The 144179-nt window shown below is 34.6% G+C and overlaps 3 protein-coding genes and 1 pseudogene across 3 annotated transcripts in view; 3 read left to right on the plus strand and 1 right to left on the minus strand.

The window, feature by feature from the left end:
* The window catches only part of LOC148950857 (uncharacterized), a 79824-nt gene extending 77381 nt beyond the window's left edge, over positions 1 to 2443 (plus strand). The window contains exon 8 of the mRNA XM_089090934.1: positions 2211 to 2443. Within this exon, the coding sequence (XP_088947060.1) occupies positions 2211 to 2393 (183 nt within the window). The 3' untranslated portion in view covers positions 2394 to 2443. The remainder of the gene's footprint in view (positions 1 to 2210) is intronic.
* Positions 2444 to 11626: 9183 nt separating this feature from the next.
* LOC148950859 (casein kinase I) lies at positions 11627 to 78709 on the plus strand. The gene is made up of 7 exons (XM_089090482.1): positions 11627 to 11999; positions 21965 to 22071; positions 53386 to 53611; positions 55713 to 55852; positions 66238 to 66316; positions 68986 to 69060; positions 78109 to 78709. Exons 1-7 carry the CDS (start codon positions 11859 to 11861, stop codon positions 78367 to 78369), a joined length of 1029 nt encoding a protein of 342 aa, XP_088946608.1. The 5' UTR covers positions 11627 to 11858; the 3' UTR covers positions 78370 to 78709.
* Positions 78710 to 83610: 4901 nt separating this feature from the next.
* Positions 83611 to 86790, plus strand: LOC148950860 (uncharacterized). Its single transcript, XM_089090483.1, has 2 exons — positions 83611 to 83726; positions 85583 to 86790. Exons 1-2 carry the CDS (start codon positions 83656 to 83658, stop codon positions 85872 to 85874), a joined length of 363 nt encoding a protein of 120 aa, XP_088946609.1. The 5' UTR covers positions 83611 to 83655; the 3' UTR covers positions 85875 to 86790.
* Positions 86791 to 113492: 26702 nt separating this feature from the next.
* LOC148950861 (uncharacterized) lies at positions 113493 to 114554 on the minus strand (annotated as a pseudogene).
* Between the last annotated feature and the right edge of the window lie 29625 nt (positions 114555 to 144179).

Below are 144179 nucleotides of genomic sequence, written 5' to 3' on the forward strand. Positions count from 1 at the left end.
GCATAATCCAAGTCCACGAGACTTTTTCCTCCTCATTTGATTCCGTGGTTTCCCATTGCCTTTCCTGTCCTCCTTAATACAAAATCCATCAAAATAATCCATATAAAGAGAGATAGAACCACAGCCCTTTTTAACTCCTGATTTAATACAAAACCAGCTGCTAACCTCATTTGCTACCTTAACTGCAGCCGTGTTATTCTCGTACATAGCACTAATCACTTTAATGTATTTGTCTTGGTATACCATACAAGGATAAAACCTTTGCTTCGTCTAACAACAGAATCGAACGCTTAATCAAAATCTATAAAACTAAGGACCAAAGGCGTTTTACAACTCAGGCACTTTTCAATTATTAATCTAAAAGTGAAAATTTGGTCAACACATCCTGTACCTTTTCTAAAACCACTCTGTTCTTCCCTTAAAACTTTGTCAACAGTATTTCTCAGTCTAAAAAGTATCATATTACTAAGTAATTTGCTTCCTACAGAGATAAGACTAATGCCTCGATAATTACCACACTCACTTTTATCGCCTTTCTTATAAAGTGGCTTAATTAAGGTTTTCCTAAAATCCTTTACTCCCTCAATGACTCAGTTGATACCTGCAAACTGGCTGATTTTGAAATTTTGATTTTTTTTTCTAAATTTTATGTCGCTGGTTGCTTTCCAATCAAACACTTTCACTGGTTGCTTCCAATCAAACTTGCATCATGGTTGCAGCAGTCGCTGCAAACCAGTAAAAAGATTCAGCCCATAATAATCACATTTTAAATAAATCAGGTTATAAGGTAAAATAAAAGACAAAGGTGGGGGACTGAAAAGACTAACTGATTTTTGTGTCGCTTCTTTAACCCTAAGACAAGGTAAAAGTTTTCGGCTATCGATTGAATAATTTACAACAGCACTACTCTTCTTCCTTCAAAATGTTACCTGTATTTTGATAGTATGTGAAAAAAAAAATTTGTGGATATTATAAAACCTAAGGAATTTTTATTCTTTCTTGAAATACTCGTTCACTGGTTGAAAATCTTTCTCGGATTTTTTTTTTCTCTGGTTTTAAACAAATCCTGTAATTGGAAGGTATGCCCTTTCAAATTCTGCAAAGTAGGAAGGTAGCCCCATTTTTCAACTCTCTACTAATGACAATTCCCCGAAGCGTGAAGCAGGTGACTCGCAATGAACTCTATTCCAATTCAACACTAAGATGTTTCGAAACATATTCTGTTAGTTCTAAATAATTAAAAAACTTTGAAATTTTTTTAAATTTGCAAAAATTTGCCAGAAAATGATGTAGGCATTCCGCATCAGGGTAGTACTAAGACTAAACCGGAATCCCAGGCACGTTTTTTTTCTTTTAATTTGTTTCACAAAATAATCTTATCTAATTATTTAATTTAATTAATTTTTTATTTATTTAACTTATTTATTTCACAAAAAAATTAAATAAAAATAAATTTATCTGGTAATTTAAATGAGATGTGCTAGAAATCCGAGAGAGTTAAGATTAAAGGGGGGGCCGAGGCTGGAGTCCCCTTTCCCTACAAAGGTGCTTGTGGAATGGTAGCCTACCAATATTCTTATCCAAATTCCACAAAACTGAATGGTAGACCTAACTTAAAATAAAACCCGCAACTAGAAGCAATTTTCATCGCCCTTCATCTGATTAATCCTGGCAATGCTGTCCCTGAGATATTTTGCCCCTTCTCTAGATTTTGAAAATGCTTGTTATATTTTCATCAAAAAAAAACTCGGAATGTTCAAAATTTCAAAAACATCACAGGTATTACTTAATGTAGTGTCTGTAATGAATTTTGTTTCGCTGCATATGAAACTGTTTCATGTCCAGATTGACAAAATTGTTGTTTCAGCTTGACTAACAATGATATATTAAAAAGTTGAACTTGGGGGCTAGGTTCTAATGCTGCTAATAATGCAATACAATCTGACAACAACTTCACGAGAATTTGCTTTGATAAATCTTGACTCAGAACCGTTAATTGGATAGGCGGCACTTGCCTCCCCCAGGGGGCATTTTTTTGGCATTCTTCAATGAAAAATACAGTTTGGTATTTCCATCCTATGTGAAAAAAATATTAATTCAGTAAAAAGAATAAACATTTTTCTGGTCACACAATTTGTACAAGAAGTTCCTGTTTTTGTTGTGGTTTTGTGTGATCCTACAGCTTTTAATCAAGTCTGATCTTCTTTCAGGGCACATCTGCGAAATCTCAGATCAAATACTACCCCCAGGCTTGGAATGACCCTTTTTGTCGTAAATGTCAATCAATGGAGTTCGAATTGCTGACCATAAGCACGTGCAAAGACATATACTATCTGCAGTGCAGAAATTGCAGAATCTATGTCGTAGTTGACATGAGCAGTGAGCCTTTGTAGTAGGCCTGCCCTAGACAATAAATAAAATGGATTCCTAAAAAATCATGCAATTCAGCGTTGTATATATATATATATATATATATATATATATATATATATATATATATATATATATATATATATATATATATATATATATATATATATTTCTAGTTTATTTACAATGTGATGCGTTAGGCCTTTCCTTGTCGTTACTGTCATTCTGTTTATTTTGGGTTGCTCTTCATAAATAGTTAGATAAATTATCTTCGGTTCAAGAATTACGAAATCAATGGTAAATTAAACATGAGCAGTGAAAGACTCTGCATATTTAAGAAAGTGGACGCCTTAAAATGAGCAAATTAGTTTTGGGTTTATTTATTGCTTTTTGCTTGAAATTTCAAGCAAAAACAGATTTTTTTTGTCTCTGGAACCCATATCGGGTTCATTTATACCTGAAAACCGCGATTGTCAAAGGTTTTTCTTTTGGTTGTTTAAGATTATGAAGCTTTTAAGGGAGTACCTCATTTTCCTCAGTGAGGGAGTACCTCATTTTCCTCAGTGTTGCCATGTTTAGCCGTTCAAATCACCAAGCAGAACTCATCACCTAAATTGACAATCTTTTTTCTCTGTAAGTAGTAAAGCATTAACAATCTGTTGATTCGAAAGACAAGTTTAAGGCCGAATCTAGGGGGGGGTGAACCCCTCACCCCCCCCCCCACCGAAATTTTTGTCCGACTCGTAAAAACGGAACAAAAATACAAATCAAAATTTTTAATGCTTTTTTTATTTTTTTTTGTACTCCCCCCCTTCCCCCAGACAAAAATACGGGATAGCTATACCTTACTAGATAGCTATACCTTAAAAGGAAAGGAACCACATGAAAAAGAAATGTATATCCCCTTAATTTGTTTGGCGCCACATGTTTTTAGCTTTTTTTGCTGATTTTTTACCTATGTTTCTTTTTTTTATTTGAGACCTGCTATTATCAAAAACTACTCAATGCGTAGGGAGGTCTTTTTAATTAATAATATGAATCCCCTTTTTTCCCTAATTTTTAATATATATATATATATATGGCTGTTTAAGTTTGCACTTGACCACTTCTAACAGTCACCTTCTGTTTTCGCTGTCCTTGGTACTTCAAGGAACGCAAACGGTTTCAAGTTTACTGGTTTTGTAAGTGTTTTGTAATTTGTGTTTTCTAATTAAGGGTTTTGTAATTTGTGTTTATTCTCCTTTTTTTGCTGTGTTACAGATTAGGCTTTTTCTTCTGGATTTTTGGCACAGTTTTGCGCCTAAAGGAGATATTTGAAAAACAGTCCGCTCGATCGATTGTATATACCAGAGAACGCAATTTCTATAAATTAAAAATGCAATAGCTGAAAAAGATCATTGCTTTATTTTAAACATTTCTTCTTTTTTTTCAACATACAAAATTTATAAACACTTATTACAGGCACTGCAAATCCCAATTCAGGAAACTAGAATCTTTGAATAAAAATTGAATGAGTCAATTAATTTCCAGGGTCGATGTTGAAATGGACCCAAAACCCCGTCCTTTTAACAATATTTTTATTTCAGTTTCCGTAATTTCGTTCTTTAACAGGAGCCACATTTAATTGATTGGGTAAACTTTTAAATTTCTAAGAGTTTTTTAGACTTTGGAACGGTTTTTAAATATTTGTCATTGATAAAAGAAGAACTTCTAAAGAACCTCATTTTTTCTGAAAATTTCATTTTTCTTCATCTAAGCTTATAGTGGGGTTGGTGTTTTGAGGTGGAATCGTTTTTCATTAACGTGGCTAAAATACTTAATCGCAGCTAACGAACCGTTATGATGCCAAGAACAGATTAAAACACGCTAAATTTAGACTTACTTATTGGGTTTTACTTGAAAACGCAGCTATGTTAGCTAAAGTCAGTAAAGCTGTGCCAGGTCCTTGAGTGTGCGACTCATTGCTTTGGTAAATTTTTAATCAAATATTCGTCATTTATATTGTTTAAGTATTGATCTATATTCATAAATTTATGTTTGCAAATTGTTTTTTTCCACCCAAACGCATAGAAAACTAAAAAGACTAGAGCCTTAAACAGTCCCAAAGGCAGTATCCTTCTTTCGCTTTTTTTTTTTTTTTTTTTTTTTTTCTTGTCTGTATATAATTGCAATGGGGATTGAGGTCCATCTTAACTGGTGTAATAAGAATCCTACACTTTAGGCAGATTATGCACCATTTGTGGAGAGCATATTTTGCCTGTTCGAAAATCTTATATAAGATTACAGAGACCACGCCTTCTCCTTTTTGATCTCCTTATTAGTAGATATAAGACATTCAGAAGGAACGACTCATTCTCCTTTATTAATGTATTATTAGTAAATTTAAGACAATCAGAAGAGACCCCGCCTTCTTCTCTTTTAATGATCTCTTTATTGGTGGATATAAAACAATTAAAAGAAACAACGTCTCCTTCTACTTTATTAATCTCCCTCCAACCTGATTGGCAGAGACTAATCCCTCCAGCCATTCTGAAACTGTAACTACGTATAGCTTCAGTAGTAAGAAAAATAAGGAAAATGGAACGAAATTTGGCTTTATCGCAATTTGTCGAATTCGTTTTTGCACAGAAATGAAGGACCTCTATCACCGTTATTCGCCAATGACTGTCAGGACGAGCTAAAACTATAATATCTCTTTATCTATAGTTTATGTTCTCTTTTTAATTAAACTTATAGTTGAGCAATGTTTATGGTGAAAAGTTTCGTAATTAAACTTGTATTTGTTCAGACTCTGCATTTCTTAATTAAATTTGGCATTTTTTTAATCTGTTTTTGTGAATTTATGGTTTTTCTGTAATTAGCACCAAAGATGGGTAATTTAGAAGAGCTGACTGGTTTCGGAATTAATTTAATCAGTGCAACTGACAGACTTAGTGTAGTATTAAATATCCGATCTTAGTTTATGGGGGGAAAAAACTGCGACGTTTCAGAAATGTTAGCCACAACATGAAATGCTAGATGGCGTTGGTGACTTTTTTCCAATACTAGCATCAGGTTTCACTCTTACAATTAGCCCATTTTCATTGGTTAACACCATAAGAAACATGGTCTGATCTCTTTTTTTTCTTTACATAGAAAAGAAAAGGGAAGTTTGTAAAATTGCAATAAAAACAAGGAAACCCATGCTTGAGGGCCGCAGCCCTAAGTGAAGAGATGACTATTTACGATCTTGCCCAAGTGAAATGAGAGGTATCAAAAAGTCAGTGAAGCAGGCTTTTTTCTATACTAAACCCTCTGTTTTATATAAGCGAAAACTTATACTTTAGGCCAAGAAAATGATTTTGTGACACATTTTTGAAATGAAAACTTCTTTGTTTCCCCATATGATCTCCTCTGTATTGGCTTTTCTAATTTACTTGTTTAAGCTTTAAAACTTTTATTGATTTTAATTTTTCAGTGTACATTGTTGGTATGATCATATGTATGTATTTCTACGAAACTTTGAAGCTTGAAATAAGATAAGGTCAAACGGATTAGACTAATTGATGGAGCAGTTTTCTCGAACAAATGGTCTTTAGTGGTCTAGGGGCTCCAATTTTTAGCCCCTTTTTTCTGTTTTGACAAACTTACTCTTTCCCCTTCCCACATCTTTTCAAGCAAAATGCATGCACTTGAAACGATTTGAGCATATGCATGCATATATATCCCCGCCAACATGCAAGGGGAAGACGACACCGCAAGACTAATGGTCACCTATTGTCTTATTTTAATCTCCTGCGCATAAAGCATTGAACTTTTCTGTTGGGGGGAGGCGTATTTTTCACGAGTAGAATTTGCCGTGAGGAGGGAAGTTTTCGGGGTAAACTTTCCAGGGACAGTATTGGAATTGGAATTGTCCGAATTTTGTTTTCGTGGTGGGAGATTTACCGCGGGGAAATTCTCCATGGGGGAATTTTCCGCGTTTGCAACTTTCTGTTGGGGGGGGGGGGTGTTTCCAGGGAAAAAATTGAACTTTTAAAGCGAAATTTTAGGTTTAAATCTTAATTGGCATTAAATATTGAGAAATAGTAATGGGGTTATTGTTGACTATTAAAACAAAAAGTTAACGGTGGCATAGTACTGTCGTTGTCAAATCAGCGTTTACCACTATGATAATTTATGTGAAACATGTAATTCTTCATTGTATATAGGCTGTGAAAAGACCTGTCAAATAATGAGATTCTCCCCTGATATAAGCTGAACTTCTTCCCATACAAAATCCAGACTATACCCCTGAATTTTCTGTAAATCGACATTAAGATACCATGCTCCGTCATGGATTGAATCCAAAACTGAAAATTCAAGGGAATTGAATTCACTTTTAAGATGGATTTAAAAAACTACAGACTGAGCTTTTACTTGATCCTAGACAAAGGATCGAGGGGATGATATAAGACCAATAGCCCTTGGGGCATGGGATGTTGGGGCTTGGGGCTATACAATTTGCTCGTCGTTTACAAAGAGGATTTGTTATTGATAAAGGGCAGGATGTTGGATCATGCATCTGCAAAAAGGCTAAAATTATTAAGGTGAAGCTTACAGGGGATGCTTAACTGAAGCAAAACATACTATGTACATGCAGGTTGTCGAAAGGGTGTATCAGCAATATCTCAGGAATGGCCTAGGATATTGAGTTGAAACTTTCAGTGCACTTTGACCGGGATGTTGAACTAGCCAAGAGGCACTACATACATACGACTAGTATTACTAAGGCCTAATTTATAAGAATAAAACGCTCAGGTGATGTTGAACTAAATCAAAACACACTATATCAATTGTCAAAAAAGCGTATCAGTAGTATCTGAACCGTATCTGACTAGGTGTGTTTGGTCACATACGGTTCCATATATCCAATTCCGGAAATCCCATTTGATTTTTTTTCGACATGATACCTTAAAGTTAATACTTTAATAATCTAGGATAAAGTCAAAATATAAATATTATATATACAAGCAAACTAGTTTTTTTTTTACTTGATAATTATTACTACAGAGGAACTCGAACATCAATCCCCCATTTTTGGTAGAGAGTCCTGTAGCCGCTATATTATAGTAACGATTTCCATACATAGGATGTATTGTTATGTCTGGCGATATTTTATTAAGATGTAAAAAGATAAAAAGACAATTTTCCGATGTGGATTTAATTGGGATATAAAAAGAAATATAAAGAGATATATAAAAAAGAATATATATAGATACAATCCAAAATGAGCTTTCCAGTCTTCTAACTCAGGAATTTCCAAACTATTTTGGTGAAGAGACCCTTTTTCCAATTTCGAAGCGATATCTCAGACCCCATACCAAATTATTTTAAGAACTCAATCTAGAGTTTTTTTTCTAGCTGATATACAGGTTATATTGGAATGAAACATCTGATAAAGGGTATATACGTAAAAAAGACGACTTCTTTAAAATAAGTAAAATATTTTGACACATCTTGGAAGCGGCGTAATAGAGCCTTTCAACAGATTATAGTAAATAAGGTTAAAGACCCGCCAGAGCCATTGTTCGTGCGTAGGGCGTCGAATAGGCGTTTCAGTTGCAGGGTCTTTTCTACAGGAACAAGTAGCAAGCTTGTCACCCAACCTTGCTGCGGTGGGGATCGAACCCTGGGCCCCTTATTGCCAAGTAGAGCGTCAAATCACTGTGTTATAACAGGGTGATTAGGATAGAGCATAAAGTTATTGATCCCCTTCACTAGCACCTAATAAACTAACATTTGTAGACCTGTAAACAAAACATTATAGGATATGCTTGCAATTAGCATTTAACACTCAGGAAAAAGCTTTTGAGTTTTTCTTAATCTGGGTCTAGCAAAGAACAAAATCAAGATAATCTGGGAGCGGAGTCACTCAATTACGACATACACTATATGATATCATCTTTTATACGCAGATACAGTTTTGTCAAAAATTGTAGTTTATTGTAATAACCTGTTTTTAGTACTTGCAGAAGGCACTATACGTAGCAATTTCTTTTTAAATGAGCCCTTGAACTGCTCTCTATGATACTAGAGTGCCTCCCCCCCCCCCCCCTTATATGCAATGAAAAAAAATTGGAGACGTTACTGCTACGTATGCAAAAAAGGGATTTTCCTTTTTGTTCAATGTGGGGGGCTGTAAGTCTCATGCATAGGATTTTTGGCAATGGTGATTCCAATGATATATACATTTTATTTCAATGCCATTTTCAAAGGGTCTCGAGCTATTTTTCGAAATTCTCATAAATTGGTTTTCAAAATGACATTTTATTATTAAGATGAATTGAAATAATAGTTAAAATTCGTGAAGCAGCTACATCTCGTTTATCATAAGACAGTTTTAATTGTTAAACATGTTTTTAAACTTTTGTTTGGTATGGGCCGTGGTTTGTTCTCTAATAGATTGCAGCTATCGCTGGAACCATGACAACAGTAATTAAATAAAGGAAAATAGGTTTCAAAAGGTATAATATGTAGTAATTAAATACAATGATAATTTAAATGCTCACTCTCTTTGGGTTTTTTGTTGATTTTTTTGTCGTGATTTATCTAAATACAAAAATAAATAAAACTGATCATTTAAAAGAAAAAATCAAAAGAGTAAACTCTCAGGCCTACTTGAGTCGTATTCTATTCATATTGAACCACAATCCATCCTCAAGGAAACAGATACAGATAAAACGCATAAAGTACAAACACGCACAATGGGAGCGCACAGGAATCAACAAAGAAATCAAGGTATTGCTACACGAAGTACAACGGAAAATTATTGAGGAAATAAATTACTGAAAGGGTAATTCGCTTTTCAGGTTTCTGAAGTTCGACTTCATCAAAATTAACATGGGCTGGCTGATAAATTTGTTTTTGTTTAGGGCTTCAACCAGAGCTTGGATTGTTCGATGTCGCTACATCAAACTCTGATTTCGAGTTCAGGGCAATCGATTCAACTCGGGAAGATCACCCACCCAAACCAAGAGATTGTGTTGAGTCAAGGCGCTTAGTAAAACACCCCAAAATGACAAAAAGGAACATTCTCCGATTTTTTTTTTCTTTTTTTTCTCTTGGCACAGAAATATGAAAGGAGAACTACAGCTTCGATTTTGTACTAAAAGGGCCAAATACTTAGATTATTCCATTTATTAGTTTTAGATCTATTCCTTCACTAAGCCAGAATAAAGATTTTAATAAATAGACTTTTTCATAGAGAACACAAACGGCTTTAATTATTGTAAAAGTATGCACATCGGGAACTTTTATGCGCTTCTTATCTAACTAACATGTTTTTGGTTTGGAGACGTTTTTCCAGGCTAAAACCAATAAAAAAAACTACCTGATATTAACAATAATCAGGATAGACTAAATGGTTAAGCAATTATGTTGATTAAAAGTAAAGACACGTGGAAAATAGATTTTAAAAGCCTTTTAGAAGCATTTGCAGAACAAAAATTTAGAAATATATACATTCACGGGCCCATATTCGCTGATGTAAATTTCAAAAGGCATTTTCATAATATCTAGGGGACATAAACGTAAATTAAGGTAAGCACAAAAAAAGAGGAGAAAACCGTTAGCTCAAAACGAACAAACTGGACAATCAAATGAGACAAGATCCAGAGAATGTCCTGAATAATGTAAATGTACGACGGGTGATAATGAAAAACCTAGACCATCAAAAGTGACAAGTGAATGAAGACCAATCAAAGCAGCTAAGGCAAAAGACACTGAAAAATGTCAGAAGCAACGATAAATGAAAATAAAGATCCAAGAGATATGTAGCTAGAATATTAACGAAACCGACAATTAGAACAAGTCAAAAACGAAACTGAAGAGCTTAGAAATGTGCAGTTAAAAGATAAATTACAGCGAGAATCACAACGACAAAAAAACGAAAGTGAAGAACAAACAAAGTATGCGGTTACAAGACATATGACAATGAGGATCAGAACGAATCAAAATGAAAATGAAGAACAGTGAAATGTTTTGTTAACAGGTGCACGACCGCGAGAACAAAGAAATTTGCTGTTAGAAGATAATCAGCAGCGAGAATTACATGCAACAGAACGTGTCAAAAATGAAAGGGAAGAACAAAGAATTGTATGGTTAGCAGACACGCTAAAGCGAGTATCAAAAATGACAGTGAAGAATAAAGAACTGCTGTTAAAGAACAGCAAGAATTAAAACAAGTCAAAAATGAGAGTGCAGAAGAAAAATATTATGTTAGAAGAACAGCCCCATCTCAATCTTTGATCCTAACTAAATGCGGTGTAAAACCCAGTAAATACCTATAAAGATGCCGTAAGCTACGCAAGTGTTATTTACAAGTCATTGGGGCCCTTCAACTCTGTATGTATTTACTGTGGAGTCCTCAATTATCTAGCAGTAAAAGTAGCCAACAAAGATGAGTTACTTGGGGACTGCTACCTGCTTGGTCGAATTGCATTCTTGCATCAGAAATTTCCAAATGAATTTGTTTGGCCTGTTATAGGACATCACTTGCTCTCTAAAGTTTTCCATAAACACATACATAGAACCCATGTTTGCTTTAACTTTATTCAACGTAAGCGATGATCGAACCAAAAATAGTCGTAATGTCTTAAAGCTTCAAAACAGCTCGACAAATTTTTCACAGAACCAATTTAGCGGCACGCCAATCACAGACCCCTGAAGGTGATTTTGAACCATATTCACGTGGCCAAATGTACTTTTTAGACCCCTATGGAGATGTTAAAGAATGCCTTTCGCACATTTTGAATTATTAGTTCAGTCGTAAGCCAACAGATCTCTTGGAAGAAATATTGTGAGACCCAAACTGCTGTGCTACCCGCAAAAGAAATCCGATCGGGCCCCAAACTTAGTCGATCCGGTCGTGTCCTGATGTTGTTTGTTAAGTCGTTAAAACTGAGATCAGTGGCGTGATTCTGTAAGCTCATCCAGAGTCGTCTCAGCTTTAAATAAGTACTCGAAGTAATCTGGGGAAGATAAACAGGAAGGGTGTGTGAAAGTACAGAAGGTTTAGCCCCCAACTCCTCATTGCACTTCTCAGATGAAGGGCTATAGAGCGGAAATTAGCATCGCCGGTAGGGACTGTGAAGTCCTATGTCATGTTCTTTACCGTATCCGAATGACACATAGCTATTACTTTTCACAGCGTCCATTGTTACCTGTGCTCCTTATAAGCGCTATCTATTACAGAAAAATACGCCGTTTCCTCGAAAGTTTTGATGTGAAGGCGAGGTGAAATTCGACAAAAGATATTGGTGTTGTAAATATAGATATTTTCTGATAAAAAATGAAGCATCTAACAATAAATTGAAATTTCAGTTTAAAATTTGAGCTTTATTGAATTGGCTTACATATTTGGATGCAGCAAAAAGTCTGTGGCTACTCAATCTTTAAGACCACAAGAGTCAGGAAAGGTTTTAGTTCTTGAAGTGTTCATAGCCTGTTATTGAGTGAGTGGAAGTGAAATGGAAATGTCAAAAGGTGCTTCACTGGCTCTTATTAGAGCTCAAGAATTTATCATTGCATCTAAATATAGGCTTGTTCGGAAAATTGGCAGTGGTTCATTTGGTGATATTTATTTGGCAATCAATATAGTCACAGGAGAGGTTTGTATTCTTTTGTTAGCCTGCTTAAACTTAAGGTTGATGGGGCTTACAAGTGTCACAATCTCCTCTTATCCTAGACTACTATGAAGTGTGAGTGTTGGTTACCTTGTTGCATTCCTAGGCCTATAGGGCCTAGGCCTAGGCTAAGTCTCTTTTTACATCCCTGTAGCCTAGGCTAAGTCTCTTTTTAAGTTTTGATTCAGGGGTAAATATTTTGCAGTTCATATTATTAACTTACAAATAGAGGAAACTTACCACTTGATGCCTTTTTTATGCTCTTTCCAAATATAATAATCATTTTTGTTGCAAATGAATTTTACCCCCACCCCTAGGCCATATATACCAATTCAGGGTATATATTTGCACATTAGGGGGTGGGGGTAAAGTTTATTTCTTATGCAAATGAGAGGTAAGTTTAAACTTTACCCCCACCCCCTAATGTGCAAATATATGCCCTGAATTGGTAGGGATACCACCAGATGGCTAATTTGACAGTGTATATATATACAAATCTTTGAATTAGCCAACTGGCCAACCAGTATTTTAAGCCTAGGAGCCCAGCTGAACATAAGGATACATGTTAAGAACACAATTCTTACTCCAAAATATGCAGAATAATCCTAGTTAACACATTTTTCAGGGGGAGAGCCTTTATCTTCACTTCTTTCCTTGTTTTGCCAGTTTTTCTAAGAAATTCATGAATTTCTTAGGACCTATATATTCAAAGAATATATACCCCCACCCCCCTAATGTGCAAATATATACCTAGACTTGCATCCTCAATCTAAATATAAAATACAATTTCATCACAAATGAACTTTATTCCCATATTAGCCATATGGTGGATGTTTGAATTGGTATGTATAGCCTAGGGGTGGGGGTAAAATTCATTTGCAACAAAAATGATTATTATATTTTTTATATATTTGAGCATAAAAAGGCATTGAGTAGTATGTTCACTTTATTTGCAAGTCAATAAAATGAACTGCAAAATATTTACAGGACTCCACCCTTTGACTATTGGAAAAAATTACTTTATAAGCTTATATAGAATGGTACTATCCAATCTCCTTATAATTAAAAACATTTTAGTCATCTAGTTGGAAAATTTGGCCCATCCATATAGGAGAAATCTATATTTTCCAACTAGTTGACAATAAATGTTGCCCCAGCAAAACTTTCCTTTTCCAACTAGTTGACTAATAACTTCTCCCTGGAAAAACTTAATTTTTCCAAATAGTTGACTGATACCTTCTCCCAAGCAACACTTAAATTTGCCAACTAGTTGACAATAAATGTTGCCCCAGCAAAACTTTTATTTCCCAACTATTTGACTAATAACTTCTCCCCAGCAGATCTTAATTTTTCCAACTAGGCTAGTTGACTAATAACTTCTCCCAAGCAACACTTAAATTTGCCTACTAGTTGACAATAAATGTTGCCCCAGCAAAACTTTCATTTTCCAACTAGTTGACTAATAACTTCTCCCCAGCAAAACTTAATTTTGCCAACTAGCTGGAAAAAAAAATTCTTCCCAGAAAACAATTCATTTTCCAACTAGTAACTTCTCCCCTCATAGGAAGTTCCCATTTCCTTTAAATCTTTCTTTCTGATATACTCTCATCCCAGACAAGGACAACCTGCTTTCCTTTTAGCCCTAGACAGTTGGTTGAAAAGGAAATTTTTTGGCAATTTGTCATCCTTCATCTGCAGAATGTGCCCTAGCCATCTCAACCATTATTTCATTATAGCTCTAGAAAGCAGGATTGAACCACATTTTTTGTACAGCCTACTGTTTGAAATATGGTCTGTCAGCCAGGTACCCAGAACTATCTGTAGGCAATTTCTATGGAAAACATCTAGCAAATTGTCATCCACTTTATGGAATTTTCTTTTAGTTTTGTATATATTGATAAGATCATTAGGGAAGGAGGGTTGCTTTGTTGTCAGGATAACAACTAATATATTGAAAAAGAGCATGAAATAAGAACACTGTTATTTTTACTTTTTTAGTCTACCATGTTTTTTGAGAAGTGCTGCTAAAAAGAAATTTTACCATTATTTGGAAATTTGACTAATTTACCCTTCTATTCTTAGAGATGTATGCACTCACAGTTTCAAGTAGCCCAGCCTATAATAAATAGGCCAGGGTGAAAGCCTATTGAAAAGGGGGATTCCACCCTTTGACTATTGGAAAAAATTACTTTATAAGCTTATATAGAATGTAACTATCCAATCTCCTTCTAACATCATTTTTATACAATCCTAAAAAGGGCTTATGCCAGATTTCCCTCTCAATCACTTGGACTATCTGTCTTGGCTTTTTCTACAATTAACCATGTCTTGATGTCTACTGCAAAATACTTGATTTTCAATTCATGTGTTGCTGGAAATAAACATTGTCCTAGAAAACAATTCATTTTCTAACTAGTTGACTAGTAACTTCTCCCCATCAAAACTTCATTTTTCCAACTAGTTGACTAATAACTTCTCCCCAACAACACTTAATTTTGCCAACTAGTTGACAATAAATGTTGCCCCAGAAAACTCTCATTTTCCAACTAGTTGACTAATAACTTCTCCCAGCAAAACTTAATTTTTCCAACTAGTTGACTAATAACTTTTCCCCAGCAAAACTTAATTTTGCCAACTAGCTGGAAACAAACATTGCCCCAGAAAACAATTGATTTTCCAACTAGTAATTTCTCCCCTCCCAGGAAGTTCCCCTTTCCTTTAAATCTTTCTTTATGACATCCTCTCACCCCGGACAAGGACAACCTGCTTTTCTTTTAGACATAGACAGTGGGCCAAAAAGGAAAATCTTTGGCAATTTGTCATCCTTCATCTGCAGAATGTGCTCTAGCCATCTCAACCTGTCTTTCATTATAGCCCTAGAAAGCAGAATTGGACCATATTTTTTGTACAGCCTGTGGTTTGAAATATGGTCAGTCAGCTGGGTACCCAGAACAATCTTTAGGCAATCTCTATGGGAAACATCTAGCAAATCTTCATCCACTTTCTGGAATTTTCTTTTAGTTTTGTATATGTTAACTGGGATCTTCAGGGAGGGAGGGTTGCTTTGTTGTCAGGATAACAAATAATATATTGAAAAAGAGCATACAACAAAAACATTGTTGTTTTTATTTTATTGCCATGCTGTTTGAGAAGTGCTGCTAAATTGAAATTTTGCCATTATTTGGAAATTTGACTAATTTACCCTTCTATTCTTAGAGATGTGACAAGAGAAGTTATTAGTCAACTAGTTGGAAAATAAATTGTTTTCTGGGGCAATGTTTGTTTCCAGCTAGTTGGCAAAATTTAGTATTGCTGGGGATAAAAAATTAATCAACTAGTTGGAAAATAAATTGTTTTCTGGGGCAATGTTTGTTTCCAGCTAGTTGGCAAAATTAAGTATTGCTGGGGATAAATTATTAGTCAACTAGTTGGAAAATGAATTGTTTTCTGGGACAATGTTTGTTTCCAGCTAGTTGGCAGAATTAAGTGTTGCTGGGGAGAAGTTATTAGTCAACTGGTTGGAATATAAAAGTTTTGCTGGGGAAACGTTTCTTGTCAACTAGTTGACAGATATAGACTTCTCCTATAGAGATGGGCAAAATTTTCCAACTAGATGGCAAAAATATTTTTAATTATAAGGAAATTGGATAGTACCATTTTATGTAAGCTTATAAACTAATTTTTTCCAATAGTCAAAGAGTGGATATCCAATTTTTACCAATTCAGGCACTAGTTTAGTGGCTGGCCCCTCCAGAAGGAAGAACTATATAAACTTTTGAAAATTACTTCAAAAATTAAAAATAGTTAGGCTATTCAGCCTAGCTTATATCATTCCTAAAAGTAACCTAATGCAATTTTATTGAAGGCAATAAGGTAAGCTGCAGTTTAAGGTAATTTGAGGTAAATGAAATTCTTCCCAGTGTTTTTTCAATGAAAGTTTCAGAATTGAATCCTAGACTGAGTATGGACTACTGTTGGAAGCTGTTATCAAACCACCATCTCTACCTTTTTGTTATTTTTGGGACTTAAGATTATATAGACATGTCTAAATTTTAACGAAACGCATCGACAATGCGTCAGTCAGCACCGTCCTGCTGTATGGAGCGGAGACGTGGTCAGCTGCCAAATCTATCCTCAGCGCCGTCGATGTCGCTCAGACGAAACATCTCCGAATAATCGGACGACTTCACTGGACTGACCTCGTTAGCAACCAGACTCTCCTATCACATACGGCTCAAACTCCTTTCTCAACGCAGCTCGCCCAGCGTACTGTTCGGTGGTATGGCCACCTCCTTCGCATGCCACGTGACGCCCCAGCAAGGGTCACATTTGACTTCGACCCCACCCTCCCCGGATGGAAACGACCCAGAGGACGCCCACCCACTAGGTGGAAAGACAAAGCCAATGAATTCCTCACACAAGCCAACATCCCGGTGGAAGAAGCTGCGAGCCTGGCAAGCGATAGGTCAACCTGGAGGCGCCTAGTCTCATCGTTCTCTACGCTGAACCCTCGGCAGGAGCCTTAAGTCAAGTAAGTCAAGTCTCTTTCATTGGTTCTAGTTTTGAAAATACAATTGCTATTATTTCTAGACCATTACCTTAAATTGCAGCTTGAAGCAATCTAAGGATTTTTCCTTGTGAAGCTGCAGAGTTGATCATTAAAGTTGCTTTCATTGTTGTTTAGTGACCAGATGCAGTTGGAGGATAAGTAGCTTTCCAGACAAGTTTACATCCTTAAGGACCACTCAGCATCCAGCTTCATTTGAAAATGTCAACAGGCCCAGCAGTAACTGTGTCTTCAGAGAGTTTATCCCATCCTTTGACAATTCTTGAGGAGAAAAAGGAGACTCTCCTTCAGAGAGTCTACTCCAATTGTTGACAATTTTTAAGGAGAAAAATTGAATGCAGACTCTGGTTTGGGTAGAGTGCTTAACAAGTTTCAGCCAATGATCTGTGGTTCTTGAATTAGGATCAACAATAGGAACAACTCCTATCAACTGAGAAAAATCACTCCCTTGTCATCTACCAACAACAGCCTAAAACACTTCCATTCCTCACAAAGGATGCAAAGAGGATAGTCAACAGGAAAGCTAGAGACTGGAAAAGGTACAACAAGGGAAAACATAAGAAAATTGACAGATGTAGGAGAAGGCTCAGAACCTTGCCTCCAATGTAGTTAGGAAACTGAAGTCTCAACATGAGGAGAAGCTTGCCACTGATATCAAGGCAATCCCCAAATCCTTCTGGAGACATGTTTGTGCTAAAAATCCTAACCATCACACAATTCCTGACCTCAAACATAATGGCATAACCTACTCATTGCCAGTAGATAAAGCTAATGTATTGAATACACAGTTTGCTGCTGCCCTCACCATCCAATCTTTTCAACTATTCCTGGAGCCCCATCAATTGTAATATCTGATCAGATGCCTAAAGTGTCAATTACTTAATAAATAGTCTTAGCTAGCCTTGAAAAACTTGATGCTAACAAATCCAAGGGATCAGATGGGATACACTCAAGGCTCCTCAAGGAGTGTCAAAATGTTCTCAGTTCTCTGCTGTGTAGACTCTTCCAGCTGGGCCTACGAAATGGAGATCTACCATCTGATTGGAAAACATCCTATGTCACACCAATCCACAAAAAGGCCCCAAAGACCATGTAGAAAATTACCATACCATTGGCATTGCTTCTGCAGTTGTAAAGGTGCTCAAGAGATTTGTCAACAGAGCACTAATTCAACCCTTGGAAATCAACAACATTCTCACTTCCATTCAACATGGCTTCAGATCTTTAAAATCCATTGATACTCAATCAAATCTTACATGGTTGGGCTGATTCTTTTTTTTTTTATCAAGACAATAGTAAATAATTCAAAAAATCTACATATACAAAATGCAATTTTCACATTCAGTGACACAGTCAAAACAAATTCAATTTTCACAACATTTACACTGTTGACAAAATTAAAAAGACAAAAATTAAAATAACATACATCTATATATAAAATAGGCATTTAAATTATCAAGGCAAACAAACCCAGGCACAAAATTTTTTTCATATCTTGCATGGGTTGTAAATACTGTTTGTATTTTTGGTATAGGTTTAGCAACAGACCTTTGTAACCTTTGTCTACAAGGGGAAAAACCTGGAGGAAGTATATCACAGAGGTTGTGATTTTTTAAGATACCCTTTCCCAACTTGAGACCAGGTTGTTACCTTCTTTTTTCAAGGATAACAAGCTTAAATTCTTGGAAGAGTAATATATAGGGAACTCTAGGAGATTTAGACACCACAAGCAGGGCACAGTACTGAACTTGCTCCAATGTCTCCAACTGGTCATGAGTAAAGGAAAAATGCCATATTTGACAATAATATTCCAAGATAAGTCCAGTGAAAGAAAGATATAACCTCAGAAGATGCTTGACAGGAACACCATAACGAGATAGCAACTTCATAGAGAGATACCCATATTTCCGCAATTGACTGCTTCCTAATTCTTTGTCCTACTTCATATCTGATGAAATATGGACATCTAATAGCTTAATTACAGTCACCATCTGCAGTTGGTGTAGTGGAGGATAATAGGTGGGTTTGGTCCTTAAGAAATAAATTGGAAGTGCAGTGGATTCATCTATATTCACCACCATGTCATTACTGGCAGGCAGGTTCTTAATGTCTTTGATGATACCATACATGTGGCTTGGGGAGTCCTTGTGACAAATTTCAGTTAATGACAGATCATTGATGTACTTCCATCTTTCAGGATAGGACTCTGCCAGCTTATTGACCATGACAAGAAACAAAAGAGGACCAAGGATTGTTCCTTGTGGCACTCCGCAATAGATTTGAACCTTGGTTGAGTACAAGCTCTATAAATAAATTTAGTACTTTGCTTTCAATCCAAGAGAAAGCTGGCAATGATTCAAAATAAGGCAGGGGTGATACTATACCTTGTAAGTAACTTTTTGATGAGTTTACTGTGGTTGATAAGGTTGAAAGCTTTTGTTCAGATCTATTGCTGTGAGATTTATCCAGCAGCTGGGGTTGTCTAGGATTTTGTCCAGGAGGCTTACCAAATAGTGAGCTGTTGAGGTCTTGGGAAGACTACCAAACTGCTTTGGATCCACCATTCTGATGATTTTTTCCTTTAGCCAGGATGAGAGGACTTGCCTGTAGACTCTGCTAAATACCAGTAAAAGAGTGATTGGCCAAAATCCAGGGATGTCATTAGGTGCGTCTTTTTTAGGTATCGTTGACACATATCCTTCTTCCATAATTATGGGAAGTTGCCAGAAATGGTTATGTGGTTGAAAAAATTTGAAAGTGGCTGATTAAGTTCGTCTGGGAATGCTTTCATGATTTGGATTGGGATATCAATTGGCGTGATGCTTGTTCGTTTTAGCATTCTAAGTTTTTTGATCACCATTCCAGATGTTATTGTTATGAAGTCCTGATAGTCTGGAGGTGACTGTTGTAAGGTTGATAAGGCAGCCACTCCCCCTCCCCCCAAAAAAGAATAGCATAGTAGAACCAATGTAGACAGCAACTCCTCCCACTAAACTTTAATCAAGTGTAATCTGGAACAAACTGCTCTTATCTTGTTGGTTTAAGAAACAAGTATGTTCAGAAAGGCCATACTATGGCCAAATATTTTGTGCATTTTGTTTCGTTTTCTCAGAGCTTTTAAATGTTTCTGAGAGCCAATATATTAGTGCTTTTATGGGGCGCAGTCAGAAGTGGATGCAGAATCAATGCTTTGGGGCACTAGTAAAAATTTGGCGCCCCTATCCTTATTTTTCACCACTGTAATTACTACAACTTTTGACCTTTTAATGGTGGGGTTGGGGCACGTGCCCCTAGATCTGCCCCTGAGTACAGTCTATAGAAATAGACTCTATAATGTATATATACAGTTATAAAATAAACTGCTTCCTGGATAATTTGCCTTGTTTTTTTTTTTTTTTTTTTTTTTTTTTTTTTTTTTTTTAATACCAAGTATTAATACAGAGTTTCAAACTGTCAAATAACACCTTTTTCTATTTGTATTTTATGTGGTTTTTGTAGTATCAAAGCAGTCCTATGGGAAGGCTATTCCTCCAGCCTTCTGTCAAATTTCTTGGAGTATTAATTGTGCAAACCACTGTCTTCAAAGCTGAAGGAAAGGTTAACATTTTGATTTTTTATTAGATAAAAAAAAACTAATTTTTTCAACTGAAAGTAAGGAGCAAGATTAAAACTTAAAACAAACAGAAAGTTTTCTGTATATGAAAGGGGCAGTCCCCTCCTCAACACCCCACTCTTTACACTAAAGTTTTTTTTATTGTTTTAAAAAGTAGAGTTGTGAGAAAGAGTCAAACTTTAGCGTAAAGAGCAGGGCATTGAGGAGGGGACAGCCCCTTTTATAGACGAATAATTTCTGTACGTTTTAAGATTTAACGTTGCTCCTTACTTTCAATTAAAAAACCATGTTTTTTATTTAATTTCTGATTGTTTTTTTAAATGATGCAGGGTAATCTGCTGCCCCTTCATTGAAAATTCCCTTCTCTCATGAAAAGATCCTCCCACGTAACCTTCTCCCCCCAATCCACCACCAGAAAAATGCCCCCTGAAAACGTCTGTATACTTCCCAATAATCAATACTATATGTAAACAGTGGGCAAAGTTCGCAACTTGCAGTCCTCCCTCTGGGGACTGTGGGGGCTTAAGTCATTGTCAAATACATAGTTATTAGATTTTTCGACTATGCTGAACAAAATGGCTATCTCAAAATTCTGATCAGGTGACTGGAAAAAAATTAGCATAGGAGGGGGCCTAGCTGCCCTCCAATTTTTTTGGTCATTTAAAAAGGCACTAGAATTTTTAATTTCCATTCGAATGAGCCCTCTTACAATATTTTAGAAACACTGGGTTGATACAATTTCCCCTGGAAAAAATAACAACAATAAAACATGCATCTGTGATCTTTCTTCTGGCAAAAAATACAAAATTCCACATGTTTGCAGATAGGAGCTTGAAACCTCTACAGTAGGGTTCTATGATATGCTTAATCTGATGATGATTTTCATTAAGATTCTGTGACTTTTAGGGGGTGTTTCCCCCTTTTTTTCGAAAATAAGGCAAATATTCTCAGGCTCATAAATTTTGATAGGTCAGACTAAACATCATGAAATTTATATATTTGAAATCAGAATAAAAATCCGATTGTTTTGATGTATATATTGCTATCAAAATTCCGTTTTTTAGAGTTTTGGTTACTATTGACCCAGGTTGCTCCTTACTTACACTTCATCACCACAAACTGTTTGATATGATCCATCATTGAAAGAATACCTGCTTGCAGATCCCTCTAAGAATATTCTGTAATTCCTTAGTTAGATTTGGAAAAATACACTGAAGCTTGAATGTTTAGACCTGAAATTACAACTTTTAAAAGTGTCAGATGACCTCTGTTGTTTGGAAATGAAAACCTAGGATTATAAGGAGTATTTTTATTCTTGCCTTTGACCTCACTTAAAAAGAAAATAAATTCATTGTTTTTTGTCTTCCATGATCCTTGCGTCTGTTTCTTCCACATTGTTCTGAACCCAGCAATGACTGAGAAGGAAACCCCCATCTCCAAAGGCCGATCCAAGACCCATTCTTCACATTTTGGTAAATTTTGGAAAGTGTCTCAAAGTATGAGAAAATCCTAAATTTCAGGTTAAATCAACTTCTGACGATTCAGCCATTTGGGACATCCAATACTCCAAAGGGCTCCTCTCAAATAAAAACTTGCTTTTTAGGTTCTTGACCTCATATCACCATTTATTTTCGTGTACTTCCCTCCCTAGGCCTGACAACCTACCAATCTCAGCCCATCTCCCCAGTTTTCAACAGTGAAACCTAATAAATTTTGTTGTGTATAACATTTGCCTAGTCAAAAATTCAAAATCTTTTCTATTGTTTATAGGAAGTGGCTGTGAAATTAGAATCTTTAAAAGCAAGACATCCTCAACTCCTATATGAGTCTAAACTATACAAAATATTACAAGGCGGACTTGGAATCCCACATTGCAGGTAAGACTAAATTAAAACATTTTATTTTTACGTGTCATGCTGTAGAATTAGAACAAGGGGTTCAACTTTGGCTCTATTTATTTATTCTTATTGATTTTATGACAACAGGTCCCTCAGAAGCCAAGACTAGACCCATTTCTTTACGCTCCCTTCTCTTAAATACCCATTTATTTTTAGAAATGCAGTACTGAGGGTCATCAATATGGGCATGTGGATGGTGGAAGTAAATTACTGCACATACTATTTCCTTTGCCCACTCTTGCATTTATAGTGGTAGATTGTATCAAAGAGAAAAAGAGAGATGGCCTATACTTCAATACTGAAAAGCGTGCTTTAATTCCATTGTTTTTTTTCTGTTACATCAATTGCAATTTTCTGGGATTTCATTTATGTGACTTTATTGACAAATTTTAATATTACATGATAGTCTTGAGGCGAAAAAGACAGATGACTGTCCTATACTTCATCTTAAAAAGTGTGCTTTAATGCCATTAGTTTGTTTGCCTGACGTATATTGCAAGCCAATCATATTGTGCCTTAACCCTATGTCAGAAAGGGAAACCAATTAACTCTGCCATTTTCTATACTATATTGTTGCTATAGGTATATATGTTTCTATACTATATATTATTAAATATTGTGTAAACTTCCTATACTAAACATGTTTAATTACCCGCGTGCATCAAGAAGATAAATAGTGTAGTAAAACATGAAAAAAACAGGAAAGAAAAGAATACGAAAAAACAAAATTACCAAATAAAATAAACAGATCAAAGTGTGATGAGGTGACAAGCACTTATACTCCATTTCTGACAGCCAATAATTTATATCTGTCAACTTGTCAATCATATTAAGCAGATGAAACTTTTATTATTATTTTTTTTTTTACTTTGATACTAAAGAGGAAGATAGAGCAGAAATATATAGTATCCTAACGGAAATAGGAGAATAAATATAGTCGGTGTGAATGTGTAGGAGGGCAAATAATACATTCATATAAACTTTGCCCATCTCACATAAAGATAAAACTAACATTTTTCAATTAATTGCTTTCTTAAATCGATTTTGCTGTAGGAGATTTCCAAGAGGTGTAGTTACACAGCATTGAATATACTAAATGACTTAAGTTTTTTTTTTTTTTTTTTTTTTACACTGACCAGCACCAACGTTTCATCTATCAAACTGAGTGCTAATACTGCTTTCGGACTTAGCTCAGTATTTCGTGTAATTATGAAGATTCATACATACACAAAGTGACAGTACACAAATATGTGTTTGTATCTGCTAACTAAAGAGAAAAGATGTCACCATCTTCAAAAAATGAGACTGAATGGAATCTAAAAACTATCAAAGCACATCTCTCATCCCGATTACTGCAAACATCTCTCATCCCGATTACTGCAAAGATGTTCGCAATTATGCTTTTAAATAGGTTTCGAGACCTTATTCAACTTTTTTGTCGAATGGATTCTTATACCCCTTGACAAGTGAAAAGGTGCTATAGTGAGCCAGTCCTTCTCTGTCACGAATCTTGTCTATTCTGAGGATGTGTTTATACTTGCTGAGTCTGTTGCCCAGACTATGATCAACGAAGTAGCAAACAGAAGGCTTTCGACTGGTCTCCAAATAAGTCTACAGAAGACGAAAACGATGCCGACGGCTGGGAGGAAGGGCCCCCCTGTGACCTTAAATGGTAGTCAAATCGAGGAAGCTCAGTCGGTCTAAAACCTTGGCTCAGTGATAAAGCGTAATCGGGGAATCCTCAGAGGAGATTCAGAGTCGTATGTCCTCAGCATGGAGCGTCTTTGTGCAGCAGATGAAGTCCCTTGAGACGCGCAGCAAAATCTCTATGCACAAAGCGCCGAGTTTACGAAGGATGCGGCTTGAACTTGCAACTAGTACAAGTAAGTAAGTACATCGTTAGCTTATAAGTTATGAGCATCTCGGTTGCAAAATCTACTTGAGTGTCATCTTTTTCTCATAAGTTAGGAGTATTTTATTTAAAATCTATTCGAGTGGTCCAACAGTTTTCATCTTTACTTCATAAATTATGAGTATTCCAGTTGAAAAGTCTATTCAAGGGGTCCAGTAATCTTTATTTTAGGGCCTGCTCTCAATTGATGCTTTATAAATTGAACGATAATTTAGGCCATATTTCTGTAGGCTCACTTTTATGTATCAAAACTTTCTGAGAAAGATTTTTTTTTGTACCCCCGATTCAGGAGTAAGGGGCTTAGGAGTCCACTTCTGATATCTTATACCTTTTACGGTATTTTTTCCCACAAGTTTAAGTACTTCGCCCTATTTTTGTCATTTTTAATAATTTGTCTCTCTTCGAAACTAATCTTTGCTCACTATATATTTGCGTGTCTTGTACTAATTACGATGTCCAATAGTTGTTTGGTCTTACAACCTTGACCCTGTTATGATGACTAAAGCAAAGAGTACGATGTGAGACTTGTCCTTATTATACTTTGTTTCAAATCTACTGTACTGTGTTTCAGATACTAAGTTGAAATTGCAATTTTAGGATTCGAAATTAAAAATTTCCTAATTTAAAATATGTTAAATAAGTATGGTTATTATTAGTTGAATAAAAAACATGCCAAGTTTGCATTTATTTTCCACGAGTCACAAAAAAGGGTAAATGTTGCAACTATTATTTTAATTCTGTCTTGTTTTAAATGTATCAAAATGAATGAATTCAAGTTAAAAATGAGAAAAAAAATATTTTGTTACGATAAGGATTTCTGGACATACCGAAATCAGTGGTGAACTTTGCCATACTGATTCTGGATTTACTCTAAAGGGCCATTGCACTCTTTGAAATATGGACAATCTTTTGTATCACCTGAAGTTATTGGTTATTTAGTCTACAATAAAGGTTATCACTCTCAATTCGGTGATAACTAAAAATAGTATCGGGAAATTTTGCATATTACAATTTTTCTAATGGCTTCAATCAATCAATAAACTCTACAACATACACTATTTTCGCAAGCCCCTTTTTAGGGTTGTGAACAATGACTTAGGAATGTTGAGTCAAACGCACCATGCATATAACTTATCCAAACTATACGTGGTTACCATAGTTTTTCAGAATATTGCCAGTTTTGTCAGTTTCTCTTTATGGTTAGGAACTATGAATTAGGAATATTGGGTAAATTCACCAAGTGCATATAACTTACCATAGTTTGACCATACTTCTCATCGATTGTTTTAATCAAAATTCACCATAGTTACCCTACCTTTTCAGAAAATTGTTTTTTGTAAGCTTCTTCTCAGGGTTATGTACTATGGTTCAAAAACATTGGCTAAATGCACCAGATGCAATTAACTTCCATGGTTGAACCATACTTACCATAGATCATATAACTTATCATAGTTTTTCAGAAAACTGCCCATTGTCAGCTTCTCTTCAGAATTATGAACTATGATGTAGGAAAAGCCCATATACCAAGGCCGTACCCAGAGGGGGATTAGGGGGGTTTGAACAGCCCCCCCCCCAAATGTTTGTCCGACTCGTAAAAACGTAACAAAAATGGATATAAACAAATTTTGTATGCATTTTTTTGTGTAACACTCCCCCCCCCCCGAATTCTTTTAAAAAGTAAAACCCTCTCCGAAAAACAATCTTGGGTATGGCCTTGCCATATAGCTTATCATAGTCACCATAGTTTTTCAGAAAATGGATGTTTGCCTGCTACTCGTCGCGGCTATGAACAATGATTTAGATATATTGAATACATTAGAATGCAGCAAGTGTATGTAACTTACCATAGTTGAGCCATGCTTGCCACAAGTTTCAGAAAACTGCTTTTGCCAGATCCTCTTTAGGGTTATGAACTATGATTAAGACATATTAAATAAAATACCCCAAGTTTATACAACTTATTATAACTCACCATAGTTTTAGATTCTAGTCTAGTTAGATTTTAGATTTAGATTTAGTTTTAGAAAGTTTATTTAACTTTCTATAATTTTATTAGTTTATTTTATTAGAAAGCTTTTAGGTGAAAATACAAAGGGAAGCTGCTGCCGACCAATTCCCACATGGAATTCAGATATAAATTGTAAAACTGAATTACAACCAGTCTTGATGTAAAAAGGCCTTTGTACAGCAGACCTTTCGAATGATTAGTTGTGTAGTAACTAGCTACAAAGTAAAACCACTGTTGTCAAGCTTTTTTGTTAAGTGTATGGATCTTGTATTTAATATTTAAAAAATTTCCGTCCCAGAAGGTCTAAAAATTAGTTCCTAGTTAAAACAACCGATCACTATTGAAGGGATGTATAAATTATATTAATAAAAAAAACAAACGGTTCTTTGGTCTGTTATTCTCATGTTTTTTTTCCAAATGCTTTTTCGTGGAATTGCTCATTTATCTTTACTATACTTTTATGTGTTCATTTTGTCAGTCAATTTTTATTCTTATACTGTCCATTTCCATTATAAAAAAGCAACGGGAGTGAAGAAAAAAAAAAAACAACAACAAAAAACTCCAACACCAAAAGGTAGCTATAACATGTTCCTAAAATAACAAACCGTAAACAATAACAAATTGAGTAAACCGGCGAATCAGCAAATTAACCAAAACCAAGAAATTAAGTGTTCAACAACAGATCTAATGGTGTAGGCTATATTTTGCTTACGACTAAACATTTCATAATTTAGAGGTGGCCCCAATAAAAATCTTTATTCTCCTTGTTTCACTTTCCAAAGCCATAAGAGATTTTATGTTTCTATTTGAATGCTCTGCAAGGTCTCTCTACGCAAATCTCTTCGCAGCTCCACTGTTTACCCTCCCCTAAAGTCCCAGTTTCCTGTAAGTCGTTTCTCATGACTCGCCCCATTCCTGGATCATCTGCTTTTTGTTTGACTACATGTGGAGGTAAAATAGCACAATCTTTGGCAATCTGTCATCTTTCATCTGTAAAACGTAGCCCAACTATCTTAACCCATCTTTTATTATTGCCCAAGAACTGGATCAACTCTCATTTTTGATCACAGCTTATTGTTTGATATGCGGTTAGTCAAATCAGTTTGTAAAACTATCGTCGGACAATTCCTTTGGGAAACATCTTTACTTAGTTTTGAATAAAGACTGTCTGATATTATTATATTTCACGTTTTTAATGAATTGGGTTTTTATACAGGTATTGATAACCAGGGCCGTATCCAGGATTTTTTCGGGGGGTACAAAGAAAACCTTTGAAAAAGTATCAAAAGGGGGGGGGGTCAAAGTGTATGGTGTATACCTTGAACATTCTGAAGGGCCAATAAATATGTTTCAAAAGGATGACATGACCCCCATACCACTAAGGACAAGGGTCCGACATGATGGAAACTGTGCAGCCTGCAGATAGGCTTTACACTGAAAACACAAAATGGGTTTGTTTGTATAATATATCTTCCTCGGCTTTCCGAACCCCCTCTTGTAAATTATTAAATTAAAAAAAAACAAGTTTTTTAAACTGAAAGTAAGGAGCGACATTAAAACTTAAAACGAACAGAATATATTCCGTATATGAATGGGGCTGTCCCCTCCTTAACGCCTCGCTCTTTACGCTAAAGTTTTTTATTGTTTAAAAAAATAAAGCTGTGAGACAGAGTCAAACTTTTGCGTAAAGAGCGAGGCGTTGAGGAGGGGACAGCCCCTTTCATATACGGAATAATTTCTGTTCGTTTCAAGTTTTAATGTCGCTCCTTACTTTCAGTTTAAAAAACTTGTTTTTTTATTTAATTTCTGATCGTTTTTTAGTTAATGCAGCTTTTATTTTGGCGGGCCGCCATTGAATAAGTAAACAAAATTTGCATAAAAATTTTACTTTTCTTTTGCTAAATGGCTGTCTCTAAATTTGGTTCTGACGTAATTTACAAATTAACTTACGTAACCCTAGTCAATACCTTGCTCTTTAAGCTAAAGTTCGAATTTTGTTCCAATTCTTTAAAAATGACCCCTTAATCACAAAGGACGTTAATTAGAATAAATAGCTCTTATGAAAGTACTAAAAAATCTTTGGCTTAAAGAGCGAGGCATTGACTAGAAGGTGAACCCAATCATATAGCTAATTCTTTTTTGTTCGTTTTAAGTTTTGATGTTGCTCCTTACTTTCAGTTGAAAAACTTGTTTTTTTATATTTAATTCTTGATTTTTGTTTTAAATAATGATGGGAAATCCGGCGCCCCCTTCATAGCCAGGTCCCTTCCCCCATGAAAACTTCCTTCATGAAAAGATCCTCCCATATAAACCCCCGACCCACCCCCACCCTCCACTACCAGAAAAAATTTCCCCTGAAAACGTCTGTATACTTCCCAATAACCAATACTGTATGTTAACATTGGGTAAAGTTCATAACTTTCAGCCCTCCCCCTGGGGACTTCGAGGGATTAAGTCATCCTAAAAGACATAGTTATAATATTTTCGACCATGCTGAACAAAATGGCAGTAGAGGAGGGGGTACCAGCCCCGTATGAACACCGTGCTGCCATCTACAATTTAGTTTAATGCTGACGGGACATAATTTATTTAAGGATTATCGATCGAGTCTAATGTGGATGTGTCAAGGTCAATCGATCTGTTGTTGTTTGGTCACGTGCGAATGGCATGAGGGGTGATTTACATAATCGCTGGGGGAATTATTGGTTCACGAAGGGGGGAATTATGAAACAAACATGACTTCATTATTGTTTGGCTAACCTAACCTGTGAACTTGATTTACATAATCGGCGGGGAAATTGATGATTCACGAAGAGGGAATTAAGAAACATTAAGTCTTCTTTTATATGTTATTTACATAATCGCTAGGGGAAATTATTGATTCACGAGGGGGGACTTATGAAACAAACATGGCTTCAGTGTTGTTTGGTTATCTTAACCTGAGAAATTGATTTACATAATCGGCGGGGAAATTATTGATTCACGAAGGGGAGAATTAAGAAACATTAAGGCTTCTTTAATCTTAGGTCTGAGGGATAAACGTTCTTTAGGTCAGAGAGAAAAATTAATATTCTATTTTTAAATAGGGCTTCATTGATCTTTAGTGTCAGGAATCATAAATGACATCACTTGGTATCTTGGAATTATGCGGGAGTCTAAAGAGATAGAAATTCTATTTTTAAATACGGCTTCACGGAGCTTTAAGTCGGAGAGGTAAATTGATATTCTAACGAAACCATAATAGTTTAGCTAGGAATATTTATGAGATGAAGAGATTAACGTAGTAAAGGGTTTCCTAGAAATTTGAAATGCGAAAGCGTAGAGATGCCAAAAAACAAAAGGAACACACAGAAATTACTTTTAGGGGATTATTTGGGTGAAACGGTTTTAGATAGGTTATGGAATTATTTCGGCAAAACCGTTAGAGGCGTTTTAAAAGATGATTTTAGAAAGGGTTTTAGAAGAGGTTTTGAGTGTGGTCGTTATAGTAAACAAGTTCTATTTGAACAGTGTCGTGGGGTCCTCTACCCCAACCCCAAAGGGCCCCCGATCACCCTACCCCGATCCAAAGGGTTCCAATCCCCATACCCCAATCCAGAAGGAACCCCCCGGTCCCCAAAGGTTCCCCGGGCTCCCACCGGCCCCCCAGACCCTCAAAGGCCCACCCCGGGCCCACTACAGGCAGATCGAGCTCCCAAAAGACCACTGGGGTCCCCAAGGCCGTCACCCGGTCTCCAAATGTCCACTAGGCTCTCAACCGGCCCCCAGGACCCCCAAAGGCCCTCCACCGGCACCCAAAGGCCCCCCCAGACCCTCAAAGGCCCACCCCGGGCCCCCAAAGGCAGATCGAGCTCCCAAAAGACCACCGGGGTCCCAAAGGCCTTCACCCGGTCTCCATATGTCCACCAGGCGCTCAACCGGCCCCCAGGACCCCCAAAGGCCCTCCACCGGCACCCAAAGGTCCCCCAGGCTCCCAAAGGGCCCCCACCCTCTCCTCTCCTCCCCACTCCTCACCGTCACCTCCCCCTCCCCCCCCCCCCTCCCCTCCTCCCCCTCCCCTCCCCTCCTCCTCCCCTCCCCTCCCCTCCCCTCCTCCCCTCCCCATTTTTTTAATATTTTTTGTGCATTGAGACACAGAAGGGACACCCTCCCCCAAGGGTACCCCAAAAACCCACCCCCGCCCCCCCAAAAAGTCCCCTCTCCATTTTTTTTAATAATTTTTTATGGCTTTATTATATCTTCTGATCAAGTTCCATTCATAATGTCATTCCTAAACCCATTTTCCAACCTCAAAGAGTCCCCTCCCCAATTTGTAAATACTTTCTTGAATTTTTTAACATGGTATTTTTTTAACTTTTTACGTTCCGACCTTTCTCAAAGAGTCAAATTTTAAGTTCTATTCCAAATATTTTCCCGGACCAGGAAAAGTCCCAAGACATAAAAAATTTAGAGTTCACTTCTAAATTTTTCCGTAGAAGATTGGAAAAGTTATAGTATGATTGTGATTATTTTCTATGAAGAAAAAAAATTTCACTTTAATTCTAAATTTTCTTAAATTCAGTTCTGACCATTCTCAAAGAGATGAAAAAATTTAAAGTTCTGTTCCAAATATTTTCCCGGAAGAAGAAAAGTTCAACTTCGATTCTGAATTTTCTCAATGAAAATGAAATAAGTTATTGATCAATTCTTTTTCCCAAAACAATAGACAATTTAATACTTCAATTCAGATTTTTCTCAAAGAGATGAAAAAATTTAAAATATTGTTCCAAATTTTTCTTAGAAGATAGAAAAGATCAAGTTCTTATCTGAATTTTAACAAAGAACAAAAATCAATTCTAATTTCTCCAGAGAAAATAAAAAGCTTCCACTTCAGTTTTAAGTTTACCAAGACAAAAAATTTAAAGTTCAGTTCTAAATTTTTCCTTAGAAGATAGGAAATAGTTATACTTTGATTGTGATTATTTTCTATGAAGATAAAAAGTTTCACTTTAATTCTAAATTTTCTTAAATTCAGTTCCGACCTTTCTCAAAGAGATGAAAAAATTTAAAGTTCTGTTCAATATATTTTCGCGGAAGAAGAAAAGTTCAACTTCGATTCTGAATTTTCTCAGTGAAAATGAAATAAGTTTTTGATCAATTATATTTTCTCAAAATAATATAAAAATTTTCCACTTCAGTTCATATTTTTCTCAAACAGATGAAAAAATTTAAAATACTGTTCCAAAATTTTCATAGAAGATAGAAAAGTTATTCTTTCTGAATATTCAGTTCTATTCTGAATTTTATCAAAGAACACAATTCAATTCTAATTTCCAATAAAAAATTTAAAGTTCAATTCTAATTTTTCGGTGAAGATAGAAAAGTAATACCATACTGTGAATATTTTCCGGAAGATAAAAAGTTCTAGTTCAATTAAAAATTTTCTCAACGAAGTGTAGAAAAGTTAAAGTTCTCTTCTGAACTTTACCACAGTACACACTTCAATTTTAATTTCTCCAGAGAAAACGAAAATCTTCCAATTCAGTTATTTATTTCACAAAGATATAAAGAAATTTAAAGTTCAATTCTAAATTTTTCGGTGGGAGATGGAAAAAGTAATACCATACTTGTGATTATTTTCAAGGAAGATAAAAAGTTCTAGTTCAATTTAAAATTTTCTCAACGATGTCAAGGAAAGTTCAAGTTCTCTTCTGAACTTTACCAAAGAACACACTTCAATTCTAATTTCTCCAGAGAAAACAAAAAGCTGCCACTTCAGTTCTTTATTTCACAAAGACATAAAGAAATTTAAAGTTCAATTCTAAATTTTTCGGTGGGAGATAGAAAAAGTAATACCACACATGTGAGACTAAAAATGAAGATATTTATGCAGAGTTTAAACTAGCTATGGCTAAGTTTGCTAAAGACAATCTATTTTCTTGCGAAAAAACAGAAACTCAGAAAAAATGTTCAATGTTCCTTTAGTACCTAGGCACTTAGACTAAAAATTAAGATATTTATGCATAATTTCAACTAGCTATGGCTAAGTTTGCTAAGGACAAGGTATTTTCGTGCGAAAACACACAAAATCAGAAGTAAAATGTTAAATTTTCATTTAGTAGCAATGCACTTAGGCTTAAATGAAGATATTTATGCAGAGTTTCAACTAGCTATGGCTAAGTTTGCTAAAGACAAGCTATTTTCGTCCAAAAACATACGAAATCAGAAGTAAAATGTTCAAGGTTCACTTAGTACCTACGCAATTAGGCTTAAATGAAGATATTTATGCAGAGTTTCAACGATCTATGGCTAAGTTTGCTAAAGACAAGCTATTTTCTTACAAAAACACACAAAATCAGAAGTAAAATGTTCAATGTTCCTTTAGTACCTACGCAATTGGGCTTAAATGAAGATATTTATGCAGAGTTTCAACTAGCTATGGCTAAGTTTGCTAAAGACAAGCTATTTTCGTGCGAAAACACACAAAATCAGAAAAAAGGTTCAATGTTCCTTTAGTACCTACGCAATTAAACTTAAATGAAGATATTTAAGCAGAGTTTCAACTAGCTATGTCTAAGTTTGCTAAAGACAAGCTATCTTCTTACAAAAACACAAAATCACAACAAAAATGTTCAATTTTCCTTTAGTACCTACGCAATTAGACTTAAATGAAGATATTTATTCAGAGTTTCAACTAGCTATGGCTAAGTTTGCTAAAGACAATCTATTTTCTTGCGAAAACACAAAAAATCATTAAAAATGTTCAGTGTTCCTTTAGTACATACGCAATTAGACTTAAATGAAGATATTTATGCACAGTTTCAACTATCTATGGCTAAGTTTGCTAAAGACAAAGCTATTTTCTTGCGAAAACACACAAAATCAGAAAAAATGTTCAATAGTCATTTAGTACCTACGCAATTAGGCTTAAATGAAGATATTTATGCATAGTTTCAACTATCTATGGATAAGTTTGCTAAAGACAAGCTATTTTCGTGCGAAAACATACAAACTCAGAAGTAAAATGTTAAATGTTCCTATAGTACCTACGCAATTAGGCTAAAAATGAAGATATTTATGCAGAGTTTCAACTATCTATGGCTAAGTTTGCTAAAGACAAAGCTATTTTCTTGCGAAAACACGCAAAATCAGAAAAAAATGTTCAATGTTCCTTTAGTACCTACGTAATTAGACTAAAAATGAAGATATTTATTCAGAGTTTCAACTATCTATGACTAAGTTTGATAAAGACAAGCTATTTTCTTGCTAAAACATAAACGATAAGAAAAAATGTTCAATTTTCCTTTAGTACATACACAATTAGTCTAAGAATGAAGATATTTATGCACAGTTTCAACTAGCTCTATTTTCTTGCGAAAACACACAAAATCAGAAAAAATTGTTCAATGTTCCATTAGTACCTACGCAATTAGGCTGATATGAATATTTTTATTCAGAGTGTCAATTATCTATGGCTAAGTCTGCTAAAGACAAGCTATTTTCTTGCGAAAACAAACAAACTAAGATAAAATGTTCAATCTTCCTTTAGTAACTACGCAATTCGTCTTAAGTGAAGATATTTATGCAGAGTTTCAACTATCTATGGCTATGTTTGCTAAAGAAAAGCTATTTTCTTGCGAAAACAGACAAAATCAGAAAAATGTTCAGTGTTCCTTAAGTACCTACGCAATTAGGCTTAAATGAAGATATTTATGCAGAGTTTCAACTAGCTATGGCTAAGTTTGCTAAAGACAAGCTATTTTCTTGCGAAAACACACAAAATCAGAAAAAAAAATGTTCAATGTTCCTTTAGTACCTACGCAATTAGGCTGAAGTGAAGATATTTATGCAGAGTTTAAACTATCTATGGCTAAGTTTGCTAAAGACAAGCTATTTTCTTGCGAAAACACACAAAATCAGAAACATGTTCAATGTTCATTTAGTACCTACGCAATTAGGCTTAAATGAAGATATTTATGCAGAGTTTCAACTAACTATGGCTAAGTTTGCTAAAGAAAATCTATTTTCTTTCTAAAACACAAAAAAAATCAGAAAAAATGTTCAATTTTCATATAGTACCTGCGCACTTCGGCAAAAAATGAAGATATTTATGCAGAGTTTCAACTAGCTATGGCTAAGTTTGCTAAAGACAAGCTATTTTCTTGCGAAAACACACAAAATCAGAAAAATTGTTCAATGTTCCTACGCAATTAGGATAAAAATGAAGATATTTATGCACTGTTTCAACTAGCTATGGCTAAGTTTGCTAAAGACAAGCTATTTTCTTGCGAAAACACAAAAAATAACAGAAAAATTTTTCAATGTACATTTAGTACCTACGCAATTAGGCTAAAATTGTAGATATTTATTCAGAGTTTGAACTAGCTATTGCTATGTTTGCTAAAGACAAGATTTTTTCTTGTGAAAACATACAAACTAATAAATATTGTTCAGTGTTACAATAGTTAAGAATCAAATTTTACATATATTAATTTAATTATTCAGATTTTATTATATCTTCGGACATTATTGATAAATAAAATCTATTTTATAGCGAAATCACAAAAAAACACACAAAATTTTAAGTGTTAACTAAGAACATATGCAATTAGGCTTAAATGAAGAAATATTTTCAGATTTTCAACTACCTATGGCTAATTTTGCTAAAGACAAGCTATTTTATTGCCAAAAAACAAACAAAATTAGGAGAAATGATCAATGTTCCTATAGGACCTACGCAATTACAATAAAAATGAAGATATTTATGCAGAGTTTCAACTAGCTATGGCTAAGTTTACTAAAGACAAGCTATTTTCTTGCGAAAACACACAAAATCAAAAAAAAGTTCAATGTTCCTTTAGTACCTATGCAATTAGGCTAAACATGAAGATATTTATGTACAGTTTCAACTAGCTATGGCTAAGTTTTATGAAGACAAGCTATTTTTTTGTGAAAACACACCAAATCTGAAAAATATTGTTAGGTTAGATTAAGTTAGATTAGCTTAGGTTAGCCTACGTCTGCGCGCATATAGGTTAGGTAAGGTTGGATTAAGTTTGGTTAGGTTAAGTTAGGTTAGAGTTAAGTTAGGTTAGGTTAAGTTAGGTTCGGCGAGGTTAGCCTACGTCAGCGCGCTTACTGAGGCTAACCTAGCCTAACCTAACTTAACCTAACTTAATCTAACCTAACCTAACTTAACAAAACCAAACTTAATCCAAACTAACCTAACCAATCTGCGCGCAGATGGAGGCTAACCTAACCTAACCTAGCTTAACCTAACCTAACAATATTTTTTCTGATTTTGTGTGTTTTTTCAAGAAAATAGCTTGTCCTGAGCAAACTTAGCCATAGTTAGTTGAAACACTGCATAAATATCTTCATTTTTATCATAAGTGTGTAGGTACTCAGGGAAAATTGAACATTTCTTCTGATTTCGTTTGTTTTCGCTAGAAAATAGCTTGTCTTTAGCAAACTTATACATAGATAATAGATACTCTGAATAAATATCTTCATTTTTATTATAATTGTGTAGGTACTAAGGGAACATTGAACATTTTTTCTAATTTTGTTTGTTTTTTAGAAATAAAATAGCTTGTACTTAGCAAAATTAGCCATAGTTAGTTTAAACTCATAATAAATATCTTCATTTAAGCCTAAGTGCGTAGGTACTAAAGGAAAATTGAACATTTTTTCTGATTTTGTGTGTTTTCGCAATAAAATAGCTTGTCTTTATCAAACTTAGCCATAGATAGTTCAAACTCTGCATAAATATCTTCATTTCAGCCTAATTGCGTATGTACTAAATGAACATAGAACATTTTTTCTGATTGTGTGTGTTATCTCACGAAAATGGCGTGTCTTTAGTAAACTTAGCCATAGCTTGTTGAAACTGTACATAAATATATTCAGTTTTAGACTAATTGTGTATATACTAAAGGAAAAGTTAAAATGTTTTCTGATTTTGTATGTTTTCTCAAGAAAATAGCATGTCTTTAGCAAACTTAGCCATAGTTAGTTGAAACTCTGCATAAATATCTTCATTTTTAGCCTATTTGCGTATTTAGTAAATGTATATCTAAAATTTTCTTTGATATTGTTTGTGTTTTCGCAAGAAAATAGCTTGTATTTAGCAAACTTAGCCATGGCTAGTTGAAACAGTACATAAATATCTTCATTTTTATCATAAGTGAGTAGGTACTAAAGTAACAATGAACAATTTTTCTGATTTGGTGTGTTTTCGCAAGAAAATAGCTTGTCTTTAGCAAACTTAGACATAGATAGTTGAAAATCTGCATAAATATCTTCATTTTTAGTCTAATTGCGTAAGTGCTAAATATACATTGAACATTTTTTTCTGAGTTTGTTTGTGTTTTATTAATAAAATAGCTTTTCTTTAGCAAACTTAGACATAGTTAGTTTAAACTCTGAAAAAATTTATTAATTTAATCATCCATTAGTATGTACTCAATGAAAGTTTAACATTTTTTCTGAGTTTGTGTGTTTTCGCAAGAAAATAGCTTGTCTTTAGCAAACTTAGTCATATATACATGAAACTATCCATAAATATATTTAATTCATCCTAATTGCGTATGTACTAGGTGAACCTTGAACATTTTTACTGATTTTGTGTGTTTTCGCAAGAAAATAGCTTTTTTTTAGCCAACTTAGCCATAGTTAGTTGAAACTATGCATAAATATCTTCATTTCAGCATAATTGTGTATGTACTAAAGGAACAATGAACATTTTTCTGATTTTGTATTTTTTCGACATAAAATAGCTTTTATTTAGAAAACTTAGACATAGCTAGTTTAAACTCTGAAAAGATATCTACATTTAAGCCTAAGTGGGTAAGTACTAAAGTAATATTGAACATTTTTTATGATTTTGTGTGTTTTCGCAAGAAAATAGCTTGTCTTTAGCAAACTTAGACATAGATAGTTGAAAATCTGCATAAATATCTTCACTTAAGCCTAATTGCGAATTTAATACAGGAATATTTTACATTTTTTTCTGATTTTATTTGTTTTCGCAAGAATATATAGATAGCTTTCAATTATCATAAATATAATCAGTCATATACTCGTAGTGTATGTACTAAAGGAACACTGAACATTTTTTCTGATTTTGTATGTTTTCGAAAGAAGATAGCTTGTCTTTAGCAAACTTAGCCATAGATAGTTGAAACTCTGCATAAATATCTTCATTTTTAGTCTAATTGCGTAGGTACTAAAGGAACATTGAACATTTTTTTCTGATTTTGCGTGTTTTCGCAAGAAAATAGCTTTGTCTTTAGCAAACTTAGCCATAGATAGTTGAAACTCTGCATAAATATCTTCATTTTTAGCCTAATTGTGTATGTACTAAAGGAACATTGAACATTTTTTTTGATTTTTTGTGTTTTCGAAATAAAATAGATTGTCTTTAGCAAAATTATCAATAGATAGTTGACACTCTGCATAAATATATTAATTTCATACGAATTTCGTAGTTACTAAAGGAAAATTTAACAATTGTTGTGATTTTGTGTGTTTTCGCAAGAAAATAGCTTTGTCTTTAGCAAACTTAGCCATAGATAGTTGAAACTCTGCATAAATATCTACATTTAAGCCTAATTTTGTAGGTACTAGATTAACAATGATCATTTTTTCTGAGTTTGTGTGTTTTTCCGCGAAAATTGCTTGTCTTTATAAAACTTAGCAATAGCTAGTTTAAACTCTGAATAAATATATTAGTTTAAGCCAAATAGCATATGTAATAAGTTACAAATGAAAATTTTACTAGTGTGTTTGTGTGTTTTCGGAAGAAAATAGCTTGTCTTTAGAAAACTTATCCATAGATAGTTGAAACTCTGCATAAATATCTTCATTTAAGCTCAATTGCATAGGTACTAGAGTAACATTGAACATTTTTAATTATTGTGTGTGTGTTCGGAAGAAAATATCTTGTCTATAGCAAACTTAGCCATAGATAGTTGAAACTCTGCATAAATATATTCATTTAAGTCTAAGTGCGTAGGTACTATAGGAACATTGAACATTTTACTTCTGATTTTGTGTGTTTTCGCAAGAAAATAGCTTGTCTTTAGCAAACTTAGCCATAGGTAGTTGAAACTCTGCATAAATATCTTCATTTAAGACTAATTGCATAGGTACTATGGGAACCATGAACATTTTACTTCTGATTGCATATGATTTTGGACGAAAATAGCTTGTCTTTAGCAAACTTAGCCATAGCTAGTTGAAACTCTGCATAAATATCTTCATTTAAGCCTAAGTGCATAGGTACTAAAGGAACATTGAACATTTTTTCTGATTTTGTGTGTTTTCGCACGAAAATAGCTTGTCTTTAGCAAATTTAGTCATAGCTAGTTGAAACTCTGCATAAATATCGTAATGTTTAGTCTAATTGCGTAAGTACTAAATGAAAATTGAACATTTTTTCTGAGTTTCTGTTTTTTTGCAAGAAAATAGCTTGTCTTTAGAAAACTTAGCCATAGCTAGTTGAAACTCTGCATAAATATCTTCATTTTTAGTGTCACAAGTATGGTATTAATTTTTCTATCTCCCACCGAAAAATTTAAAATTGAACTTTAAATTTCTTTATGTCTTTGTGAAATACAAAACTGAATTGGCAGCTTTTTGTTTTCCCTGGAAAAATTATAATTGAATTGTGTTCTTTGGTAAAGTTCAGAAGAGAACTTGAACTTTACTTGACATCGTTGAGAAAATTTTAAATTGAACTAGAACTTTTTATCTTCCGTGAAAATAATCACAATTATGGTATTAATTTTTCTATCTTCCACCGAAAAATTAAGAATTGAACTTTAATTTTATGTATGTAATTGTTATATAAAGATTTTAAGTTGATGATTTTTGCTTTCTCTGGCGAAATTTGTATTGAATTGTGTTGTTTGGTAAAGTTCTGAAGAGAACTTAAATATGCCTTGACTTTGTTGAGAAAATTTTAAATTCAACTAGAACTTTTTATCTTCCGTGAAAATATTCACAAGTATGGTATTACTTTTTCTATCTTCCACCTAAAAAATAGAATTGAACTTTAAATTTCTTTATGTCATTGTGAAATAAAGAACTGAAGTGGAAGATTTTTGTTTTCTCTGGAGAAATTAGAATTGAAGTGTGTTCTATGGTAAAGTTCAGAAGAGAACTTGAACTTTTCTTCACTTCGTTGAGAAAATTTTAAATTGAACTAGAACTTTTTATCTTCTCTGGATAAATTAGAAATGAATGATGTTATTTGGTAAAATTCAGTAGAGAAAAAGAAATTTTCCATCTTCTATGAAAATTTTATAACATTATTTTTAATTTTTTCAACTCTTAGAGAAAAATATGATCTGACGTGGAAAATGTTTATATTATTTTTGGAACAGATACTTGATCATAGACTAATTTCATTTTCATTGACAAAATTCAGAATCGAAGTTGAACTTTTCTTCTTCCGCGAAAATATATTGAACTGAACTTCAAATTTTTTCCTCTATGTGAGAAAGGTCGGAACTGAATTTAAGAAAATTTAGAATTAAAGTGAAACTTTTTATCTTCATAGAAAATAATCACAATCAAAGTATAACTATTTCCTATCTTCTAAGGAAAAATTTAGAACTGAACTTTAAATTTTTTATGTCTTGGTAAACTTAAAACTGAAGTGGAAGCTTTTTATTTTCTCTGGAGAAATTAGAATTGATTTGTGTTCTTTGGTAAAATTCAGATTAGAACTTGATCTTTTCTATCTTCTAAGAAAAATTTGGAACAATATTTTAAATTTTTTCATCTCTTTGAGAAAAATCTGAATTGAAGTGGAAAATTTTATATTATTTTGGGGAAATATAAATGATCAATAAAGAATTTCAATTTCAATGAGCAAATGCGGAAACAAATTTTATATTTTCTTCTTCCGGGGAAATATTTTGGACAGAAATTTAAATTTTTTTATATATTTGAGACAGTTCAGAACTGAATTTGAGATCATTTAGAATTAAAGGGAAAATTTTTATCTCCATCGAAAATAGTCACTATTGCGGTATAACTTTTCCAATCTACTAAGGAAAAATTTAGAAATGAACATTAATTCTTTTATGTCTTGGACTTTTCTTGTTCCGGGGAAAATATGTTGAATATAACTTTATATTTTACTATTTGGGACTGGTTGGAATGTAAAAAGTGAAAAAATACCATGTTAAAAAATTCAAGAAAGTATTTACAAATTGGGGAGGGGACTCTTTGAGGTTGGAAAATGGGTTTAGGAATGACATTATGAATGGAACTTGATCAGAAGATATAATAAAGCCATAAAAAAGTATTAAAAAAAATGGAGAGGGGACTTTGGGGGGCCCGGGGAGGGTGTTTGGGGGACCCTTGGGGGAGGGTGTCCCTTCTGTGTCTCAATGCACAAAAAATATTAAAAAAAATGGGGAGGGGGAGGAGGGGAGGAGAGGGGGGGGGAGGGGAGGGGGGTTGGAGGGGAGGGGGAGGTGACGGTGAGGAGTGGGGAGGGAGAGGGGAGGGTGGGGGCCCTTTGGGAGCCTGGGGGACCTTTGAGTGCCGGTGATGGGCCTTTGGGGTTCCTGGGGAATAGTTGAGAGCCTAGTGGACATTTGGAGACCGGGTGAAGGCCTTTGGGACCCCAGTGATCTTTTGGGAGCTTTATCTGCCTTTATTGGGCCCGGGGTGGGCCTTTGAGGGTCTGGGGGGGCCTTTGGGTGCCGGTGGAGGGCCTTTGGGGGTCCTGGGGGCCGGTTGAGAGCCTGGGGGACATTTGGAGACCGGGTGAAGGCCTTTGGGACCCCGGTGGTCTTTTGGGAGCTCGATCTGCCTTTGGGGGGCCCGGGGTGGGCCTTTGAGGGTCTGGGGGCCGGTGGGAGCCCTGGGAACCTTTGGGGACCGGGGGTTCCTTCTGGATTGGGGTATGGGGATTGGAACCCTTTGGATCGGGGTAGGGTGATCGGGGGCCATTTGGGGTTGGGTAGAGGACCCCACGACACTGTTCAAATAGAAATTGTTTACTATAACGACCACACTCAAAACCTCTTCTAAAACCCTTTCTAAAATCATCTTTTAAAATGCCTCTAACGGCTTCGCCGAAATAATTCAATAACCTATCTAAAACCGTTTCGCCCAAATAATCCCCTAAAAGTAATTTCTGTGTGTTCCTTTTGTTTTTTGGCATCTCTACGCTTTCGCATTTCAAATTTCTAGGAAACCCTTTCCTACGTTAATCTCTTCATCTCATAAATATTCCTAGCTAAACTATTATGGTTTCGTTAGAATATCAATTTACCTCTCCGACTTAAAGCTCAGTGAAGCCGTATTTAAAAATAGAATTTCTATCTCTTTAGACTCCCACATAATTCCAAGATAACAAGTGATGTCATTTATGATTCCTGACACTAAAGATCAATGAAGCCCTATTTAAAAATAGAATATTAAATTTTGTCTCTGACCTAAAGAACGTTTATCCCTCAGACCTAAGAATAAAGAAGCCTTAATGTTTCTTAATTCTCCCCTTCGTGAATCAATAATTTTCCCGCCGATTATGTAAATCAATTTCTCAGGTTAGGCTAACCAAACAACAATAAAGCCATGTTTGTTTCATAATTCCCCCATCGTGAATCAAAAATTTCCCCTAGCCATTAAGTAAATCACAGATTAAAGAAGCCTTAATGTTTCTTAATTCCCTCTTCGTGAATCATCAAATTCCCCGCTGATTATGTAAATCAAGTTCACAGGTTAGGTTAGCCAAACAATAATGAAGTCATGTTTGTTTCATAATTCCCCCATCGTGAATCAATAATTTCCCCCATCGATTATGTAAATCACTCCTCATGTCATTCGCACGTGGCCAAACAACAACAACAACAGATCGATTGACCTTGACACACCCACATTAGACTCGATCGATAATCCTTGAATAAATTATGTCCCGTCAGCATTAAACTAAATTGTAGATGGCAGCACGGTGTTCGTACAGGGCTGGTACCCCCTCCTCTACTAATGGCTATCTCAAAATTTTGATCGGGTGACTTTGGGAAAAAAATGAGCATGGGAGGGGTCCTAGTTGCCCTCCGATTTTTTGGTCACTTAAAAAGGGCACTAGAAATTTTTTATTTCCGTTCCAATGAGCCCTCCCACGATATTCTAGGACCACTGGGTCGATACGATCACCCCTGGAAAAAAACAAACAAACAAATAAACACGCATCCGTGATCTTTCTTCTGGCAAAAAATGGAAAATTTCACATTTTTGTAGATAGGAGCTTGACACCTCTACAGTAGGGTTCTCTGATACGCTGAATATGATGGTGTGAATTTCATTAAGGTTCTATAACTTTTAGGGGGTCTTTCCCCTTGTTTTTGACAATCAGCCAAATTTTCTCAGGCGCGTAACTTTTGATGGGGTAAACTAAACTTGATGAAACTTATATATTTGAAATCAGAATTAAAATCTGATTCTTTTGATGTATCTATTGGTATCAAAATTCCGTTTTTTATAGTTTCGGTTACCATTGAGCCGGGTCGCACCTTACTTACAGTTCGTTATCACGAACTGTTTGATATCCTTATTTGATATTTTAATTAATTTTTTTTCATGATGGAAAATGGCTCCCGCACGATAATAATTAAATAGTCAACATGCAATAGATTTAGGAGCTAAACATTCACAGTGGAGTCGATTGAAGAACATTTACGAGGGGTGGGGCAAAATGTAGTAGGGGACAAACTTGTCGTTTTTTCCAATATGTTCAAAAAAGGAAAACCAAAAAAGGCATTTTGAAATAAAATATCTACCCAAACAATATTTTTAAATATATTTGGGAGGGTGGTAAATTATCTACGGGCTACCTACCCCCTTCATTTCATACCACTGATCATTCGTAGCAACGAGTATTGGTAGTTATTTAAACATTGTAAAAATCGAAGCTAAAGCACTTAGTTGGAGGGGTTGGAGGGGTTTTGTAGACCTTTACTTGCCTTGGCCTATCATGTCTGCGTTAAATTGTAAAATTGTTCCCATTAACGTTCTGTATCACGGTAAAAGGGCTGTGGGCTCAACTCCCTGTCGCTTGTTTAAGCTGTTGATGTTTGCATTTAAAGCTGTTATCTGACTTAATAAATTATCGCAGGTTAGCCCAGCAATGACAAAGACGGAGGGGGGGGGGGGTGTGGATAGATGGACGTGTTGTTTTATTCTTTTCTAAAAACCGTACAATTTTTCAGCAGTTTATTTTTAAGTGCATAAAAGAAAAAAGGAAATGCCGAAAGTTTAAAGAATTAAAAATTGTACACAAATAAGTTGTTCATTTTGTGATGAAAGGGAAAGCTGGAAATCTATAGGCCTGTCTGTTGTTTGCCACTTGCGGTTAGCTAATAAAAACAATAAAACTCCCTGCTGACAAAACCTAGGCACTAGCAAATTAATCCTAATTTTGTAATGGCTTTGGTTTATACTGTATTCTGATAATATGGATTTTATCTCAGATTCTGCTGCTTTTAAGTATTAGCTAATGGCGCTGTGGAGGCACAAAGGGCAAACCCTCACTATTGCAACTGGTATCTAAAATAGCTCAGGGATATTTTCAAACCCTTTACATTAGAGTAGGCTAAGTTATAAATTTAAAACAGTCGTTTTCGCAACTAGGTCCCAGGTCAAGGCCGCATCCAGGAGGGGGTGGGGGTGCAGGGTTTGACCCCCCCCCCGAGACTTTTTCAACTTCTAAAACGTAATACATATACATGTAAACAAATTTTTGGGCGCTTATAAAGTTTTTTTTGCCGCCACCCTTCACCGAAAAAAATTCAGGATGCGTACTTGAGGATAGGCCTATAGTTCATGGTTTAATTGGGGACAAGCACATACACAGGTATTTTTTTCGGAGGGCGGGAATAATTAAAACAAACTTTGGTACTTGTGAATTATTTGGTACACAATCAAGAAGTGAAGTTTCGTTAATCATAATGAAATATACCGAAAAATGATAAAAATACAATACTTTAGTTACAAAATTATGAAAACTGCAACAAAGAATTATGATAGGGGGCCCGCACAGAACGCATTATATTAAATACCTAACCCAATCAAAATACCCTCTATACATTAAATATTTAATAAAAATATACCTATAACTACAACGTAGATTTCAACTGACCCTAAGCTAATTTTCTTCGGATAGTGACAGGTAAAAACCTATTATTTGTCTTATCTATAGATCCACTTTCTCGAATGTGTACCAAATAATTCGCAAGTACCCAAACTTTAATTCATAATTCGAATAAAGAGTGCGCAGAAACTCGGGCAATTTAGGATTTTGTTGGAGCGATGGGTCCTCAGGCTCTCCCTATGTACGTCCCTTAACCATTATAAGGGTTGATTAACTTTAACCCTTACCTGAAAGGAAGTTGTATGGGTACTGGTGCATTAGGCCTATGCGGGCACCGCGAAGAAGTCAAGTTTGGTTAATGCTAATGAAATAAAATAAAATAGGATGAATATATAATAGTTTAGAAACAAATTTGGGGTATATATTTGCACATTAGGGCGGTGGTGGTGGTGGATAAAGCATAACATATATTAAATACGTAACCTAACCTAGGTACCATTTCCCCCCTAACCCCAAAAAACAATCGTTTAAATATTGGAACTCATTGAGTAACCACGGATTTGCAATCATTTATCTATAGCGGTCTCTTACAAATAACCCGTTTGATGGGTCTCGTGACTGGTTTCCTTGATACAGTCTATAGCGGTGTGCCCGCATAATGCACCAGTACCGTTGTATATATTAGACCCCAAAGTTTTTCCACCACTTTAAATTAGAATTCTCTTTAAAATGCACCTATTCTGTTACAATAGAACATGTGTTTTGTGATTAAAGAATTCTTGAATAAGTGTTGTCAAAAAAAAGTGGACGCTAATAATGTCGCTGGGAGAAAAGAGTAGAAAAAAATGGTCGTAAATACTTTGCCTAGTTCAAGCAATGACTAGACCCTTTATCTCTCCTATAAACATATTTTTATCTCCCTTCAAAGTAAGGGCGGCTGGATTTTGTTTATTTATAGTTGAAGTTTTTTTTTATGCTACTTATTGGCTAATGCAATTTATTTTGTATTGTCACCTTAAATGATATGATTCTTAGTTGTCCTATTATGGCTCAGTCGGGAGAAGGGGTATTTCACTCAAAAGCTTGGAACTCCTGGCTGGAAATCTTTTGAATAATACGTTTTAATCACCGAAGACCATAAGCTCAGTTTCAATGGAATTTGGTACAGCTCTAAACAGTTGTAGACAATTGATTACTGATCGTCTAGTATTGAATCCTATGAGCATTTAATTGTCTGGATGCTCCTGCAAACAGATTATAAAATACATATTCAAATTTTATATTTGCAATGAGGGGGGGAGGCCCAAGAAGTGTTCGAGGTTCACGCCACAAACACATTTCAAGAACGGCAGGATAGAGGAAAGTACACATGCCGATATACTAGGTTTTGGGTGTCTGGAACTTCTGGAAGTTTTGTTTTAGGTCTAAGTTGTAAAAATTGTCCCTGGAAGCACCGTCCAAATCTCAACCCCGCTCCACCCTGTATGTCGACCTGGTTTATGCCCATTGTGTTGTTTAACACCCAAGATACATTAGATGTTATTTTTCGCAGAATACAGAAACAAGTCGATTTAAAACAAAATGGTAAAAATAGAAGTAAAAAGCTAAAAAATTATAGTGTTATCTTTTTTGACCCCTTTATTCATTGGACAAATCTCCTGCCATCCCCTTTCCAACCCTGAGGTTTGGACCTGTAAGTATCTGTGAAAGTGGGTATATAGATAGTGAACAGCGTTTAGAATAGTTAACTGGCTAGAAAATGATAAGATCGCCAAAATTAGGAGACATATTTCACTTCACGAGATAAAGTTGATTTTACAGTTTTGCTAATTACCTTGGTTATTTGAATCGTCATAGTAGAACAACAACTGAGAGATTTGCATTCAAGGTTTTATCTTAAAACTTGAAGATTATAGAGAATAAATAGCTCGCTTTATTAAGACGATTTATCGTATCGTTAACCGTAACACAACGTATCGTAGCGTAACGGATCATAATTTGTAAACGCAACATCGTATCATTAATTATAGACACAGTATTATTCTTCGATTACTAGAATTTAATTTAGGAGGTGATTTTAATGTTAGTAATGCACAATCTAAGAAATAATCTTTTTTATATTATTGAATTCTTTTGTAATCCGTCGGGCCCTGGGGGGTTATGTCGACACCGGAGTTTTTGTTACATGATCTTTGAACTATTTTTAACAAAATCGCTATCTCAAAATTTTTATCGGATGTGTTTGGGGAAAAGGGTTAACTTTTGATTTATTTTTTTTTTCGTCATACTCACGTAACTTACAAATATTGAGAAAGGCTTTTTTCCGAATTTTTTTATTTAGATTTTGAACATATAAACAGTAAGGCTCTTATCGATATTAATAAAAAAAATTTGAGTGTGTCAACAGTTCGGAAGCTAACGAGATGCTAGTCTAAAATAAAGAAAATATAATCTTTCACTAATTGTTAAGCAAAGTGCCGTCTATTCCGTGTAACTGGCAACATAAATAACCAGCTATAACTGGGACAAAAAATCTTCTTTTGGCTATTGACTAAGTCCTGATGAAGCTATCTAAACGCTTCAGAGACCAACCGATAGCCTAAACATTCTAGTTTCTCCAGAAATTTTTACCAATTTTTAGCACTTTTACTTTTTTTGAAACTTGCAAAAGTCAAGAGTCAGTTATTTTGTCACAGTTATCGCGATACGCTCCATAACTGGGACAAAATGATGGGGTAAACTGGGACATAATGTTATCTAAAGGGTAGGCGCATATTTTCCTACTTTTTCACTGAACTTTCGAATATAAGCATATAAAAGTAAGCAATATTCAAAAACATCATAAGACTACGGCGATATTCAGTTAGATATTTCTTAAAAGACGTCACTGAAAGACTCTTTCGGTAGAACTATGGAAATTCACTCAAGTCTTCCTGAAAAGAGAATTGCTTGGCACCTCTGTCTGTTCCTCCTAACGCAACCGGGAATCTCAGCTTAAGAAATACGCAGCTTTTCTCTCCTACAGACGTCTCTTCAGTCCAGACGAATTTTCGCCCTCCATTGAGTATTTTCATGTCCTATATGGTGATTTCTTCTCCTACTTCATCGGTCACTTATCCTATAACGTATCACAATCTAGTCTTGAATCGAAACTTGACAATGACAAAATCAAAAATGCTAATTGAAAAGTATTCTTATTCTTAGTTGCTTCCAACATGGAGCAATTCATCACAATTGTCACCATATTCGACAGATAAAACCTCGCTAAGTTCTGAGCCTTGCCTGATGTCCAGTCTCTTAACTTTTCCCCCTTTTTCTTGATTTTTTTGCATCTTCACTTTCTTCGAATCCCCTTTGGTTTTCTTATTATTTACTTTTCGCTTATTTTTTCTTCTCGCTCCCTAGCTGCTTCTTTGATTATCTCTTTCACGGGCGTGCTTGTGAGGATTGAGCTGTTGCCTCTTTTTCTTCCTTTGTTTGTTGTTTTTCTAGGACCTTTCTTACGAAGAGGCTCATCTTTTTCTGGAGAAAGGACTGCCATCTTCGAACAACCAGAAACGTCAGTGATGGTCTCGTTTTGGGGGGTTTCGTCTTCCTTTTTTTCTTTTTTTTTTTTCAAAATCCGTGATCTCTGGTGCCGGCCGGTCAGTTAATATACATATATATATATATATATATATATATATATATATATATATATATATATATATATATATATATATATATATATATATATATGTATATATATGTATATATATGTATATATATGTATATATATATGTATATATATGTATATATATATATATATATATATATATATATATATATATATATATATATATATATATATATATATATATATATATATATATATATATATATATATATATATATATATATATATATATATATATATAGGGGGCGTAACTATACTCCCTGTCATAACTGGGACAAAATGAGACTGTGCCAGACATGATGTCCCAGTTATCACTATACCAGTTGTCCCAGTGCTCCCTGGTGGCAACGTTTTTGGATTTATTTGCTTTTCTCGAAGATAGCGCTAGTAAACTTACAAACTCTTAGCACCTTCTAAACCTCAATGAATGCACTATAAGCTGAAAACAGTATGGGTTTTCTACCTTCAGGCGTTCAGGAATGGCCAAGCATTGAAAATCCTGAAAAGAATTACAAAGCAACCATAAAAACTTACTTTTTCAAACTTGTTGAAAAAACTTGGTCATGTTTACTAAACTTCACTCATATGGTGGCTACTGGATGACAGTTCTTCAGTTGCATTTTCAGATTTTTTTACGGAACATTAAGACACTAAATAGTTGAAAGTCCCAGTTACAGAGGTGTCCCAGTTATAGCCAGTCTCGCCTACTACCCCTGTGTCAGCAAGGTTTTCACTCAAAGCGGGTAGCACCACAGGAAACTCCCAAAGCTGTCAAATTGTTCAAATGATATCTTCTCTGAACTGATTCTAAAGTTTTCTTAGCAGGTATGCCAGAATATTTTTAGGGACTGTCCTTTCCTGAACTTTAAACGGAAAATTCTCCTCTTTTCAATAAAAAACTAAATTCACACTTTTTAATGTTGTAAGCTCCATTAAATCTGGATGTCTCTATCTCTGGCTCAAGACGAGAGAAGCTAAATTTTTTTTTTTTTTTTTTTTTTTTTATATTTTGTGGAAAGTAGGTGTCGGCTTTTAGTTTTGTGGCGTTTATTCGGATCTCTTGTCCAATCTCTACAAGTTATGGCAAGACCGTCCAATCTATTCTAATTAGTTTAACTAATGGACTAAAAAAGTTTAATTGACGAGATCGGGGGATTTTTTTATAGTACCAAATCGCCTTAGGAAACAAAAGTAAATAAAACGAGAGGCAAAAGGGAATTTCCCACTACCTGCTTGTATTGTACCACTCACACTAATACCCAGGTGCCGTCTCCAGTGCCCGATTTACAGTGAGATTTTACTGATGCTGAAATTTAGGTGGCGTTTACGATGTTCGGGATGTTTTGTTTTATTTTATCATATGCAACTGTCTTTCATCTTACACATAAAATTAATTTCTCAGTAAAATCTTTTTTTTTCGAACTAGGCTCTTTGCTGCATGTGTTTTAACGGGCTACACTTTTGTATAAAATCGTGTTTGTGTGAACTCAGGGTATGACATCCAAAAATAGTCCACTATAACATAAATACAAGTGGAGTAAAGAAATATATAAATAACATAGAAAAAAGAACCCAAAATGAGCTGCACGTGGGTTGAGTTGAACTTTTGTCCAGATAAACAGGCGCGCAGTTGCACGAGGATTCAGTTATACAGGGTTTCAGCTAAACGCAAACCTTTTTTTTGTCATGTACGATTGGCTTTCATCTTACACCTAAAATTAATTTCACAGTACATTTCATTTTTATACAGTTTTGAACTAGGCTCTTTGCTGCATGTTTTTAGCAGGCCATATTTTTTTACAAATCGCATCTGTGTGAACACAGGGTATGACAGCCAAAAATGGCTTCTGGACATAATTTGGGCCGTGGATCCATTTCTTAAAGTTTCGTCACCTAGAACGACTTGAAATCCGAGTTCTTGAGAAGGAACTCAGGCTAAATAATAACAATGATTATATATAGTCCACTATAAAATACAATTAAAAATAGAGTAAAGAAATGTTTAAAAAAAGGAATGAAACCAAAATGAAAAAACAATCCAACCAATAAACTTAAAAAACGGGAAAGACAATGAAATAGGCTAACTCAAACTTCGAAATAACCGACAGTTCCTCATGCAAAAAGGCAAGGTTTTTTTTCCCATGCCTGGAGCATTAAAATTTCGTACAATGTATCCATTCTTATTCCACAGTGGCAAATACAATAAAATTACGAATACCGAAAATAAACTGCACGGAGCGCTTGCATATCATTTTGAGAAACGTTGGAAACAAACCAGATAAGAAAAACAGATTGGTTAAAGTAGGCCAAGTGCAGTTTTGCTAACATTTTACGGTTATATTTACTCCTATTATTTGCTGTTTTTAAATGCCCCATCTTAGCGTCAGAAACCATAGGCGAACGTAATGACCGTAAATTCTTTCTAATCGTGAATCCTGACCACAAGATATTTTTTATGAAAGACATACACATTTTTATAACTAGGAGGTGATGTAGATGAAACCTTATAGTACCAAGCAAGGCCTTATCCAAGGGATGGAGGGATAGAGAGTTTAAACCCCCTCTCCGAAATTTGTGTCTGACTCGTAAAAATGTAACAAAAATGTATATAAACAAATTTTTGATGGGTTTTTAAAAGTTTTTTGTACCCCCCGAAACGAAGGTCGTCCCTAAATGGGGTAGGAGGAAGCCGTAAGGAAGGATTAAATGGAAACGTATATATACATATATATATATATATATATATATATATATATATATATATATATATATATATATATATATATATATATATATATATATATATATATATATACACTTATATTTTACACACACAAATATGTGCGTGTATAATATTTTATATATAAAATATTATATATATTTAATATATACGTAGTATACATAATATACATAATACTTATACAAATTTCTTTTTTATGTTTTAAAAATTTGTTCACTACTTCAATGCAAGTTAATTCTTAGGAAAAGATAGTTTTTGCTTCATTTTCTTTCATTATTTGAGAAATCACATTCCATCTGTGCTTATACTTTATTTTTTTCCGAATGATAAAATTTTCGGTACTTGTGCATTATATCCTACACAGCGCTATAGAATATGCAAGGAGATACTACGAAAGAAGTCAAGTTTGGTTAATGCTAATGAAATAAAATAGGATGAAAATATAAAAGTTTAGAAACAAGTTTGGGCTATATATTTGCACATTAGGGGAGGGGGGAGGGGTAATGCACCAGTACCTAAATACGTAACCTAACCTAGGTACCTTCCCCCCTGAACCCCAAAAAACAACAGTTTAAATATTATAAACGTAATAAGAAATCACGCTTTGCGATCCATTTATACATTGCAAATACCCGTTTGACTGTTTTCCTGTAGTATTTCCTTGTACAGTCTATAGCGCTGTGTAGGATCTAATGCAGACGTACGAAATTTTCTAAGTTTTGCTTAGTAAGCTTTTATAAATTTCTTACTCATAGCATATATGCTAAAATGTAAGAACTTACTTAAAACTGTATCTGCAAATACAATAGAATTACGCAACTTGGAGGGGTTTTTGACTCTCGGCCACTCCGTGTGAATCTTGGTGTTCCACTTATTCTAACATGCGTGACGCGCGCCAACTGATGTACGCAATTTTTTGAAGTTAGCTACCCTTCACTTTGTTTAGAGTTGTTTTTTTTGTTTATCAACGTAAAGATCGATATAAATCTGCGATTGTTAGATCAAATGATTCTATAACGGTTATGCTTGATTACCGGTTGTTTCGCCAGGCTTTGTTTTATATTATAATTTATCAAACACTTTCCCACGTGATAAAGTTTTTTAGTCATATTTAAGCATTGTTGCATTGATTCTTTTTTTTCTGACTGACGTCATTTTCCTTTGAGACGCTAATGTTAGCACGCGAACTCCCCATTTGATTGATTGACATCGACCTTATTTTTGGATGACTGACAATTTCTCTTATTGGGCGCGTATTCTAGTGACCCGTTTTTAGGTCGGGGAAAAATAGAATGTTCTGTTGCAAATCGTTTTTTTAAAGGTGTTGGAGCTATATCCGGAGTTTTAAATGAGAAAACTGTTTTTGATTAAAAATTTTTGAGATAAATGGTTTTCGATTCCTTGGATGGAATTATGGGACGTTTTTTAATGCACTAATTGAATGAAATATCAACGTTTGAGTCTAAAAGGGGCATTTTTCTGATAGATCAGACCTTCTTACAATGGGTCCTTTGACTCCTTCCCTCTTAATTTCGCGCATGACTAATCTTTCGTGAATGGCGTGGGCCGTAAGATTCCTGCTTAGGGAGAGGACTGGGGTTCAAAGGACAAAAAAGTACATTTTAGATCATTTATTTGCGGAGGAGGCCTTCATATAAATATCATGAGGGCTTTTTCTGTGTTCAAGTGTGCCCCTCCCCTCCATAACGCTTGGGGTTCGTATAAACTGATGTTCATTTACCAGTCTCTTGATACTTCTTATATGTAGATTTTTGTTGTTGTTTTTAAAAGTTAAGATTAAGGGTATGTAATCATGGTAATATAAAAAAATCTCAGAGTCGTTTTTTTTTTTTACAGAATTTAAATTTTGATTGGATTTTCTGTAACTTAATGTTTCACTGAAACAAGTCTGTAGACTGAAAGAAGATCTGCTGCAATCCCTCATTGATGGCGGGATGGGAAAGTTTTCATGAACTTTGTCCATCCAACAAGATTTGGAAAAATATTGACGCCAAATCTGACTTATAAAATAGAGAAATTTTTTAGAAATTTGTTAGAAATTTTATCTCTTAATCTTGCTGTTGATTCTTTAAACAGCTGCTTTCAACTGGTAAGTTGGTGGATGCAGAATTCGAACTATTGTTTTAGACTTTAGTTTCTAGTACTTCTTCTGCTTGTTCGGATTGTTATAGAACCGCGTGTGTTTCTAGTGCCATTGCTAGATCTAATATCTTACTTTATCATCAGATCAACAAATTAACCCTCTAGCGGTGACCAACCAACGATCTAAAAATGAAACCAGCTCTAATACTACTAGTTCTTAGTGTTCCGGAGGCTGACATAAGGTGCTATTTAATCAGTAAGAGTTCAGGTCATGTGGTTTGGTTGTCAAACACATATTAGGTAAAGACGTTGCTCTGCAGAGCCGGAAAATAATGAAGGCAATTTTCAGAAATACCAGAGGTCTGATGTCAAAAGGAATAGACTTTTACGCTGAAATAACCAAATGTCTGGGATCCTACTAGGGCTTATAAAACCATAAGGGAGTTATGAAAAAATTTTATGGCATCGTCCAGTAGATATAGACATCGTCCAATAGATGTGGATCTATTTTAAATGTTGTACATCATTTGCTAAATGTAAGTAATGTTTATCTATGCCGCCCTCGTTCCTTAAATCGGGGATCTCCCTCTGTTTTCACGTCTGTTACCATGACCCTGTTTTAGGCTTGCATGTTTAGAAAAAGCTGATAGGTGTTTTGTTAGGGACGCGAATAGTATATGCAATTTATGTAGTAAATCTTTATTCTTGGTTTATTGTTAGTTTTGATTGACAATTTATTTTATCATTTTATTCTTTTTTATAGGTATTATGGCCAAGAAAGAGACTATAATGTATTGGTGATGGATTTATTAGGTCCATCATTGGAGGACCTCTTCAACTTTTGTTCTAGAAGATTTACAATGAAAACAGTTCTTATGCTGGCGGACCAAATGCTAGGAAGAATAGAATATGTCCATTCAAAATCATTCATCCACAGAGACATTAAACCGGACAACTATCTCATGGGAATCGGACGTCATTGTAACAAGGTAAGGTCGGGCTCATTATTTTGTGGGACGAAACTACAATTTTATTTGATCAAATATTTAATACTAGATTTTGCTGCGATCAGCGAAAAAGAATCATCTCGGTTTTACCTTTCCTTCTATCACAATAATGTCAAGAATTTAATCGACCTTATTTCTTAATAGAAGCCACAACTCACTCAGAAACGGCCTTGTGTAACCGTAATCAGACGAATTTTGATTTGATATTGTAGGACTGTTACCATTATTAATCAACTGCAAACTCATCGCAGCATCAAGCCACCTGGGGCCAAAAAGGCTACGTACAGCTTCTCCTCCACCCACAGTTCAAAGCTCCCCTCTACACTTCCTCCAATTAAGCTCCTACTCAAGGGTACTATTTTATGAAACTTTAAGGGGGGGAAGGGAGTAAGGAGTTTTTTTTTTATTCCTATGTTCAAGGTGCCAGATTCTTAAAGAGATCTGATATGCCGCTATTCATTTACTTCGTTCTGAAACCTCGAGGGTTTAAGTATCTGTTAAGTCTTCTTTTGAAGGAGTCAAAAGAGGAATTTGAAGGAATAATATCTCCAGGAAGATCGTTCCAGATAAAACTGCAAGGCCGGATGAAGCTCTTCCTCTACTACTCGGTTCTTGGCGTGTCCTCCTTTAGATAATTGGACCGAGTTGTGTGCCTTCGCGTCTGCCTTGTCGGTTGGACAAGGGGGGAACAATGCAAAATTGCTCGCCTGAGGGAGGCGAATTCATGTACTTTTAGAAAACAGCCATCAACGCTACATCAAACCTTTCTTCTAGAGGTTGGAGTTAGTCATGCGTAGAAGTGCAGTCCGCCCTATTTGCCCTATTCTGGATTTTCTGGAGTGGTGAAAACAAAAAGGTATTCTTTCGAAGACTGGGGGGGGGGGGGTTCAATTCTATTTTGACTTTCAATAAAAATGCCAAAAAACATTTTTGAAAATCTAGAGGGGCATATATGCCCTCCCTCCCTCTCCTCACTTCTAATTGGTGCTCCTGCTTAATTTCAATATATTTTGATGAGCTCTTCCCATTCCATTTTAGGACGTCCTACTTTTCGTTTGGTCTCAGTGGGATTACCAGAAAACACTATTTTTGACAACCTCTAACCCCTCAAATTGTAGCCTTAGCCATCTTAACCTTTCTTTCAATACAGCTCTAGAGAGTGGGATCGAATCACAATTTTCGTACAGCTTATTACTTGATATTCCGTCATCCAAACAAGCACCCAAAACTACCCTTAGAGAATTGCTCTGGAAAACATCTAGCACGTCTTCCCTAGCCATTCGAAGTGTCCTCATTTCGGAGCCGAGCTTTACATTCTTTCAAACTATTTCCAAACGTGAAATTGACCCTATACCTTGGCTACTTTTATAAAAAAAAATAGTAAACAAAAGTACACAGAGACGGAAAAGCTACCCCGCACTCGGTCAATGTAAAACCAAAGCCGTGACTGCCGAGAGCGTTACAGGGTTTCGTTGAAGAGTGGCGCCCTTCAAGAGCTATAACCTAGTAAATAGCACAGTATTGTAGCATTTTATTAAAGGTAAAAGTTTTCTAGACTTAAACTGCTCAGATGATTTGAGATTCCTAGATACAAATGCTACCGTTATCATGAATTTTCAGTGTTCAAGGAGCGAGAATATGTTTGAAAATTCATTTCAAAAGGATTAAGTTGTTTAAATTAAGAATAAATAAGGTGAAGTGGTAATGACAGCTTGCCTCAGTGAAGTTGCATCTTAGTCAAGTCCTTTTGGCTTGAGAAGTCAATTGGCATTATTTCCTAATAGGAAAGTTCTAAAATACAAAAATTAGGGCAGATAAAAACATACAGTTTTACCCTCCCTCGCATCACAGGAAAAGTCCTGACTTCACTCCCTTCCCCTAAGAGTCAGACCTGTAGGAATCTATTTTTTTTCTTATTTTTACTATTTGATGTTTATGAACAGATAAATTTCAAATGCTTCGACACTGCTATCAAAGAATGAAAAGGTAATCCGTTTGTCTTCTAATGTGTACTGTTGACCCGAGGATTTTAGCTTCTTTTTTTAGTGGCATGTATTTTTAGACTTGGTTATATTTTTTTTAGCTCTTCCTTATTGATTTTGGCTTGGCAAAAAAGTTTCGAGATTCGCGCACTCGGTTACACATACCATACAGGGAAGATAAGAACTTAACTGGCACTGCGCGGTATGCTTCCATCAACGCCCACCTGGGAATTGAACAAAGGTAAGACACGTAAAAATATAGCCTACATATTGTCCTTGCTACTCTTTCAGGTGGTCCAAAAAACTGTTTGATATTTTGGGGCTTCTCAGAAGCTATTTTTGTCTATTTATTTATTTTTTCTTATATATTATTATTTTAATGAAGGTTTTAATCTATTTAATTAACTTTGGTCTATTCAATCTATTTAGTTTTTGCGTTCTATAGTTTTTAATTGTTTTTATTATTTATTATTATTACTGTTTTTCTTTGTTTTTCTCCTTTTTGTTTTTCTCTCTGCAAGTGATTATTTTTTCTCTGAGTAAGTGACTCGACTGTCTTCCCCCTTCTTTACAGGCCAATGAACCTTTGGGGGAATAGTAAAATGTAATAGGGCATGATGAATAAATGTTACCTTCTAGAACCTTCTAGAGATCGAGAATGTATTTTCAACCTAAAGTTTCACTTTCCCGTGTTTTTGTCAGTTCCACTATAAAAAACATGCTTATTATTAAGGTATGTCTTCTCTGATACAAGCGATTGTATCAGACAGGCCAATAGGCCTGCAGCTGCACCAAAAGAACAGGGTACTTACATCATCAGATTCATTAGTCTCAGATCTATCCTTTCACCGAGCCAAAATTATGATATTGCTTATACTTTTTCTTCAGTAAGGATATAAACTTGCTTAAAAACTGTCTTTTTTTTTCAACGATTTTCAATGTATTTTTAATCTGAATACCCACTAGATCAGTTTTCAAAAATGTAGTTCGGTAGATGGATAGAGCTGAATTTGTGTTTTACAGTAATGGCAAATTTTTTGTCTTTCGCTGATATAATAAAATCTTTTGAGAGCAGAAAACTAGCATATTGAAATCTTCACAGGGAACATAACCTTAGCCCTTGACTTGACTTACTTGACTTATGTCTCCTGCCGGGCGCTGCTCGGCGTAGAGAGTGACGTCTGCCTCCGCCATCCACTTCGGTCCATGGCAAGCGTTTGCACATCGCTCAACCCAATATTTGCCATCGTCAGGAACTCGGACAGGCTGTCAGACCATCGTTTCTTCGGTCGGCCGTGAGGTCGCTTCCAACCGGCTTTGACAGGGTTGAAGTCATGGATCGTTTTCGCAGGTATGTGTGGAGGCATTCGAAGTAGGTGTCCTTAGCCCGCTCGAAAAAAAAAAAAAAATCATTAATCAAAACAAAATATTACTAGCAGTTTCTTTTGCTATTGTTTTTGCTTGCTACCGGAGGACGACCCACTTTTTAACACCTGATATTCATCTCAGAAAACCACATGTGCCGCACTGCCATGCTTGGCGCGCACTACCTGGCGTATGTGATATCACAAAGTGGATTGCTTTGTCAAGTTAAGAAAAGGCGTTTGGCCGTGTTTTTGGAGGCTGAAGGAAAGAATTCGAGGTACGGCAAAAGGACCTGTTTCGAGATGGCACAAGTTTCATTTACAAGGGATTTTTTTCGAAACTACGATTTTCGTGATGGGGCGTTTTGCCTAGACGCGGTCGATTTGTAATGGGTAAACTGCTTCATTCATTCAGAGCATGTTGAACAGAGAGAAACGAATGCTATCCTTTCACAAGAGAGAATAATTTAACGAATGATTTTTGTCAACCCATATGTTCGTTTAGCCTAAATGCTAGGCCATTCTTTACTTATGGGTTGGTGCTAGTTTTGAAACAAATCCCATTCGGGAGGCTCCATGGCAAAGCAAATAGTATTTTTTTAGTCGCCCCCAGAGAGTTGATACCCTAACAGTTGAAATGTATCTTATGCTTACTCTACTCGTGAATTCATATTGGTTCTTTCATTAGCTGGGATATTGCAGAAGAATCCGCAGTACTCCGAAAATACCTCAAATCCTGTTGGAGTAACAGTAAATTCGTTCGAGTTTTGGTTTATTGCTTTAACGAGTTGTCACCTTGCTCAAAGCAAACTGACCTTATTACTGCTTCGTGGTCCTAATTACGTGACTCATGGCTTTGACAACTTTGGCAACCTAATTTCCTCTAGAATTGTCAAATATCTGGACCTGTAATTGCAGTTTTGTTTTTGGTTTATGAATTCCCTCCTGAAAATCTGATATTCCAGAGGTTCAGAGGTACTTGTCAGTTATCCCGATCACACTCAAGTTCTTGATATGAGTAAAACCGGTTTCTCTGTATGCATTCGAAGATTATTAGCTAAGTCTCAGTGAGATAAACTACTATGCAAGTTATTTTAGTCAAAAATTTAATATACGAGTTGGTTAGGTTAGGTATTTAATATATTGCGTTCTGGGCGGCCTGTCTTCCATAATTCTGTGTTGCAGTTTCCATAATTATATTTCTAAAGTATTATATTTTCATGATGTTTAGTATGTTTCATTATGATTAACCTAACTTCACTTCTTGAGTGTGGTCGGGATAACTGACAAGTACCGGTCCGGACTTTGCGCCCTTAATTAGAAGAACATAGCAATGCGAAGTTAGAATTGAGGCGGTCCACGAATTATACCCAAGTTGTCGGGTCCTCGATTATATATATATTTTTAATAGTTGACAGCTATCATTTAATTATGTTTCTCATATAATCTGGTCATTTTTTTCTTTTAATTTTTTGGTTTAAAATTTTGAAATGTTCCTCCTTGCCCAAAATAACAAAGCCTGCGAGTATATCTGAACTCCATCTTTTTTTTGCAATATGCATTTTGTCTTTCCACTATTTGAGTGAGGCCAACTTCCTACCGGAACTTGCTATTGTTTTTTCTTTCCTTTATGGAAAATAAACATCACCGATACAAATCAAATGCAAAACAGAATTCATGTATAGTTATCATTTTTAAGCTCGTTTAACTGTCTATTTCCTATAATTATGGCAACACCATTTTAGTCACGTCAATAATCTTGAACCAAACCTGTTCTTGAATAGGGCTATGGGTAGGGTTGCTACTGCTTTCTTTGCTCGAAATACTTGTCAAAATGTGTTGGATCTTGCCTTATCCCTTCTTGAAATTTAGCAACAAGCACTGCTAGATTTCATTGTTTTATTAGACATCTCGGCTGAACTGTTTCTCCAGTTTAAATGCAGGCCCCACTCCTGCAAATAAGGGAGAGCGTTCTGCGCTGTTGCACATAGATACCAAAGTGGGTATCGTTTTGAGTTAGTTGGATAGGGGGGTGGTTGCGGTTATACAAGTGATCAAAAAGGAAGGCCCCCTCGCTTTGCTAAGGATCTACCTGAGGACCTCCCTCCCCCCCGTCCTCCGTTGTTTTTTCTACGAGAAGTACATCGTCATATGGACGAATTCAGATATTCACGCCTAAAAAAACGAAGCTAAGCACGAGACCCCTCAAGTAAACCTTTAACTTTCCTCCGGAGTTTTACCGTTTCCGAATATGTTTACTGTTATATCTTCACAGAGGGGAATAGGGAGACAAGTAATTCTACATTAAGATTGGTCAGGGAATAGGCTTTCCCGTTGACCTCAAAGGAGTCATGCGTGAATTCGATTATAACTAACCTCTTTTGGGAAAGTAAGCAACTTCACACTTTCTTGGTTTTTAGTCTGTTTTTGATTTTTCCTTTTTTATCTTGATCTCTTGTTGCTTTATATGAATGATGAAATTCTAGACTTTTTCTTCCTTTCCTTTCATTATTCCATGATATAGTGGACCCTGATTGTCGGTGCGAAATGTCTGTCATTGCGTTTGCTAGGATTCTATGTATAAAGAGCTTTCTTTTAATTGGTATTATTTTAATGTATATGTGTTATGATCTTAGCGCTACCAAAGTGATGTGCAAATTCGTATCTGAACTAAACCTGTTTTGCTTTTGCCCGACTTTTTGGAAGCTTCTTCCGACGGCATAATCATCAAACCTCAGTTGAATCGTTTGCAAACTGCAATAAAAATAAAAGTTGTCTAGTCTTTTGAGAGGCATTGGATGCTTTTTTTTATCAATTGTTTTTATTTTAATAGATAAAATTAATAATGTAAATATAATAATAAACAATAATATAAATTAATATAATAAATATTAATGTTTAGTAAATATTCATTTTAAGATGACCCTTAAAATAAATTAATAATAATTAAAAATAACAATACTGGTGCATTATGCGGCCACCGCGAAGAAGTCAAGTTTGGTTAATGCTAATTAAATAAAATAGGATGAATATATAATAGTTTAGAAACAAATTTGGGCTATATATTTGCACATTGGGGGGTGTGGGATAAAGCATGGCATATATTATATACGTAACCTAACCTAGGTACCTTCCCCCCTAAAACCCAAAAAACAATCGTTTAAATATTGTAACTTATTGAAAACCAACGCTTGGCAATCATTTATCTAGCGGTCTCTTGCAAATAGCCCGTTTGACGGGTTTCGTGACTGGTTTCCTTGATACAGTTTTCGCGGTGCCCGCATAATGCACCAGTACCACAATATGATTAATGATAGTAAGTAATATAAATAATAAATAAAACAATATAAAAATATAAGTTTTTTAAATTAATTGAATAAACCTAAAATGGAACCAGAGGGCAAAACATATTTTCGTTTTGATGACCTTGGTAGGCTACTTTAAACTTCAGCCTAATCGTTTGCAGACAGCAATAAAAGCGGTCTAGTCGTTTGAGAAGGATGGGAGGCTTATATTTACTAGTTCAATTCCTTTTATGTATTTTAGTGGGAGATTATATAGTATTTTCTAGGTAGATGTCGGTTAGCCTATTGGTGAATTTGATGAGTTTAGAAGCGTGTCCATAAAGTAGCCCACATTATCCTATATATTTTGTTTATTGGTCTATTTCTAATAACAGGATTAGATTGTGTACAAGGAGTTCAAGATTTCTGCAAAACATTCATGTTAATTCTAGTTTAACTTTCAATTTCGGGAATAGAAGTAAGGCTACGAAAGTTACAAAATAAATTGTGCGTGTTTGTAAAAATATCTGTGCTTAGTTGTGGCTTAGCTGTGCTTAGTTGTGCCTAGTTGTGAGTCGGATATTCTTAAACTCTGTGTTGTAAAAAAGAGTCATAAGAAAACGTATTGAACATTTTCTGCTTCTTCGCAAAATGACGCCGTGAATATCAGGAGCGTGTGCAATATTTTGTTTTGTAGGGGGAGCCAAAAATATAAAAACTATTTTTGGGGGTAATTTGAAAAAAAATACCCAGAAATTTGGAAAGATTTAAGATTCTGGGGGTCCCAAATTTTGTTTGGGGGGAGAGGGCAAAAATTTGTTTATATCCATCTTTGTTACGTTTTTACGAGTCAAACAAACATTTCAGGGGGAGGGGCATCAACCCCCCCCCCACTCTCTGGGTACGGCCCTGCGTCACTGCATGTAATAATAGTAATAATGAAAATTCTCTTCCCATGGATTTTATAAAATACAATTCCCCTGGATTTTGAACAAAACTGCCACTCACCTAGATTTTGAAAATATATTTTTACTCCCCTCCCCGTAGTTTATGTGAATTGACGCAATTGCCGTTACAAATCCCCCCCCCCCTCCCCCGATTAGGTTGATATTGAACCACAAAAAAAGGCAAAACATTCACAAGTTTGTCAACAAGAGTTCAAATGTCTGTCAACTTCAGGAGGCATAATACTGCGCCAAAGTTGTTAGTAGTAGGGTTTGTGATTGTTTCTTCTAATCAAATCATGATTGAATACTGTTGAAGACTTTTAAAATTGCAAAATTTTTATTCTTTCTTATTTTTATTTTCTATTCTTTCAAAAAATGTCAACCAGCCTAGGACCGAAGAAGTTAAGATGGAATGGAAAAATTGGCTCAGTATGAAGGGGCTATAATGAAAAATAACCACTATCTGCTTCTGAAGTTGGCTGTACTTCTGCTTATATTAATTCTTCTTTTATAAACAAGAAGATAAAATTCTCCAAAACAGTGGAATTAACCCACTTAACTGAAAACGGGGTATTTTAGAAAAATGTCTAATCATTCATTATTTATTATTTCTTTTATTATATATCATTATTTACATTCATTATATTATATATTATTTTTTATTATATCATTATTCATTGTTATTAAGAAATTTTTGGTACTTGTCTGTTATCCAAACACACACAAGTAGTGAAGTTAGGTCAATCATAATGGAATGTACTAAAATATGATGAAGATATACTTTAGTAACAAAATTATGGAGACTACAACAGAGAATTATGGTAAGCAGGCCGCCCAGAACGCATTATATTAAATACCTAGCCTAACCACCTGTATATATAAGATACTTAATTAAAATATACCTGCATCGTAGTTGATTTCATGCAAAAATAGGCTAGTTATAACCGAATGCGATAGAAAAATCGGTTTACTCAGATCAAAGAAAGCAAACTTTTTGAGTGTTCTGGATAGCAGACAATACCTAATTTTCTTCATTTGGTTATATTTTATTCAACTCCGTTTGAAATACTCTGATGTTTGTGAAAAATATTGGTACTTTCTGTATATCATGGAAAGACAGTAGATATATTTATAAACGTACAATTTGTACTGGATAAAGCTTTCTAAATACTATAATGGTTTCTGATACCTGAAGTTTGACGTTCTTTTCGAAAATGACGTGATATTCCTACGTGAGAGAAATTGGATTTCTATAAAAAAGTTATTTTTTAACGTGACCAGATTTATTCATTGGCATAAAAGAACGTGCAACTTAATAAAATGAATCTTTGATAACACATTTTACCGGTTTTATTTTTTATTTTTGCTAATTTTAAACTGAGAATCACTGATCATTTCAGAAAACTCCGGTTCGAGCTTGCTCGTGATTGTAAATAACGAATTTCACAAAATTCCCTTGGTACTTGTTAACTAAAAAATACACACTCAAGAATTACGCTTAGACTATATCTCAGAAAACCACTTAAAACCGGTTTCATATCCACAAAGACAAATGGCGGGTGATAGAATGCACTGGATTTGTATAATTTGGGCTATATATTTGCACATTAGGTTATGCTAGGTTAGGGGCACTGTCCAAATACTTTAACCCCTCCCCCTTCCCTAATGTGCAAAGACAAATGACGGGTGATAGAATGCACTGGATTTGTATAATTTGGGCTATATATTTGCACATTAGGTTATGCTAGGTTAGGGTCACTGTCCAAATACTTTAACCCCTCCCCCTTCCCTAATGTGCAAAGACAAATGACGGGTGATAGAATGCACTGGATTTCTATAATTTGGGCTATATATTTGCACATTAGGTTATGCTAGGTTAGGGGCACTGTCCAAATACTTTAACCCCTCCCCCTTCCCTAATGTGCAAATATATAGCCCAGATTATATAATTATATAAACAAAAGGTTATAGTTCATTAGATAAACCTAACTTCACTTCTTGGGTGTGTTTCGTTTAAATAGCAAGTACCGTTCCCTTTTTACAAATTATAAGTCTTTCAAGTACCCGGGACAGTGAGAATGGAATCTGATAGGTTGAATTTGTTAAGTGGAGACTGACACAACCATATATATGTAAAAAAATAAGAAAAATTACGGAACTCTATATGTAGTAATAAAAGAATATTTAGTAAGGAACTAAATATTCGGCGCCCACCACTATCCATTGGGTGGAGGGGCTTTCACTTTATTTTGGGTAATTTTGGCATTCTTTTACACGAATTTATGAAGCCAATGGAAAAAGATAAAATAACGATTTCAACGATTTTATTGGGGCTGCCCATATTAAAATAGCAATTTGTGGTTTTCTAAAAATTATTCTACCAAAGAAAAACAAATTGTTACGATAAGGAGGATGTAAAAAAGCTCTGTGTTGCATTTAAAACACTCTTCTATAACAGGAGTCCTCTATTAAATGGGAAAGGAGGACTACCCCTCTCCGACAACGCCATTATGACTATCCCCGTGCTAAAATCTATGAGCTGTAAATGGTTCTCCTTGCCCTGTAAAAAAAAAAAAAAAAAAAAAAAAAAAAAAAAAAAAAAAAAAATCTATGATTAACATGCTAGTTTGAGTCGAAATCTGAAACGTAGCTCCGGAAGACCTCCATATGCAGTTATTCAGTTTTTGGTAGTACTGGGCGTCAGATTAAAAATGAAATGGGAGTGAAGAATCAGCCGAAATAAGCTAAATGCATAGCACCCAACAACTGAAGAAAGTATAACTTTCCTTTGAACGTGAGGTTGTCTGGGAATCGACAGATTGTTAGTTTATGAGTTTATAAGGATGTTAGGCATTGCCAATTTTAACCAATTAGTTTTGCTTTTATTTCTCTTTACCGATCAACGTGGCAACATTGGCGTCAATGTGGTACTGCCCTAAAAACTTCATAGGCTTGAAATAACTAAGAGAAATATCTAAGAAAATGGCTGTTAACAAGTATGAATAGAAGTCAGATAGGTCCAGGGGTAAAAAGCAGTTTTATTTTGATGTCCTTGATACAGTAACCTTTTGATATCCTTGGTACTTATTGATATCCTTATTTTCATATCCTTATTTTGATAACCTGGTTTTTGAAATCCTGATTTTGATATCTTTATTTCAGTATCCTTATTTTGATACCCTTATTTTGATATCCTTATTTTTGACATCCTTATTTTGATATCTTTATTTTAATTAAATAACAAAACAAGTTTTTTAACTGAAAGTAAGGAACGACGTTAAAACTTAAAACGAACAGAAATTATTCCGTACATGAAAGGGGCTGTCCCCTCCTCAACGCCTCGCTCTTTACGCTAAAGTTTTTTATTAAAAAAAAAAAAGAGTTGTGAGAAAGTCAAACTTTAGCGTAAAGAGCGAGGTGTTGAGGAGGGGACTGCCCCTTTCATATACGGAATAATTTCTGTTTGTTTTAAGTTTTAACGTCGTTCCTTACTTTCAGTTAAAAAAACTTGTTTTTTTTTAATTTTTGAACGTTTTCAGGTTTTAATTTTGGCTCACCGTACATGAATAATTAAAACAAAATTCGCATATTAATTTTACTTTTATTTGGTTAAATGGCTTTCTTGAAACTTGTTTAATTTTATTTACGAACGTTTTTATTAGTAATAAATTTCTTTAAAAATGACCCCTCAATCACAAAGGTCGTTATTTAGAATAAAGCTAAAGTTCGAAGCTAAAAGTTCGAATTTTGTTCCAATTCTTTAAAAATGACCCCTTAATCACAAAGGCCGTTATTTAGAATAAATAGCTCTTATGAAAGTACTAAAAAATCTACGGCTTAAAGAGCGAGGTACTGACTAGGGGGTGAACCCAATCATGGACATAATATTTTTTGTTCGTTTTAAGTTTTGATGTTACTCCTTATTTCCAATTGTGAAACTTGTTTTTTTTATATTTAATTTCTGATCTTTTTTTAAATAATGCTGGGAAATCTGGCACCCCCTTCATAGCAATGTCCCTTCCCCCATGAAAAATTCCTTCATGGAAAGATCCTCCCACATAACCCCCAACCCACCCACCCCCTACTACCAGAAAAAATCCCCCCTGAAAACGTCTGTATGCTTCCTAATAACCAATACTATATGTTAGCATTGGGCAAAGCTCATAACTTTCAGCCCTCCCCCCGGGGACTTTAGGGGATTAAGCCATCCTAAAGGACATATTTATCATATTTTCAACCACGATGAACAAAATGGCTGTCTCAAAATTTTGATCAGGTGACTTTGGGAAAAATGAGCATGGGAGGGGGCCTAGTTGCCCTCAACTTTTTTGGTCACTTGAAAAGGACACTAGAACTTTTAATTTCCGATCCAATGAGTCCTCCCACGATATTCTAGGACCACTGGGTCGATACGATCACCCCTGGGGAAAAAAAACAAATAAACACACATCCGTGATCTTTCTTCTGGCAAAAAATGCAAAATTCCACATTTTTGTAGATAGGAGCTTGAAACCTCTACAGTAGGGTTCCCTGATACGCTGAATATGATGATGTGGTTTTCATCTAGGTTCCATAAATTTTAGGGGGTCTTTCCCCTTTTTTTCCAAAATCAGCCAAATTTTCTCAGGCGCGTAACTTTTAATGGGTAGATTTAAACTTGATGAAAGTTATATATTTGAAATCAGCATTGAAATCTGATTTTTTTTGATGTATCTATTGGTATCAAAAACCCGTTTTCTAGAGTTTCGGTTACCATTGAGCCGGGTGGCTCCTTACTTACAGTTCGTTACCGCGAACTGTTTGATATCCTTATTTTTGATATCCTTATTTGATATTTTAATTTTTGATAACCTTATTTGATACGTTTCGAAATTTAGAGGAATGGGGTGCTTTTTCCGATTTTTCAATAAAAATACCTAAAAATGTATTTTTCAAAATTCTAGGTATAAACACAAAAATTAAATTTTTATCTGGAAATAAAAATTTCCATTATTAATAATTGACATCACTGATTGTGCCCTTTTTTTGCAGTCGTCGTGATGATATGGAATCATTGGGGTATGTTCTGATGTACTTCAATAGAGGCAGCCTACCCTGGCAAGGCTTGAAGGTGAGTACAGTCAACAATTGTAAGCTCATTCCTGAGGGTTTCATAAATGTCATCTTCGTCATATTTTTGCGGAAATTGATGGGAAATCGAATATAATAATACCTATTCACAATGAGGTTTTATTAATACCGAAATTTAGCTATCGCTATTTTGAGCCAATCTGATTTTGATTTTCTAATTGGCTCAAAAAGTTCAATGAAAAATTCTGATTGGTCTAAATTAGCGCTAGCTAATTAAGTCAGGGGCATTTACTAATGTCTTTTTCAAGCTTGTTTTTGTGTTGTTTTTTCCAGAGATTTTCTTGTAAAAGATGCATTGTTAATATTGTTGTTTGTTTATTATACGAAAAAGTTGTTTTTACAGTTTTGCACTCAAAATTTACCCGTTGCTATTTGAAAATCGCTGTGCTTATAGATGGAAGTCACTAGTCGTATATCTAAGGTTCAAGTACAAAGCTAAGGAACGGTTTACTAAATATGTTAGAGCTGTACAAACATAAATGATAGAGAAATTATTGGGTGAAAATATATTATTTTCCTCTCATAAACTTTATAATATTTAGAAATGGTATTTGCATTATAACATTCAATGTTAAAGTCCTTGAATATACACTAATGAATATGTGTAACTGATAAGTGAGGATTAATAGTATTAATAGTAGATTTAATAGATTAATAGTATTAATAACAGTTGACTCCAGTGACAGTCAGACACGTGCGAGGGATCTTTTTCAGATGAGAGCAATAATACTTTTTTTTTGGGGGGGGGGAGGGGGTCAATATTGATAGTACAAACTCTTAATTTGGATAAGAACTGCCTAGAGCTTGAAGAGAAATCATGATATTAGGGGGGGGGGGGGCTGAGGCCTGCAAACCACTTGTCACTCACTTGTTCCCTTGTTCCTGCTGTTCGGCGCGATTATTTGAATTTGTAACGTCTTGTTTTACGCGGAGTGGAGTGATATTGTGTAAAAATGACTATTTAAGGTAAATTTTCTCTTTATAAAATTATGTTGCTGATAATACTAATCCGTGGTTGCACAAGATTCTGATATTTTAAATTAGCCCTTCTGAAGCCAACCTGGCCAACTCCATTTTTCGCGTTTTTTTTGTTAATTTGAGCGTCAAGCACATGATTAGCTCTGCTTTAAATAGTAACATGACCATTACCTAAAAATAATCCCCGAAAGTTGCGATAAACTTTTTTGCTATCAGACGCCAAATACTGTTAAGAATTTGATTTTATTAAGTCCTTTCTAAAACGAGCTTAACAACATTTTGTGTAGTCAACCACATAAGCAAGCCTCAACCAGCGAGGATATTTTTTCTACCCAGTGGTTCATACATTAAATTCAAATCCCATAGTGAATATTGTGAATACTGATTGTATTCACAACCAGAAATAGGTTTTTACAATTTTTTGTAAGAAATTTCTTGGTAATGCTAGATGGTGTTGGCTCCTTTTTTGTTTCAGAGACTAACTTGTGTATGCACTCTTATTCCATTTCTCATTTGCTTGCTCTTGGAATACAGCCAAAATGAATGCTAGTATCTCTGTTTCCTACTTTCTCACGTTTTCTGATGTTTTTCCTGCGATTATTAATCTTTGGGTACTTCCTGAATCTTTAATGGTTTTTATTCTAGTGAAGAAACGGCATAAGGGGGGGGGCTGGGGTTGGACAGGGGTGCTTTCAGACCTGGTGTCTCATAAAAGATATCTGGGGATGATTTCGGAAAGGATTTCTTTACCAGCAAAAATTTCGTAATCTATCATCAAGGAGACTTGGTTTAAAATTAAAAGGAGGGTCGACCTAGAAATCGGTTGGGAGCCCATGTCCTACAGCATAAAATGTGGAGTTGAATTTTTTATTATTTTATTGAAAAAATTTGACCGTTTGGTTTTGCTTTCCACACACTAATTTCTTTCAGATAGACCCTCCTTGTCAGTTGAATTAAGCGTCAATATGTTTGCTACTTACAAATTGTAATAGAATAAACGAAATAGCAATTAATGATACTCAAAGCTAAAGGAGTGTATTAAGGAAATTCAACAGTGTTCAGAACAGGCCATGCACAAAGTTTTCTTCCAATGCTCTTTTAAACATAATAATCACGACTATTCCAAGTATGTTCTGAACAACTTTGAAGAATTTTCTTGGGTTAAATCTACATTATGGGTGATATGGTAAGAGCTCCCCTTTTATTGCAAAAATATTCTAAATATCACATTAAAGGGTTTAATTCATATGCCCACGTGCACAGAAGGGGAGCCGTGGTGAGGGGTATCCTCTAAAATGTAGGTTTTTTATGAAGAACTCCCTTAAAAAAATAAATATGGTGTTGATGGAACTTAAAATTCATTGTTGATATTTCTAGAAACGTTGATTTGCTATGATTGTCTCTGGAAAAAAATCGAACGAATAAAAATGACTCTAAAACGGCTCTTTTCCTTCTCGGAATAGATTGATCAAATTTGAGAAAATATTGCAAGATCCGTTTGAGTATTTCTTATTAGTTATAAACGCTGTTATATAATAGCTATTATATTAATATATGATTTATGGAACTGTTATAAAATTAACTAATATAATAGCTAAAATATTTATTATGTAATTCTTTATTACTAATAAATCGTGATTATACAGTTTTTACATAATCTCTTTCTTTCAGGCTGCAACTAAGAAACAGAAGTATGAAAAAATCAGTGAAAGAAAAATGTCCACTCCAGTTGAAGTACTCTGCAAGGTATCATACATACCAAACGAGGTCGCCCTTGTTTGGTTTTAATTTTGTGTGTGGGTTTAATTGGTTAAACATAATAATCTTTTCCTCTCAAAACTAAAAGTCTTTTACCTGCTGCAGGTACATACACTGTAGTGGGTGGAGCAGGGGAGCTTCGGGCCCATGCCTCTCACGATTCGTTGGGAATTACTCATTATTTGTTGTATTTTCCACGTGATTTGCTCTTTTATTGGAACTCGTCCCCCTCCCCCTGTTAAAACCAAATTTCAGAGTATGGGTCTGATTCTCTGTGTCTGGCTGGCGTGTTTTTGAAGCTAAAATTCGTGTTTTTGCAGCAAACAGCAACACTGTACAACAAGTGAGGCATTTTAATTTTTATTGGTGCATTTGGGGGCATCGAGGTCTGTTTTTTATGCAGTAACAGATTAAAGCAGAATAATTTAAAAACTTTAAATAACGAGTAAGATGATAATATTCCAAAGGTAATAGTAATTAAAAAAAAAAAGATCATATCCCATTTCTAACTAATCATCACGTTTCAATATTTTTTTGTGTGTGTTGTCTCCTTTTCTTGGCTGTTGCTTGCTGATTTTCTTGGCTTCTATTGACAGAAACAGTGAGCGACATCAGCACAGGTTACTACGTCTTTTATGTATCGTCATTATCTCAGGGTAAATTGTTATTTTTGTAATTAAATCATTATCAAAAATATAATGGCTTAGTATTAGCTTGTTGTGAGATCGAATGTTGCGCAAAACAAACATACTTTATTTTATTTTGCTTTTTCTGTTGCAAATTATTACTACTATTACTAACAACCCACTGCAGCACCAAACCGCTGGAGGCGAACAGCTATGCACGCTCCTCTTCCATCCCAATTTATTCAAAGCCTCCATATTTACACCCTTCAAAGAAGTTCCCATTTCCATTACATCTTTCCTTACGACATCCTCCTTCCCCATTCAGGGACGACCTGCTTTTTGCACTGCCCTTGGTGGTTGGCCGACAAGGACGGTCTTTGGCATTCTTTCGTCTTTCAACCTTTATGTCATTAAATAAAAAAACAAATTTTTTTAACTGAAAGTAAGGAGCGCCATTAAAACTTAAAACGAAAAGAAATTATTCCGTATATGAAAGGGGCTGTCCCCCCCTCAATACCTCGCTCTTTACGCTAAAGTTTTTTATTGTTTTAAAAAATAAAGTTGTGTGACAGATTCAAACTTTAGTGTAAAGAACGAGGTATTGAGGAGGGGACAGCCCCTTTCATATACGGATTAATTTCTGTTCGTTTTAAGTTTTAATGTCGCTCCTTAGTTTCAGTTAAAAAACTTGTTTTTTTATATTTAATTTTGAAACGTTTTTGAATTAATGTAGCTTTGATTTTGACTCACCGTACATGAATAATTAAAACGAAACTTGCATATTTAATTTTACTTTTTCGGCTAAATGGCTTTCTCGAAATTTTGTTCTGACGTAACTTACGAATTAACCTACGTAACGAACTTCTATATTTGTATTTTTTATTACGTATATTAGGAAGTTTGCCCCCTAGTCGATACCTTGCTCTTTACGCTAAAGTTCGAGTTTTGTTCGAATCACAAACCCCTGAATCACAAAGGCCGGTTAATTAGAATAGATAACTCTTTTGGAACTACTAAACAAAACTTTATCGTAAAGAGCGAGGTCCTATCATGGGGTCACACCCCCTCATAAACATAATAGTATCTGTTTATTTAAAGTTTTGGTACTGCTTATTACATTAAATTGAAAAAACTTGTTTTTTTTATTTAATTTCTGATCGTTTTTAAAATAATGCTAAAACATCCGGGACCTCCTTCATAGTAATGTCCCTCCCCCCAAGGCCTCCATGGAAGGATCCTCCCCCGTAACCCCCTCCTCCGACACCCCCCCCCCGCCATCAGAAAAAAAACTCTCCTGAAACGTATTTATGCTTCCCATTAACCAATAGCCTACAATATTTAAGCAACGGGAAAAGTTTATAGTTTCCAGTCCTTTCTCCGCGTACTGCGGAGGATTGAACCATTCTCAAAGATATATTTATTGAATTTTCGACTATGCTGAACAAAATGGCTATATCAAAATTTTTATTAGGTTACTTTGGGGGGAAAATGAGCGTGAGAGGGGGCCAAGTTGCCCTCAATTTTTCGGGTCACTTAAAAAGGGTACTAGAACTTTTAATTTCCGTTCAAATGAGCCCTCTTACGATATTCTAGGACTACTGGATCGATACGATCACCCCTGGGGAAATAAAAAAAAAGAAACAAAAAAAAACCAAATAAACACGCATCTTTCTTCTGACAAAAATACAAAATTCCACATTTTTGCAGATAGGAGCTTGAAACTTCCGCAGTAGGGTTTTCTGATATGCTGAATCCGATGGTATGATTTTCATTAAAGTTCTATAACTTTGGGGGGTGTTTCCCCCTTTTTTCGAAAATAAAGCAAATTTTCTCAGGCGCGTAACTTTTGACGGATAAAACTAAATGGGTAGATTTAAAACTAAATGGAACTTTTAATGAGTAGATTTAAGCTTGATAAAACTTATACATTTGAAATCAGCATAAAAATCTGATTCTATTGATGTATCTATGGGTATCAAAATTCCGGTTTTTAGAGTTTCGGTTACTATTGAGCCGGGTCGCTCCTTACTTACAGTTCGTTACCACGAACTGTTTGATTATAGCCCTAGAAAACGGGATTAAAAGGCATTTTCGTAGAGCTTTCTGTTTGAGATACGGTCAGTTAGTCGGGTACCCAAAACAATCCGTAGGGATTTTCTCTGGGAAACATCTAGCTAATCATCCTTTGTCTTTTGGAGCGCTCATACAACCTAGGTCAGTGAAATTGTCCACTTGATCGATCTTTTCATTACCCAACATTACCTCTTCATCTTCCCTCATTCTTAGTCGTAGCGACCTAATCTTCTTAACATTAATTTTTAAGAATATTTTTACACCCTGAATTCCCAAAACATCCGAAAATCATTCATTTTACTAACCTCTGCATCTAGGATGCTTGAATCATCAGCATAATCTAGGTCTAGGAGAGTTTTCTTTCCCATTTGATTCCGTGCTCTCCTGTAGATTTTGCTGTGCCCCTTAAGACAAAGTGTATCAAAATGATCCTTATAAATGGGGATAGAATGTAACCTTGCTTGACTCCTGATTCAGTACGGAAACAGCTACTAACCTCATTTCCTACCTTAATCGTAGCAATCTTGTTCTCGTACATAGCACAAATCACTTTAATGTATTTATATGGTATACCATACGAGGATAGGACCTTCGCTAAAGCTCCTATCAGCTGAATCAAACGCTTGTTCATATTCGATAAAACTGAAAAATTCAGGGATTTGATGACTCAGACACTTTTCAATGATTAATCTAAGAGTGAAAATTTGTCGATGTTTCCTCTCATCTTCCTAAAACCATACTGTTCTTCTCTTAAAATTGTCCTCTTTTATCTTAAACTTTTCTCTCTTTAAATCTTAAATTAAACCTTCTCTTCTCTTATCCTGTATGATATACCATACAAGGAATAGGACCTTCGCTAAATCTCCTCTATAGGCTGAATCAAACGCTTGTTCATAGTCTATAAACCTGAAAAATTCAGGGATTTGATGACTCAGGCCCTTTTCAATGATTAATCTAAGAGTGAAAATCTAGCCGACGCATCCTCGTCGCCTTCCTAAAACCATACTGTTCTTCTCTTAAAATTGTCCTCTTTTATCTTAAACTTTTCTCTCTTTAAATCTTAAATTAAACCTTCTCTTCTCTTATCCTGTATGATATACCATACAAGGAATAGGACCTTCGCTAAATCTCCTCTATAGGCTGAATCAAACGCTTGTTCATAGTCTATAAACCTGAAAAATTCAGGGATTTGATGACTCAGGCCCTTTTCAATGATTAATCTAAGAGTGAAAATCTAGCCGACGCATCCTCGTCGCCTTCCTAAAACCATACTGTTCTTCTCTTAAAATTGTCCTCTTTTATCTTAAACTTTTCTCTCTTTAAATCTTAAATTAAACCTTCTCTTCTCTTATCCTGTATGATATACCATACAAGGAATAGGACCTTCGCTAAATCTCCTCTATAGGCTGAATCAAACGCTTGTTCATAGTCTATAAACCTGAAAAATTCAGGGATTTGATGACTCAGGCCCTTTTCAATGATTAATCTAAGAGTGAAAATCTAGCCGACGCATCCTCATGCCTTCTTTTCTTCCCTTAAAATCTTATCTGTAGCATCTAAGTCTAAAAGTTACATCATACTAAGTAATTTTCTTCCTACAGAAACCAATTTTATGCCGCTATAGTTACCACACTCACTCTAATCACCTTTCCTATAGAGAAGTTTAATTAGAGTTTTCCTTAAATCGATAGGTACTTCCCCATTTTCAGAAATCATACTCATGGTCTTCAGGAATTTATCTCTAACTTTATAACCGCCATATTAAAAAAAAAACGAAAAAAAAACATCTGCCACACAATCAGCACTTGGGGCCTTATTATTTTTCAATCCTTTTAGTATTGTCACTAATTCTGCCTTGCAAAATAAATCTTACTTCACTTCCAGTGTCACGAACTATTTCATTCTTTTCTATATCTTTTCCTGTAACCCTTCACGGTTAAGCACATTCTCAAAATGTTCAGCCCATCTCTCTTTAACTCCTTCCTTATCACTGTTTCTGGCCCGTTTCTATCTTTAACTAGGGCAAGTCCAGGTTGACTAATCCCTCTCAATTTATTAACATGCAAGTACAATAATTTACTATTATGCGTCTGCCGTCTGGCATCTTTCAGATTTTCAGTAATTTTATCCATGGTCTCCACTTCACACTTCCTTAATTTATATTTTAATGCTTTCTTCACTCACTATACATTCCTTTTATTTCCATGTGATTTATCAGTCAAATTCTCATCCTGAAGTCTACCAACGTCATAGGTTCCCGGAAGGTAGTTACCATTCCTAAATTTCAGCTTTAGATCAACCCTAGACATTACTAGATGGTGATCTTTACTTGTAACATCAATAACAACACTTGTATACCCTAGTATCCTGTATTGATCCTGCCAGTCTTTGGTTTAGTATAACATAATCAATAAGGCTAGCTGTCTTACCATCATGTGAACACCATGTTAACTGGTGGCCGGCGTCCCCCCGGAAAATACTCCCCCTCCCGTGTAAAATAAGGCTTTCCAAATTTGAGAATTTTATTTGAGTTTTATTTTTTTTTATTTTTGTAAGGGGAAGGAGTTTTGGTACTTGTGTATTATGCGCCACTCACTCAAGTTTACACTGTGTAAAACTCGAGAACAAACCGGTTTCTTAATAGTTTTTTTTTGCAGCTTAGCGCGAGACAAGGCAAACAAAAGTGACAGAATATATGGGAAATATATAATTTGGGCTATATTTGTACGTAAGGGGGTGGGGGGGTAAAGTATTTTGGCAGTTTGAGGTCAGAAAACAATTTTTCTAGGTATAGCCACTAAAAGATATAGAAGAATAGCGAGGTATCTAGAAATTTTGTTAATAAAAAAAAATCGATAAATAAAAAAAAAAAAAAAAAAAAAAAAAATCCCAGCATAAAGTGAATGTAATGTTTCATTTAAGGTTTTTTTTTCAATGACCGTTTTTCCAAGTATTAAGTACTATTATTAGATTAATGTAGTGTTCCATTTAAGTGTTTTATGATGATTGCTGATCAAAGTTTGTTATTTGTGCCTTTCATTTGTGTTATTTTACTGTGTTGATGGCCGTACATTTGGCTTTAAAATACACTTATCTATCTATCTATCTAATATGCAGAAAAATTGTACCAAACACATTTTGCATGCAGACACGCTATACTTTACCCCCTCCCCCCTAATGTGCAAATCTATAGCCCAAATTTATTTCTGAAGTAACGAAGAAACTAATGAAAAACCTGGTATGTTCTCAAATGTTACACAGCGTAAACTTGAGTGAGTGGCGCATAATACACAAGTACCAAAATTCCTTCCCCCCTACGGAAATAAAAATAAAATAAAACTCAAATAAAATCCTCAAATTCGGGAAGCCTTATTTTCCACGGGGGGGGGGGGGGTAAACGCCTAGAACCGTGTTAACTTATGGGTTATTTTATGACTAAATACTGCATTACTTATAACTAGATTGTTTTAGCTACATAATTACAGCTGCCATATAACCTTTACTATTTCCCGTTGGATAGGGGTCGCGTTTTCCATAAATGTATAGTCTTTCAACAATCCTGGACAAAATGGCTATGTCAAAATTTTGATTTGACGAGTTAAAAAAGTGGCGTGTGAGGGGGCTAGTTGCCCTCCAATCTTTTTGGTCGCTTAAAAAGTGCACTTTGAATTTTGGTTCGAATGAGCCCTTTCTCGATATTATAGAAACATGGGTTAGATACGATTACCCCTGGGGAAAAAAAACATAAAAAAACAAACAAATGAACTACACGTCCGTGATCTTTCTTCGGGTAAAAAAAAAATACAAAACTCCACATTTTCGCAGATGGGAGCTTGAAAAGTCTACAGAAGTGCTCTCTGATACATTGAATCTGATGGTGCGATTTTAATTTAATTTTCTTGAATTTTTTGGTGTTTCCCCCCTTTTTCGAAAATCAGGCAAATTTCCTCAGGTGCTTAGCTTTTGATGGGTAAAATTAAACTTAATGAATCTTATTTATTTGGAATCAGAATCATTTTGATGTATTTATTCATGTCAAATCCGTTTTTTTTCTAGTTTTGGTTATTGTAGAGCCCAGTCGCTCCTTACTTACAGTTGGTTTACTACGAACGGTATGATTAGTATTTATATCAGTTGTTTCTATATTACAGTATAAAGGTTCTATATTCTAGTTTCCTATTACCATGTTAAGATAGTTCTGCATTACAATTCAGCTAGCTCTAAATCTATATTAATATTTATATCCGCTAGTTCTGTGTTCTATGTTCTAGTTTTCTATTTCTCTATTAGAATAGTATCTATATCATCTAGTTACATATTCAGGACCTGTATCCATCACCAACTTGTGATTTTTGCCTAAAAAAAACAAAGAAAAAGAACAAACAATAAATGTAGACCCTCTAAATAGTACTATAAATTATACCCTCTCATATCCATCAAGTTATACCCTGCATCACCCTCTAAACTATATTCGGTGTTTATGACAAGATAGGCTTCTTGAAATATGTTTAACTTTTGTGGTGGATTTAGGATTTGAATTCAAAATTTTTTTCTGAATATTGGTGATTCCAATTCAAGCTCTAGTTGTACTTGGGAAAGGGTAAACTATCCAGGGTGGATCAGGATAAACCAAAAATTCCAGGGTAGGCTGAAGAATGCTGAAATCAAGAGATTAGACTTTAAAAGGATGCAGCACTATTAACCATATGTTAATAGTTTTATTATATAATAATAATAAAGTACTTATTGAAAATAATAATTTGAGTAATAACTTAGAACTTAGCTCCCCCTGAGCCATTGGTGGCGCATAGGGCGTCGACGAAACCTCTCCACTCGTCCCGAAGCAATGCTGCAGCGGTGACATCTTCCCGTTCAGATATTAACGAGGTCTCAGCCGTCCTCAGACCTCAATCAAAAGTTCGCCGCAAAGTGTTCTTTGAACGACCTCGTCTTCTTCTGCCGCCTGGTTTCCAGTCGTACGCTGTCCTGTTCTATTCCGGATTTCAAAGTTACTGATTCTTTGTTGCCAACTTATGTTTAAAATTCTCCTCATGCACATATTTTCAAAAGCAAGAATTCTCTTTTTGACCTGCGGATTCATTTTCCAGCACTCCCTAGCATAGAGGAGTATGGAGAGCCCATTGCTACTGAAGAGACGCAGCTTCAGTTGCAAAGAATATTTGCTACTTCTCCAAATGGGCTTAGGTCTATTGAAAGGTCCCGTTAACTGACCGATTCTGGGTTTAATCTCGGTTATTATTTCACCATCACAATCGATCCAGCTACCCAGATATTTGAAGTCCTTCACCTGTTCTAGACTTGTATTATTGTTATGCAGAACAAGCGGCAAGCTTATGATGGATATGGTCTTCAATTTGTAAACGTTTATGCTTAGCCTGACATTTTCTGCATTTCTGTAATTATGTCAAGTAGCTGCTGCAACCTCTGTTTAGACTCTTCTATCAAGACTACGTCATCCGCGTAATCCAAATCACAGAGTTGCTTGCTGCTTACTTTAAACAAATCTGTACTTAATATAATAATTCGTTAGTATTATAAATTCACATTTATTTAAAAATATATAATAATTTATTAATAATAAAGAACATAAACTAGGGATACTACTTGAACATGTTTTCAATATTTATCAGTTCAGTATATGCTTTTAAATATATTTCTTACTGACCTACTGATGTTCTTACGCATACTTATTGGGTTTTATATATTACAAAGTTGTTTTTTTTTACATTGACTTTAATTTTTCTGACCCTTTATTACTGACCAACATTTTTATATTTTGCAGTGATTGTATCTTCTTGAATTTGTTTATTTTTTTATGAGAAATGCAAGTTCAGTAATGTTCACTGAAGGCAGATTTTTTGAAAATAAGACTGCATTTTATCCTAAAGACAATTGAAGGCATTATGGGTCTCGTATAAAGTGGAGAGCTATATGCGGAGAAAGTTTTTTTTTTTTTTTTTTTTAAGCCGATATGGTGATTGAACAGCCGTTATTAGCACATTCTTTGAAAGGATATTTATATAATATGTAGAAGCTGTATTTGACGTTTAGATTGTCAGTTTTGTTTGTTGAAGCTTTCTTGTCGAATTTGCCATATATTTTGATTTGGATTTGTCGTGTACAGTTTTCAAAATCAGATTTTTATAATACGGAGACTTATAATGGGATGTTTAGAATGTTGTTTCTGTTTACATGGCTTTTCTTTCGAATTTGTTATGTGTTCTGGATCAAATATGTCATGTACGTTCTTTGACAATATATTTTTATAATATTAAAATTTTGATTGGACGTTTAGAATATCGATTTTCTATTTCAGGGCTTTCCCGCCGAATTTGCCATGTATCTGAACTACTGTAGAGGCCTCCGTTTTGAAGAAGCTCCTGATTACATGTATCTTCGTCAACTCTTCAGGATTCTATTCCGAACACTCAACCATCAATACGATTATACTTTTGATTGGACAATGCTTAAACAAAAAGCAGCTGCTGCCAGCGCCGCCGCCATGGGAAAGGCGGGGCCAAGTGGTGCCACTGCCGGGGTTACCACTGAAGAGCATGATCGCGAACGTAATAAGTGAGATTTTAGTGTCTTTAAAGGAGTGTGGGTGTCTTTGACCTCTCTCTAAGATATTGTGTTTAATTATATACTGTGTTTAGTTTCGAATAGAAGTGATTATATTTTTTTCTTTTTTTTTGGTGTGAGGCATACTGAATCCAATTGTGGAGAGCGGGCAGAGACAGAAAATAAGATTTTTGTATCTTTTTTCCCCTTTTTGTATTCTACGTTAGTAAATGAACCGCCTCATTTTGTATTACCCTCTGGATTCCAGTTGTCAAGTTTTAGTGTTGAGTTATAGGCTATTGTATTTCAGTCACTTCTTTTTTATATAAAAACAAAATATATATACATAAATTCGACTAGTGTTGAAATAAATGTAATTCTACAAGTTTATAACTGTTCATGTGCATTGGGGTGATCCAATTGACCACCCAAACTGACTAAAGTCATGGTTTGTGTGTAGTGTGTTTGTATAGACTAGACTTTTTTTTAAGTCGTAAAGAAGTTGCTTTCTACCACTTTGAAGTTTGTGTTGTTGAAAAGGCTCTTTTTTTCCTATTTCAAAGTCTCGTAAATTGCAGTGACTAAGGCGTTGTCAAGTTTTGGGTGTTTTATTTCTTCTTCTTCTTCTATCTGAAGAGTTTCTTAATTTTCCCTTGCTTCCTTTGGGTTAGTTTCCGTTTAGACCAAAGAACCTTAAAAGGACGATTGAAGGAAGTTGTTTTCATATTCTAACCCAAGAAAGGACAACGTGAGGAGTACTCACTTTTAGGCTATATTACGTGAAACTTTTTTGAAATGTACGTGCATTTAAATGACGTGTTTAGAGTAACTTAAGTTGCTTTATTCTTCTTTTTTTTTCAGTGACAAAAATCCTTGTTTTAGGTTCGTATCTGGTGTTTGAAAATTAGATCCGAGCCACAAGTATTTGGTGGAATGAAATTAATAAATTGTTCCAAAGCATTAGTCCTTTTTACTTCCGTTTTTTTTTTATTTAGGACAATGACAATGGCTAAATACGGCTAAACAACTATCTTGCATTAACAGAAAAAAATTGGCTGCTGAATGGAACCAATTAAGTTTTTATTTTTATGTTCATGGAAAACAAATGTTTGACAATAGTAAATATTACCGAGGTCTTGGCGTGGCAAAATCAAATAAATGCCATCTCGAAGGAAGCATCTAAGGAAACGATTTTCCAGCCTCCTACATGGATGGGATGGAGAGGGGGGAATTATGTCAAAATATGCATTTTTTGATGAATAATGGGAAGGAAACCTGTTTTGTAAGTGACCACTATTCCCTCCTCCTTCAGTTTGTATCCTAGCTTCTTTGCTTATGGTTACAATGAGGAAAATAGATAATCATTTGTATGTAAAAAGAGAGATGTTTTAGCTTTCAGTAAAATCAATTAGTTGTGAATGAATTTACTGAAAACCCGTCGTGTTACAAAAAACAGACGGGGCAAAGCCTAAAGAGAAAGTAAAAGGTAAAAACAATACCTACACAAAAAGTAAAAACAACACCAAAATAAGAGGCAAAAACGAAGTGCAGACAATCTTAAAAAAGGGAAACACGAACAACTCTAAATATTGAAACAAAGATTTCTTTGTTCTAATTCAGGACGTTGTTAATGAAAATGGTTTTGGCAAATAAATCCTTAATTTTCTGATTAATTCCCCTTTTTATTTTGCTCATTAGAGTTAGCAATATTGTGTTTTCTTGTTAATTTTATGTTGCCACAACACAAGGTTAAATGATTGTTAAAGTGCTTGCATCAATAGCAAAAAAGGATTAGGGCTACAGCCTCTTTTGTAATATTTTCATCCTTTGCAGTAGCTACATGGTGGAGCTGGACACTTGATAACTGTGTACAACGAAAAGTTTTTAAACAAATCAGTCTTACATCTACGATTAGGTGCACATGGCCAAAATGGCGAGAGGGACTGGTGACAAATAATTTTACTTGGTTTAAGGGTTAGATTTCTCAGGTTTTTGCCAAATAAAGTAAATACTCTATTTTTATCAATTAAATTAAAAAATGATTTTTTTTTTAAATTATTAGTTCTTAGTTTAATTAATGCAGTCTAAAAATAGGCATTTGGATAAAAACGGTTTATCTACTTAAAACCCAAAGGTTGAATGTATGTCAGAAACAAATAGTTCTTGTTAACGGCTCTTACGCAAGGAGCCTCTGTTTCTTTCTCTCTTCATGCTACTCGAGACACTTTTGTTAGTTTTTGATTGTTTATCGTAAGATTTCTGTTTCCGCTCTTTATTTTGGAGTAGAAGGACGCAGTCTATATCTATCAATGTAAAACATGAACAAAACGAATAGAAACACCAGGTATTGCAAAAAGTATCCTTTCTAAATCAAAATATTCGGGAAAAATGACAAATTTGTATTTTCATCATTTATTAGGATCTCCTTGAGCTAATTCTCAGAATTTGCCTCAAAGTGTTGAAAAAGAAGTAGAGTTGCGGAAAATCGGTTCAGAAATAAGTTAGTGACAAGGTTGTTCTTTTCTTTGGAAAAGTTCCAGACTCGCCCTTCTAAGGTTCAAAAGGATTTTATGTAATTTTGTCTCCTATGTGTTCGGAAAGTTCTATGTATTGAGACCAGTGGCGGATCCAGGGGGGGGGGGGCGATGGGGGTGCCCCCCCCCCTAGCGTAGTCTAAAGTAGTGTAATTGACTCAATTAACTCAAGTTTGCATTAATTAAACTTGATCATAACGCAAGTTTATCGAATCAACCTATTTTACGCCCCCCCCCCCAAATTTTTTTTCGGATCAACCTATTTTGCGCCTTCCCCCCCCCCTAAAAAAATCCTGGATCCGCTCCTGATTGAGACTAGTGTTTCCACACCGGAAAATGAAAAATCTGTTGTCGGTCAAAAATCCTGAAATATTTAATAAAGAAAAACAAAAAAGAAAAAAAATCCTGTAAAGTTTTTCCAGGCAAGCCGCAGGCATTTAGTTTTTGTTTCCTGGTTACAGAAGCTCGTTTTTCAATATTGCTTGACCTCTTAAACCAAATCTGGCAATCACATAGAAGTGTTTAGCTGACAAACTTTTTCGGTATTTTAACGCCAGGAAAAGTAAAAACTCATTTATCCTCTTTGGCACAAAAAAGAATATTGACAGTCAGAATTCATAAAATTGAATGCGGAAAATCATGAAAAAAAATTATTCCTCACACTCATAAGGTGTAGCTGATATTTTGGCTTCCTTAATGTTTTATGAAGACTTTTGTCAGGAAACAATGATCAAGCTCCCAGCTTCTCTCTCTTCAAGCCCGATTTAGCCCGTAGTATAGATCTCAAAGTGACAGCTTTAAGTCTGTTTCTCTTTTCCCTCTCCACATTTTAGACAATGCTAAAAAAAATGAATCGATAATACGCACTACATTTGAAACATGAGGAAAACGAAAAGCCGTTTTTATATCACCATCTGGTTGGGATTCAGACTCTTCACTTCTATTTTTTATGATATGATATAATATGGATACAATAGCGCAGTGTTTTGTTTTATATGAGAATTCAGCCCCCCCCCCTCCAAGAAACAAGCTAGAATGGTTCAAATATTTGAGACTCCTGCTCATTAATTTCCCATCAACTATGGCGTCTGCACCAGTGGCGCAATTTCGTCAAAATTCTGGGGGGGGGGGGCTTCCCAAATCAAGCGAACCTGATAGTGAAAATTTAAAAATATGCCATGTAGTACCATAAAAGTAAAAAAAGAAAATTGGCCCATTTCGGCAGATGCTTGAATTATACAGGCTTATCTTAGATTTGACGAGATTTTTGAAGAAACTTAATTTCAGCTGGGAAAGGGGGGCAAACTGAAGTTTGGGAGGTGCTGTTTTCCTGTTCTGCAGCCCAAGTTTCAATGTTACTTTTGTGTTTAAGGGGTCAAAATGAACATAAGAAAATTTACATTGTTTCAGAAAAGGAGATAATCAAACAGAATTTTTATTGCTTTAATTTCGATGAAAATTATCCTTTTAAATCGAAGTCCTTAAAAGGGCAGAAGATTCATTTTAGTCACTCCCTTCCCGCCATCTTTTAGACTGACTCAGTTGCTCTAATTTCAAACTGTGACAAAAACGAGTTGACTAGAAAAAAATTAAGGGGGAGTTCAGTCGTAAAAAATATTGCTAATTTGACTAAGCTGTACTAAGACTAGAAAATCAAGAAAGTTTGGGTTTTAGGGGGGTCTGGCCACCCTCCACCCTGCCTTCATCCCTAGGGCGTCAGTTTATAAGCGAAATGATAGTGTAGGTATAAATTTAGGTCCAGTCCCCATCTTAAAGAGACATGCTAAGAAAACAATTCTTCCTTCATAATAATTTTAGTTAACATATTTTCCTCTGGGAGCACCTTTATCATCACTATTTTCACTGTTGTACAATTATCTTTAACAAAATTGTAAAAAACAAATATGTTTGATTGCATTTTTCCGTTTTCAATTATTCTATATAGGGAAGTTAAACAGCATTACTGCCATCTACAAAGAAGATATAAATTGGATAATATTAAGGGGTGAAAGCAGTCCAAGTCGCATGGCTATCTCTTCAATGTTAAAGAAATTTTGTTTGTTTAAAGAAACAGATATATTAGAGAACTTAAATTGTGGTTCACCTGATTTGGGAGACTAATGGCTATCATTTGGTCAGGTTCACTTTTTTTCTTATGCTCCCTCTATTTTTTAAATGCCTTTTTATACAAAAACTCTTTTGGCTTTGTTCAAGAAAACGATATTAACAACTTCAATAATATTCATACTAGCTTGAAAATATTTTTAACCCAAACTATTTGTTCAGACAGTTTATGTTGATTTTACTCAATTAAATGCTTTCTTTATCCTTTTTTTTTCGCTGCAATCGATTTGGAGTTACGGAACCCTCAAGTTGAACGAGGGTTGTTTAATTTTTGGGTCAGTGTTTCTATTAACAGGTGCCGTGTCCTGTGCATGATACCTCTAAACTTGGATAAACATGTCGTATCCGCTGTAATACCGCTGTTCAAAACCAATCGAAATATATCAAGGATTGAGCAAGTTCTATTCAAGAGACTGAAAAACTTTTTGAGTTATGGGAAAAAAGCGCAATAAAAAAGGACTTAATTTAATTAAAGTGCAAAAGGGCAGGGAACAGTTAAAAAAATATTTGTGAACCGTGGAAGACCAAGACTTCCAAAGTATTTCCTGGACTTGGAGGAAGTATCTATGCAAGAGGAAACCATTATAGAACCACCGAGACTAAAAACAATAACAGGTGGCCGCAATTCAACTTATGAAATCTTGATGACTGCTCGTTGGATAGTCAATGTGCCTTATTTTTTGAAAAGCTACGAAGATCTTGTAATCAAAAATATGTAAGTACGAACTTTTAATTTTATAGAAAAATAATATGGTTTCCTAGCCTGACCCCAAAGATGGTTACATTAACCCCCCCCCCCCCCTTCAAAAACAAAAACAAAACAAAGAACTGTAGAGGCTCAGAATAATTTAACAGTACTTATTTCGAAAGCGGTAAGTACAAGAGAATTGTATTGCGAGAACAGATAGGCATTTTATCGAGTAATGCCTGGATGCTGCATAAACATAGGTTACGTATTTAATATATTCTATGCTTTACCACCCCTATCCCCAAATGTGCAAATATATAGCTCAAATTTGTTTCTGAACTATTATATTTTCATCCTATTTGTTTTATTTCATTAGCACCAACGAAACTTCACTTCTCTTGTACTTACCGCTTTTTTAACAAGTACCAATTTAACGCTTGTGCTGGAGTGCCATTTTATGGGTATTTTCCGTACTAGATTTGAAACTACTGTTTTTTAGTGTTTTTACTGAGAAAAAAAAGAAAAAAATTCGGTACTTGTACGATATAACCCTGACAGTGGCGGATCCAGGGGGGAGGGGTGTGTGTGCCCCCCCTCCCTAACGTAGTCTAAAGTAGTGAAATTTACTTAATTAACTCATGTTTGCGTTAATTAAACTTGCTCATAACGCAAGTTTATCGGATCAACCTATTTTGCGCCCCCCCCCTACACAAATTCTGGATCCGCCCCTGAACCCTGACCTAATATTCTTTCATCTAAGTAGAACCTATTTCTCTGACGCTCACTCCAAAGGAAATATACCTAATTATGATAAAAAATATAATACTTTAGAAACAAATTTGGGCTATATATTTGCTTATTAGGGGGGGGAGGGGGAAAGCATAATGGGTCTGCAAGCATAATGCGTTAGGTACAATTATTTTCCATATTATGAATTAAGAATTGTTTTCTAACTTAACACAGTCCAAATACTTTACCAACACCCCTCCCCCCTTAGGTGCAAATATATTGCCCAAATTATATATTTCCCATCTATTCTGTCACTTCTCTTTGTCTTGTCTCATGCTAAGCTGAAAGAAACGAGCGAAAAAAAAAACGGTTCTACAATGTGTCAATGGATGAACCACTTGAGTGGTCACGGCTATTACATACAAGTAGCCTACCTAAAATTCTCTTAAATCTTGAAAAAATGTAGGCGGGTATCTTGTTTTCTTATTAAACAAGGAGTTCTCACCCTTTCCGATGTTTTCGAAAATTGGTGCCCCTGCACTTGTGTGCAATTTACTTTTATTTATTTATTCATTGTTGGATTTAAGTTTGATGTTTGTCAGAGTAAAATGCATGAATAAATCGACCTTAAAATTTAGGAACAAGACTTTTTGCTACCCAAGAGGTTCTTGATATGGTCATTACCCATAGTCTTATCCCTTGTTCCTTTTACTTTTCTAATAACTTGAAGCTTATTTTTTTTATCAGTCCCTGCTTCCTTTAATCTAAGTCTGAACCTTTTCTAATCGCAGATGGAACAAAATTATCCTGAATATGTGGGGAACTACCGCTCTTTACGCTAAGGTTTATTAAGACTTGGGATGTTTTGGCATTAAAATCATCCTTCCCTCCGTAACTACAAAATAAATAGAGAACCCCATTTTAGAGTTTCAAAGAAATTTCTAGTCGTTTTTTATAAGTCAAAATGTATTGCAAACCAACCAACAAGGGATGGGGGTATTAATTTTAGGGGGTTGTCTCACGGGAGGAGGGGTATTTTTTTTGGGGGGGACGCCTATACTAATTTCCGTTTTTACTGCTGTGACAAATTTAATCTCATCTCATGAATCCCCCCCCCCCCCAATGTTAAATTCTTAGCTAATGTCTTGTTTCAGGTGCCAAGACATACAATTTATCGCAAATATGATGTTCGACAGAGAGTTCAGGGCTGGATTACGTTCACGTTTCATTTTCAAATGTGAATCGTTCAGTGAAGAGGTTACTTTACACACTGAAATGCCACCAGCACCGAAAAAGACATCGAAACCATCTCACCAATCACATAGTTTGGAATCAGATTTACAGCCAGAAGAAAAACAGACTGAAAAAAAAGCAAAAAAGAACCAATTTTACTACAGAAAGAATTACCAAAAGACGAAAGGTCAGCACAGGGACAATAAACGTTAACAAAGAAGTAGTAGTTGGTGCAATAAAAACTGGTATGAGTCATGCCCAAATTTAGGAGCTTTTTTCTACAGTTGGTTTAAAGTGTATGTCACAAAAAGTTTTTACAAAATATGAAATGGACATTGGTGAGAACTTGGAAAAGACACTTCATCAATATTTACTGAACAATGGTAAGATTGAGCGCAGAGTGGCTATTAAAGCAGGCGAAAAAACCGAAATGCATGGTTCAGTGGAGACTTGTGTTATAGTTGATAGTGGCTGGTGCACTAGAAGCTATGGCAATAGGTTTTCTGCGTTGTCTGGTTGTGGAGTCGTCATTGGTTTTTATTAAAAAAAGCTTCTACATGTTGGGATTAGAAATAAATACTGTTGCATTTGTATGAAGCATCGAAGGAATGAAAACACTTTGCTTCCCGACCCTACGTGTTTTATGAACTGGCAGGGACCAAGCACAGGTATGGAATCTGATATTTTAGTCGAGTTATTTCGAATCGCTCCAACTATGCACTCTTTAAAATATGTTAGATTTATCGCTGATCGTGACTCTAGCACCCATGCAGAGCTTACAGCCAAAGTACCGTACGGTAGATATATCGAAAAAATTGAGTGTACTAACCATGCATGTAAGTGCCTAAAAAAGAGGCTTTACATGAAGCAAAAAGAAAACCCCGAATGCCGGAGGCTTCTTAGTGGTTTAAAAATAAAGAAAATATGTGACTTTGCAAAAAAAAGCAATTGCACGCACAACCAAAGAAGGAAAAGGGGTCAAAGACCTTGTAAATGAGCTGAAAGTAATACCATTGCATTTCTTTCGCGGTGATCATAGACAGTGCCCAGAATGCTGCAAAATGGCAGGAAAAATTGTTGAATTCAGCGAAGAAGGTGCCCCACGCAATATTTTCCTTAGTCATGTGTATTCAGCCTTTGACACTTTACTTAGAAGAGCTCGATTCATCATCAGAAACAGTACTAGCAACCTTGCACAGTATTTTTTAAGCACATTTCCTAAGCTTATAGGGAGAAAAAATATACTGGTGACATAAAAAGTCCGAGACACAACGCGGGTTACCGCTGCGGGAATACAATATTCTAAGGGACATTCGAGCCGTTTGAATATTTTTCGCACAAGGTTAGGATCTACACCAAGTCGTTTGCTGAAGCGACTTTCTGAGCAGCGGGCCAGAAGGGCCCTAAACAAGCAGACTAGGAAAGCTAGGATACGTTTGTTTGGAGAAACATTTAAGCAGAAAGTTTTAAAATACGACAAAAACAACGGCCCAAAAACAGGTGTTCCAGATTTAGACCCTGATTCTCTTGAAGATGCTAAAAAGGGATTTCTGGACCGTGTTCAGTGTGCTGACTTAGAAATTTGTGAAATAGAAGAAGCAATATGACTTCAAATAAATTTTATTCACAACAGGTGACTAGAATACAGAAAAAATAGGATAACTGCGTCAGTAGCTGGAATAATTTGTAAAAGACGGACAAAGACTGTTGCACCGTTAGTGCGCCAACTGCTTTATCCCAAAAACCGCCAGACTAAAGCAATGGAACATGGGCAAATGTACGAACAAATAACTATATCGGCTTGTGAGAAAAAGATGGACTGCAAAGTGTGTGCTTCAGGACTTTTTGTTCATACTAAATACGGATATTTTGCAGCCAGTCCTGATGAAATAGCCACTTTTTTGTCCGGTGATACGGCGGTTTTGGAAGTGAAATGTCCTTTCAGTGCCAAAAATTTAAATATAGAAGAATGGAGGCTATCCCAAAAAAAAATTTGTCTTGAAAACAAAAATAATGGCACATTACAGCTTAAAAGGTCACATAATTATTTCTACCAAATACAAATGCAATTAGACTGTTGTAACATAGATTCTGGCTATTTTGTTATTTTTTTCAGCAAAGGTGATCCGTTTATTGAGAGAATCAATCGTGACAAAGAATTCTGGCAGAAAAAAAATGCTACCAAAATTACAAAAGTATATCTTCAAGCAATATTGCCATAAATAGTCGACGCAAGATTACAAAGAAATGTGAAAATACGAGAGCCGTTTTTATAAAAAGAATTTGAACAGTATTAACACTCACGACAGACAAATAATTGCTACTATACGAATTAAATAAAAAAAACAAACAAAAAATAGCAACAAAACCAAGTGGATAATTACGAATACCGCACTGACTTTCCTTGACGATAAATAAAAGTACAAATAGGAATAAATCGTATTAATAGACAGTAATAATTAACAAAAAATACTGGATATTTCCGTCACATTTACAGTGACTGTCATCAGCAGAAACACTCACATCTATTAAAAGGATTTATCCCTATTTGAACATTTATCTATCGTTTTTAACTGAAGTTTTTTCAAGGGAAATTAAGGAGCAACGTTAAAACTTACAACGGACATAAATTCAACGTACATGAAGGGGGTCGCCCCTCCTCAACACCTCGTTCCTCACCCTAAAGTTTTTTAGCACTTTAAAAAAATATTTTTATTGTTCTAATTAAATGACCCTTGTTTTTCATGAGTCGTTATCAACTTTATAATTAAAATTTCTAATTAAATGACCCTTTTGTTTCATGAGTCGTTATAAACTTTAGCGTAAAGAGCGAGATGTTGACGAGAGGGAAACCCCCTGTATATACGTAATAATTTATTTTCTTTTAAGCTTTATTGTTGCTGCTTACTTCCAGTTAAAAAATAATTTTTTTATAGTTTAATTTCTGGTGGTTTTTGAAATAGTGCCAAGAAATCCGGCTCCACCTCTGCGGAAAAATTCCCCCATCCCACGGATAGATCCTCTAGACAATTCAATCCTGGTGAAAAATTTATCCCGGACAATTGCCCTTAACATCTCCATCCTTAAAATTTACTCGACAAAGGGAAAGTAAGACAATAAAAAGAATTTCGCATAGGAATTTTGACAAATTTCCCCAGTATAAAATTTCCTCAGAAAATTTCACCCCCCTCGGAAAATTCTCTCCTGGTGTAAAATTTTCCCTGTGGGAAATCCCCCGAGCAGAAAATTCACCACCCCTCCCTCACCCGAAAAATGTATGTCAACTTCGTAATAAAAAATACTGTTCGTAAACAATGGGCAAATTTGATAACTTAAAGATGCATCCCCAGGGGCTATGGGGGCCATATTCTCTCCATGGTTAGGGCATTACATCTCACAATTTTGATCGAATAATTTAGGGAAAAAGGGGCGGTGAATGTCAGGGGGAGGGCTAATTGCGCTCCAATCTTTTTGGTTTCTTTAAAAGGGCGCTAGAACTTTTAATTTCCATCGGAATAAGTCCTTTTCCAATAATATTGGTCTATTGGTTCGATACAATAACCCCTTGGGAAAACAAACAAAAAATAACAACAAATAAGCACATATCCGTGGTCTTTCTTCTTGCAAAAAAATTAAAAATTTCACATTTTTGCAGAAGGGAGCTTGGAACTACTACAACAGGGTTCTTGGATACGCAGAACGTGATAATATGATTTTCATTAAGATCTCTTGACTTTTCGGGGGTGTTTCTCCCCCTTTTTTAGAAATCAGGCAGATTTTCTGAGACTCGTAGCTTTTGATGGGTAACACTAACTATCAGCATAATAAGCCGATTCTTTTGATATAACTATTGACACAAGAATTCTGATTTTTTGGTTTTGGTAAAAATTAAGCAGCGTCGCTCCTTACTTACAGTTCGTCACCACAAACTAGTCGATTCAAGTTTAAATGAGACAAAAATCTATGAATAAGCCTTGGAATTTGTACTTAGCATTAGAAGCTTACAAATTAAGTCTCTGTAGTTAATTTGTGACGGAATTCATGATGTTTTAACCTTTTTTCCATGACATTTCAAGGAAAATTTCCATATTTCTTCGGATTCCAATTTGATCGTCGATTTATTAAAACTAAATCTTGTTGGATGGACGCTAGACTGAGTATTAACTTAGTTGCATCTTTCTTCTGCATTTATTTTTTGGGGTCATTGTCTTTTTTTGTAATACAGACAAATTGTTCAAGTTTGTACACTTATTTTTATTTGTGCTTTTACGACCTGTGCAAGCTACTTTTTTGCGATCGTAAGAATTTTTGATATTATGGAACAACATTTTAAAATGATTTATTTCGGTTTACGAGTGTTGAACAGTTAGCCTATTTTCATCATTTGTGTTAGTTGAATAACAGCTTAATAAAGGTATGCTTTATGAAAAACTGTTGTAATTTGTATTAGTAAATCTGATGTGCATGTGTAATGTATCGTATGTCATAATTAGGTAAAATCGTTTTATGGCAAAAATTTATAGTTTTTTCAGTTTTTCTTTTTTATAATTTTTTTTTTCAAGTGCTACTTTTTTTTAATTGTGTTAGAAGATTTTCATCAGATTTCTAATGGATAGATAATCTATTAAAATTGAATTTTTTGTAGTTTGAATGCAAAATTGTGCTCTCAGTTTCGATAATCCAACTTTCTTGTGCATTTTTCTTTTTTTTGCGTGCGCATTTTTTTTGTGTTGCTGATCCATTTTTCAAGATTCTGCTCTAGGTATTATCTACGTTTTTAATAAATGTAAGCCATTTTTCTTAGTTAATACCAGATTTGTTTTCCTTCTTTTAGCAACCATATATTTTAAGTGACTTGTTTAAGTTCATGGGGTCGAACTATAAGACTGGTTTTTAAAATGAGTTGTGCTTCATAATGGGATGCTTCACAAAAAGCTGTAGTAAAGTTTTTCTTAATCAGCCTTATGTGCTGGTACACCCTCCAGAGGAGATAGGCAGACCATACTGTCAATATGATCTTATTCCTATAAATAGAAACCTGATTCCATATCATCATGTGGTGAAAACTATGAGACAAATTTATACAAATGAATCTGTCCATGGTAAGAGAGGTGGAGCAGCTTCATGCATTCCATCCCTGGACCTTAATCTTTATATTCTCCTTCTATTGGGATCCTTTATTTTGTCTGATGAACTGTGTACCATCCACCTTGCCCTAGATCTTTTACAGATTATTGTTTAGAGTCTGAAAGTATTCTCTCTTTAACTGACTCCCAATCTGCAATACATTTGCTCTCAAGTTTAAACAGAATTTTTGATGATAAAGGCACACTTCTTGTGTGCGATCACACAAGAAGTGTGACTTTTGTATCTTGACCAAGCCCCTCCCCTCCTTTTTCATAGATTAAAATTTTGTATAGTGTCATATCGGGAAAATCTAAATATTGGTTATTACAAGGTCTAAGAATTTAGGGTACTTGTGCATAATATGGTACCCACAAAAGAAGTCAAGTTTGGTTAATGCTAATAAAAAAAAAAAATAGGATGAATATATAATAGTTTAGAAACAAATTTGGGCTATATACTTGCACGGTGGGGGGGAGGGTGTTGTGTATTAATATATACACATAACCTAACCATATATTAAATACGTAACCTAACCAAGGTACCTTCCCCCCCCCCCCTAAACCCCAAAAAACAACAGTTTAAATATTGTAAACGCAATGGAAACCACGCTTTGCATTCCATTTCTCTATTGCAAATACCCGTTTGTCGGGTTTCGTGTCTGGTTTCCTTGATACAGTTATAGCGGTGGGTACCAGACAGTGCACAAGTACCGAATTTAGCTACAGAAATAGGATAGGCCTACCATAGAGCCAGGCAAATGAAAAAAAAAGTATTTGTTTGCGGTTTGAGGACTTCTTGTATTCGAGTTTTATGTTTCAGCAATGGTAGCATAGGGGCTAGATCAAAATTATATATGGAAGCTTTATTACATTAAATTCTGGACGGAAGAAAATCTCATAATTTGGCAATCCAAGAGCCATTTCTAAACGAGTTGACGGTTAAATAAAACTGCACACATGGCTTCAAAGATAATGTAATTTAGAATTAACATTTATTTACTGTGTAAACTAAAAAAAGTCTCAAATGCTGAAAACAAACGCATTTATACATATGTATGTAATTACTATATACTGGAAATAAATTTATACTTCTTAGCTGACCTTGTCATTGAAATTATCCTGTCTAGATAATGCTAAAATCGTGGTAGGAGTTTCTTTAAAATAAAAAAAAAATTTCATCTATTTTGAAGGTCAGTCTGGGCCAAAAGATAACAGAAAAGCCCCATCTTTATGAATTTCCTAATTTCTTCATGCATAAAACGGAGCACGCTTTCGCAGGGAGTACAGTTGCTTCTGTCACGAAAGAAGAAAATACAGACCAGGACTTAGTCAAGGCTCAAAAAGTAATTGTGGTGCTTAGAAGTACCGCAAATTACCAAAATCTGCAAGCCATTTCTTAAGGGATCGAAGGCAGGGGCGTAATTTGCTATGGGACAGGTACATGGGCGCCCATAAGCTGAATTCCAGGGGGGAAAACTTCGTCTAATTGCTACTTTTAATGCTATATAATAGAAATCTCAGAACAAAAATATAAAAATAAGGCAGCATCATTCAGCCAGGGGGGGGGGCAAGAGCCCCCCAGCCCCCCCAAATGGGTGCCCATGGACAGGTACTAAAAGGATTAAAGAATAATAAGGCTCCAGGTGCTGATAGGGTGGTAAATGAGTTTCTTAAATATGGTGGCTCTGAGGTTAGAAATAAGTTACTGAAGATTATGAATATGATTTTTGAAAAAGGGGAAGTACCTAACGATTTTAGGAAAACCTTAATTAAGCCACTTTATACGAAAGGTGATAAAAGTGAGTGTGGTAATTATCGAGGCAGTAGTCTGGTCTCTGTAGGTAGTAAATTACTTAGTAATATGATACTTTTTAGACTGAGAGATGCCGTAGACAAAGTTTTAAGAGAAGAGCAGTGCGGTTTTAGAAAAGGTAGAGAATGTTTCGACCAAATTTTCACTCTTAGGCTAATAATTGAGAAGTACCTGAATTTTCAAACACCTTGGTTCCTCAGTTTTATAGATTATGAGCAAGCGTTCGATTATGTTGATAGAAGAGCTTTAGTAAAGGTTTTATCATTGTATGGTATACCAGACAAATACATTAAAGTGATTAGTGCTATGTACGAGAATAATACTGCTGTGGTTAAGGTAGGAAATGAGGTTAGCAGCTGGTTTTGTATTAAATCAGGAGTTAAGCAGGGTTGTGTTCTATCCCCCTTTATATGGATTATTTTGATGGACTTTGTCTTAAGGAGCACAGGAAAGGCAATGGGAGACCACGAAATCAAATGGGGAGTAAAAATTCTCCTGGACTTGGATTATGCTGATGATTTAAACATCCTAGATGAAAGTGTGAGCAAAATGAATGAACTTTTAGAGGTTTTGCGAGTTCAGGGTGCTAGAATAGGTTTGAAAATTAATGTTAAGAAAACTAAGTCACTAAAGCTAGGAATAAGTGAAGATGAAAAGGTGACGTTGGGTAGTAAAAAGATTGATCAGGTGGGCAGCTTCACTTACCTTGGTAGTATTATTAGTAAAGATGGTGGGAGCAGTGAAGATGTTAAATATAGAATAGCCAAGGCTCAGGGTGTTTTTTCACAGTTAAAAAAAGTCTGGAAAAATACGAAGATAAGTCTGCAAACCAAGATTAGAATATTATAAGCTACAGTGATGACAGTGGTCAAATATGGCTCTGAAGCATGGACGCTCCGAAAAGCGGATGAAGATTTGCTAGATGTTTTCCAGAGAAATTGAGTGACCGTATTTCAAACAATAGGCTATACGAACAATGTGGTTCAATACCGCTCTCTAGGGCTATAATGAAAGAAAGTTTGAGATGGCTTGGGCACGTTCTACGGATGAAGGATGACAGATTGCCGAATATTTTCTTTTCGGCCAACCTTCTTGGGCTAAACGGAAAGCAGGTCGTCCCCGTCTGGGGTGGGAGGACGTCATAAAGAAAGATTTAAAGGAAATGGGAACTTCGTGGGCGCATGTAAAAAGGGAGGCTTTGAATAGATTGAGGTGGAGGAGGAGCGTGCGTAGCTGTGTTGGCCTCAGACGGCTTGGTGCTGCGGTGAGTTGTTAGTAGTAGTAGTAGTAGTATTGGTTTCAAAATTCCATTTTTTAGAGTTTCGGTTACTATTGAGCTGAGTCGCTCCTGACTTACAGTTCGTTACCACGAACTGTTTGAAAAAGATCATGGCAGCGTTTTTTCTACATTAAATTTTTATAGAAAACGAACAAAGATTAATTAAAAAAAAAAAAAAATTTCGAGGGAATTAAAGAGCGAAGTTAAAACTTAAAACGGACAAAAATTATTATTTCATAGCCTATCTAATATATAGTTCTTATTATGTATTAATTGATCTTCATTTCAAGTAAAACTAAAGCATATTTCTTAAAATTTAAGACCGTGAATTACTCACTATTGGTATTATAGCTGGCGAGACCAAAATGCTACCTGATAAACCAATCCAATATTCCTGTATGCTGCTGAATTACTTTGCAGTTATTTAAAAAATACATAATTTTACGCTTATGTTTTAAGATAATTTTAATTGTATACCGAAAGTTATTGATATCACAGCTCCTGTAGGACTTTGAAGAGTGTTAGGCTATAGATTAATTTGCTGTCGTAAGGCTACTTATATAATTTTGAATACTAAGTAAATATTCTTGTTTTTATACTTGGCTTTTGTGTTTTCAGTAAAGTGCTAGTTTTCTATAATCCTAAAAGTGCAGGGAAACATAATTAGTTGGTTTATTTGTACTAGTTTTATTGATATATATTAGATAGGCTATGAAGTAATAATTTTTGTCCGTTTTAAGTTTCAACTTCACTCTTTGCTTCCCTCGGAAAAATTTTGTTTTTTTAAATTAATTTATGTAGGAAGGAACAATGATTCCTGATGTTTTGTTTTCCAAAGAGTCCAATTTCAACTGCATGCCATCGATTCCAGGGTTGCCAACTTTTCGGTCTATGAATATGTCCTCCTAGTATCCAAAAATGTGTCATTTTTAGCCAAATTATGTCCATATTTTTTTTCTATAATATTTCCATTATATGTCCATCTTGAAATCGCAGAAACTATATTTTTCTTTTTTTTACCTCTTGTGTTATAGACAAAAAAACAATTTGTAAACCTCCTTCAAAGCGGCTAGTTAACATCAAATATAACGAAAACGAAATAAATTCATTTAATACATCTATACCAAAGGATTTAATGTGAAGCAAAAAAATTTATAAAAACATGTAAACAGTAAAAAACTACATGCAGGAGTGTAAGGCTCATCCTGCAACGAGAATTCCTTTTGACAGGCATAGTTGGCAGGAGGGTCAGTATCTCCACTTCCTTTGGTAGCTTTTTGACTATCAGATTACTTTTTGCGTATGTCATAAAGTACAATCCAGGAGTCAAGTGACATTCCAGAACGACAAAAAAGCTGACCATTCACTTTTGAATCCTACACAGAACACTAGAACTTTGCATTTCCAATTGAATGAGCTCTTTTTGAAGTTTTTACGACAGCTCCTTCTATACGAAGTGCATTGGTAAAGCAAAAAATATTGTGTCAATATAGTTCTCTACTTCAGCAGTGCTAATGCGCTTCATATGATTTCTGGGGTGGCTGATGTTTACCCCCCTTCCCCAGAATGCCCCCACGTGGAAAATGCCCTCCAAAACCACGTGCGAAATACCCCCGTGGAAAATAATCCCGTGAAAAATGTCTCCCTCTCCCTGATGCTGGCTGGTTTCCAATCACTTTCGACTTATAAAAAGGACTAGAACTCTCAATTTCTGATCTAACGAGTACCCTCCGAAGTTTCTGCGACTGTGAGGTGGAGGTTTGAATGAGCAAGGGGCAGTTCCCTGTCTATACGCAATAAGTTCTGTTCATTTTGGGGTTGAGTTTTCGTTCCTCTTAACTAATAGAATAACAGCATAGACCAGAAATATTCCCAGAAGTCATAAGTGAATAGATATCAATTTCAGATTTTTTTATGCGTCTTTTAAAGTTTCTTTTGTATTTTCAACAGGGAGGGGGGGGGGGGTATATCTTGCACGGGTGGGGTGTGCCGGGGGGATTTTCCCAGGGAGAAAACGCCCATAACTGGTTTCTGGTCATTTTGAGTTTTAATTATTATAGGAATTTATATCTGCTGAATCTATTCCTGGATTGTTATATGTTCTTTGGACTGTTTCTAACAAAATAGCTATCTCACCATTTTGACCAGATGTATTTGGGGAAAAGAAAGCTGTAGTGGGGTAGAGAGCGGCTTGCTCTCCAATCCAAATTTTACTTTACTTTCATTTGATATGGTCTCTTACTAATAAATCCATACCAAGCACACTGGATACAGGTGTGCAACATTTTAAGTTTGGAGGAGGAATTTAAAGATTGTATCGACAAAATCGTCCAGTATGTCGACAAGTGCGGACACATGAACTAAATTCCCAAACGGCGCCCCTAACTAGATATCATGGTTTTAGCCGATTTAACCTTGGATCTTTCACCCATGCAGTTGAACATTCATTAAGCAAAAATGTATAATTTATTGTAGTTGTTTTAGTAGAAGTTGTAGGTTCTTGAACTCACCATATTTCAAACATTGCTGGACCAGGTCCAGGTGTGTTGTGTATTGACAATAAATATACTTTGCCCTCATTTGACTAACTTCCGCTACTCTCTCCACCTCGGTCAGATTTGGCTAGTTGCTCTACCTCCAAGGACTGGACAAGCAAAAATTACATTAGGAGGTTTGGTAACATCTGGATAAGTTGCGTAAAAAAAAAAAAAAAAAAAAAAAACTTCCGATATCTGATACTTTTTTTTACGATATCTGAATCCGACCCTCATATCGACCCAATAATAACAGACAGCCGATATATTTTTCGGGCCCTGATACGAAGTGCCTTGGTCAGAAAACAAACACATTGTGACCCTGTCACTCTTTTTTTAAACATTTTCAAACTGACGAAATTCATCCTGGGTGCTTAGCTTTGCTTTAATTCTAGATCATCAAGAATACAAAGTCTTCATTTGTTAACTTTTCATTTGCAGTTGGTAATAAATGATAAATAGATGGATGTTTTGACCATTACCTTGACTGTAGTGTTAAAAACAAGGAGACATAAAATCGTTTATAGATGAAAGAATACACACTGGCAAAGAATTTCAAGAGTATTTGCAGATTGTTGTCTTCGCGAAAGAGAAATTTATAACCAGTATCACCATAAAATCCAAATGGCCAGAAGGGTATTCAGAATAAATTATCAGAAAGTTTTTAAAGCCTTTTCTACCACTTGCCACGGTCACAATACTTCTGTTCTTAAGTAATACATCCTTAAGCTTAAATAAAAAGCGACTGGAAACAGATTCAGTTAATAGGTGTGAGGAACAGGAAGCTATTCTAAGCGAGATCACAATTGAAAAAATGGAAATATTGCTTACAATTATTGTAAAATTATAAGCATTATATCAAGATAAAAACTATAGAACCTTAAAAACTTTTATGTGTATATGTAAGCTGCTGTTTGATGCAAGAGTGTAGGCAGGCATGACATCATAGCTTAGAATAACATCTTTTTCCAGATGTTAGTAGCAGTAGTAGCGTGCAAACATCTACTTCTTGGACTAAGGATCATCTCCCTTATCATGTTCTGAAAGTTCTAAATTAATATACTCAGTCACTTCTGAGTTATACCCTTTTGACAACTGTAAGCACATTCAATACTTCTTTACTTCAATACTTCTCTCAACATTCTCTGGTATTTGTCCTTTTGGAAAGCTAAGTCAAATAAGCCCACCCTTTTCCATAACAAATATTATAGGTTAACAATGAACGAATTACATAATTTACAGTCCTAGTCCTGACGGGTGCGGGGGGAGACATCCCCAAAGGCGTAATTACTGGACTTTTCAACAACACTGAACAGAAACAGCTGGATCGGACCTTTTTTGGGAAATGAAGGATGTGGTGGGAGGGCTGGTTGCCTGCCAATAACTTTTGACTCTTAAAAGGGCACTAGAACTTTCAATTTTCAATTAAATGAGCCCCATCAAAGTTTACACGACTCCCTGTTCTATAAAAACCTTATATACCCCCAGAGGAAACTTACAACTATTACCCCTGGGGTCTGTGTTAACCCTGGAGACATTCTTATATGTAATTGGACTATTTTGAACAAAATTAGAATCTCACATTTTCTTTCGGATGTGTTTGAGGGAAAGAGGGGGTCGGGAGGAGGAGCTAGTTGCCCTCCATCACTTTTAACTCTTAAAAAGGAACTAGAACTTTCAATTTCCAACCAATATAGTCTCCTATAATAAAATGGTTATCTAAAAATTTATATCAGATACATTTGGAGAAAAGAGGGCGTGGAGGGAGGGGGATATTTACCTCTGTTCGAAGCTCCCTCGAATCTATAACTGCTGATTCGAAGGGGCCTTACTCGAAGAGCCCCCTCCATAGCTTTAACTACCACCTCTTCCATAATAACCTTATATGTTAATAATGGGTAATTACAATACCTTATAGTTCTTACCGTATACCTTATAGGCTTAGGCTGTACGGCCGTTTCCCAAAAAATCTAATTTTTGGACCTTTCAACTATACTGGACAAAATGGTTATCTCAAGACTTTGATTGGATACGTTTGCGGAAATAAGGGTCATGGGACCGGTTGCCCCAAGAACACTTTTGACTCTTAAAAAGGGCACTAGAACTTTGAATTTCCAATAAAATAAACACTTAATGTTTCTACGACAACCTCTTCTATGCGAAGTGCCTTGGACAGAAAAAATAGTATATTGATTCATTGACCCCACATCACTCTTTACTGTGTCACAAAATCCTGGCAAAATGAAGAACTTTTCACTCCATATTAACTATGGAAGGACTTTTAAGGTTGTAAGCAGGTTTGCCAACTTTTCGGTATATGAATATGTCCTCCTAGCATCCAAAAACGTGTCATTTTTAGCCAAATTGTGTCCATATTTTGTCTATTATTATTTCCATAGTATGTCCTTCCAGAAATCTCAGAAACTAGATTTTTTTTTTTTTTACCTCTTGTGTTATAGACGAAAAAACAATTTGTAAACCTCCTTCAAAGCAGCCAGTTAACATTAAATATAATGAAAACGAAATAAAGGGTCAGTATTTCCGCTTCCTTTGGTTGCATTTTGACAATCAGAGTACTTTTTGCGTATGTCATAAAGTACAATCCAGGAGTCAAGTGACATTCCAGAACGACAAAAAAGCTGGGATGCCCTCCATTCACTTTTGAATCCTACACAGAACACTAAAGCTTTGCATTTCCAATTGAATGAGCTCTTTTTGAAGTTTTTACGACAGCTCCTTCTATACGAAGTGCATTGGTAAAGCAAAAAATATTGTGTCAATATAGTTCTCTACTTCAGCAGTGCTAATGCGCTTCATATGATTTCTGGGGTGGCTGATGTTTACCCCCCCTTCCCCAGAATGTGCCCACGCGGATTGTGCCCCCGGAACCACGGGAAAAATACCCCCGTGGAAAATAATCCCTTGAAAAATGTCTCCCTCTCCCTGAGGATGGTTGGTTTCCAATCACTTTCGACTTTTAAAAAAGGACTAGAACTCTCAATTTCTGATCTAACGAGTACCCTCCGAAGTTTCTGAGACCATGAGGTGGAGGTTTGAATGAGCAAGGGGGAGTTCCCTGTCTATACGCAATAAGTTCTGCTCATTTTGGAGTAGAGTGTTCGTTCCTCTATGCTAACAGAATAACAGCATAGACCAGAAATATTCCCAGAAGTCATATGTGAATAGAAATCAATTTCAGATTTTTTATGCGTCTTTAATTCTTTTGTATTTTCAACGGCGGGGGTTGGGTGATATTTTCCAGAGGGATTTTCCCAGGGATAAAACAAGTAGAACTGGTTTCTGGTCATTTTGAGTTTTAATTATTATAGGAATTTATATCTGCTGAATATGTTTCTGGATTGTTATATGTTCTTTGGACAGCCCCAAACAAAAAATGATAGAAAATGATCAGAGGGCAACTAGCTCCCTCTCTCCTACGTCATCTTTTCCCCAAATGCATCTGATAGAAATTTGAGATAGCCCTTTTTTTCAAAACAAATTCCAAAGATCATATAACAAGACAAGGTTTCTTATGGAAGGGGTGGTTGTGTAAACTTTAGAGAAGGCTCATTGGATTGAAGATTGAAAGTTGTAGTTCCCGTTTAAGAACCAAAAAATGATTTGAGGGCAAGCCCCTCTTTCCCCCACTGCGGCTTTCTTGTATTTTGTTCAAAACATCTTGTATTTTGTTCAAAACATCTTGTATAAACATCTCAAAATTATCTTGTATTTTGTTCAAAACAGTCAGCTAAATTTTCGCAAAAATTATATATTTTTGCTTAATGAATGTTCAACTGCGTGGGTGAAAGATCCAAGGTTAAATCGGTTAAAACCATGATATCTAGTCAGGGGCGCAGTTTGGGAATTTAGTTCATGTGTCCGCACTTGTCGGCATACTGGACGATTTTGTCGATACAATCTTTAAATTCCTCCTCCAAATTGGAGGGCAAACACTGGATACAGGTATTCAACATTTTAAGTTTAGAGGAGGAATTTAAAGGTTGTGTCGACAAGAACGTCCAGTATGCCGACAAATGCGGACACATGAACTACATTTCCAAACGGCGCCCTTGACTAGATATCATGGTTTTAACCGATTTAACCTTGGATCTTTCACCTACGCAGTTGAACATTCATTAAGCAAAAATGTATAATTTATTGTAGTTGTTTTAGCAGAAGTTTTACGTTCTTGAACTCACCATATTTCGAACATTGCTGGACCAGGTCCAGGTCTGTTGTGCATTGACAACAAATATGCTTTGACCTCATTTGATTCAATTCCACTGCTCTCTCCTTCTCGGTCAGATTTAGCTAGTTGCTCTACCCCCAAGGAAGGGACAAGCAAAAATTCAATTAGGAGGTTTGGTAAAATCTTCTGGATAAGTTGCGTATAAAAAAAAAAAAAAAAAAAAAAACTCTCAATACGAAATTTCGAATGCCCTTATAAAGATGCCAAATTAGAGAGGGGCTTGCCCTCCAATCATTTTTGGGTTCTTAAACGGGAACTACAACTTTCAATTTCCGATCCAATGAGCCTTCTTTAAAGTTCTGCAAAACCACCCCTTCTATAAGAAACCTTGTCTTGTTATATGATCTTTGGAATTTGTTTTGAAAAAAAAATGGCCATTTCAAATTTATATCAGATGCATTTGGGGAAACGATGACGTGGGAGAGAGGGGGCTAGTTGCCCTCTGATCATTTTTTATCTTTATAAGGGCATTCGAAATTTCATATATTACTAATTTGCAACTAATAAAACTCTTAAACCTTGCCTTGAGGATTTTCAAAGGGGGTGTTTCATCCACAAAGACATAATCAATGGACCTTAAAGCTATGAAAAAAAAAATGGCTATCTCAATATTTCTATTGGATGTGTATGGAGAAAAATGGGGATGGGAGGTGGCTGGTTCCCCTCCAATCAGTTTTGACTCTTAAAAAGAGAAGTAGAACTTTCAATTCTCAGTCGAATGAGCTCCTTTCAAAGTTAATACAACAACAACTCCTTTTATACAAAGTAGGGCCCGACCGATATGGATTTTTAGGGTCCGATACCGATACCATACCGATGTATTTTTCCAATAAATTCCCCTCCGAAATAAACATCATCTAAAGTTTTGAAAAACGATTAAACCAAATGAAGTTCTAGTCTGGACAATAGCTCTATTTTAAGACGGTTTAATTACATTAACAGAAATACATGAAATTTTATTGAAAGAGGTACAAGATACTTACTGAAACTGATTATTCTAAACCCGAATATAAATAGCGGAAATTTATATTTAAATCATTAACATATTAATCAGGAAACTTTACTTTACATTCATTTGATATGGTCTCTTACTGATATTAATTAAAAAAAAATTTTCCGAAAAATAAGTTTGTCAAAGAAAAGCAAAGGCCATTTTAAGCTTAGGCTCAGCAGATACAAATAAGTGTTAAAACTCAATCTCAAAACAACCAGAAATTACTATTAAAGAATTAATTGAACCCAAAATGAACAGAAACTTAATAAGCAATCATAGCAAAACCATTCAAAAAATAATAATATAAATGAACAAATAAATCTTAAAGCGAGTAATGCTTAGATTGAATAAGAATATCAAGCTTAAAATGAAAAAAAAATTATTTTCATATTGAAGTAAAAATTAAACTTAAAACGAACAGAAATTAAATAAACAATCAATGCAAACAAACATACAATAGATATTAATGTAAATTAATAAACAAATCTTAAAACGAGTGAAACTTAAATTGAATATGCAAATCAAGCTTCAAACGAACAAAAAACACCACTAACAAGAGTTTGAGTATGACCTCCTTCTCTCACTGTAAAAGTCTAAAACCTACTGCGTCATTGGCGCTTTACTGAAAACTATATGCGTCGTGAACAGTATTGGGAAGTTTTAACAACATCAAATTGAATATTTGATGAATAATGATATTAATTGTTGAAAGATCCATCAGTTCAAGAATTTATTTCACTGTAATTGTATTTTTATCTTCAATACTGTAAGAACTGGAAAAACGTTGTTTGTAATATAATCCGTTTTCAGTTAAGTGCCAATGACGCAGTAGGCTTTTGGTTTTTATTTACAGTTAGGAAAGGAGGCAGTATCCAATCACTTGTTTGTAGGGAAACTATATTCGTCTTTAAAAATTTTAAAAAGAGCTAATAAATTAAACTGAATATTTGATGTATAATGATATTAATTGCTGAATGCTCATCAGTTCAAAGTTTTACTATAATTCTAATGCTTATTTTTAATATTAAGTACAAAAGGAAATATTTGTCATAAAATTGGTTTTCAGTAAAGCGCCAATAACACAGCAGGTTTTAGACTTTTACAGTGAGAGAAGGAGGTCATATCCAAACTCTTCTTTGTGGTGATTTTTGTTCGTTTCAAGCTTGATTTGCATATTCAATTTAAGTTTCACTCGTTTTAAGATTTATTTATTAATTTACATTAATATCTATTGTATGTTTGTTTGCATTGATTGTTTATTTGCTTTCATTTATACTTCGATAGGAAAATACTTTTTTTCGTTTTAAGCTTGATTTTCATATTCAATCTAAGCATTACTCGCTTTAAGATCTATTTATTCATTTATACTATTACTTGTTGCATGGTTTTGCTATGATTGCTTATTTAATTTCTGTTCGTTTTGGTTTTTATTTATTGTTTAATGCTTATTTCTGGTTATTTTGAGTGGGACAATTAAAAGCTAACCAAATCTGCTTAGCTTCAATGCGATATGACCTACAATTCTCTCTTGTAGACAGTTGTCCCGGAAAGTTTTTTTTAATTAATTTTTGTTCGTTTTTTATTGCAAAAAATTTTGAGCGCTTTAATCTATCATGTTCCCATGTCAATTTAAAAAAAACAAATATTCATCAAAGTATCAAAATTGATATCAAAGTAATAATATCAAATTGAATAAATGGGTTTGTGTCAACCTCGGAGTTTTTATTATCTGATGTTTGAACTATTTTTAACAAAATAGCTATCTAAAAAGTTTTATCGGACGGGTTTGAGGGAAAAGGGCGTAGGGGGACTAGATTAAGCTTCGGTCTCTTTTGACTCTTTAAAAGTGAACTAGAACTTTCTATTTTCAATCAAATGAGCCTTCTCTGAAGTTTATACGAGTATCCCTTCTATAAGAACCATATATATCCCCAGAGTATAACTTACAACGCCTATCCCTGGGCCCTGGGGGATTGTGTCGATCCTGGAGTTTTAGTATCTGATGGTTGAACTATTTTTAATAAAAAGGCCACCTGAAATTTTTATCGGATGGGTTTATCCATCCGTTACGCCCAAAAGCGTTGGGGACGGGAGGGGCTAGTTGCCCTCTAGTCTTATTCAAAATGAAAAAATGAGCTACAACTTTTAATTTCCATTCAAATGAACCCTCGCTGAAATTTATACGAGCACACCTTCCGTAAAACCATAAATGCCCCCAGAGCAATACTTACAACGCATTCCCCGGCCCTGGGGGGGAGGGTTGTGTTGACACGGGAGTTTTTCTTATCTGATCTTTGAACAATTTTTAACGAAATGACCATACGTAAAGGTATTTTTGTTATCTGATCTTTCAATTATTTTTAACAAAATGGCTACCTCAAATTTTTATCAGATGTATTTGGGGAAAAGGGCTTGGGGGGCCAGTTGCCCTTTGATCACTTTTGACTCTTAAAAAGGGCACTAGTACTCTCGATTTCCAATCGAATGACGTCCGTTTGAAGTTAATACGACGACCCCTTCTGTATGAAGTGCCTCCGGGAAAAAAATAAATGGAGGGTGGGGGGGAGGCTAGCTGCCCTCCAATCCCTTTTGACTCTTAAAAAGTGAATTCCACCTTTCAATTTCCAATCAAATGAGCCCTCTAGGAATTTTATACGAGCATCCCTTTTGTAACAACCATATATGCCCCCAGGGCATAACTTACAACGCCTACCCCGGGCCCTGGGGGGCTGTATCGACAATGGAGTTTTTGTTATCAGGACTTTTAAATATTTTTAAAAAAATTCTATCTCAAAATTTTTATCTGAAGCATTTAGGGCGTGGAGGAGGGGGGCGGGGCTAGTTGCCCTCGGATATCTTTTGATTCTTAAAAAGTGAACTAGAACTTTCAATTTCCAATCAAATTAGCCCTCTCCAAAGTTTATACGAGCATCCCTTCCATAAGAACTATATGTACCCCTAGAGCATTACTCATAACGCCTGCCACCAGGCCCTGGCGGGTTCCGTCGACACAGGTTTTTTTGTTATCTGACCTTTGAACTATTTTTAATGAAATGGCTATTATAAAAATTTTATCAGATAGGCTTGGGGAAAAAGGGTGTATGGAGGGGGGGGGCTAGTTGCCCTCAGATGTCTTTTGACTCTTAGAAATTGAACTAGAAGTTTCAATATCCAATCAAATGAGCCCCCTTTGAAGTTTATACGAGCATCCCTTTCATAAGAACCATAAACGCCCCCAGGACAACACTTACAACGTCTATCCCCCGGACTCTGGGGGGTGTTTTTGTTATCTCATTTTTGAACAATTTTCAAAACACTGGCTGTCTCAAAATTTGTAGGGGACGGGTGTGAAGAAAAAAGAGCGTGGGGGGGGGCTAGTTTAACTCTCTCGACTCTTAAAAAGTGAACTAGAACTTTCAATTTCCAATCAAATGATTCCTCTATGAAGTTTATACGATCATCCCTTTCATAAAAACCCTACAAGCCCTTAGGGCATAACTTAGAACGCCTTCCCCTGTGCCCTGGGGGATTCTATTGACACCGGATTTTTTCTCATCCGACCTTTGAACTAATTTTAACAAGATGTCTATCTCAAAATTTTCATCAGATGGGTTGGGAGATAGTTGCCCTCGGATATCTTTTGACTATTAAAAAGTGAGCTCGAACTTTCAATGTCCAATCAAATGAGCTATCTCTGAAGTTTATACGAGCATCCCTTTCATAAAAACAATATATGTCCCAGGGCATAACTTACAACGCCTGCCCCCGGGCCCTGGGGGGTTTTGACGACACCTGAGTTTTTGTTATCTTACTTTTGAGAAATTTTTAACTTAATGCCTATTTCAAAATGTATGGTAGATATATTTGAGGAAATAAATGCGTGGAGGAGGTAGTTATCATCTAAACTGTTTTTAAACGTAAAGAATTAAGTAAAACTTTGAATATAATAACAAATGAGACGTCTCTGAATTTTTTACGAGCCCCACTTGAATAAGAGCCATATATTCCCCAGGGGCGTAACTTATAACACCTGCACTCGGGCCCTGGGGGGCTGTGTTGACCCCTGAGTTTTTTTATATGGTCTTTGAACTATTTTAAAAAAAGCTATTTCAAAGTTCTTATCGGTTGGGTTTGAGGAAAAAAGGGCTTGGAAGGGGGGGCTAAGTGCCCTCCAATCTCTTTTGACTCTTAAAAAGTGAACTAAAACTTTCAATTTACAACCAAATGATCCATCTTCGAATTTTATACGGGCATCCCTTCCAAAAGACCCATATATGCCCCGAGGGCATAACTTACAACGCCTGCCCCCGGGCCCTGGTGGGTTGTGTCAACATCGGAATTTTTTTTATATGATCTTTGAACTGTTTTTAAAAAATAGCTATCTTAAAACTTTTATTGGATACCTTTGGGAAAAAAGGGTGTGGAGGGAGGAAGCTGGTTACCCTCCAATATCTTTTAGCGCTTAAAAAGTGAACTAGAACTATCAATTTTTAATGAAATGAGCCGTCTTTGAAATTTACGCGAAAATTCCTTCCATAAGAACCAGATACGGCCATAGGGCATAACTTATAACCCTTGCCCCTGAACACTCTGGGGGGAGTGTCCTGCTCAAACATATAATTTTCGGAACTTTCAACTACGTTGAACAAATTAGCTATACCAAAATTTTGATTGGATGTGTTTGGGGAAATGTTGGGCGTGGGAGGGGTGTCAGTTGTCTTAGAATAACTTTTGACTATGAATTTTACCAAATCTTAGTTTATGGGCTTTTTTGGTAATTGTCTTGGTACTTATTGGTTATATAGCCTAATAAACACTTGACAGTTTGTGACATGCCCATAAGACAAAACTAGTCAAGCAACTTCTTTAACAAGACAATTCCTTTGGCTTGCAAGGCAAACAGGGGTTTCTCACTTCATGAACAATATTTCTGAATAGGTTTTTCGGGGTTGAGAAGCAAAAACAAAGTACCTAGGCTAGATTGTGTGTTTAATATACTGTGCTCTGGGCAGGCCCCTTCCATAATTGTTTGTGGTAGTTTTCATAATTTTGTTACTAAAGTATTATAGCCTATTTTCATCATGTTTTGTTTATTTGATTAGCATTATCCAAACTTCACTTTTCAAGTGTTTAATATAGGATAAGCAATAATTACCATTGTCTCTTAGCCTATAACCATTACACTCAAGAAGTAAAGTCAGGTTAATCCTAATGAAACAATTCTTATTTCATGGTATACAGAATAATTATAGCTAACACATTCTGCATGCAGATCCAATATACTTTACCCCTAATTCCTCCCCCCCTAATGCACAAATATATAGCCAAAATTATATATTTTCAATGCATTTTTCCACCTGTGACTTGTTTTTCCAGTTTTTGTTTTGTCATAGTTGATTCAATTTACAGGTACATGAGTTGTAACAAGAGAGATGCATTGCAAGAATAGCTGGAAAATATATTATTTGGGCTATATATTTGCTTCCTCTAGACATTTTCATGCACTAAACTGATAGCAAAAATACTACCTTAACATTCTAGATTACAGGCTTCTCAGAAGGGAACTTCTTCAAAATGTAAAAGTAGTACCATTAGATTCCTTATTTGATGCTCTTTCTGAATGTCAAATTTGTATTTGTGGATATACCCTCTATCTCTCATGGTCCTAGGTATAGTCCTAGGATATATAAAAAAATATGCTAAAACAATGAAATCCTTACTTTATGATATGCTACATATCTCTATCAATTTGTTCTTATTCCATTACTGTCCATATTTTAAGTTATTTTCAGGGGCAGAAGGACCCTGGGTCTCCCAAGATTTTTCTGGTGCCCTCAATCTGTTTTTTCTTCTTTTTTTTACTCCATTTTTCAAAATAAGACTGTCAATTTGGTTTTGATTTTTTTCTGTGTCTGACTCTGTGTGTATGTAGGTGTTTTTGTCTCTCTCTCTCTCACTAAGCCTTTGTGTGTCTCAGTGGGTGTTTGCATGTCTTTGTGTCTGACTCTGTATGTTTGTAAGTGTTTTCGTCTCTCTCTCACTATGCCTGTGTTTCTGAGTGGCTGTTTCCTTATCTCTACTGCTATACCTGTGTGTCTGAGCTGGTGTTTGCAGGTTTCCATGTCTGTCTTTGTTTGTCTGACTCTGTGTGTCTGTAGGTGTTTTTTGTCTCTCTCTCTCTCACTATGCCTGTATGTCTGTGTTTGCATGTTTCCATGTCTGTCTTTGTGTGTTTGATTGTCGGACTCTGTGTGTTTGTATGGTGTTTTTGTTTCTCTGTCTCCTACTATGCCTGTGCGTATGAGTGGCTGTTTGCTTGTCTCTCACTATGCTTGTGTGTCTGAGCAGGTGTTGGTGTTTCTGTGTTTGTCTTTGTGTGTCCAACTCTGCATTTGTATGTGTTTTTTCTCTCTTTCTCTCTCTCTCTCTCTCTCTCTCTCTCTCTCTCTCTCTCTCTCACTGTACCTGTGTGTGTCTGAGCGGCTGTTTGCTTGTCTCTCTTTCTCTGTGCCTGTCTTTGCGTATTTGTTTGTCTGACTCTGTGCTTGTAACTTTGGTAAAAGCCCTTTTAACCTATCTCAGATCCTAATATATCCCCCTATGAGCCCGCTAGCAGTATAAATGTCTCTGAAAATTCCTTTTATTACATCTCTGAGTTTTTTAAAAAGCATTCTAAATGTTGGATTTGCTTGCCTATCCTCCCCCCCCCCCAAAAAAAAATAAATAATGGAAACAGAAAAAAGTAATGCAATGACTTATATTTTTTTATTGAAATAACAACATATATATTTTTACATGTTATTAATATCATCATATAGAAAACTCAAATGTTTGAATTCATTCCATAAAATTGTTCATCATGTTTTCTTGTGGCATGGTACTTATTTCATTTGGTGTCATATACAACTTTTAACATGGTTCAGCTACAGGTTCAATTTGAATTTTGTCATTGGTATTATTGGATTCATTGTCTGTATCTCTTAATAAACTGTTGATGGTAGTAGTTACGTTTGCTGGCACTTTGTTGTTCATCAATTTGTCTTTATACTCCTTGGTGATATTATCTGCCAATGCCCTTTTTATTTTGCTCTCTATTTAACTATCGATTATAGAACTATTCTTACATAGTTTTCAGTTTTGGCACATAGACAAGATACGCATTATGACATTGGTAGAAGGATATGCCTGTCTTCCTTTGACCCTCCAATGAATGCTAATACCCAAATGATGGTGATGCATTTTACCCACAATTAAAGCGTCACCCCCACAATGAGCAAGAAGTTGCTCCTCTTAATTAACTAAAAGTTTCAGGCTTGCATTTGCTTTGAGTGGTATCATCTCTGGATATCTCACTCTTGCATATGCACCTCCATAAGAGTTGAATTTTTTTGATACTCAAAAGGAATCTAATCTCTTACTGTCATGACAATGCATGCAGACATTCCCAATACTGTTACCACTAGTGCTTGTCTCATAGTTAAAATATTTATCCTTCACTTTTTTCATATGATGTAAGTGTTTATCCTTTCAGTGCACAATTAATATTGATCAAAACATATAATAAACCATCTACTGTTGATGTTCAACCACAGAGCACTATGGGGGCTGCTGCATAAAAAATTCCAAGTTCAAAAATTCCGTTTAAAAAAAAGATAATGTTCAGAATCGAAAATAAGTAAGATTCACCTCAAGGGCTTGGATTGAATTAAATAGTTCAAGAATGGCTTCTAGGGAGGGGTGTTTTTTCAAGCAAAGATGATATATGATATACAAACACATATAACATATCAATATAAATCCAATGGGTGTGGTTGGATGTATTACAATTTTGGAGATCAAAACAAGTTTCATTAACCATTGAAAGAATATGTCTGTCAAGCAAGCATCTCATGTCACCATAGTATGCACATTCTTGGGATGCTGCCAAAAATAAGGAGCCCAGAAGCAGATCACTGATAACACTGTTTGATAAAAAAAATCCTAATCCTTTGACATAAAATTTTGAATAGCAATATATCCTTTTTGAAAATTAATTAAAAAAACTTTTCTGCAAAATAAGTTTTTCAAAGAAAAGTACAGAACTCCATTTAACCAAAAATGAGCAAAAATAAAATCAAATGATCTACCAAGCGTGAAACTACCACAAATCAGCATTGATAAACAAATGAAACCCAAAACGAACAGAAATTACAATAAATATCCAAGTCAAACTCAAAACAAGCAGAAATTAACATGAGTAGGGCTAAAAACCCCTATGCCTTCCCAAGGCCAGAACATAATTTGCACTTTACTGGAAAAAAATAGATGTTTTTACTTTTATAACTTAAATAAATCAAATAATATTAACATTTTGGTTACTAAATATCAGTATATGTATATTAAACTGACAGTGCACATTCATTTGTGTTTTTTTCAGTACCCCCTCAGAGTCCTTGGGGCAAGGGTTGTAAGTTATACCCTGGGGGCATATAAGATATTTATAGTTAGTAATGTTGTAGAAAATTCAAAAAAGGCTCATTCAATTGGAAATTGAAAGAGCTAGTGCCCTTTTTAATAGTCGGAAATGATTTGAGGGCAACTAACCCCCCTCACCACACATCCCCCAAACACATCCAATCACAATTTTGAGATAGCTATTTTGTTTGACATAGTTAAAAAGTCTGGAAATTATGTTTTTGAGGATACCACTCCCCCCACAGTCCTCAGGGCAAGGGTTGTAAGTTATGCCCTGGGGGCTAAGTTTTTTTTTTATAGAATGCGTTGTTAAAGAAACTTCAAAAAGGAACCATTTGATTGGAAATTGAAACAGCTAGTGCCCTTTTTAATAGTTGAAAGTGATTGGATGGTAAGTAACTCCCCTCTCACGCCCACCATTTCCCCAAACACATCGAATCAAAATTTTGAGATAGCCATTTTGTTCAACGTAATTGAAAGGTCCTGAAATTATGTCTTTGAGGATGACAACCCCCTCACAGCCCTCAGGTCAAGGGTTGTAAGTTATGTCTTGGGGCATATAAGGTTTTTATAGAAAGTGTTGTTGTAGAAACTTCAAAAAGGGCTCATTCGATTGTGAATTGAAAGAACTAGTGCCCTTTTTAATAGTCAGAAGTGATTGGAGGGCAACTAACCCCCCTCTGACGCCCACCATTTCCCCAAACACATCCAATCAAAATTTTGAGATAGTAATTTTCTTCAATATAGTTGAAATTTCTGGAAATTTGGTCTTTGAGGAGTTTTTTGGAGGGCAACTAACCCCCCTTTGACGCCCACTATCTCCCAAAACACGTTAAATCAAAATTTCGAGATAGCAATTTTCTTCAACGTAGTTGAAATTTCTGGAAATTTGGTCTTTGAGGATGACACCCCCTTTTCAAGCCCTCACGGCAAGGGTTGTAAGTTATGCCCTGGGGGTTCATAAAAGGTTTTTATTGAAAGATTTGTCGTAGAAACTTCAAAAGGGCTCCTTCAATTGGAAATTGAAAGGGTTAGTGCCTTTTTTAATAGTTAAAAGTGATTGGAGAGCAACTAACACCCCTCTCACGCCCACCATTTCCCCAAACCCATCAAATCAAAATTTAGAGATAACCATTTTGTTCAACGTAGTTGAAAGATCCGGAAATTATGGCTTTTAGGATGACAACCCCCTCAGAGCCCTCAGGTCAAGTGTTACAAGTTATACCCTGGGGCATATAAGGTTTTTATAGAAAGTGTTGTAGTAGAAACTTCAAAAAGGGCTCATTCAATTGGAAATTGAAAGGGCTAGTGCCGTTTTTAATAGTCGGAAGTGATTGGAGGGCAACTAACCCCCCTCTCACACCCACCATTACCCAAACACATGCAATCAAAATTTTAAGATAGCAATTTTCTTCAACGTAGTTGAAAGTTCTGGAAATTAGGTCTTGGAGGATGACAACCCCCCAGTCCTCTGGGCAAGGTTTGTAAGTTTTGCCCTGGGGGCATATAAGGTTTTTATTGAAAGCGTTCTCAATTTCCAATCATTCGATTGGAAATTGAAAGGGCTAGTGCCTTTTTTAACAGTTGAAAGTGATTGGAAAGCAACTAACGCCCCTCTCACGCCCACCATTTCCCCAAACACATCCAATCAAAGGTTTGGGATAGCCAATTTGTTTAACGTAGTTGAAAGTTCTGGTAATTAGGTCTTTGAGGATGACATCCCCTTCACAGCCCTCAGGGCAAGGGTTTTGAGATAAGCATTTTCTTCAACTTAGTTGAAAGTTCTGAAAATTATGTCTTCAAGGATGACAAAACCCCCTAAACCTCTCAGGGCAAGGGTTGTAAGTTATGCCCTGGGGGCATATAAGGTTTTATAGAAAGAGTTTTCGTAGAGGCTTCAAGAAGGGCTTATTCGATTGGAAATTGAAAGGGCTAGTGCTCTTTTTAATTGTCAAAAGTGATTGGAGGGCTACTAACCCCCCCCCTCTCAATCCCACCATTTCCTCAAACACATCAAATCAAAATTTTGAGATAACTGTTTTTTTTCAAAATAGTTGAAAGTTGTGGATATTATGTCTTTGAGGATGATAACCCCCCCCCCTCCCCCACCCCTCAGGGCAAGACTTTTATGTTGTGTCCTGGGGGCATATAAAGTTTTTTATTGAGAGCATTGTCATAGAAACTTCGAAAACTTTGAAACTTCGAATTGCTTGTGCCCTTTTTAGTATTAAAAAAGGACTGGAGGAAAACTGACGCCCCTCTCACGCCCACCGTTTCCCCAAACACATCCAATAAAATTTTGAGATAGCCATTTTGTTCAGCGTAGTTGAAAAGTCCAGAAATTATGTCTTTGAGGATGTCACTCCTCCCACAGCCCTCAGCGCAAGGGTTGTAAGTTATGCCTTGGGGGCATATAAGGTTTCACAGAAGGCGTTATCGTAGAAACTTCAAAAAGGGCTCATTCGATTGGAAATTGAAAGCGCTAGTGCCCTATTTATTGGTAGACAGTTATTGGAGGGCAACTAACGCCCCTCTCACGCCAACGATTTCCTCAAACACATCCAATCAAAGTTTTGAGATGGACATTTTGTTCAACATAATTGAAAGTTCTGGAAATTAGGTCTTTGCCAGCGTTGTCGTAGGAACTTCAAAAAGGACTCATTAAATTGGTATTTGAGAGGGCTAGTGCCCTTATTAATAGTCAAAAGTGATTGGAGGGCCAAACCCCCCCCCCCATGCCAATAAATTCCCGATGCATTTTCGATCAAAACATTTTGATATAGGCATTTTGTTGAACGTAGTCGAAGGGTCGGAAATTATGTTTTTGAGTGTGACAACCCCCACAGCCCTCAGGGCTAAGGTTGTAAGTTGTACTCTGAGGGCATATAATGTCTTATAGAAAGTGTTGTCATAAAAACTTCAAAAAGGGCTCTTTCGATTGGAAATTGAGAGGGCTATTGCCCTTTTTAATAGTCAAAAGTAATTGGAGGGAGAATTACCCACCCCGACACCTATTATTTCCCCAAACATTTCCGATCAACATTTTAATATGGTTATTTTGTTCAAATATTGACGAAGACCACACTGCCTTTCCATATCAAACAAACACAACTTAAAAACAATTGGGAAATTTTTTCCCAAGACAGTGCAATTTAAATCGGTTAATATTTCGGCCCTATGTCCAAGGGCCGTCTTCGGCACAACATTAAAGAAAAAAAATACATATATAAACAACTTACATTAAAATACGAAGTTTAAAACTAAAAATGCTTTTAAAAACTTTTAAAACAGCCCCAGTATCCTTACTTCAACGAAGTTCAACCAGGACTGATAAATAAAATGATGAGAGAGGGTGAATTCATTCAAACGAAATAAAATGAAATTATTTACTGCAAGTTTTCAAAGCTAATTTTGCTTTTTTAGCAGCTAGTATTACAGGCCTCTTTGTAACGGGTTCAATACTTTTGTCAATTGGTTTAATAAATTATTTTGTTAGATCATTTTTAATTAAATTTGAGTATAAGTAATTCAGTGAATATTCTCCTAAGTCCCTATTTAAGGAAATATTTTTATTTATTTTGAGCCTAATTTCGATTGATTCCTGGACCACCTGTTTTATCCCCAAATTACTGCTAATGTGAGAAAATTTTTCAAAAAGTATTGTGTGGCTGGGATTATCAAATATATGGCTAGCTAAAGCAGAATCAAAGGAGTTATTAGAACTATTAGCAATTAACGCTTTGTCTATGTCTTCTTTATGCTGGTGTATCCGTTTTTCTAGATTCTAATGAGTTCTGCCAACGTAGTAATTGCCACAATCGCAAGGTATTTGATAAACCCCTCTTTGGCGAGTAACTAGGGTTTTATCTTTACCGGAGTTTAAGAAATTTGTGATTTTAAAATTGTTACTGAAAACTAAATACAGATTGTTTTTTGTGCAAATATTTTTTATTTTTGTTGTGATTCTTGGGATGTACGGAAGATAGATTATATTAGAGGGTTTTTCTGGAGCCTCACATTGTGAAATATCGTTGATTTTACGAAAATGTCTTTTTAGTCTACGGTTAATCGTATTATTGACAAAAGGAATGGGTTATCCGTTGCCAAAAAGAATATCTCTGATAAAATTTATTTCTGCTTTTATATATGAATCGGAGCAAATGTTCAGGGCACGGTCAATGAGAGAAGTTACAACTGCTCTTTTAACTTGTGGGGGGTGATTTGAATTAATATGAAGATATCTATTGTTTTGTGTTGGTTTTCTATAGATAGCGAAGTCCAAATTATTAGTATTACGCATAATTAGCACATCTAAAAATGGTAGTTTATTTTCAAATTCAATTTCTAGGGTAAACTGCAAATTTTTATCATAAGCATTAAGATGATCTAGGAAACCCCGAAGTTCAATTTCCCCATAATTCCAAAGTGAAATTTCGTCATCCATGTAACGACCCCAATATACTTGTTTTAAAGAATAAGAATTTAATGCCCAATTTTCAAGGTTCTTGACATAAATATTAGCCAGTAGGCCAGATAGAGCTGCTCCCATTGGTAAACCATTTATTTGTTGATAAAAAGAATCACGAAACTGAAAATACATTGAAAACTTATTACAGATATTATATAGAAAACTTATTTAACAAGATTAAATAAAACTTCACCATCAATCCCTGTCGCTGAGTCTTCGATTAAGTGATAATTTTCTTCTATTTTGGTTTTTAATAATTGCTCAGAAGTAGCCACATCTATATTCGTGTACATGGAAACAATATCAAAACTACTAACTATTGTGTTTTCTGAAATACTTGTGTTATTAAGCGTTTTAACCAATTCTGCCGGATCACTAATGTAGGAAGTTTGTGGATACAGTAAAGGTTTGAAAGCTCAAGAAAACCATTTTCCAATATTAGAAGCAGGTGCTGTAGTACATACTACGATAGGTCTTAGGGGAATACCTTGTTTATGCAGTTTTGGTAAGCCGTAAAATTTTGGACAGAAACTACCACGGGGGTAAAACTTGTTGTATAATTGTGGTGTGATTTTACTATTCTGTTTTAGCTGTTTTAATTCATTTATCATATTATTCGTAAATTGATCAGTAGGATCATGAGTGATCGGTTTATATGTACTTGTATCTTTTAAAAGTGAACAGATTTTGTCATAGTCTGTCGTATCCATGACAACAAGTGAGTTGCTTTTGTCTGCCTTGGTTATTATAATAGATGGGTCTTTGCGGAGGTTAGATAATATTTTTATGGCGTGCAAATTTTTTTTTGTGTGAAAGTGGTAGGAGACTTAGCCTTTTTTTGGCTATTATAAAGGGTATTCATGAGACGAGACCTAACTTCATCAGGGTTTGAAACTGGGTAGATGGGTAGTATTTATGCAAAGCGGACTCTAAAGAGGAGACTATATCCGCCACGGGAACCTGTTTCGGCAGAAAAGAGAATTTTGGACCTTTTTCCAGTGTTTCGATATCCTGGGTTTCAAATGTTCTAGAAGAGAGGTTAACAACAGCGGGTCCAGGAGTGAATCTTGGAGAATAAATACGGTTTCTCATCAAAGATTCCTCTCTGAACTTTTTTAATTTTGTATAAAGTCGTTCCTTTGACGAGTGAAAATCATGGCGAAACAAATTCCTTTTTAATCTAACAACTTGGGAAAAATCAACAGCGGACAGGATTTCAAGCCAAAAAATTTCGAGAGATTTTCTTTCTGAGAAAATGATATGTCTTTTTTAATTTTTGTCCTTAATAATGTGGAATAAGGTTTTTAATTGTAGTGTATGAGCAAATTGCCCTTCTTTCCGGGTATTTAGATGTAGTTTATATCTTAAAGATTTTGGAATAAGATTTTCGTTTCTGCAGGATTCTAAAAAATTTTGTTGATTAAAATATTTGCATGTTTTTTACCTAAACTAATAAAATAAAAAATATCATAGGTCAACTGCTCCCCATAAGCCAGACACAAATATTGACAAAGAAGTAGTAATAGTGGTAAAGGTCCGGCCAGTGATTGCGTAATATGCCTTACCACGGGCCAGGCATCTATATATTTGAACCCTACGCCTAAGGCATAGATATGTGTGTAGGTTTTGAACGAATTGGGGTTACCAGGGTCATTTGTAAAGAGGTAGCATTTCTATAGAAGCTATAGTAATTTGAGAAATCATATGGAATTTGCTTGAAGGTATATACTTTGCGTACGCGCCCGCACAAACAGTTTTTTTCTGTTAATTTTACTTCTAGTGGTCATTACACTATTTGCCAGGGAATGAAGCAATTTAAAAATTTCAGTATACTGGTAACTACACCTTTACCAATATGTTTTAAGAAATTTAAAATTTAAATGTCTTTTTTTTTTTTTTTAGTGGTAAACCAAAACCGGTTTATCTTTTTTTTTTGCCAGTTATTTTTTTTATATATTAAGGTTTAATATTATATTATACACCAGTTTTTAATATTTTATATTCAAGATAACAATAAAAGCATTTTTTGTAAAAAACATTTACATAGAAAAATGGATAATTCTAAGCAATTTCTGGTGAGTAAAAAAAATATTCTCATTATTATATTAAAAAGAAATTGTCTTGTCATTAAGTTAAGTGTATTAATTGTTACAAAAGCTTCCTTTTTTGAGTTTCGGTTTTTTCCTTACCTATAGCTCGTTATCATGTACTGCTGGAAAATGTATTTCAATGATATTTTAGATCTTAGTAGGCTAATGATGCTTTTAGTCTTTAGAAGAAGAAGAATCAAAACAATTTAGAATCTATGCTGCTTACGGGGATTGACCGAGTCATGTTAATTAACTTTTCCACTTCTTAAATTTCTATTTATACATTTGATTGAAATCTGATAGTTTAAAGAGGAAAAAGGCTGTTATACCAAAGAGTTTAATAATTTCTGACTAAATTGACTTTGAGTTTCACAAAATGTTCATAACCGCATGATTAGTAACAATTTTACGCTTGGGTATACAAAGAGGAGGCTCGCTGAAGGAAGTGTCAGTGACCGGATAATCTTGAATAAGAAAAAACAAATCTGTTCTTATTCTAAAAAAAAATCTAAATTTGTAACAATGAGTATTTTATTTTTTTAATAAAGGAAAATACAAATATTTATTTAATTGAAAAAAAAAAAATGTTTTACACTACTTTAGATGCCTAACATAAACTGAATTATTTTCCAAACCCAAAATTCATTTTTGCTACATGCTAAATTTTTGTCTTTTTTTTTTTAAAGGAATAAGATACGTGCAATAAGCCCCCTTCTGAAAAGAAAGCAAGATTGAGCGAAGGTATATTAATGCAAGCTGCAAGAGCATCAGTTATCAAATTCGCTTCTAGAACTAAACAAGACCTGGACCAGTCAATGCCTGCGAATCTTTTAATGACAGGGTCCTCTGACCCCCGTGTTAGCTCCATGCCAGCTGGAAGGAACTTGAAAAGGGAGTGGACTGCTTCATATGCATCAGCTCAGCCTACTGAAGATTGTGAGCTTAACCCCCTTCAAGTTTTGCCAAGGAGTTCAGATATAGAAGCCCTGTCAGAATTTGTAAGTATACACATAATTTTTTTTTCTATCCCTATTTTCAAAAATAAGGTAAATTTTCTCAGGCGCATAGCTTTTGATGAGTAAAAAATAAAATTTGCTTCTAAAAACTATTTCATTTTATTTCATTAAACAAATTAGCTGGTATATATAAATTAATGCTTATCATGCATTTATATAACAAAAAAAAAAACCTTAAATCGTAACTTCTAATCAAGATGCATTCTAATGTAATAATTCCTTTTAAAAACTATCTATTCACTGTTTCTCAAACTATCGAATATTTCATACTAAACTGTCACACACATCCGGACTCTTATCAGATCTCCCCATCGCTTTTTAATCTGCTTTGAATTCTAAGTGAGCTTCTTAAAACAGGATATGTATTTGCGATAAGAAGAGTCCTTTGAATAATCTCCGATTATGGCTTTCACATGCAAAGAAAAACACTATTTTTGAACCAACTCAGGCAATTATTTTCGCTGAAAAAAAGATGCATTTGAGAACAGAATTTGAGGCTGTTCTATTTGAACAGTGTTGTGAAGTCCGATACCCCCAACTCGAAAGGGTATCGATCCTCTTACCTCGAAGGAAGATCCTGTTTCCCAAGGGTCCTCCCTGGGAGGGGTTGGGGGAGGGGGGCTCGAAAAAGGACCATCCAACATTTTAATTGACAAAGTTTATTAACTATAAAAAAAAAAAAATGATTATTTTACATAAAAAATAAAATAACTTTTCTAAAAATATATATATTTTTTAACATTTTCAGTTGACATTATGAAAGACATAAGGCAATGTAACTTTTTTTTTCTTCTTCTTACCAACTTAGGTAATTATTTTGTTTTGAAAGGCTCAAGAAAAGAATTTGAGGCTGTTCTATTTGAAGAGTGTTGTGGAGTTTGATACCCCACAACTCGAAAGGTAATCGATCCTCCTACCTCGAAGGAAACTCCCGGTCCACAAAGGTTCTCCCCGGGAGGGGTTTGGGGTTTGGAGGAGGGGGGTGGGGACTCTAAAAATATATATATTTTTTAACATGTTCAGTTGACATTATGAAAGACATAAGGCAATGTAACTTTTTTTTCTTCTTCTTACCAACTCAAGCAATTATTTTCGTTTTGAAAGGTTCAAGAAAAGAATTTGAGACTGTTCTATTTGAACAGTGTTGTGAAGACCGTTACCTCCAACTCGGAAAGGGTATCGATCCTCCTACCTCGAAGGAAGCTCCCGGTTCCCAAGGGTTCTCCCCGGGAGGGGTTTGGGGTTTGGGGGAGGGGGGCTCTAAAAAGGACCATCCAACATTTTAATCGCAATTTAATTGTTGATATGGACGGAGAAAAAAGTTCTTCTCTCTTACAAGTATTTATTTATCCCAGGTCAAACAAATCCGTTGGCAAAAAAAACAGGAAAATACGCATTATAGAGAAAGTAGCAACACCACTAACCGTCGACATATTTGATTCGTATCCATAAACTGACGCTAAGGAGACCGTATTCATAAAGCATACAGCCTCAGTTAAACAATGGTGGAATCTCATTTACACTTATAATGAAGGGTCTCAAACAATCGAATTGCACCCATATTTTGCATTTTTGTTTTCCAAAAAAAAATTTTTTGAATAAAACCATTAATTTTTTCTAATAATAAGACCACATTTTCCTGACTAAAAAAAAAATATATATTTTTTAACCAGGTCTTCTGTAGTTGCGAAAGACATAAGGCTCTGCGACTTTTTTTCTTCTTCTTTTAAGCTGTTAGGTGGTGGTGATGGTAGTTGACCAGATACTATGAGTACGGTACACGTTTTGTCAAATATAAAAAAATTTACATAAAAAATAAAACTTTTTTTTCTAAGTATTGAACATAAAGCACCACCAGCTACACACTTGGGTGATTTATAGAGACTCTCTCCAGAATATATTCTGTCACCACATTAAGATTCCAAGGATACCGCCAAGTTGGCCGTAGAGAATTTGGATTAGGAAGGAGGCTTCTTTAATAATGTTTTTGGGGACATGGCCAGCCTGGATGACTTAAGCTTCGATATTGACATGCCTGAGGATTGGGGGTGGACAGATAGTTTCATGTTTGTATATTTAGGTGATGTTACAACTAAATATGAATCGGGTCCTCATAACAAAATTCCATCAGAGGACAATACAGAGTGGCTCGACCAATTGTCCCCGAACACATTTGAATATGTGTTAGGGGACCTCAGGCCACACCACTACAATGTGATCGACCAAATCGTGAGCGGTTTTAGCTACAAGTCTCTGTCACCCGCCACCGTACAAACTACTGATAGCGATAGACGTACTAGTCCATCAGCAATCGCCCTGATTCGTATAGATTTTTTTCTCTCCAACTCTTACTTTCATCGTACATTATTATTCAGTACAAACTTCTGTGACTAAGTTAAATATCTTGGTTCGGTGGATATAATACAATATCACATGATACTAACCAATGCTTAGCATTTGACGAGTCGATCCAGTCCTGAACACAAACGAGGAGGGTTGGGAGTGGGGGTCAGTTTAACATCATCAATAGCACTAAAAATATTTTTTTTAACATCCAGTGCGGGTTATATTTTTTTTAAAGACGTGAGCAAAGATTTCTTGGCAATACACACGCGTTTATCAAATGAGTGGGAGTTTTTCAAAAAGGGGGCAAAGAGTCTTCGAAGTCCGTGGTCCACTTATCACGCGGGGGGTCGTGGATCTGTGGTTGTAGTTATTAAAAGTTTAAATGTTAACATTTGTAGGTTTAAAAAGGATTTTATTGTAAGAGGGGGCGGGGCGGGGAATATTGAATTAAAATATCATTCAGATTTAGAGGGGTGTAAGGGGATACAACGAATCTGTTTCGATACGAGGCTGCTGTGTTTCAAGTATGCGTTTTTAATTGCAGCATACAGACCACTTCAAAAAGATGCATCTAGGAAAAAGTTGGACAAAATTATAGTTAATGGTAGGGAGGGTTCAAAGTTCCCCAAAGTAAATTTTAATTGTTTAAATGGTCAATATCCCGTGACACTAAAAGGAATAGATATTTTTGAGCGGGCTAATGCACATTTAAAGATTGGTGTCACGGTGTTACAGTATGAAACAGAAGTCATTTAAGAAATTATCAAAAATTTTAAGTAAGTAGCAAATTCTTTCTTGAATTCCCCTCCTGGGTAAATAAAAAAGACAGTTCATTAAAGAAATTATGAAAAAATTGTAAGTAAGTAGCAAATTCTTTCTTGAATTCACCTGCTGGATAAACAAAAGACATTTCGTTCGAGAAATTATGACAAAATTCCAAGTAAGTAACAAACTCTTTATTGTTTTTCATGACTTAGATACAAGATTTAGAAATTTTATTCAATAAATTATTTAAAAATTCTCAGTAAGTAACAATTTCTTTCTTGAAGTCAACTCTTGGATACAAAATACGTAAATTTCATTTAAGAAATTATGAAAAAAAAACAATTTCTTTCTTGAAGTCAACTCTTGGATACACAATACGGAAATTTCATTCAAGAAATTATGAAAATATTTGTAAGTAAGTAACAAACTCTTTTTGTTTTCACTTCTTGTATATACAGTACATATACTTCTTTCAAGAAATTATTAAAAAAACGCAAGTAAGTAACTTTTTTTTTCTCTTTATCAAAAACAATTTTCACTTAGCTACACGATGTAGAAATTTAATTCAAGAAATTAGGAAAAAATTCTCAGTAAGTAACAATTTCTTTCTTGAAGTCAACTCATTGATACACAATACGGAAATTTCATTCATGTATTTCATGACTTAGATACACTATGTAGAAATTTTATTCAAGAAATTATGGAAAAATTCTCAGTAAGTAGCAATTTCATTCTTGCACTCGAATCTTGGATACAAAATGTTTAAATTTAAGTAAATAAATTATTAAAATATTTTTAATTTATTAACAAAATATTTATTGATTTAAAATCGTGTATATACAGAACATATATTTCATTAAAGAAATTGTGAAAAAATCGCAAGTAAGTAACTTTTTTTTTCTCTTTTTCACAAACAATTTTCACTTAGCTAAATGATGTAGAAATTTAATTCAAGAAATTATTGAAAAAATTCTCAGTAAGTAACAATTTCTTTCTTGAAGTCAACTCTTGGATACGTAATACGGAAATTTCATTCAAGAAATTATGAAAAAATTGTAACTAAGAAGCAAATTCTTTCTTGAATTTACCTGTTGGACAAACGAAAAAGACATTTCGTTCAAGAAATTATGACAAAATTCTAAGTAAGTAACAAACTATTTATTGTTTTCACGAGTTAGATATACGACGTAGAAATTAAATTCAAGAAATAATTAAAAAATTCTTAGTCTAAGTAGCAAATTCTTTCTTGAATTCACCTGTTGGATAAACAAAAAAAACATTTTGTTCAATTAATTAAGACAAAATTCTAAGTCATTAAAAAACTTTAGTTTTTTTACGAGTTAGATATAAGACTTAGAAATTAAATTCAAGAAATTATTAAAAAGTTCTCAGTCTAAGTAACAAATTCTTTCATTAATTCACCTGTTAGATACACAAAAAAAAACAAAAAAGACATTTCGTTCAAGAAATTATGACAAAATTCTAAGTAAGTAACAAACTTTATTGTTTTCACGAGTTAGATATACGATGTAGAAATTAAATTCATGAAATTATGAAAAAAGTCTCAGTAAGTAACCATTTCTTTCTTGAAGTCAACTCTTGGATACACAATACGGAAATTTCATTCAAAAAATTATGAAAATATTTGTAAGTAAGTAACAAACTCTTTATTAATTTCACCTCTTTGGATATACAGTACAGATATTTCATTCAAGAAATTATTAAAAAATCGTAAGTAAGTAGCTTTTTTTTTTCTGTATCACAAACAATTTTCACTTAGCTACACGGTGTAGAAATTTAATTCAATAAATTATGAAAAAATGTTCATTAATTAAAATTCTACTTATTGAATTAATAAATATGATACACACAATAAGGTATGTTCATAATAGTTATGATAAAAAGTATTTGTACGAAATGAACAAGATCTTTATTGAATTAACCTCGAGACTATACAGTACCTCGAATACCTACACGAAACGTGATAAAACGCATGTAATCGAAGCAGACTCGTTTAATGACTATCATTTAAACCTTTCCACACGAATGGGGTTTCTCCTATGGTTCCTACAACGTTCAAAAAAGTGATCAGTAATAACTCTCTACTATGATAACATTTGTGTGTTTTTAGGGGCAAATAGTGGAATACTAGACAATTCTACCTTGTTTTTTTTAATTTTTTTAAGTTTAATTTAGACAAACCTACGGGGGCGCACGTACGCTCGTCTAAATGTACCTTCAAAAAAAGAAATAAAGCTATTTAGAATTGGCATGGATCTCCTTTTTGGTCCATAAAAAAACCAGTATGTCTTAAAAAGTGGATTTTTCGTTCTTCTAACTTTTTTGCACTGTTTATGAACCAGTAGGGGATCCCTGTTCCTTTTGACAGGTGTCAAGGACAAGTAAACAAATGGTAAGCATTTTCGCAATATTTTTAATCACGTTTCTTAAATTAAGTATCCGTACCGTATATTCAAGAGGTGAAAATAAAAAGAGTTTGTTAAGAAATTAAAAATATTTTCAGAAGGTATAGAATTAGCTTTCCACATTGTGCATCCAAGAGTCTAGTTCTATAATAAATATGCTTCTTACTGAGAATTTTTCCATAGATTCTATTCTCACGAACACACAACGGGCAGGTATGCCTTAACCGCATTTACAGAAATTTATACAGTCTGTATACAAGAGTTTACTTCAAGAAAGAAATTGTTAATTACTGAGAATTTTTTCCTAATTTCTTGAATTAAATTTCTACATCGTGTAGCTAAGTGAAAATTGTTTTTGATAAAGAGAGAAAAAAGTTACTTACATGCGGTTTTATCATAATTTCTTGAATGAAGTATCTGTACTGTATATCCAAGAGGTGAAAACAAAAAGAGTTTGTTACTTACTTACAAATATTTTCATAATTTCTTGAATGAAATTTCCGTATTGTGTATCCAAGAGTTGACTTCAAGAAAGAAATTTTTTTTTTTTAATAATTTTATAAATTAAATTTACGTTTTTTTTATCCAAGAGTTGACTTCAATAAAGAAATTGTTACTTACTAATAATTTTTTCCTAATTTATTGAATGAAATTTCTACACAGCGTATCTAAGTCATGAAAAACAATAAAGAGATTGTTACTTACTTGGAATTATGTCATAATTTCTCGAATAAAATGTCTTTGTTTATCCAGCAGGTGAATTCAAGAAAGAATTTGCTACTTGCTTACAATTTTACCCAATTTCTTTAATGAACTGTCTTTTCTATTTGCCCAGGAGGGGAATTCAAGAAAGAATTTGCTACTTACTTAAAATTTTTGATAATTTCTTAAATGACTTCTGTTTCATACTGTAACACCGTGACACCAATCTTTAAATGTGCATTAGCCCGCTCAAAAATATCTATTCCTTTAGTGTCACAGGGTATTGGCCCATTAAAGAATTAAAATCTACTGTTGGTTAAATTGGATCCTCAAGACCCGTCACTAGAAGTCTATCCATATTTTTTTTATACGCTGATTTTTTAAGAGATCTGTAGGCCTAAAGTAAAAATGTAAAGGTTAACCACTTAAGACTCTTGTCGAAACATTTTTTTTGTATCCCCCGAGGCCCCTCTAAATCTGAAAGATATTTTAAATCAATATTACTCGCTCCCCCTCTTACCATCAAATCCCTTTTAAACCTACAGATGTTAACGTTTAAACTTTCAATAAATAACACCACAGATACACGCCCTCCCTCGTTATAAATGTCCCCCTTACGTTTAATATGCTTTGCTCACGCTATAAAAAACTACCCAAAAATTTAGAAATTCGGGTGTAATTCCAACAAATCTGTGTGCAAGTATTTCGAATACATCTCACCCATACTTTCATTTAAAAAAATATTTTTAGTGCTATTGATGCTTTTAAACTGACCCCCAATCCCCACACACTCAGTTTTTGTTCAAGAATGACTAGAATATTATCAGTCTATGAATGTGTAATGATAAGAGGGTCGCTTATTATATCACCTGAACCTACAGAGTTTAAATGGTCACCGACTTTTATACTGTAGACACACACGTGATGCAAGGCAGAGTTGGAGAGAAAAAAATCTGGAAGAGGGGATACTGTTGCTGTTGTATTACTAATTCTATCTATAGAATTAGGTGGAGTGGTGGCGGGTGACAGAGACTTGTCGGTAACACCACCCCCGATCTGTTCGATCACATTGGAGGGATGTGGCATGAGGTCCCCCAACACATTTTCCAAGGTGTTCCGGGACAAATGGTTGAGCCAGCTTGTATTATCCGATAATGAAATTTTTTTATGAGGATATTGTTTAGATTTAGTTGTGACATCACATAAATATACAATCATGAAACTATCTGTCCCCACACAATCCTCAGCCATGACAATATCAAAGCTAAAGTCATCGAGGATGAGCATTTCCCCAAAAACATCATTAAGGAAGCCACTTTCCCACTCCATATTCTCTACATCTAGTTTAGGTTTATCACGGAACTCCGCTGGTGGTGACAAAATTGGTTCTGTAAATATAGTTGCTTCATCACTCAAGTGTGTCACTGGTGGTTCTATATTTTTAATCTGTAGAAAAAAAAAGTCTTATTTTTTATGTAAATTTGTTATAGTTAATAAACTTTGTCAATTTCTCATAGTCATTGTCCCACTACCATCATCACCACCAAAACAATTGAAAGACGAAGAAAAAAAAAGTTACATTGTCTTATGTCTTTCATAACATGAACTGAACATGTTAAAAAATATATATTTTTTTGTTTGTCAGATAAATGTAGTCTTATTCTTAGAAAAAATTAATGGTTTTATTCCCAAATATTTTTTAAAAAAAATAAAAATGCAAAATATGGGTCCAATTCGATTGTTTGAGCCTCTTCAGTATAACTGTCAATGAAATTTGACCATTGTTCAACTGACGCAGTATGCTGTATGAATACTTGCTCCTCAGCTTCAGTTAATGGATACGAATCCCATATGTTGGGGGTTGGTGGTGTTGCTACTGTTTCAATACCCCGTATTTTAATGGTTTTTTTGTCAACTAATTTGTTTGATCTGACGTAAATAAACACATGTAAGCGATACAACCTTTTTTCTCCGTCCTCATTAACAATTAAATTTCAATTAAAATGTTGGAAGGTCCTTTTTAGAGCCCCCTCCCCCTCCCCCAAACCCCAATCCCCTCCCGGGGAGAACCCCTTGGGAACCGGGAGCTTCCTTCGAGATAGGAGGATCGATACCCGTTCCGAGTTGGAGGTAACGGTCTTCACAACACTGTTCAAATAGAACAGTCTCAAATTCTTTTCTTGAACCTTTCAAAACGAAAATAATTGCTTGAGTTGGTGAGAAGAAGAAAAAAAGTTACATTGCCTTATGTCTTTCATAATGTCAACTGAACATGTTAAAAAATATATATATTTTTAGAGTCCCCACCCCCCTCCTCCAAACCCCAAACCCCTCCCGGGGAGAACTCTTTGGGACCGGGAGCTTCCTTCGAGGTAGGAGGATCGATACCCTTTCCGAGTTGGGGGATATCGGACTTCACAACACTGTTCAAATAGAACAGTCTCAAATTCTTTTCTTGAACCTTTCAAAACGAAAATAATTGCCTGAGTTGGTAAGAAGAAGAAAAAAAAGTTACATTGCCTTATGTCTTTCATAATGTCAACTGAACATGTTAAAAAATATATATATTTTTAGAAAAGTTTTTTTTATGTAAAATAATCATTTTTTTTTTTTTTATAGTTAATAAACTTTGTCAATTAAAATGTTGGATGGTTGTTTTTAGTGCCCCCCTCCCCCAAACCCCTCCCGGGAAGGACCCTTGGGAACCGGGAGCTTCCTTCGAGGTAGGAGGATCGATACCCTTTCGAGTTGGGGGATATCGGACTTCACAACACTGTTCAAATAGAACAGCCTCAAATTCTGTTCTCAAATGCATCTTTTTTTCAGCGAAAATAATTTCCTGAGTTGGTTCAAAAATAGTGTTTTTCTTTGCATGTGAAAGCCATAATCGGAGATTATTCAAAGGACTATTCTTATCGCAAATACATATCCTGTTTTAAGAAGCTCACTTAGAATTCAAAGCGTATTAAAAGCAATGGGGAGATCTGATAAGAGTCTGGATGTGTGTGACAGTTTAGTACGTAATATTCGATAGTTTGAGAAACAGTGAATAGATAGTGTTTAAATGGAATTATTGCATTAACCTCATAGTGGATTTTAGTTTCGTTTTAAGGTTTTTTTTTTGTTATAGAAAAGTAATAAATTAATTACTTTATATACACCGCAAATTTTGCTTACGTAATACAACTTTAAAGTTTTTAGAAAACAAATTCTTTTTTCTACTCATCAGAATATATGCACCTGAGACAAATACCATTATTTTTGAAAATAGGAATATAAACAAAAAAAATTATGTATATACTTACAAATTCTGACTGGGCTTCTATATCTGAACTCCTTGGCAAAACTTGAAGGGGGTCAAGCTCACAATCTTCAGTAGGCTGAGCTGATGCATATGAAGCAGTCCACTCCCTTTTCAAGTTCCTTCCAGCTGGCATGAAGCTAACACGGGGGTCAGAGGACCCTGTCATTAAAAGATTCGCAGGCATTGACTGGTCCAGGTCTTGTGTAGTTCTAGCAGCGAATTTGATAACTGATGCTCTTGCAGCTTGCATTAATATACCTTCGCTCAATCTTGCTTTCTTTTCAGAAGGGGGCTTATTGCACGTATCTTCTTCCTTAAAAAAAAAAAAGACAAAAATTTAGCATGTAGCAAAAATGCATTTTGGGTTTGGAAAATAATTCATTTTATGTTAGGCGTCTAAAGTAGTGTAAAACATTTTTTTTTTTCAATTAAATAAATATTTATATTTTCCTTTATTAACAAAATAAAATACTCATTGTTACAAATTTAGATTTTTTTTTTTTTAGAATAATAGCAGATTTGTTTTTTCTTATTAATGATTATCCGGTCACTGACACTTCCTTCAGCGAGCCTCCTCTTTGTATACTCAAGCGTAAAATTGTTACTAATCATGCGGTTATGAACATTTTGTGAAACTCAAAGTCAATTTAGTCAGAAATTATTAAACTCTTTGGTATAACAGCCTTTTTCCTCTTTAAACTATCAGATTTCAATCAAATGTATAAATAGAAATTTAAGAAGTGGAAAAGTTAATTAACATGACTCGGTCAATCCCCGTAAGCAGCATAGATTCTAAATTGTTTTTATTATTATTATTAGAACGACGAACAGCATCATGGGCATACTATGATATAAAATATAACAGAAATACATTGTCCGTAAGTAAGTTATAACGAGCTAAAAGTAAGGAAAAAACTAAAAATCAAAAAAGCAAGCTTTTGTAAGTATTAATAAGCTCAACTTAATGACTAGACAATTTTTTTTTAATATAATAATGAGAATATTTTTTTTACTCACCAGAAATTGCTTAGAATTATCCATTTTTCTATGTAAATGTTTTTTACAAAAAATGCTTGTAGTGTTATATCGAATATAAAATATTAAAAACTGGTGGAGAGTCGAATATGAAACCTTAATATATACAAAACATAATAGGCAACTAAAAAAGAGTAACCGGTTTTGCTTTATCACTAAAAAAAAAAAAAAAAAAGACATTTAACTTTTAAATTTCTTAAATCCACTTGGCAAAGGTGTATTGACCAGTAGACTGAACTTTTGAAATTGAGTCAGTACCCGGCAAAGAGTGTAATGACCACTAAAAGTAAAATTAACAGAAAAAAAACTGTTTGTGCGGGGGCGTAAGCACAGTATATACCTTCAATCAAATTTCATATGATTTTTCAAATTACTATAACTTCTATAGAAATGCTACCTCTTTGCAAATGACCCTGGTAACCCCAATTCGTTGAAAACCTACACACATATCTATGCCTTAGGCGTAGGGTTCAAATATATAGATGCCTGGCCCGTGGTAAGGCATATTACGCAATCACTGGCCGGACCTTTACCACTATTACTACTCAAAGACCACACTGCCTTTCCACATCAAACAAACACAACTTAAAAACAATAGGGAAATTTTTTCCCAAGACAGTGCAATTTAAATCGGTGAATATTTCGGCCCTATGTCCAAGGGCCGTCTTCAGCACAGCATTAAAGATAATATATATATATATATATATATATATATATATATATATATATATATATATATATATATATATATATATATATATATATATATATATATATATATATATATATATATATATAAACAACTTACATTAAAATACGAAGTTTAAAACTAAAAATTCTTTTAAAAACTTTTAAAACAGCCCCAGTATCCTTACTTCAACGAAGTTCAACCAGGACTGATAAATAAAATGATGAGAGAGGATGAATTCATTCCAACGAAATAAAATGAAATTATTAACTGCAGGTTTTCAAAGCTAATCTTGCTTTTTTAGCAACTAGTTTTAAAGGCCTTTTTGTAACGGGTTCAATACTATGGTCAATTGGTTTAATAAAATATTTTGTTAGATCATTTTTAATTAAATTTGAGTATAAAGAATTCAGTGAATATTCTCCTAAGTCCCTATTTAAGTAAATATTTTTATTTATTTTGAGCCTAATTTCGATTGATTCGCGGACCACCTGTTTTATCCCCAAATCACTACTAATGAGAGAAGATTTTTCAAAAAGTATTGTGTGGCTGGGATTATCAAATATATGGCTAGCTAAAGCAGAATCAAACTAGTTATTAGAACTATTAGCAATTAACGCTTTGTCTATGTCTTCTTTATGCTGGTGTATCCGTTTTTCTAGATTCTGATGAGTTCTGCCAACGTAGTAATTGCCACAATCGCATGGGCATTGCGAATGCCCATGCTCTACAAAATGATCTAACAAAATATTTTATTAAACCAATTGACAATAGTATTGAACCCATTACAAAAAGGCCTTAAAGACTAGCTGCTAAAAAAGCAAGATTAGCTTTGAAAACTTGCAGTTAATAATTTCATTTTATTTTTTTGAATGAATTCATCCTCTTTCATCATTTTATTTATCAGGCCTGGTTGAACTTCGTTGAAGTAAGGATACTGGGGCTGTTTTAAAAGTTTTTTAAAACATTTTTAGTTTTAAACTTCGTATTTTAATGTGAGTTGTTTCTATATATATTTTTTCTTTAATGTTTCTTTACCTGATCAATTTACTAATAATATTATAAATGATTTAAAACAGCTAAAACAGAATTGTAAATTCAAACCACAATTATAAAAAAATTTGACCTCCGTGGTAGTTTCTGTCCAAAATTTTATGGCTTACCAAAACTGCATAAATAAGTCATTCCCCTGAGACCTATCGTAGCATTTACTAAAGCACCTGCTTTCAGTATTAGAAAATGACTTTCCAGAGCTTTCAAACCTTTACTGTATCCACAAACTTCCTACACTACTGATCTAGCAGAATTAGTTAAAACACGTAATCGCACAAGTAATTCAGAAATCACAATAGTTAGTAGTTTTGATATTGTTTCTATTTACTCTAATATAGGTATGGCTACTTCTGAGCAATTATTAAAAAACAAAATAGAAGAAAATTATCATTTAATCGAAGACTCAGCGACAGAGATTGATGGTGAAGTTTTATTTAATCCTGTTAAAATCTGTAATAAGTTTTCAATGTATTTTCAGTTTCGTGATTCTTTATATCAACAAATAAATGGGTTACCAATGGGAGCAGCTCTATCCGGCCTAATGGCTAATATTTATGTCGAGAACCTTGAAAATTGGGAATTAAATTCGTATTTATTAAAACATGTATATTGGGGTCGTTACATGGATGACGTAATTTCACTTTGGAATTATGGGGAAATTGAACTTCGGGGTTTCCTAGATCATTTTAATACTTATGATAGAAATTTGCAGTTTACCCTAGAAATTGAATTTTAAAATAAACTACCATTTTTAGATGTGCTAATTACCCATAATACTAATAATTTGGAATTCAATATCTATGGAATACCATCACAAAACAATATATATCTTCCTATTAATTCAAATCACCCCCCACAAGCTAAAAGGGCAGTTGTAACTTCTCTCATTGACCTTGCCCTGAACATTTGCTCCAATTCATACATAAAAGCAGAAATACATTTTATCAGAGATATTCTTTTTGGCAACGGATACCCCATTCCTTTTGTCAATAATACGATTAACCGTAGACTAAAAAGACATTTTCGTAAAATCAACGATATTTCACAATGTGAGGCTCCAGAAAATCTCTCTAATATAATCTATCTTCCGTACATCCCAAGAATCACAACAAAAATAAAAAATATTCGCACAAAAAACAATCTGTATTTAGTTTTCACTAATAATTTTAAAATCACAAATTTCTTAAACTCCGGTAAAGATAAAACCCCAGTTACTCGCCAAAGAGGGGTTTATCAAATACCATGTGATTGTGGCAATTACAACATTGGCAGAACTCATCAGAATCTAGAAAAAACGGATACACCAGCATAAAGAAGACATAGACAAAGCGTTAATTGCTAATAGTTCTAATAACTCCTTTGATTCTGCTTTAGCTAGCCATATATCTGATAATCCCAGCCACACAATACTTTTTGAAAAATCTTCTCTCATTAGTAGTGATTTGGGGATAAAACAGGTGGCCCGGGAATCAATCGAAATTAGGCTCAGAATAAATAAAAATATTTCCTTAAATAGGGACTTAGGAGAATATTCACTGAATTCTTTATACTCAAATTTAATTAAAAATGATCTAACAAAATATTTTATTAAACCAATTGACAATAGTATTGAACCCGTTAAAAAAGGGCTTTAAGACTAGCTGCTAAAAAAGCAAGATTAGCTTTGAAAGCTTGCAGTTAATAATTTAGTTTTATTTCGTTTGAATGACTTTATCCTCTCTCATTATTTTATGTATCAGTCCTGGTTGAACTTTGTTGAACTAAGGATACTGGGGCTGTTTTTAAAAACATTTTTACTTTTAAACTTCGTATTTTAATGTAAGTTGTTTATATATATATTTTTTCTTTAATGTTGTGCGGAAGACGGCCCTTGGACATAGGGCCGAAATATTCACCGATTTAAATTGCACTGTCTTGGGAAAAAATTTCCCTATTGTTTTTAAGTTGTGTTTGTTTGATATGGAAAGGCAGTGTGGTCTTCGTCAATATTTGCGTCTGGCTTATGGGGAGCAGTTGACCTATGATATTTTTTATTTTATTAGTTTAGGTAAAAAAACATGCAAATATTATTAATCAACAAAAATTTTTAGAATCCTGCAGAAACGAAAATCTTATTCCAAAGTCTTTAAGATATAAACTACATCTAAATACCGGGAATAAAGGGCAATTTGCTCATACACTACAATTAAAAACCTTAGTCCATATTATTAAGGACAAAAAGCAAAAAAGACATATCATTTCCTCAGAAAGAAAATCTCTCGAAAATTTTTGGTTTGAAAACCTGTCCACTGTTGATTTTTCTCAAGTTGTTAGATTAGAAAGGAATTTGTTTCGCCATGATTTTCGCTTGCCAAAGGAACGACTTTATACAAAATTGGAAAAATTGAGAGAGGAATCGTCGATGAGAAACCGTATTTATTCTCCAAGATTCACTCCTGGACCCGCTTTTGTTAACCTCTCTTCTAGAACATTTGAAACCCAGGAAATCGAAACGCTGGAAAAAGGTCCAAAATTCTCTTTTCTGCCGCAACAGGTTCCCGTGACGGATATAATTTCGTCTTTTGAGTCCGCTTTGCATAAATACTACCAATCTGTCTTAAACCCTGATTAAGTTAGGTCTCGTCTCATAAATACCTTTATAATAGCCAAAAAAAGGCTAAGTCTCCTAACACTTTCACACAAAAAAATTTGCACGACATAAATATATTATCTAACCTCCGCAAAGACCCATCTATTATAATAACCAAGGCAGACAAAAGCAACTCACTTGTTGTCATGGATACGACAGAGTATGACAACAAAATCTTTTCACTTTTAAAAGATACAAGTAGGCTACACATAAACCGATCACTCATGATCCTACTGATCAATTTACTAATAATATTATAAATGAATTAAAACAGCTAAAACAGAATGGTAAAATCACACCACAATTATACAACAAATTTTACCCCCGTGGTAGTTTCTGTCCAAAATTTTACGGCTTACCAAAACTGCATAAACAAGGTATTCCCTTAAGACCTATCGTAGCATGTACTAAAGCCCCCCTTCCAATATTGCAAAATGACTTTGCACAGCTTTCAAACCTTTACTGTATTCACAAAATTCCTACATTAGTAATTCGGCAGATTTGGTTAAAAAACTTAATAGCACAAGAATTTCAGAAAACACAATAGTTAGTAGTTTTGATATTGTTTCCATGTACACGAATATAGATGTGGCTACTTCTGAGCAATTATTAAAAACTAAAATAGAAGAAAATTATCACTTAATTGAAGACTCAGTGACAGGGATTTTTTGTAAATTTTTATTTAATTTTGATCAAATCTGTAATAAATTTTCAATGTATTTTAAGGTTCTTGATTACTTCTATCAATACATAATTGGGCTACGAATTGAAACAGCTCTATCCGGCCTACTGACTAATATTTATGTCGAGAACCTTGAAAATTGGGTATTAATTCTTATTTTTTAAAACATGTATATTGGGGTCGTTACATGGATGACGTAATTTCACTTTAGAATTATGGGGAAATTGAATTTGGGGTTTCCCAGATCATCTTAATACTTATGATATAAATTTACAGTCTACCATAGAAATTGATTTTTAATGTGAACTACCATTTTTAGAAGTGCTAATTATGTGTAATACTAATAACTTTGACTTCACTATCTATAGAAAACCAATACAAAACAATACATATCTTCATATTAATTCAAATCACCCCCCACAAATTAAAAGTGCAGTTGTAACTTCTCTCATTGACCGTGCCCTGAACATTTGCTCCAATTCATACATAAAAGCAAAAATAAATTTTATCAGGGATATTCTTTTTGGCAACGGATATCCCATTCCTTTTGTCAATAATACGATTAACCGTAGACTAAAAAGACATTTTCGTAAAATCAACAATATTTCACAATATGAGGCTCCAGAAAAACCCTCTAATATAATCTATCTTCCGTACATCCCAAGAATCACAATAAAAATAAAAAATATTTGCACAAAAAATAATCTGTATTTAGTTTTCAGTAACAATTTTAAAATTACAAATTTGTTAAACTCCGGTAAAGATAAAACCCCAGTTACTCGCCAAATCAAATACCTTGCGATTGTGGCAATTACTACGTTGGCAGAACTCATCAGAATCTAGAAAAACGGATATACCAGCATAAAGAAGACATAGACAAAGCGTTAATTGCTAATAGTTCCAATAACTCCTTTGATTCTGCTTTAGCTAGCCATATATTTGATAATCCCAGCCACACAATACTTTTTGAAAAATCTTGTCTCATTAGTAGTGATTTGGGGATAAAACAGGTGGTCCGGGAATTAATCGAAATTAGGCTCAAAATAAATAAAATATTTCCTTAAATAGGGACTTAAGAAGATAGTCACTGAATTCTTTATACTCAAATTTAATTGAAAATGATCTAACAAAATATTTTATTAAACCAATTGACAATAGTATTGAACCCGTTATAAAGGCCTTTAAGACTAGCTGCTAAAAAAGCAAGATTAGCTTTGAAAACTTGCAGTTAATAATTTCATTTTATTTCATTTGAATGAATTCATCCTCTCTCATCATTTTATTTATCAGTCCTGATTGAACTTCGTTGAAGTAAGGATACTGGGGCTGTTTTAAAAGTTTTTAATAGCATTTTTAGTTTTAAACTTCCTATTTTAATGTAAGTTGTTTATATATATATATATATATATATATATATATATATATATATATATATATATATTTTCTTTAATGTTGTGCTGAAGACGGTCCTTGGACATAGGGCCGAAATATTCACCGATTTAAATTGCACTGTCTTGGGAAAAAATTTCCCTATTGTTTTTAAGTTGTGTTTGTTTGTTATTTAGTTCAACGTAGTTGAAAGGTCTTGAAATTATGTCTTTGAGAATGACAACCCTCCCCCATAGCCTTCAGGACAAGAGTCGTAAGTAATGCCTTTGGGGCACATAAGGTTTGTATAGAAATTTTTGTCGTAGAAGCTTCAAAAAGGGCTCTTTCGATTGGAAATTGAGAGGACTAGTGCCTTTTTTATTAGTCGAAAGTGATGAGAGGGCTGATGCCCCCCTCCACGCCTATTATTTACCCAAACACTTGCAATCAAAATTTTTATATAGCTATTTTGTTCAGCCTATCAGAAAGATCTAGAAATCGTGGGGTATTTGTGATAACAAATCCCCCCAGCCCTAAGGGCAAGGGTTGTAAGTTATGTCCCGGGCACATACATGGTTTTATAGAAAGTGTGGTCATATAAACTTCGAAGGGGGCTCATTGGATTGGTAATCAGACGCTCTAGTGCTCTCTTTAAGAATCAAAGTGATCAGAGGGCAGCAACCCCTCCCCCCTACACATGCGTCGTATTGTCCCTAAATGCGTCTAATAGAAATTTTGAGATAACCAATCTAGTCAAAATAGTCTAAATATTATATAACAAGGCTTTTGGGTTTGAAACCAACCCCAGAGATTTGGGGCAAGGGTTGTAAGTTAAGCCCAGGTGGTATTTAAGGTTTTTTATGGAAGGGATAGTTGTATAACTTCAGAAGAGGCTCAGTCTTTCTCCCTGAAAAAGACTATGTCAATATAAAGCTAACAGAAATTAATCAAAATACTTTTGGCACAAAATAAGTTTTTCAAAAAAAAATTAAAGAACTCCATTAAACCAAAAATGAACAAAAACAGAAACAAAAAATCTACCAAGCATACAACTACCACAAATCAGTATCAATAAATAAATGAAACCCCAAAAAACAGAAATTAAAATATGTCAAACTAAAAACGAGCAGAAATTAATCTGAGTAGGATTTTAAACCCTATGCTTTCTAAAAGTCAGAATATAATTTGCACTTTACTGAAAAATTCTTTTAAATGTTTTCACTTTTATAACTTTAAGAAATCAAAAATTAATCAAGATATTAAGGAATAAATAACAGCATATGTATACTAAACTGACAATGCACATTTTTTTCAGTAAATCCATTCGATTTTTTTTTCAGTAAATAGTCTAGTAAAAGTACGGTTTGACCGGGACAAAATTGCTACAAAAGGTTTTTTTTACACCAAAATGTAAAAAAAAAATCGGTGAGCAAAAGATCCAAAATCTGTTAAAATCGCCTACCGGGAAAACCTTCTGGGGCTGCTTAAAGAGGGTGGAAGGGGGCAAAAAAATAGGTTGTTCTATTTTTGACAATTAGGAAGCTTTTTGTGCACTAAAATATTTAGAAAAAATCGTTGAACAACATATCCGAAATTTGCTAAAACTGGCCGTCGGAAAATCTTCTACGGCTGCTTAAAGGCGGTGGAAGGGACAAAAAAGTCGTTTTTTTTTCTTTTTGACACTTAGGAAGCTTTTTACACTATAATGTTAAAAAACAAATTGCTGAACAACATATCCAAAATCTGTGAAAATTGCCCACCGGGATAACCTTCTGGGGCTGCTTAAAGGGGGTGAAAGGGGTGAATTTTTTTTTAGATTTTAGTTATTTCTGTACGTTCAAGGATTCGATTCTGGTATAAATCAACTCGCTGAAACTGAAAATGATGTTACTTTTATTGTAACACGTCTTTAAATTATATTAAACTATAAATAAGATTTTAAAAACTCCATTGCAAAAATAAAGGAAATAGCTTTTCTTCCGAAGTCTTAGAAAGATCAGATCAATGGAAGCCTGAAATACTTCAAACAGCAACACAGGAAAATATCGAACGGCAATTTAAAGGAGCAGAGAAGTACACCACTCTTTGGTGCTTCGCTAATCGTTGGAAACCTGGTTATTCGAGGAGAATCAACCGTGTGAGTAAGATAAAGGGTGCTATTTCTACAGGGAATGACGTCACAGCCAATCAAAGAGCTAGAAATACTACCGGGAGTTACATCAGACCAGACTTTTAGGAATTTAACTGGAATTTACGTAATATACTTGTCGAACTCCGTAATATCTGTTTTGATGCAATTTCACCTTGGAACATTGTATAAGTGTGTTACACTTATTGCCTATTGTATCAATTCATTTGAGTTATTGAAGAATAAACATCTAATACTATGGAAAATCTGGATAGAATTATTAACCAATTATATACAGTAAGTTTATCTTATAAATAATCTATATAGATATTACGGACTTTTTTACTTAATGCTTTCAATTTTTTTTTTTTTACATGCTTTAATTTGTATGAAATAGTTTTAACAGATAGAAAAACAATGTTGTATATTTTGACTCTCCAAGCAATGTCATCACATTTCTCAGGATTCAAACTTTTTTTTACACGCGTTAAAACAAATGTATCTGTAAACATTTTGATTTATTTAAAATTGTTTTAACAGCTTGAAATACATACTGGTTTTCGTGGGCATTCATGCAAAGTAGGTTTTTTGCGGCATTTCATGCAAAATCAAATCCATTTTTTTTCTTATATGATGTAAAAAAGGGTTAGTTCATTCTGTATATATTTAAATTCATGTGTTCATAGAGCATATAAGATTTTTGAATGTTATATGATAGGGATTGTGGTCTACCAAGCTATGTAAATAAGACAATTTATCGCTCATAATTCTGGATTTAGACATTTCTTCTTTTTCATTCATTGACCAAGGTTTTTAGAAACATATTTTTTTGTTTTTCACAACATATTTTACTGTACAAAAAAAAACTATAATTTAATTTCTTTTTAAGGATAATTTTGAAGAATGCGTCACTCCCCCCGAAAAGAAGGCCCGGATTGAGGAGGGAAACCACTTACATCCTTCAGTTATTAAATATAGCGTACCATCTACGTCCTCTATACAAGGCGACAATGTCTTCACCTTTAATAAACAACCCAACATTCAGGAATGTGAAGTAGCAGAGGTACCACAAGAAGCTATTAAAGTAAGTTTAAATTTATGATATTTCTCATAAAAAGACAATCAGTCGCTAACATGCATTCACCAAATGGAAATAAATCCTCTTGACACATACAATTACAGATATAACTTATTATCCGTATGTTTCACTATTACATTTAAAGCACTTTGAAGTCTATGGATATATGTGTAATTAGAACTCTCTCAATTATAAATTTAGCATCTTTCTTCTTCTTTTTTCATTGGTCCAGGGTTTTTCTTAGAAACATGTTTGTTTGTTTGTTTTTTCAGTACACGTTTAAACGCATAAAATAGCCTCTTTGTGATTCCAACTCAATTCCTTTTTTTCAGCTAAAAGATAAATTAGCATATATCAACTCTTTAGTCACTATACGTCACCCCCATCACCACACCCCCCTTTAATCCCTGTTATTTCAGTGTGAATTGATCACTTCCATTACGATCATAAAGGACAATGTATCTACTTCGTTTCTAGAAATGATCTTTTCTAAATGCTGTTATACACTATTGTTTTTTGATCTGAGTAAAACCAATGCTTTTATACTCCGTTCTTTTTGATCTGGATTAAGTCGAAAAGGGAGATAATAGATTAATGCCTATTTTTCCATAACTAAACTTATTTATTTTTTTCACATATTTTTCCAAGTAAAAGTAAAGAGCTGGAACTTTAAATCAAACATCAATAGAATTAGAATCGTATAAATGTTTATTCTGATTATGTTCTATTCATTATACATTCAACGTTTCAACACTAATTTACTTAAATTTAATTCATATTTAAGGAAAAGTCTTCGACATCATTCAAGCAACCCAAGAAAATTCGAATAGTGGAAATAAAAATACCCCAACCAGTACACAATATTTGGAGTGCTTTTCGATTAACCGAAGATGATGAAGCACAACTCATAGAATGTACCATTATCGTTGAAAAATGGGATAGTTTCGTGAAGAACTTGGATCACGACGCACAATATATCTACCTTGATTCTAGATTTGCCCTTTTTTAAATGTTTTCATACATCAGTATTTTTGATCCAAGTAAAACCATTGTTTCTTCCGATTATGTTCTTTTCTTTATAGACTTTTATTGATGATAATAATGATGATAGTATTTGGGACACATTTCCTTTGAGTGGAGAAGAAGCAGAGGCATTGAGTGATCTTGTTGAGGGAACCCCCCTAAAACCGATGATACAGCAAGCTAATTCTACAAAATCCAGCCCCACAGCACATGTATATGACAATATTCTAACATTCCAGAATGAACCTGACGATATATTTAATACTTTTGATTTAGACAAGGTGTGTTTTAATCACTCGTGCATTAATGTATCCTCGTCACATCATAACACTTTGAATAAAAAGAACTATAACAGTGAAAATGATCAACGCTTAAGAGAGCATAGAAAAATACAAGAAAAAGATAAACATTTTCGTTTATTTAAAGGAAGAGATGCAAGACGATAAACACTGTTAAATTATGCAAGGAACTTTTCAGTAGTATCCTTATGGTAAATTTTCAATTTGACCGGGGAATGTTCTTCCGAAAAGCGTTTATTTTGTGATTTCCCATAAAATTCTATGACTTTTAGGAGACCCTCTCTTATGATATATCTATCAGTATTGAAATTTTGTTTTTAGAGTTTCGGTTACTATTGACTCGGATTGCAACTTACTGACACTTCGTTAGCATGAACAATTTGACCAAGGAATGCTCTTCCGAAAAGATTTTTTTTTGTGATTTCCAATGAAATTCTAAGACTTTAAGGGAGGGCTTTCACCCTTTATCGAAATATGGTAAATTTGTTTTTGTTTTTAAAGTTTCAGTTTCTATCTTCCTTACCATGAAGAGTTTGACCCTTCACCTTTTTTTTCGAAAATAAGGTAAATTTTCACAGGTTCGTGACTTTTGATGGGTAAGACATGAAACTTTTTTATATGAAATCAGCATGAAAATTCAATTCTTTTAATGTCCTTACTTACAGTTCATTACCAAGGTAGTATGATGGGTATAAGGGTTGCCATTTCTCTCCACCAGATGTAATTTCAGAGAATTGAAATTTTATAAAAAATTCGGTTTATTAATCAATATCATATTTTACATCTGCATTATTTATTCCTACACCTTTACCACAATTCGTACATTTAAAAATAAATGCTCTGCTTATGCAGTCTCTAGATATTGCATGAAATTTGCGTTTTTTTTGCACCAATTGCAACGCGGATCATTTATGATATCTACGAGATGCGCGCGCACATATGCTGCTGATCTTTTCCTAAGAGGGTCATGAAAGAAGAAGAAGAAGATTAGCTTTGATTGTCTAATAAAAATCTTCGGAGATACAATAGCACCCTACAGTCCCCTAGGTGAAAGGTTATGAAATTTACCCTTAGCAAAAACTTTTTAATAATTCATTAGAATACCAAGGACAGTGAGTATGAGACCTGTTTGTTTTAATTGGTTAAGCGAATACTTTGTTAATGAAAAAAAAAATTTTTTTGAGGAAAATACTTAAGTGTAGATGTTCAATTTCTGGTGATTGTGGGCACCAGACTTTAAAAAACAAAAAAACTTGGGAGGAAAATCAGAAAAAAACGAAAAAAAGGCGAAAAACATATGAAACCAATCAGATTGAGAGTATATAGCTTTCATTTGAAGGTGCAGTTATTAATTTTCACGGTTCAACCTGGTCAAAACCTTAAAACATAAAACTTTTTTACATCCTGTGCAGTCCCCAAGTCATCTTTCAGATATTTTCAATCATTTATGAAGAAGTAGGCTTTTTTTATTTCCAATAAAATTCTATGACTTTTAGGGGCTTCCCCCTCCCCCCTTTTCAAAATAAGGTAAATTTTCACACGTTCGTGACTTTTGATGGGTAAAACCTCAAACTTTTTTATTTGAAATCAGCATGATTTCAGAATCCTCTTTTTCCATAGAGGATTCTGAAAGAAGAAGCATACTCTAAAAATAATGAACATTATTTCTGTTCATCGTTGATTTAATGTAGCACCTCTTTTTTTAGTTGAAAATATCCTTTGTGGAAGCAAAAAAGTTTCTGCCATACTATCAAATATAACATTAGAACTAAGTTTACTGAAAATTTGCGCTTGAACAATTATTGGACTATATTTCTGCTCATCGTTGATATAATGTAGCAGCTCTTTACTTCTAGTTGAAAAATATCCTTTGTGGAAACAAAAAAGTTTCTGCCATACTATCAAATATAACATTAGAACTAAGTTCTATATTTCTGCTCACCGTTGATTTAATGTATTAGCTCTTTACTTTTAGTTGACAAACATCCTTTGTGGAAACGAATAAGTTTCTGCCATACTATCAAATATAACATTAGAACTAAGTTTACTTAAAATTTGCGATTGAACAATTATTGGACTATATTTCTGCTCATCGTTGATTTAATGTATCAGCTCTTTACTTTCAGTAGAAAAATATCCTTTGTGGAAACGAAAAAGTTTCTGCCTTACTATCAAATATATTATTAGAACTAAGTTTACTGAAAATTTGCGCTTGAACAATTATTGGACTATATTTCTGCTCACCAATGATTTAATGTAGCAGCTCTTTACTTTTAGTTGAAAAATATCCTTTGTGGAAACGAAAAAGTTTCTGCCATACTATCAAATATAACATTAGAAGTAAGTTCTATATTTCTGCTCACCGTTGATTTAATGTATTAGCTCTTTACTTTTAGTTGACAAACATCCTTTGTGGAAACGAATAAGTTTCTGCCATACTATCAAATATAACATTAGAACTAAGTTTACTTAAAATTTGCGCTTGAACAATTATTGGACTATATTTCTGCTTACCAATGATTTAATGTAGCAGCTCTTTACTTTTAGTTGAAAAATATCCTTTGTGGAAACAAAAAAGTTTCTGCCATACTATCAAATATAACATTAGAACTAAGTTCTATATTTCTGCTCACCGTTGATTTAATGTATTAGCTCTTTACTTTTAGTTGATAAACATCCTTTGTGGAAACGAATAAGTTTCTGCCATACTATCAAATATAACATTAGAACTAAGTTTACTTAAAATTTGCGATTGAACAATTATTGGACTATATTTCTGCTCATCGTTGATTTAATGTAGCAGCTCTTTACTTTCAGTAGAAAAATATCCTTTGTGGAAACGAAAAAGTTTCTGCCTTACTATCAAATATATTATTAGAACTAAGTTTACTGAAAATTTGCGCTTGAACAATTATTGGACTTTATTTCTCCTCAACTATGATTTAATGTAGCAGCTCTTTACTTTTAGTTGAAAAATATCCTTTGTGGAAACGAAAAAGTTTCTGCCATACTATCAAATATAACATTAGAAGTAAGTTTACTGAAAAGTTGCGCTTGAAAAATTATTGGACCTTATTACTGCTCATTGTTAATGTAATGTAGCGGCTCTTTACTTTTAGTAGAAAAACATCCTTTGTGGGAAACGAAAAAGTTTCTGCCATACTAATAAATATAACATTAGAACTAAGTTTACATAAAATTTGCGCTTGAACAACTATTGGTCTTTATTTCTGCTCATCATTGATTTAATCTAGCAGATCTTGACTTTTAGTTGACAAATATCCTTTGTGGAAACGAAAAACTTTCTTCCATACTATCAAATATAACATTGAAAGTAAGTTTACTGAAAATTTGCGCTTATATTTCTGCTCATCATTGATTTAATGTAGCAGCTCTTTACTTTTATATGACAAATATCCTTTGTGGAAACAAAAAAGCTTCTGCCATACTAATAAATATAATATTAGAACTAAGTTTACAGAAAATTTGCGATTGAACAATTATTGGACTATATTTCTGCTCATCGTTGATTTAATGTAGTAACTCTTTATTTTAGTTGAAAAATATCATTTGTGGAAACGAAAAAGTTTCTGCCATACTATCAAATATAATATTAGAACTAAGTTTACTGAAAATTTGCGCTTAAACAGTTATTGGACCGTATCTCTGCTCATCGTTGATTTAATGTACCAGCTCTTTACTTTTAGTTGAAAAATATCCATTGTGGAAAGAAAAAAGTTTCTGTCATATTAATAAATATAAAACACTTTCTTAAAATAATTCATTTTCACTTTTTTTAAAAATATAATGCAGGTGTTTATCCCTCCAATGTGTGAAAATTACTGATTTAAAGTATAAAATGAACTAGGTAGTGTCGACAACTAGTCATAGATTATTTCTGAAATGAGGTAATTTTCTCAGACTCTTAGTCTTTATTGGGATAGCATTAAACAAAAAAAGTCTTACATCGCTTGTTCCATTCATCGCTAAGCTCAGGAAAATATATCTATATTTCTAGGTAAAGTAATGTAAGAATCAGCGTACACCAAAGTTATACTGTGTGAAAGCAACGTTAAATAGCATTCGATAATTAGATTAAGAAATAGAAAAACTAGTATAGCTCTTCATTCATTTACACATAACCATCATAGTTCACCCTGAAACAATTATATTAATCCGATAACATATTAAATGACTTTGAGAAAACGAATATTCGCTTTATACTTTGACAACTGAATAACACATTATATAATGTAACATCAAATAGAAATGTGATATGTGTTTGTCAAATATCGATTGACTATGGATAACACCCCCTCCAATTATTATATCAAGAGCTAGCGGTCACTTTAACAGCAAGTGACCGCTAGCTCTTTCAACTAAAAGTAAAGAGCCTTGATCCATCATACTGCCTTGGTAATGAACTGTAAGTAAGGACAATAGAAGAATTGAATTTTCATGCTGATTTCAAATAAAAAAGTCTCATGTCTTACCATCAAAATTCACGAACTTTTGAATATTTACCTTATTTTCGAAAAAAAAGGTTAATGGTCAAACTGTTCATGGTAAGGAAAATAGTAACTGAAACTTTAAAAACAAAATCAAATGAGACGAATCTGTGAAATTTACCATATTTTGAAAAAGGGTGAAAGCCCTCCCTTATAGTCATAGAATTTCATTGGAAATCACAAGAAAATGCTTTTCGAAAGAACATTCCTTGGTCAAATTGTTCATGCTAACGAAGTGTCAGTAAGGAGTGATCCGAGTCAATGGTAACCGAAACTCTAAAAACAAAATTTCGATACTGATAGATATATCATAAGAGGAGGTCTCCTAAAAGTCATAGAATTTTATTTGAAATTACAAAATAAACGCTTTCCGGAAGAACATTCCCCGATCAAATTGAAAATTTATCATAACCATGCTACTGGATAGTTGCTTGCATAATTAAACAGTGCGTATCGTCTTG

The sequence above is a fragment of the Artemia sp. Qi Xiang Cuo genome, chromosome 6 (genome assembly GCF_049724085.1).
Source record: "Artemia sp. Qi Xiang Cuo chromosome 6, ASM4972408v1, whole genome shotgun sequence".
NCBI classification, from domain to species: domain Eukaryota; kingdom Metazoa; phylum Arthropoda; class Branchiopoda; order Anostraca; family Artemiidae; genus Artemia; species Artemia sp. Qi Xiang Cuo.

Excerpts from the sequence above, each read along its gene's own strand:
- LOC148950860 (XM_089090483.1), top strand. The coding sequence starts at position 83,656 with ATGACTGCTCGTTGGATAGTCAATGTGCCTTATTTTTTGAAAAGCTAC. Across the intron at positions 83,727-85,582 it reads GATCTTGTAATCAAAAATAT|GTGCCAAGACATACAATTTA; the intron begins GTAAGTACGAAC and ends GTCTTGTTTCAG.
- LOC148950859 (XM_089090482.1), top strand. The coding sequence starts at position 11,859 with ATGGAAATGTCAAAAGGTGCTTCACTGGCTCTTATTAGAGCTCAAGAA. Across the intron at positions 22,072-53,385 it reads CTTGGAATCCCACATTGCAG|GTATTATGGCCAAGAAAGAG; the intron begins GTAAGACTAAAT and ends TCTTTTTTATAG. Across the intron at positions 55,853-66,237 it reads CACCTGGGAATTGAACAAAG|TCGTCGTGATGATATGGAAT; the intron begins GTAAGACACGTA and ends CTTTTTTTGCAG.